The sequence below is a fragment of the Nerophis lumbriciformis genome, linkage group LG28 (assembly GCF_033978685.3).
Source record: "Nerophis lumbriciformis linkage group LG28, RoL_Nlum_v2.1, whole genome shotgun sequence".
Classification (NCBI taxonomy): Eukaryota; Metazoa; Chordata; class Actinopteri; order Syngnathiformes; family Syngnathidae; genus Nerophis; species Nerophis lumbriciformis.
Window position 1 is genome coordinate 31,151,235 of NC_084575.2, and position 121,832 is coordinate 31,273,066.

The 121,832-nt window shown below is 41.9% G+C and overlaps 3 protein-coding genes and 2 non-coding genes across 11 annotated transcripts in view; all 5 read left to right on the forward strand.

Annotated features, from left to right (window-relative positions):
- Window positions 1-7,130: 7,130 nt before the first annotated feature.
- Window positions 7,131-61,490, forward strand: LOC133571059 (tubulin monoglycylase TTLL3-like). Of its 6 annotated transcripts, none has more exons than XM_072916613.1 (12): window positions 7,131-7,760; window positions 30,433-30,500; window positions 36,100-36,157; window positions 36,224-36,352; window positions 42,288-42,402; window positions 42,459-42,780; window positions 46,097-46,245; window positions 46,312-46,555; window positions 49,938-50,197; window positions 53,075-53,250; window positions 53,322-53,617; window positions 61,367-61,490. In XM_072916613.1, exons 1-12 carry the CDS (start codon window positions 7,443-7,445, stop codon window positions 61,374-61,376), a joined length of 2,145 nt encoding a protein of 714 aa, XP_072772714.1. In that variant the 5' UTR covers window positions 7,131-7,442; the 3' UTR covers window positions 61,377-61,490. The 6 variants fall into 6 exon arrangements, with proteins under 6 accessions (XP_072772714.1, XP_061780050.2, XP_072772713.1 ...); XM_072916612.1 differs by lacking the exon at window positions 61,367-61,490 and having other exon boundaries at window positions 7,137-7,760; window positions 42,459-42,554; window positions 42,615-42,780; window positions 53,322-54,240; XM_061924064.1 differs by lacking the exon at window positions 61,367-61,490 and adding exons at window positions 35,723-35,814; window positions 35,888-36,038 and having other exon boundaries at window positions 7,629-7,760; window positions 36,117-36,352; window positions 53,322-54,242.
- Window positions 61,385-96,297, forward strand: uqcrc1 (ubiquinol-cytochrome c reductase core protein 1). Its single transcript, XM_061924068.1, has 13 exons — window positions 61,385-61,546; window positions 67,839-67,979; window positions 68,066-68,152; window positions 70,686-70,815; window positions 70,890-71,088; window positions 74,926-75,005; window positions 75,329-75,444; window positions 89,420-89,563; window positions 95,252-95,412; window positions 95,486-95,571; window positions 95,646-95,734; window positions 95,802-95,877; window positions 95,943-96,297. Exons 1-13 carry the CDS (start codon window positions 61,484-61,486, stop codon window positions 96,005-96,007), a joined length of 1,437 nt encoding a protein of 478 aa, XP_061780052.1. The 5' UTR covers window positions 61,385-61,483; the 3' UTR covers window positions 96,008-96,297.
- On the forward strand, window positions 84,083-84,204 carry LOC133571286 (small nucleolar RNA SNORA26). The gene has a single exon (XR_009810380.1). It is a non-coding gene; the product is annotated as a small nucleolar RNA SNORA26 (small nucleolar RNA).
- Window positions 89,627-89,749, forward strand: LOC133571285 (small nucleolar RNA SNORA26). The gene has a single exon (XR_009810379.1). It is a non-coding gene; the product is annotated as a small nucleolar RNA SNORA26 (small nucleolar RNA).
- A 13,568-nt stretch (window positions 96,298-109,865) lies between the features above and the next one.
- The window catches only part of LOC133570775 (urocortin-3-like), a 13,850-nt gene continuing 1,883 nt past the window's right edge, over window positions 109,866-121,832 (forward strand). The window contains exon 1 of one of the 2 annotated variants that reach the window (XM_061923484.1): window positions 109,866-110,209. The gene's annotated coding sequence lies outside the window, so the exon portion shown is untranslated. Of the gene's footprint in view, window positions 110,210-115,912; window positions 116,137-121,832 lie in introns of those variants that run through there. The other variant, XM_061923483.1, reaches the window with a different exon arrangement.

Genomic DNA, 121,832 nt, shown 5'->3' on the forward strand with positions numbered 1-121,832 from the left:
GGGAAGCAGTGTCGATTGTCATTGTTGTTACGCGATTTCGTGAATAAAACTTAAAAAAAATTTTTTTTTTTAATTAATGAAAAAACTTATTTTTTATCACTGCAACCGTAACCCGGAATAGGTTGATGAAAACCGTACTAATTACGGGAAAACCGGAGTAGTTGGCAGGTATGCCAAGACTACTCAGGACCTTCGTATTGTGAGGCAGATGCACTAACAAGTGGTAGAAAATGGATGAATGGATGTTCTCAACAAAGTAGATGCAGTGCTTTTTTTTTTATCTTCCTGATTGGCGACTTTCAGTAGCACGTCACAATTCAGGGAGCAATGACTCGGGAGGTGTTAGTGTTCCCCACAGACATTAAAGCCATGTCCATACCAACACTTTAAAAAAAACAACACACTTTTGAAAACTATGACCAGGGTGAAGAGTTTCAAAAGTCTGTTTTCAGCGTGTGCGTTTAGGCGGCTTTAAACAGATAATTATGACTTGTCCTTATCTGTTGTGCGCAGTCATTTCCAAAGTACAATCGTAAACAACACCTGCTTGCTGTTTTTAAACACAGTAAGAGGACATATTGTATTTTTAACCCTCAATTATTAGCCTTTATTTAACCAGGTAAAATCCCATTGAGATCAAAGATCTCTTTTCCAAGAGAGACCTGGCCAAGAGGGCAGCAGCAAGGTTACATTAAAAACCATCCATCCATCTTCTTCTGCTTATCCGAGGTCGGGTCGCGGGGGCAGCAGCCTAAGCAGGGAAGCCCAGATTTCCCTCTCCCCAGCCACTTCGTCCAGCTCCTCCCGGGGGATCCCGAGGCGTTCCCAAACCAGCCGGGAGACATAGTCTTCCCAACGTGTCCTGGGTCTTCCTCGGGGCCTCCTACCGGTCGGACATGCCCTAAACACCTCCTTAGGGAGGCGCTCGGGTGGCATCCTGACCAGATGCCCGAACCACCTCATCTGGCTCCTCTCCATGTGGAGGAGCAGCGGCTTTACTTTGAGCTCCCCCCGGATGGCAGAGCTTCTCACCCTATCTCCGCCACCCGGCGGAGGAAACTCATTTCGGCCGCTTGTACCCGTGATCTTGTCCTTTCGGTCATAACCCAAAGCTCATGACCATGAGGATGGGAACGTAGATCGACCGGTAAATTGAGAGCTTTGCCTTCCGGCTCAGCTCCTTCTTCACCACAACGGATCGATACAGCGTCCGCATTACTGAAGACGCCGCACCGATCCGCCTGTCGATCTCACGATCCACTCTTCCCTCACTCGTGAACAAGACTCCGAGGTACTTGAACTTCTCCACTTGGGGCAAGATCTCCTCCCCAACCCGGAGATGGCACTCCACCCTTTTCCGGGCGAGAACCATGGACTCGGACTTGGAGGTGCTGATTCTCATCCCAGTCGCTTCACACTCAGCTGCGAACCGATCCAGTGAGAGCTGAAGATCCTGGCCAGATGAAGCCATCAGGACCAAATCATCTGCAAAAAGCAGAGACCTAATCCTGCAGCCACCAAACCGGATCCCCTCAACGCCTTGACTGCGCCTAGAAATTCTGTCCATAAAGGTTATGAACAGAATCGGTGACAAAGGGCAGCCTTGGCGGAGTCCAACCCTCACCGGAAACGTGTCCGACTTACTGCCGGCAATGCGAACCAAGCTCTGACACTGATCATACAGGGAGCGGACCGCCACAATCAGACAGTCCGAAACCCCATACTCTCTGAGCACTCCCCACAGGACTTCCCGAGGGACACGGTCGAATGCCTTCTCCAAGTCCACAAAGCACATGTAGACTGGTTGGGCAAACTCCCATGCACCCTCAAGGACCCTGCCGAGAGTATAGAGCTGGTCCACAGTTCCACGACCAGGACGAAAACCACACTGTTCCTCCTGAATCCGAGGTTCGACTATCCGGCGTAGCCTCCTCTCCAGTACACCTGAATAGACCTTACCGAGAAGGCTGAGGAGTGTGATCCCACGATAGTTAGAACACACCCTCCGGTTCCCCTTTTTAAAGAGAGGAACCACCACCCCGGTCTGCCAATCCAGAGGTACTGCCCCCGATGTCCACGCGATGCTGCAGAGTCTTGTCAACCAAGACAGCCCTACAGCATCCAGAGCCTTAAGGAACTCCGGGCGGATCTCATCCACCCCCGGGGCCTTGCCACCGAGGAGCTTTTTAACTACCTCAGCAACCTCAGCCCCAGAAATAGGAGAGCCCACCACAGATTCCCCAGGCACTGCTTCCTCATAGGAAGACGTGTTGGTGGGATTGAGGAAGTCTTCGAAGTATTCCCTCCACCGATCCACAACTTCCGCAGTCGAGGTCAGCAGAACACCATCCGCACCATACACGGTGTTGGTAGTGCACTGCTTCCCCTTCCTGACGCGGCGGATGGTGGTCCAGAATCGCTTCGAAGCCGTCCGGAAGTCGTTTTCCATGGCTTCCCCGAACTCCTCCCATGTCCGAGTTTTTGCCTCCGCGACCGCTGAAGCCGCACACCGCTTGGCCTGTCGGTACCTGTCCGCTGCCTCAGGAGTCCCATGAGCCAAAAACAGTAAACAAATACATAAAACATCACATTTACAACATTAAAACTTGCTGACATGACACATGTGCATACAGACAAGGTAGACTGCAGTCCTTTCACAGAAGCTTTAAACTCATTCAACGTAACTAGGGTTTGAAGTTTAATGTTCGATTGTAGGTTATTCCAAGCCTTCAGTGCTGAAAACCTAAATGCTTTCTTGCCCAGTTCAGTTCTTACTTTGGGGACGACAAATTGCAGAACATTCATTGAACGAAGATTGTGACTTCCTTGTTTCTTTGTTAAAAGACAAGACAGATAAGATGGAGTGATACCCAGAATGGTTTTGTAGATGAAAACATACCAATGATTGAGGCGTCGAGCACATAAAGATGTCCAGTTAACCATTGAGTATAACACACAATGGTGAGTAAGGGGAGCGCAGTTGGTGATGTGGTACACACTATCCAGCTTGTGGAGACAAGCAGCAGTAGCATTCATGTACAACACATCTCCATAGTCAATAACAAGTAAAAAGGTTGTTTCCACCAATTTCTGTTTCACAGTAAAAGAAAAGCAAGACTTGTTTCTATAATAAAATCCCAGTAAAAGTTTCAGTTTTTTTACAACATACTGAATGTGCTCCTTAAAACTCAAGTGGTCATCAATTAAAAATCCTAAATATTTAAAAGCAGATACTAACATAATTTGTTGCCCATTTCTTGTTAAAATGTTCTCACACAGTGATGATCTTACAGTTTTTGATGTGGTAAAGAGCATACACTTTGTTTTCTCTGCATTTAAAACCAGTTGAAGATAGCAAAGTTGTTCTTGTACTCTGTCAAATGCATGTTGTAGATGTTTAAAAGCCTCAGCAAGAGTGGGTGCTGTGCAGTATATGACAGTATCATCAGCATAGAAATGGAAAGTTGAGTTCGGAATATTCTGTCCAAGATTATGTATGTAAATGGTGAATAATAAGGGGCCCAACACAGAACCTTGAGGGACACCCTTTTTCACTTGCAGTACGTCCGAGGAGGAACCTTCTATCTGAACAGCCTGAGTTCTACTTGTGAGGTAATTTGCAAACCATCCAACTGCTTGCTGAGAAAAACCAATAGCTGAAAGACGTTTGATTAAAATAACATGATCAACAGTATCAAATGCCTTTGAAAAGTCAATAAAGAGGGACAGACAGCACTGCTTCTTGTCAAGAGCTTCAGTTACATCATTTATAAACTTCATAGCAGCAGTAACAGTACTGTGATTTCTACGAAAACCTGACTGAAATGGTGACAGAATAAAATTGGTGTCCAAAAAGTCTTTTATCTGTTCACTGATAAGGGATTCAAGCACTTTTGCCAGAACAGAGAGTTTAGAGATCGGTCTGTAGTTATTTAGATTCCTTAAAGGTGATGAACGTTACAGGTCCGAGAACCCGAAAGGGCCTCGGCCATTAAAGTCTTAAAAGTTAGTCATATAATTATTTATTTTACTTTCAGTGCCTAAATTTCTGCTAAATCTCTAGATCAACTTCAGGTCTATCTGTTGATGTAACAATGTTTGTTTAGTTTTTTTTATGTTTTATGCCCTTTTTGTCAAAATGATCAAAGTTGTTTTATGGTAAAAACACACACTGCAATATTTCCCCCCCCAAAAATTCAAAAGTGGAATATTTGATGTGAAGTAGTTGGAGCCTTATATACTGTAGGTCAATAATTCACAACATTGCTTTCGATTCATAATGGTTTGAGCATTGACCGTTTTAAATAGAAAAGGACTTAAGACCCTTGACGGCCCCACTCAAAGTTTTAAAAATGCCCTTTTTGTCCAAAAAATAAATAAATAAATGTTTATAAAGCGATTCGTATTTAAACCGATTTTATTTTGCACCTCTAGTAGATGGAGATCGTTTTAGGCAAATATGCTTTTTTTTTTTAAAGTATCCGTGTTGGTGTGGAAATGGACTAGGAGTCCATCCATCTTCTTCCGCTTATCCGAGGTCGGGTCGCGGGGGCAGCAGCTTAAGCAGGGAAGCCCAGACTTCCCTCTCCCCAGCCACTTCGTCCAGCTCCTCCCGGGGGATCCCGAGGCGTTCCCAGGCCAGCTGGGAGACATAGTCTTCCCGGCATGTCCTGGGTCTTCCCCGTGGCCTCCTACCGGTCGGACGTGCCCGAAACACCTTCCTAGGGAGGCGTTCGGGTGGCATCCTGACCAGATGCCCGAACCACCTCATCTGGCTCCTCTCCATGTGGAGGAGCAGCGGCTTTACTTTGAGCTCCCCCCGAATGACAGAGCTTCTCACCCTATCTCTAAGGGAGAGCCCTGCCACCGGAGGAAACTCATTTCGGCCGCTTGTACCCGTGATGTTGTCCTTTCGGTCATGACCCAAAGTTCATGACCATAGGTGAGGATGGGAACGTAGATCGACCGGTAAATCGAGAGCTTTGCCTTCCGGCTCAGCTCCTTCTTCACCACAACGGATCGATACAGCGTCCGCATTACTGAAGACGCCGCACCGATCCGCCTGTCGATCTCACCATCCACTCTTCCCTCACTCGTGAACAAGACTCCCAGGTACTTGAACTCCTCCACTTGGGGCAAGATCTCCTCCCCAACCCGGAGATGGCACTCCACCCTTTTCCGGGAGAGAACCATGGACTCGGACTTGGAGGTGCTGATTCCCATCCCAGTCGCTTCACACTCGGCTGCGAACCGATCCAGTGAGAGCTGAAGATCTTGGCCGGAGGAAGCCATCAGGACCACATCATCTGCAAATAGCAGTGACCTAATCCTGCAGCCACCAAACCAGATCCCCTCAACGCCTTGACTGCGCCTAGAAATTCTGTCCATAAAGGTTATGAACAGAATCGGTGACAAAGGGCAGCCTTGGCGGAGTCCAACCCTCACTGGAAACGTGTCCGACTTACTGCCGGCAATGCGGACCAAGCTCTGACACTGATTATACAGCATACCTGCCAACTTTTGAAATCAGAAAAACCTAGTAGCCAGGGTCCAAGGGCCGCAGGCCCCGGTAGGTCCAGGACAAAGTCCTGGTGGGGGGTTCAGGGCTTCGCCCCCCGACGCAAAATGATTATTAGCATTCAGACAGGTTAAAATGTTGCTAAAACCATCACTTTTCTATCAGTCACAGTGACTTTTCAAAACAAAAATATTACAGCAAAAATCATATGGGTTGATTGACATGTTTATTCTGTAAGCTAACTTCAATAGTTTGAAATTATTTTGACAGTTAATGCCAGTTATCCTGTCAACCTTTCACAAGACTTCAATTTGTTAATTGAAAGTATAAACAGTATAAACACTTTTTACAGTAAACAAATGGTAAAACAGTACTAAACAATTCCATTAAAAAAAAAATTGGTGTCATTATTAACTTTCTGTCCAAGCTTGTATAATCTACTGCCTTGTTCAATTGTAAAAAATATTCTGTGCCTAAAATTCACATTTCTATCACAATTATCATACTGTAAACATGGTAAGCTAACTTCATTAAAATTAATAGTCCTGTCAATAGCATGGAATTACAATTCAAATGTAGTTTTTTTGTAAGCCTTTCAAAAGAATTCAAAATATGAAAAATTAATGAAAATTAATTTAAGCCATCAGACACTTGAAAAGTGGCACATCACATCTCTAATGTAATCATTTGAACTTTTCAACAGAAATAGCACTGCAAAAATATTAAGGACATACTTCTGTATTTTGGTAGTTATGCTGTCAACATTTAACAAGATTTCTTCAACTTGGACTTGAAAGCATAAATAGTATAAACACTTTTAACAGTATGTCGTGCTGTGAAATACAGCCGACAGGATTGCGCACCAAACACGAAGCAAGGCCAAAGCGCATGCAATGGAGCAGGAGAACAAAGGACTTCTTTCATTTAAGGTTTGTGATAAACCATCAAACTCATTCGTTAAAAGGACTCTATAGTAATATAAAGCAAATTTTTCTGGACATTATCATGCAAGAAAAGTTTATTTTTGGGACCGCGATCACCGCGTAATGATTTTTAAAGGTTGCATTACAAACATTTAACTGTCCCATGTGATCAGCCAGTGCGATTGGAAATCCATGCTCAATTATTGCCTCCGTAAATAAAACTTCGGCATTCATCACATCCAAAGAATCTGTTTGGGCGACGAAAAACGTTGAAAGTTTTCCACTTGTATCGCTAGCAACGGCATTAGACTTGTGTTTTTTTGTCCCAACGTGGTCTTTTACATCGCTAATTCCTCCGTGTCCGATCGAAAAATCTTGTCTGCACAAGGTGCAATTCGCGTAGTTTTCACCCTTTTTTTTTTTTAATTAATGAAAAACCGTATTTTTTAATCACTGCAACCGTAACCCGGAATAGGTTGATGAAAACCGTACGAATTACGGGAAAACCGGAGTAGTTGGCAGGTATGATACAGGGAGCGAACTGCCACAAGAAGACAGTCCGTTACCCCGTACTCTCTGAGCACTCCCCACAGGACTTCCCGGGGTACACGGTCGAATGCCTTCTCCAAGTCCACAAAGCACATGTAGACTGGTTGGGCAAACTCCCATGCACCCTGCCGAGAGTATAGAGACTAGGAGTTTTGTTTGTAAATATTTAATATGTTTAATATTTACGATTGTCGGTCTTGACCCGTTTTGGAGCCAATTATCAGGACAAATTCACTCCTATAATCTCATATAATCGGGCATTTGCTGTCTTTGGTCTGAAGGGCGAAGGTCGGGACAAAGACAGCCCGATTTGTCTTTATGTAAGCTTTAGTGGCCGTGCTTACCTATCATGGATGCTCTGCAGGTTTGGCGACGCGTTGACAGTGATGACGCTGTACGTGTAGAGCGGCTCCCCGCCAGCTGGAGGTGTCCAGCAGTCAAAAAGTCCCGCCATGGTAAGCAGCCTCCACCCTGTCCACTCTTCTGCCTGCCAACACATCATGACTTCAACATGGGCTCCTCATCCGACTTTACCAACAATTCAACATTCTTGCCTCTGCATTCGAACCGGACGCGTTGACAAGGTTGTCATCTTTCTCCTCCTCCTGACCGGACCTCTGAGTCTGAGGGAAGTAGATGAAGAAGGGCTGCTTGGTTTTCTCCTGCCGCTTCCATTCGTAGAAGCCGTCAGCGAGGATGACACAGCGCTGTCCTTTCAACAGGGGATCCTGAGAAAGCACAGCCCGTCACCAGATGCTGAGGCCTGCCAGGTACACAATAGTCACCTTGTAGGACTTCTTCTGCAGGATGTTCTCACTGCGGCAGTTGTTGGTGCTGTACTGCATCTTGCTCGGGTCGTCCTCTTTAAACCAGGAAGGTACCAGGCCCCAACGCATGGCGGCTAACACACACTCATCTGCAGGAGCATTCTGGAGCAGACACGTAATAGTCACTTCTCAATAATCGCTATTTAATGTCAGAAATGTCTTACTGACAGCCAGGGCCGTCGACGGGGGGAGGGGTAAGTGGGGATGTTGTTATTTAATAAAACAAGTCACAATATAAACAGTACGGGCCAAAAGTTTGGACACCTTCTCATTTCAATGTGTTTTCTTTATTTTCATGACTATTTACATCAGGGGTGCTCACACTTTTTCTGCAGGCGAGCTACTTTTCAATTGATCAAGTCGTGGGGATCTACCTCATTCATATATATCATTTATATTTACTTATTTATGAAATATATGTTTTTGTTAATAAGTTAAAGGTGTTTAATGCAAGCATGTTTAACACATATAGTTAATATTGTTAATAAATTAAAGGTGTTTAATGATAATACAAGTATGTTTAATACATATAGTCAGAGGTGGGTAGAGTAGCCAGAAATTGTACTCAAGTAAGAGTACTGTTACTTTAAAGATTTATTACTCAAGTAAAAGTAAGGAGTAGTCACCCAAATATTTACTTGAGTAAAAGTAAAAAGTGTGTTGTGAAAAAACTACTCAAGTACTGAGTAACTGATGAGTAACATACACACACATATCATATATATATATATATATATATATATATATATATATACACATATATATATATATACACATACACACATATATATATATATATATACACACACATATATATATATATATATATATATATATATATATACACACACATATATATATACAGTATATAATTTATATTTATTTATTTTGCCGTTTTTGTTTACATGTTAAAGGTGTTTTAATGAATATACATGCATGTTTAACACATATAGATTCCTTTCTTTCATGAAGACAAGAATATAAGATGGTGTATTACCTGATTCTGATGACTTGCATTGATTGTAATCAGACAGTAGTGCTGATAGCGTCCACGTTTTCAAATGGAGGAGAAAAAAAGTTCCTCCTTTCTGTCTAATACCACATGAAAGTGGTTGGTTTTTGGCATCTTATTTGTCCAGCTTCCATATTCGTTTTTATACACTTTACAAGAAATACATTGGCGGCAAACTCCGTAGCTTACTAGCTTGTTTGCGCTGGCTTTCGGAGACTCTTGTTTTGAAAGCGCAGGCGCGATGGGGCGGCACTTTTATTGTGAAGACAGGAACTGTGCAGTCAGTCTTTAGGCTTTTGACGGGATGTACGGTTGAAATAAAAAAGGGTCTTTTTTCCTTAACAGTTTTGATTGATTGATTGAAACTTTTATTAGTAGATTGCACAGTACAGTACATATTCCGTACAATTGACCACTAAACGGTAACACCCCAATACGTTTTTCAACTTGTTTAAGTCAGGTCATGTGACCGCCTGGCTCTGTTTGATTGGTCCAACGTCACCAGTGACTGCATCTGATTGGTGGAACGGAGTGAACGTCACCAGTGACTGCATTTGTTGAAACGCAGGCAGTATGACAGACCAAAACAAACAAAGCGTGCAGTAACAGATCGATAAAAATTAGTAGCGAGTAGCGAGCTGAATGTAGATAAAAGTAGCGGAGTAAAAGTAGCGTTTCTTCTCTATAAATATACTCAAGTAAAAGTATGTTGCATTAAAACTACTCTTAGAAGTACAATTTATCCCAAAAGTTACTCAAGTAGATGTAACGGAGTAAATGTAGCGCGTTACTACCCACCTCTGCATATAGTTAATATTGTTAACAAGTTAAAGGTGTTTAATGATAATACAAGCATGTTTAATACATATAGTTAATATTATTAATAAGTTAAAGGTGTTTAAAGATAATACAAGCATGTTTAACACATATAGATTCCTTTCTTTCATGAAGACAAGAATATAAGTTGGTGTATTACCTGATTCTGATGACTTGCATTGATTGTAATCAGACAGTGGTGCTAAAAACGTCCGCATTTTCGAATGGAGGAGAAAAAAGTCATCCTTTCTGTCCAATACCACATGAAAGTGGTTGGTTTTTGGCATCTTATTTGTCCAGCTTCCGTACTCCTTTGTATACACTTTACAAGAAATACATTGTCGGCAAACTCCGTAGCTTGCTAGCTTGTGCACGCCAGCTTTCTGAGACTCGTTTTGTTAGCACAACTGTGCAACTGTGCAGTCGGTCTTTGGAGTTTTGACGACAGGTACGGCGCCAGAGTCTGTTGAAATAAAGTGTTTCTCGCCTTCCAGTCGGTAATTTTAATGAGCTGGCAGCAGCCAGCGTCATCTCAGAAGACCCTCGGGTGCCGTGAATGTCAATCAAGTGACGAAAGTGACGTCATAGTGAAGATTTATGATCGCTCATTTTTAGGACTATTTTTTTTAATGCCTGGCTGGTGATCGACTGACACACCCTCCGAGATCGACCGGTAGCTCGCGATCGACGTAACGAGCACCCCTGATTTACATTGTAGATTGTCACTGAAGGCATGAAAACTATGACACCTGTGAAGTGAAAACCATTTCAGGAGACTACCTCTTGAAGCTCATCGAGAGAATGCCAAGTGTGCGCAAAACAGTAATCAGAGCAAAGATTGGCTATTTTGAAGAAACTAGAATATAAAACATGTTTTCAGTTATTTCACTTTTTTTTGGTAAGTACATAACTCCACATGTGTTCATTCATAGTTTTGATGCCTTCAGTGACAATCTACAATGTAAATAGTCATGAAAATAAAGAAAACACTTTGAAATGAGAAGGTGTGTCCAAACTTTTGGCCTGTAAGTTTAATACAATTAAATCATTTCTTTTTTTTTTGTATTTAAACATTTTTTAACTGGACTTTTGACATATACAGTCCAGAAATACAATAAACAGTTTAAATTGAATTTTTTTCTCTCCCCCAAACAAGTAACCCACAAAAATTATATATCAAATAAAAATGAAAACATGCATCAGTCAAATTAGAACAAGCAAATATTGACATGAAGCTGCAGACAACTGCACTCCGGAATGTCCCCAACATGGTGCAGCAATACACAAAAGCAGACAAAAGGCTCGTCAATTATCTACATTTCGATTACTTTAGGAAACCACCCCATAATTCCTGAAACTTCACACTTTAAAAACTCATACTTTAACGGCAGCCTAACTTTCTTCTAATCCTGTGGGTTGTGGCAGGGAGGCGGTCATCAAAGCTCACCCTTTAAGCTTTCACACAAACCACCAACATTTTGGAACAAGGATAAAGTAATAGAAAAAGGTAAACATAAATTCAAAATATAAAAAAAAAAAAGGAAACATCCATCCATCTTCTTCCGCTTATCCGAGGTCGGGTCGCGGGGGCAGCAGCCTAAGCAGGGAAGCCCAGACTTCCCTCTCCCCAGTTTCGTCCAGCTCTTCCGGGGGGATCCCGAGGCGTTCCCAGGCCAGCCGGGAGAGATAGTCTTCCCAGCGTGTCCTGGGTCTTCCCGTGGCCTCCTACCGGTCGTACGTGCCCGAAACACCTTCCTAGCGAGGCGTTCGGGTGGCATCCTGACCAGATGCCTGAACCACCTCATCTGGCTCCTCTCGATGTGGAGGAGCAGCGGCTTTACTTTGAGCTCCCCCCGAATGACAGAGCTTCTCACCCTATCTCTAAGGGAGAGCCCCGCCACTCGGCGGAGGAAACTCATTTCGGCCGCTTGTACCCGTGATCTTGTCCTTTCGGTCATAACCCAAAGCTCATGACCATAGGTGAGGATGGGAACGTAGATCGACCGGTAAATCGAGAGCTTTGCCTTCCGGCTCAGCTCCTTCTTCACCACAACGGATCGATACAGCGTCCGCATTACTGAAGACGCCGCACCGATCCGCCTGTCGATCTCACAATCCACTCTTCCCTCACTTGTGAACAAGACTCCGAGGTACTTGAACTCCTCCACTTGGGGCAGGGTCTCCTCCCCAACCCGGAGATGGCACTCCACCCTTTTCCGGGCGAGAACCATGGACTCGGACTTGGAGGTGCTGATTCCCATCCCAGACGCCTCAAACTCGGCTGCGAACCGAACCAAAAGTCCATCCATCCATCCATCTTCTTCCGCTTATCCGAGGTCGGGTCGCGGGGGCAGCAGCTTAAGCAGGGAAGCCCAGACTTCCCTCTCCCCAGCCACTTCGTCCAGCTCCTCCCGGGGGACCCCGAGGCGTGAGAGAGAGTCTTCCAAGCGTGTCCTGGGTCTTCCCCGTGGCCTCCTACCGGTCGGACGTGCCCGAAACACCTTCCTAGGGAGGCGTTCGGGTGGCATCCTGACCAGATGCCCGAACCACCTCATCTGGCTCCTCTCGATGTGGAGGAGCAGCGGCTTTACTTTGAGCTCCCCCCGAATGACAGAGCTTCTCACCCTATCTCTAAGGGAGAGCCCCGCCACTCGGCGGAGGAAACTCATTTGGGCCGCTTGTACCCGTGATCTTGTCCTTTCGGTCATGACCCAAAGCTCATGACCATAGGTGAGGATGGGAACGTAGATCGACCGGTAAATCGAGAGCTTTGCCTTCCGGCTCAGCTCCTTCTTCACCACAACGGATCGATACAGCGTCCGCATTACTGAAGACGCCGCACCGATCCGCCTGTCGATCTCACGATCCACTCTTCCCTCACTCGTGAACAAGACTCCGAGGTACTTGAACTCCTCCACTTGGGGCAAGATCTCCTCCCCAACCCGGAGATGGCACTCCACCCTTTTCCGGGAGAGAACCATGGACTCGGACTTGGAGGTGCTGATTCCCATCCCAGTCGCTTCACACTCGGCTGCGAACCGATCCAGTGAGAGCTGAAGATCTTGGCCGGAGGAAGCCATCAGGACCACATCATCTGCAAATAGCAGTGACCTAATCCTGCAGCCACCAAACCAGATCCCCTCAACGCCCTGACTGCGCCTAGAAATTCTGTCCATAAAGGTTATGAACAGAATCGGTGACAAAGGGCAGCCTTGGCGGAGTCCAACCCTCACTGGAAACGTGTCCGACTTACTACCGGCAATGCGGACCAAGCTCTGACACTGATTATACAGGGAGCGGACTGCCACAATAAGACAGTCCGTTACCCCGTACTCTCTGAGCACTCCCCACAGGACTTCCCGGGGTACACGGTCGAATGCCTTCTCCAAGTCCACAAAGCACATGTAGACTGGTTGGGCAAACTCCCATGCACCCTCAAGGACCCTGCCGAGAGTATAGAGCTGGTCCACAGTTCCACGACCAGGACGAAAACCACACTGTTCCTCCTGAATCCTCCTCTCCAGTACACCTGAATAGACCTTACCGGGAAGGCTGAGGAGTGTGATCCCACGATAGTTGGAACACACCCTCCGGTTCCCCTTCTTACCAAAAGTAAATATAATAAATATATTTGTGGACAAAGTTATGTACCGTATTTTCCGCACTATAAGGCGCACCGGATTATTAGCCGCACCTTCTATGAATTACATATTTCATAATTTTGTCCACCAATAAGCCGCCCCGGACTAAAAGCCGCGCCTACGCTGTGCTAAAGTGAATGTCAAAAAAACGCTGCGCTAAAGTGAATGTCAAAAAAACAGTCAGATAGTTCAGTCAAACTTTAATAATATATTGAAAACCAGCGTTCTAACAACTCTGTCCCAAAATGTACAAATGTGCAATCACAAACATAGTAAAATTCAAAATGGTGTAGAGCAATAGCAACATACCGGTAATGTTGCTCGAACGTTAATGTCACAACACACAAAATAAACATAGCGCTCACCTTCTGAAGTTATTCTTCATTCGTAAATCCTTCGAATTCTTCGTCTTCGGTGTCCGAATTGAAAAGTTGCGCTAGCGTGGGATCCAAAATGGCCGGTTCCGTCTCGTAGAAGTCATCGGGAGTCAGTGTCGCTGTTGTTCTGTGAATCCTGCCTTCCGGAAAGCTCGGACCACAGTTGTGACCGAAATATCTGCCCAAGCATTTACGATCCACTGGCAGATGTTGGCGTATGTCGTCCGAGGCTGTCTGCCCGTCTTAGTGAAGGTGTGTTCGCCTTCGGAGCTGTGTGAAAAAAGCCACCCGGCCTCTTCGCGTAAACTTCCCTTAACCACTCGCTCATCTTTTCTTCATCCATCCATCCCTTCGAGTTAGCTTTTATGATGACGCCGGCTGGAAAGGTCTCTTTTGGCAAGGTCTTCCTTTTGAATATCACCATGAGTGGAAGTTAGCATGGCAAGCTAGAACCACAGTGAAGGATGACTTCTCATTCCCTGTGGAGCGAATATTCACCGTACGTGCTCCCGTTCCACAGTGCGGTTCAGTTGCTGTGAAATACGGTAGTAATCCGTGTGCGGATGGAGAGATTGCGTCTTTTTATGACCCGGATCGTTTAGTAGGAGCCATTTTGTGGTCTTTACAGATGTAAACAGGAAATGAAACGTACGGTGATATCCGCGCGTTTTTTCTTCTTCTTCCGGGGGCGGGTGAAGCGCTTCCTGTTCTATGGGGGCGGGTGAAGCGCTTCCTGTTCTATGGGGGCGGGTGCTTTCCTTGGCGGTTGCTTGCGTAGAAGAAGAAGCGCTTCCTGTTCTACCGGGAAAAAAGATGGCGGCTGTTTACCGAAGTTGCGAGACCGAAACTTTATGAAAATGAATCGTAATAAAGCGCACCGGGTTATTAGGCGCACTGTCAGCTTTTGAGAAAAATTGTGGTTTTTAGGTGCGCCTTATAGTGCGGAAAATACGGTACATGTTTCACTTTTGCATCTCATTGCCCATAACTGTGGTGCATTCAAAGACCCTCCATTAAAGTTAGAAACAGAGGCATTGCTAGGTTCTAAAGACAGAGGTAGACTTTACCCCCAGGAAATGCACAAATAATAATAATACCATCATATTATCCACTGATTATAATCCTACGGGTATGAGCTCATTTCTACTTTACCCTCAGTAATAAAGGGACACTTGACAGATTTAGAATAATATTTAAGTGAATAATAACAGGTTATGTAATTATCTAAATTCATAATCTGGAAACGTTATTTTAAAACCACATTTTATAGGCTCCAGCGACCCCAAAAGGGACAAGCGGTAGAAGATGGATGTATTGTTTATGGGGGTTGATCTACATTTGTTCTAGAATCCAGATAAACTAATCCCAGTCAAGTCAAGGTTTTTACATGCGTTTTAAATATAATTTCAGTCAAATTCGTTTTTAAGTGTAAACATAGCAAATGTATATTTGGGCGGAAACTTTGGGTTTAGGGTGGCACGGGGGTCCAGAAATTGGTGTTCCGCCCCTGCTGGCAGAAGCTTACCTTGTCAAAATGTCTGTGTGACAGCAGCACGGGACTCATGGACTGGGGACTCTTGTTGTACGAGGGTCGGTATTTATCCGCATCTCCGTCCCTCCAACCGGGTTGTCTCCGCTGCCCGCCCCGGTTTCTGTACAAGCAGGCCCGGCTCACCTCGTCAGGAGCCAGTGTACACGCAGTCCTTCCACACATTTTTACCGTCAAACCCTGTCCACCTGGATTGGGTTCGAGACACACAAAAATGGCGTGTGTGTCAGTTCGCGCTCTTTCGGACTTACGCTTGTTTTGAGTGCGTGAATGCGTCCTTTTAGGTTAAACAGTGCGCCGCCATCGTACCCGGATGTTGCACTCAACTCCCCTTAAGTGGCTAGCGGAAGTGTAGGGGGTGAAACATAGACATCTTATAAGTAGACGCAGCATTTGCTGCTGTGACACGAGAAATTTGGCCGCCATCTTGAAGTGGTGACGAGGAGCCGGCGAGCAGCATAAACTGACAGTTGACAGGTAGAAAACAAAGATGTCAGGCTGGTGTTCAGCATTTTCCTGCTCAAATGAGCGAAATGTTGAAAATAGGTATCGGGGGATTACTTCTCACAAGTAAGATTTAACATTAACGTACTATTGGTTGTATTTTGTGAAAAGAATATTACCACAGAGTTGAGAAGGAGCAAAGATCTTCAATAGTACCGTATTTTCCGCACCATAAGGCGCCCTGGGTTAAAAGCCGCGCCTTCAATGAACGGCATATTTCAAAACTTTGTCCACCTATAAGCCGCCCCATGTTGTAAGCCGCATCTAACTGCGCTAAAGGAATGTCAAAAAAACAGTCAGATAGGTCAGTCAAACTTTAATAATATATTAAAAACCAGCGTTCTAACAACTCTGTTCACTCCCAAAATGTACGCAAATGTGCAATCACAAACATACGTATATCAACATGGACAGAGCTGCGTGAAAAAAGCCACCCGGCCTCTTCGCGTAAACTTAAACTTACCTTAACCACTCGCTCATCTTTTCTTCATCCATCCCTTCGAGTTAGCTTTTATGATGACGCCGGCTGGAAAGGTCTCTTTTGGCAAGGTCTTCCTTTTGAATATCACCATGGGATTTTCTGGCCATTAGCATGGCAAGCTAGAACCACAGTGAAGGATGACTTCTCATTCCCTGTGGTGCGAATATTCACCGTACGTGCTCCCGTTGTATCCAGTGCGGTTCACAGGAATATCAGTTGCTGTGAAATAGTAGTCCGTGTGCGGATGGAGAGATTGCGTCTTTTCATGAACCGGATCCCTGACGCTTAGTAGGAGCCATTTTGTGGTCTTTACAGATGTAAACACACAAAGGAAATGAAACGTACGGTGATATCCGCGCGCTTTTTCTTCTTCTACGCGGGCGGGTGGTTGCTTACAGTAGAAGAAGAAGCGCTTCCTGTTCTATGGGGGCGGGTGCTTACCTTGGCGGTTGCTTGCGTAGAAGAAGAAGCGCTTCCTGTTCTACCGGGAAAAAAGATGGCGGCTGTTTACCGTAGTTACGAGACCGAAACTTTATGAAAATGAATCTTAATATTTATCCATATATAAAGCGCACCGGGTTAAAAGCCGCACTGTCAGCTTTTGAGTAAATTTGTGGTTTTTAGGTGCGGCTAATAGTGCGGAAAATACGGTACTGAAATCGTAGCCGCTTGCAAACAAGAGTATGACCATGATAGAATTGCTTGTCAATGAAATTAATTAAATTAAAAAATGTCATACTTCAATACAGAATTTGGTTTTATTCTGAATCCAGTGAAACAGATTGGTGGTTTTAGCTGATATAAAGACTTTCAGGTGTTTATATGTTTATGTTTAAGTATTTGGCATACACTTTTGTCCAAAGTGACGTACATAAAAAATACATGTAAAACAATCACTCTAAACATGATCATTTAAGGGAAGAATGTTATACAAAATATCAATACAAAGTGTCAAGACAGAATAAACTCTCTGCTGCTGCAGCAACAGAGATGCAGTCTATAGGTCCCTAAGATATATAGATATCTAATTTATTCATACATTGTTTATGTAGGATATACGCATGTATATATAACATAATCATAATGTTTCTTGAATTTAAAAATAGCTGACCGTTTTTTCCCCTTCTCTGGGATTATATTCCCAGTTTTGATCTCGGACGTCTGATCACTTATAGCATATAAGAATATTCTATTACTGTCATACCTGCCAACTACTCCGGTTTTCCCGTAATTAGTACGGTTTTCATCAACCTATTCCGGGTTACGGTTGCAGTGATAAAAAATACGTTTTTTCATTAATTAAAAAAAAAATTCTTTTTTAAGTTTTATTCACGAAATCGTGTAACAACAATGACAATCGACACTGCTTCCCGTAACTTCCTATCGAGCCATTCCGAATGCCATGCGCGAGGCTATTTATAGCACCGCTGCCAAGCACGAGGCACCAGTTGCCATTGTTTCCAAACGAGCGAACGATCATGGAATCAGCCGGAGAAAAATCGCAAACGAGTCTTAAACCGAAAAGAAAACTGCAGTCATTCCGTGAAGAATATTCAAAAACCTATCCGGGAATAATTATCCGTTCCAAAAAGGGTGAAAACTACGCGAATTGCACCTTGTGCAGACAAGATTTTTCGATCGGACACGGAGGAATTAGCGATGTAAAAGACCACGTTGGGACAAAAAAACACAAGTCTAATGCCGTTGCTAGCGATACAAGTGGAAAACTTTCAACGTTTTTCGTCGCCCAAACAGATTCTTTGGATGTGATAAATGCCGAAGTTTTATTTACGGAGGCAATAATTGAGCATGGACTTCCAATCGCACTGGCTGATCACATGGGACAGTTATTTCGGAAAATGTTTCCCGACTCGAAAATCGCCAAAAAATATGGATGTGGTCGAACCAAAACATCAAACATTATTCAGTGTCTTGGAACAGAATCCTCAAAAAGTATCGCCGATGTCATGAAGACGGAACCATTTAGCATGTCGACTGACGGCAGCACCGATTATGACGATGTAAAACTGTACCCCATTTGTGTTCGATATTTCGATGACGACATTGGAAAAGTATTGTCACGACTTCCACAGGCGAAAACATTTACAAAATACTCACGGAAGAAATAGACTCAAACGAAATTCCTTGGCAGAATTTGGTTTGCTTTGCTGCCGATAATGCTGCAGTGATGATGGGATCATAATAATTTCAAACTATTGAAGTTAGCTTACAGAATAAACATGTCAATCAACCCATATGATTTTTGCTGTAATATTTTTGTTTTGAAAAGTCACTGTGACTGATAGAAAAGTGATGGTTTTAGCAACATTTTAACCTGTCTGAATGCTAATAATCATTTTGCATCGGGGGGCGAAGTGAACCCCCCACCAGGACTTTGTCCTGGACCTACCGGGGCCCGCGGCCCCTGGACCCTGGCTACTAGGTTTTTCTGATTTCAAAAGTTGGCAGGTGTGTACTGTTAAGCAAACTATGAATAATAAAACACGCCAAAACATGTGTCCTTTATCATAGCTAAACGTATGACAAAAAAAACGCGTGAAAATCAGTAGTATTCAGTGAGGTAAGATGAATTAAATGCGCTGACAGTTCATTGCTCATGCCAAATGAATTGCACTGAGTGGAGCGGATCACCACTCCAAGATGGCGGCCCGTGTCTCGCCAGCGCCAGTAGGCAATGGGGCAGGGCCGACATCCGGGCAACTGAGCTACATACGGGTTCTTCGAGCCATAGCAACCTGACTGGCGTTGAAAACAAACCGTCGCCATTACTCTTTAACCTGTCGACCTGCGCTGATTAAACCCGTCATTCTGCCTCCAAAATGCCAAAAAACTGTGTTGTTTTTGGTTGTGCAAACCACAACTGGAAACAGGGAAAACAAAGGTCGTATTTTGTTCTGCCAAAGCGTGCTAAAAGCCCACAGAGACGAGACAAATGGCTCGCAGCTTTACACCGGGAAAACGAGGACGGTTCTCACTGGAGTCCCCCAAAATCCCGGGTCGTGTGTTCGGATCACTTCGTTTCTGGTAAATATAAGGAACAAAAATCCACCTTCTTAACCACAACTTGAACAAATCCAGCTGTGAAGTAACGATGAGCTTCCAGTGATTTGTATGCCTTCATGGCCTGATGAGTGAAAACGCCTGTAATTTTAAATAAATAATTCAGTTAAAAAAAGGAACAGTAATTCAGCAAATAATAAATCATAATACTGAACTGAATTTGAATGAGCTCTCTACAGATATAATAAATATACAGATACTGGTAGCCACCGTGTCATCCTTATTATCATTTATCAACATACCTTGGGTGATTTAACAATTTTTATGTGATTTATTCGTTATATAACAACCGAAGCTAACAACCGACCTGGTGCGCTTGTGAGGTAGACATAAAGATTTCCAAATTCCATGTCCGGCCATTGTGTAGGATTATCAGTCCACGCATCTGCTGGAAGGCGGTAAGGGCAGTCGTTTAATCCAACTACAGAACATTTTAACTCGTATCTTAACCTAGCCTCACTGGAAAGACTATTTACATAATCATACGCCATTTAGAACAGTTTAAAATGCCGTGAAACCTCGTTAAATGCCTTTTCTGTCAATGCTGTGTTCGCTGTGAGCTGGTTTGTTTTCAACGAATTCAATATGGCGACCGCGTTGCTAGGGGATTGGCAGGCGGAAGTGACGTAGGTCCGCCCTCGCCCATAGCGGTCGATGCTGCGTCTACTTATAAGATGTCTATGGGGTGAACCCGAGTGGTTGCAATTATACTCAACATTATTAAAAAATAGTTTGTACAGTTCACAAAAATAAAAGAGAAAAAAAAAAGAGGATGCGGGCAGCGAACATTCTTTCACGTAAGTGCACGGCGGTAATGTCGTTGGGACAACACTGCACTGTCAAAGTTGTCGCCATCAGGATGTAAGTAGTACTTAGTAAGTACGCATAGTATGCAGTGTAGTCTACATAGTATACTCATTTTTAAATGCAAGTAGGGAAGTCGTGAATCGGAACGAAGCCAATAACTCGCCGTAAAAAGTCCAGTTACGGCGTGGCCAAACTATAAAGTCATGTTATGAGACAAAATGTAAGCTTACCTGTTTTATTCTAGTTGCGCGGTTCTATATAGTCAGTTGAGGCGTTGAAGTGAGAGTTATGGGGGTGTGTAAGTGAGGAGATTTGCCCAGACACACACTCCTCGTTCGTGTGACGTCACTGTGACGCGACGCAAACTGCCCGCAGCCAAGATGGCGGCGCTATTTATCTTCACAAAAACATAAAGCCAGCAAAAATGATTTCTTCATAAAGTAAGAATAAGAAACTGTCTACAAACACTTGGTTATTTCTTAATATATTTTATCTTGTGTGTTTGTTTTAATTATTTGTCTTACATTTGTTATACTTGTACATATACCCTTTTATATAGTGTTTGTTCCAATTGGTGTTAGTTACAGTGTCATTGTTTGTGGAGTTATGTCATTTAGAAGCCTGATTAGCTGGACTTTAGAGATGCGCGGTTTGCGGACACAACCGGAGTTCGGGCGGTTGAAATAAAAAAAAATTAGATTTTATCCGCGGGTCGGGTCGGGCGGTTGAAAAAAAAAAAAAAAAGATTTTAAATAGATTCAGGCGGGTGGCAGTTAAACCAATTCGGAAATATATGCAGGTAAAAGCCAGTAAATTAGAATATTTTGAAAAACTTGATTTATTTCAGTAATTGCATTCAAAAGGTGTAACTTGTACATTATATTTATTCATTGCACACAGACTGATGCATTCAAATGTTTATTTCATTTAATTTTGATGATTTGAAGTGGCAACAAATGAAAATCCAAAATTCCGTGTGTCACAAAATTAGAATATTACTTAAGGCTAATACAAAAAAGGGATTTTTAGAAATGTTGGCCAACTGAAAAGTATGAAAATGAAAAATATGAGCATGTACAATACTCAATACTTGGTTGGAGCTCCTTTTGCCTCAATTACTGCGTTAATGCGGCGTGGCATGGAGTCGATGAGTTTCTGGCACTGCTCAGGTGTTATGAGAGCCCAGGTTGCTCTGATAGTGGCCTTCAACTCTTCTGCGTTTTTGGGTCTGGCATTCTGCATCTTCCTTTTCACAATACCCCACAGATTTTCTATGGGGCTAAGGTCAGGGGAGTTGGCGGGCCAATTTAGAACAGAAATACCATGATCCGTAAACCAGGCACGGGTAGATTTTGCGCTGTGTGCAGGCGCCAAGTCCTGTTGGAACTTGAAATCTCCATCTCCATAGAGCAGGTCAGCAGCAGGAAGCATGAAGTGCTCTAAAACTTGCTGGTAGACGGCTGCGTTGACCCTGAATCTCAGGAAACAGAGTGGACCGACACCAGCAGATGACATGGCACCCCAAACCATCACCCAACCATGCAAATTTTGCATTTCCTTTGGAAATCGAGGTCCCAGAGTCTGGAGGAAGACAGGAGAGGCACAGGATCCACGTTGCCTGAAGTCTAGTGTAAAGTTTCCACCATCAGTGATGGTTTGGGGTGCCATGTCATCTGCTGGTGTCGGTCCACTCTGTTTCCTGAGATCCAGGGTCAACGCAGCCGTCTACCAGCAAGTTTTAGAGCACTTCATGCTTCCTGCTGCTGACCTGCTCTATGGAGATGGAGATTTCAAGTTCCAACAGGACTTGGCGCCTGCACACAGCGCAAAATCTACCCGTGCCTGGTTTACGGACCATGGTATTTCTGTTCTAAATTGGCCCGCCAACTCCCCTGACCTTAGCCCCATAGAAAATCTGTGGGGTATTGTGAAAAGGAAGATGCAGAATGCCAGACCCAAAAACGCAGAAGAGTTGAAGGCCACTATCAGAGCAACCTGGGCTCTCATAACACCTGAGCAGTGCCAGAAACTCATCGACTCCATGCCACGCCGCATTAACGCAGTAATTGAGGCAAAAGGAGCTCCAACCAAGTATTGAGTATTGTACATGCTCATATTTTTCATTTTCCTACTTTTCAGTTGGCCAACATTTCTAAAAATCCCTTTTTTGTATTAGCCTTAAGTAATATTCTAATTTTGTGACACACAGAATTTTGGATTTACATTTGTTGCCACTTCAAATCATCAAAACTAAATGAAATAAACATTTGAATGCATCAGTCTGTGTGCAATGAATAAATATAATGTACAAGTTACACCTTTTGAATGCAATTACTGAAATAAATCAAGTTTTTCAAAATATTCTAATTTACTGGCTTTTACCTGTATAATCAGTGTCAGAGCTTGGTCCGCATTGCCGGCAGTAAGTCGGACACGTTTCCAGTGAGGGTTGGACTCCGCCAAGGCTGCCCTTTGTCACCGATTCTGTTCATAACCTTTATGGACAGAATTTCTAGGCGCAGTCAGGGCGTTGAGGGGATCTGGTTTGGTGGCTGCAGGATTAGGTCTCTGCTATTTGCAGATGATGTGGTCCTGATGGCTTCCTCCGGCCAAGATCTTCAGCTCTCACTGGATCGGTTCGCAGCCGAGTGTGAAGCGACTGGGATGAGAATCAGCACCTCCAAGTCCGAGTCCATGGTTCTCTCCCGGAAAAGGGTGGAGTGCCATCTCCGGGTTGGGGAGGAGATCTTGCCCCAAGTGGAGGAGTTCAAGTACCTCGGAGTCTTGTTCACGAGTGGGGGAAGAGTGGATCGTGACAGGCGGATCGGTGCGGCATCTTCAGTAATGCGGACGCTGTATCAATCCGTTGTGGTGAAGAAGGAGCTGAGCCGGAAGGCAAAGCTCTCAATTTACCGGTCGATCTACGTTCCCATCCTCACCTATGGTCATGAGCTTTGGGTTATGACCGAAAGGACAAGATCATGGGTACAAGCGGCCGAAATGAGTTTCCTCCGCCGGGTGGCGGGGCTCTCCCTTAGAGATAGGGTGAGAAGCTCTGTCATCCGGGAGGAGCTCAAAGTAAAGCCGCTGCTCCTCCACATCGAGAGGAGCCAGATGAGGTGGTTCGGGCATCTGGTCAGGATGCCACCCGAACGCCTCCCTAGGAAGGTGTTTCGGGCACGTCCGACCGGTAGGAGGCCACGGGGAAGACCCAGGACACGCTGGGAAGACTATGTCTCCCGGCTGGCCTGGGAACGCCTCGAGATCCCCCGGGAGGAGCTGGACGAAGTGGCTGGGGAGAGGAAAGTCTGGGCTTCCCTGCTTAAGCTGCTGCCCCCGCGACCCGACCTCGGATAAGCGGAAGAAGATGGATGGATGGATGATCAGAATAAATCACTTTAAATTAGGCTAGACTGCACTGCATCTATTGTAAGATACATTATGTCGTGGTAAATAATATTAGGAATTATATTAAATTATTTCATACATGCATTCAAGGTTATATGAACTACATTGCATATTTACAGTTACATAACTCAATATGTCCGAAAAGGAGAATGAAGAAGCTGAGTTTATATCATCCTATCCATTTCCTGTGTCACAAAAACAACTAATAGTTTGTCCACTTGCTGTGTTCCACCTGTGCCAGTTTACCACTTATCAATAGCACAAGAAAATAATATAGACGTGCAATAGTGAAGTGTTAAAAAAAGATTATTATATTATCAAATACGAGTAAAGTTACTCAATAGTGTGATTACAGGTCAGGTTCATGTGTGTTACCATGGCAACGGTAAACCGAGTTGGGCCAGCGCGTGCGTTCCTCTGGTGAAACAACACAACAAAGACACACATTTTGAAGCCCAGCAGGTAGGAAGTACAATAACTTTGTTATTATTTATATCATTTTTGTGTAATTATACAGCAATACTGTAAGACAGGAATTTGGTTTCATTAGGATAGTTGTGTTTACATCTGTCGTAACAACAGTGATTTATACAAATTATGGCTAATTGATGTATGGTGAAATACTTACCTTGGCAATGGAATATCATTCCATTTGTGTGACATGTTTTTGAATCTTACCAAGTGGTCTCTGCAATTTGACCCCCTGGAATACAGCCTGGCTGCCAGCCAGAAGATCTAGTTGTCAACATAGTTGTAATCACTGTATCACATACAGTAACAAGATTGTACACAATTCATGAATGAATGTTTGTCCCATCACTATCTTTGATCATCATCTAGCTCTCAATATCAATAAGAGTATGGATTGACGGTTGAACCATCACTGATGACAAACTTCACATGGACTGATCGGTATTTAACGTCATACGAAATTGATTTTTAAGCCATTGAAAGACAACAGCAGGTATAACAAAATGATATTGGTAATTCATGAATGAGGATGACGCTGAGTTTTTCCAGAGTTGACACCTTGAGCCATGAAGATACACGCCTCTACACAGACAGCTGAATTAATCATGAGGTTGCACTCTGGACACAAACGTCTAAATCCTGAAGTTTATTTATTAAACTTTCATGAAGTTGCTAGTTTTTTGGCCCTTAGGTGAAGATGCCAAGCTTTTAGTTATACACTAATGCCTTTAGTTAGGTCTGTGTGTGTGTGTGTGTGTGTGTGTGTGTGTGTGTGTGTGTGTGTGTGTGTGTGTGTGTGTGTGTGTATATGTATATATATATATATATATATATATATATATATATATATATATATATATATATATATATATATGTATATGTGTGTGTGTGTGTGTGTGTGTGTATGGATATATTTGTGTATATATATGTATATACATATATGTGTGTTTATGTGTATATATATATGTGTGTGTATATATGTATATATATATATATATATATTAGAGATGCGCGGATAGGCAATTATTTCATCCGCAACCGCATCAGAAAGTCGTCAACCATCCGCAATCCACCCGATCTAACATTTGATCAGAACCGCATCCGCCCGCACCCGCCCGTTGTTATATATCTAATATAGACGATGCAAGGCATTAGTGAGGTTAAGAAAGGAGACTGATCCAATGCAGCACAGACATTCGCGTGCCACGCTGTCACGACCCAGACGCACACCAGTGCGCAATCATATGGGAGCCGCGCTGAGCGCACCTCCAAGCGCGTCTCGCTGCCGGCGACGGCTGGGTATGGGCCCGACGCTCCAGCGCCATCCATTTTCAGGGCTAGTTGATTCGGCAGGTGGGTTGTTACACACTCCTTAGCGGGTTCCAACTTCCATGGCCACCGTCCTGCTGTCTATATCAACCAGGGTGAGCCCCACCCCTTTCGTGAGCGCACTGCGCGCGGAGTGACCCCTGTTACGCGCCCCCGGCAACAGGGGTGGCGGGCAGGTAAGCTGCGCGGGCGGAGCGCGCGGAGTGACCCCTGTTACGAGCCCCCGGCCACGGGGGTGGCGGGCAGGTAAGCTGCTTACCTGCTGCGCGTGATGCCGGCAGCGGCGAAGGCGGACGAGGCGGGGTGTCGGTGCGGTGGGCGCGGTGGTGACCCTGGACGTGCGTCGGGCCCTTCTCGCGGATCGCCTCAGCTACGGCTCCGTAAAAGTGTCCATCTCTTTTTTTTTTTTTCTTCTGTTGTGGCATATGCTGCAGGTGCCTGCTCGTTTTTCGTATGTGGGTAACAACATTTAACTATGTATATATATTTCCGAATTGGTTTAACTGCCACCCGCCTGAATCTATTTAAAATCTAATTTTTTTTAATTTCAACCGCCCGACCCGACCCGCGGATAAAATCTTTTTTTTTTTTAATTTCATCCGCCCGATCCGCGGACTCTGCGGTTGTGCCCGCAAACCACGCATCTCTAATATATATATATATATATATATATATATATATATATTAGGGATGTCCCGATCCGATATTTGGATCGGATCGGCTGCCGATATTTGCCAAAAATTGCGTATCGGCAAGGCATGGGAAAATGCCGATCCAGATCCAGTTTAAAAAAAAAACTCCGGTCCGTGTTTTCCATCCATCCATCCATCCATCCATCCATCTTCTTCCGCTTATCCAAGGTCGGGTCGCGGGGGCAGCAGCTTAAGCAGGGAAGCCCAGACTTCCCTCTCCCCAGCCACTTCGTCCAGCTCCTCCCGGGGGATCCCGAGGCGTTCCCAGGCCAGCCGGGAGACATAGTCTTCCCAGCGTGTCCTGGGTCTTCCCCGTGGCCTCCTACCGGTCGGACGTGCCCGAAACACCTTCCTAGGGAGGCGTTCGGGTGAAATCCTGACCAGATGCCCGAACCACCTCATCTGGCTCCTCTCGATGTGGAGGAGCAGCGGCTTTACTTTGAGCTCCCCCCGAATGACAGAGCTTCTCACCCTATCTCTAAGGGAGAGCCCCGCCACTCGGCGGAGGAAACTCATTTCGGCCGCTTGTATCCGTGATCTTGTCCTTTCGGTCATGACCCAAAGCTCATGACCATAGGTGAGGATGGGAACGTAGATCGACCGGTAAATCGAGAGCTTTGCCTTCCGGCTCAGCTCCTTCTTCACCACAACGGATCGATACAGCGTCCGCATTACTGAAGACGCCGCACCGATCCGCCTGTCGATCTCACGATCCACTCTTCCCCCACTCGTGAACAAGACTCCGAGGTACTTGAACTCCTCCACTTGGGGCAAGATCTCCTCCCCAACCCGGAGATGGCACTCCACCCTTTTCCGGGAGAGAACCATGGACTCGGACTTGGAGGTGCTGATTCCCATCCCAGTCGCTTCACACTCGGCTGCGAACCGATCCAGTGAGAGCTGAAGATCTTGGCCGGAGGAAGCCATCAGGACCACATCATCTGCAAATAGCAGAGACCTAATCCTGCAGCCACCAAACCAGATCCCCTCAACGCCTTGACTGCGCCTAGAAATTCTGTCCATAAAAGTTATGAACAGAATCGGTGACAAAGGGCAGCCTTGGCGGAGTCCAACCCTCACTGGAAACGTGTCCGACTTACTGCCGGCAATGCGGACCAAGCTCTGACACTGATCATACAGGGAGCGAACTGCCACAATAAGACCGTCCGTTACCCCATACTCTCTGAGCACTCCCCACAGGACTTCCCGTGTTTTCCAACGCACCTATTTAAATAATACATTCCACTTTTCTGCTGCGCCGTAATTTCCGTTCCGCATTTTCCAGCACACCTTCAACACATACACAATTCTCAGGCAGTTGCTTTTAGCTGCTGGCATTACACGACAGGCTCTTGTCACTCTTTCCTGTGTCTCCCTCTCACAGACAGCGAGCGCACCTTCTTACACACGTCACATACTGTCACGTCATACGACACATACGTATACGTCCTCTCCCAGCAGAGAGCGAGGTAGCGGCATGGCTAACGTTAGCTGTGATGCTAGCGCAGCCGCTAAGGTGCGCGCCTGCTCAAACGTCCTCTGCGCACGGCAAATCTATGCCACGCACAAAATCTAATAAAAAAAATAAGCGCATAACAATTTTCGACACACGGACACGACAGAGACAACAGTTTTCGTCATCATTGTTCAAATATTGTGACGTCTGTCGAGACGCTTATCTCCATTCGGTGCCACACGTCCACACCATCAAAATGCTGAGGCAAAAATTTCCACGTCAACACCGTATGAAAAAAATAGTGATTTTTTTAGTTGTGATTTCCTTCTCTGCATGAAGGTTTAAAAGTAGCATATATTAATGCAGTATGAAGAAGAATGTTTTAATGTAGACATGCAAGCCTTGAAATAACATTTTGAAAATCAAGACTACATTTCCTGCAAATGGGTGCATTTCTACCCTATATTTTAACTTTAGATTTATTCTCATATCAAACTCTTTTGGCTGTCTTTTTGACACTTACATCAGGCGCCCCCCTCCACACCCTGGATTATAAATAATGTCAATAATTCAATGTGATTATCTTGTGTGATGACTGTATTATGATGATAGTATATATCTGATAGTATATATCTGTATCATGAATCAATTTAAGTGGACCCCGACTTAAACAAGTTGAAAAACTTATTGGGGTGTTACCATTTAGTGGTCAATTGTACGGAATATGTACTGTACTGTGCAACCTACTAATAAAAGTCTCAATCAATCAATCAAAACACATAGAATCATCATACTGCTGTGATTATATGCATCAAGTGTTCATTCAAGGCTGAGGCAAAATATCGAGATATATATTGTGTATCGCAATATGGCCTTAAAATATCGCAATATTAAAAAAAGGCCATATCGCCCAGCCCTAAGTTCAATGATGCCATTTCTGTTTGTCATGTATAATTTTGTCTATTTTGTGTTTATCCTTGAATAAACAGGTCAGTTTCTTGTTACCAACCATTGTGTATTATTCAAACTCCCCTAATTCAGCTGGCTAGTTGTTATCAAGAGTACTAAAACCCTTTTCAACATGATTCTGACAACTAAGTAGGCTAAATAACTTTAAACTTTAATACATGCTCGGATAGGCCACTATCGGTCAGTATCGGTATCGGATCGGAAGTGCAAAAACCTGGATCGGGACATCCCTAATATATATATATATATATATATATATATATATATATATATATATATATATATATATATACAGGTAAAAGCCAGTAAATTAGAATATTTTGAAAAACTTGATTTATTTCAGTAATTGCATTCAAAAGGTGTAACTTGTACATTATATTTATTCATTGCACACAGACTGATGCATTCAAAAGTTTATTTCATTTAATTTTGATGATTTGAAGTGGCAACAAATGAAAATCCAAAATTCCGTGTGTCACAAAATTAGAATATTACTTAAGGCTAATACAAAAAAGGGATTTTTAGAAATGTTGGCCAACTGAAAAGTATGAAAATGAAAAATATGAGCATGTACAATACTCAATACTTGGTTGGAGCTCCTTTTGCCTCAATTACTGCGTTAATGCGGCGTGGCATGGAGTCGATGAGTTTCTGGCACTGCTCAGGTGTTATGAGAGCCCAGGTTGCTCTGATAGTGGCCTTCAACTCTTCTGCGTTTTTGGGTCTGGCATTCTGCATCTTCCTTTTCACAATACCCCACAGATTTTCTATGGGGCTAAGGTCAGGGGAGTTGGCGGGCCAATTTAGAACAGAAATACCATGGTCCGTAAACCAGGCACGGGTAGATTTTGCGCTGTGTGCAGGCGCCAAGTCCTGTTGGAACTTGAAATCTCCATCTCCATAGAGCAGGTCAGCAGCAGGAAGCATGAAGTGCTCTAAAACTTGCTGGTAGACGGCTGCGTTGACCCTGGATCTCAGGAAACAGAGTGGACCGACACCAGCAGATGACATGGCACCCCAAACCATCACTGATGGTGGAAACTTTACACTAGACTTCAGGCAACGTGGATCCTGTGCCTCTCCTGTCTTCCTCCAGACTTTGGGACCTCGATTTCCAAAGGAAATGCAAAATTTGCATGGTTGGGTGATGGTTTGGGGTGCCATGTCATCTGCTGGTGTCGGTCCACTCTGTTTCCTGAGATCCAGGGTCAACGCAGCCGTCTACCAGCAAGTTTTAGAGCACTTCATGCTTCCTGCTGCTGACCTGCTCTATGGAGATGGAGATTTCAAGTTCCAACAGGACTTGGCGCCTGCACACAGCGCAAAATCTACCCGTGCCTGGTTTACAGACCATGGTATTTCTGTTCTAAATTGGCCCGCCAACTCCCCTGACCTTAGCCCCATAGAAAATCTGTGGGGTATTGTGAAAAGGAAGATGCAGAATGCCAGACCCAAAAACGCAGAAGAGTTGAAGGCCACTATCAGAGCAACCTGGGCTCTCATAACACCTGAGCAGTGCCAGAAACTCATCGACTCCATGCCACGCCGCATTAACGCAGTAATTGAGGCAAAAGGAGCTCCAACCAAGTATTGAGTATTGTACATGCTCATATTTTTCATTTTCATACTTTTCAGTTGGCCAACATTTCTAAAAATCCCTTTTTTGTATTAGCCTTAAGTAATATTCTAATTTTGTGACACACGGAATTTTGGATTTTCATTTGTTGCCACTTCAAATCATCAAAATTAAATGAAATAAACATTTGAATGCATCAGTCTGTGTGCAATGAATAAATATAATGTACAAGTTACACCTTTTGAATGCAATTACTGAAATAAATCAAGTTTTTCTAAATATTCTAATTTACTGGCTTTTACCTGTGTGTGTGTGTGTGTGTATATATATATATGTATATGTATGTGTGTGTGTGTGTGTGTGTGTGTGTGTATGTATGTATATGCTTTTGTTTTAGGTTAGAGCATGTCACTGGTTCACTTGCTGTGTCATCTTTTGTTTCACAGGAGGGAAGATCGCAGGGTCAAACAATAGGGCCTCGAGGTCACAGCTATGGTCCAACAATGCAGTCAAGGTGAAATAAAAACCGTGCAAACATGTACAGTATTTTCCCGGACTATAAGGCGCACTTAAAATTCTTTAAAAAAAAAAAAAAAAAAAAAAAAAATCAAAACTCGACAGTGTGCCTTATAACCCGGTGCGCCTAATGTAAGGAATAATTCTGGTTTTGCTTACTGACCTCAAAGCTATTTTAGCAGTCAAACATAAGAGATATGTGTAGACTGCAATATGACTCAAGTAAACAACACCAACATTTTGTGTGTTCCATAACACACGGCGCTCATAAATGTATCAAAATGTTTTAGTAGGACTTTGGTGAGCTATGAAGCCGCACCACTTGATGGATTGTACTGTGCTTCAACATAGGAGTATTATTATGGTGTGTGTATAAGGTAAGACATATTATCTGGCATTTTGTTTCGCAATATTATGCAAAAGCAACTTTTCTTACCTTCTGGTACCTGCTGATCTGTATTTGGGATCTGCATGAGTCCTGAAAAATTGCGCCCGCATCCGCCTTTGTAGTCCGTGCTGACACCGTAGTCGATAAGCGTCTTCTTTTTCTCTATCTTCTTGTTATGGGACATTCATCCTCCGCTGTTGCCATTTCTAATATAAAGTAGTGTAAAGTTCTTACTTATATCTGTCAGTAAACTTGCCATGAAAGCGCTAAAACATACCGGTGTAGTGAGTTTACATTATTCACCCAAGGAACTTTAGTTATTAGAGAGTTCCGGTCGGACGTTTTTTTCACGGGACACATTTCCGACGGATGAGAAGATGCTGCTCCGTTATCGATTGAAGTAAAGTGTGAATATCATTAAAACAGTTAACTCCATCTTTTGACACATCTTCCACTCCCGTCCTTGCACGCTACACCGCTACAACAAAGATGACGGGGAGAAGACGCCGTCGAAAGGCGAGCCACGTAAATAAGACCGCCCACAAAACGGCGCATCCTGAAGAGACTGTCAGGAAGCGGCTTGAAGATGATCTGTAAAACATCATCTATGCCAGCGTTTTTCAACCTTTTTTGAGCCAAGGCACATTTGCGTTGCAAAAATCCGGAGGCACACCATCAGCAGAAATCATAAACTCAGTTGACAGTAAAAAGTCGTTGTCGCAATTGTTGGATTTGACTTTAAAGCATAACCAAGCATGCATCACTATAGCTCTTGTCTCAAAGTAGGTGTACTGTCACCACCTGTCACATCGCCCTCTGAATTATTTAGAGTCTTTTGCTGTTTTCCTGTGTGTAGTGTTTTAGTTCTTGTCTTGCGCTCCGATTTTGGTGGCTTTTTCTCTTTTTTTGGTATTTTCCTTTAGCAGTTTCTTTCTTTCATAGTTCTTTTTATTGAGTTCACATTCACATTAACAACATATTCAAACCCTCTTCATCCCCTACCCCTGCTGTCACTCAAAACAAAAACAAAAAACAAAAGTAAGAGTACAAAAGTACCCGGAATAAAAAACATAAATAGATAAAGTTCAGTACAAGGCACTTAAAACACAGTAATTGAAAACTGAAACATAATGTAGACGCAGCATGACAAGGCCATATTTAGGTACATATCTAAGGCTCTTCCTGCACTTGTGTAGAAGATTGGTCAACAAAAGTCAAAAAAGGTCTCCACACTTTAAAAAACTTGTTTTCAGAGCCCCGTAATGTGTATCTTATTTTCTCCATCTTCAGATTTGCTAGTACGTCCCTTATCCAGTGGGAGACTAAGGGTGGGACAGCCTCCTTCCACTTCAACAATATCAGGCGGCGTGCGAGGAGGGTGGTGAAGGCAACTATTTTGTGACCCCCGACAGGTAGTTCCAGGCCCGGCCCTAATCAATCTGGCGCCCTAGGCAAGATTTTAGGTGGCGCCCCCCCACATCGGCAGTGAAGTGTATATACTCACAAGAACCCGAATAGCTTTGTCTTTCACCTTTTTTTTTTTACTTACAACTATACCTAATATATAAAGGGGTGGAAAAGTGACTATTACCTGCAGGGCAAACATTAGCTAACCAGAAGGCAATAATGTAAACAAAAAACACCTGCTTAAAAGATCTAATACAAATGTCCCTGAGGAATGTAAGGTGGGATCAGTACTGTATTACCTAACGTTACATTATTATTTTCCATAACAATTTAGCCCCCTCCACAATATTAACCCGACGTTAAAACAGAACTAGCTATTTATTGATTAGCAATTGCCGAATCATGTAACATTAGCTTAATGCTAAAAAGCCAGGTTACTATCACATTCTGTAACAGACAAATAATTTCATGTAGGCTAACGTTACCTACCTGCTACCTCTGTCTTTTTCTCGTTTCTCCTCCTCTTCTTTTCTCTTTTTTCTTCCCTGGGCACCTGACAGTTTTGGCCGTTTTGACATCTTGTGTTGATTTTTTGATGTGGTGACGTCCAAAAAGAGTCATGGTACGGGAAGGGAGGGGGCGCACCGTGCGGGGGGAGGAGGGGGGGCGTAATGTTGTAACAAATAATATTTCTATTAAATAGGCTTTACTTTGCATTTTAATTAACGTGAGATTATTTTTTTGTATTTAGAAATAATAGTAACAACTTTTTTTTTTTCTTTTCTCTCCAACATTTGTGGCACTGGCATGGCGCCCCCTGATGGACGGCGCCCTTAGCATTTGCCTATACGGCCTATGCCACGGGCCGGCCCTGGGTAGTTCCATCCCTTCAGGAATGATTCCAAATACAGAAATGAAAGGGTTTGGATTGATTTGAATTGTTAAAACCGTGGAGAGTGCTTCGAAGATGGACTTCCAGTACTTTAGCAGTTTCATGTCTTCCTTTGAGCGATATTTCCCGCATCTACTTTGTTTGAGCAATCAAGAATATTTCAGTCGTTTGTATCCTTCTTTGTGGGGACATTGTTGATTGTCATGTCATGTTCGGATGTACATTGTGGAAGCCGTCTTTTCTCCACAGTAAGTTTTTGCTGTCGTCCAGCATTCTGTTTTTGTTGACTTTGTAGCCAGTTCAGTTTTAGTTTCGTTCTGCATAGCCTTCCCTAAGCTTCAATTACTTTTCTTAAGGGCATTCACCTTTTGTTTATTTTTGGTTTAAGCATAAAACTCCTTTTTACCTGCATTTACAAAGCAATTAGCTATCGGCTGCCACCTACTGATATGGAAGAGTATTACATGGTTACTCTGCCGAGTTCTAGACAGCACCGACACTCAACAAGATTAGATTAGATTAGATTTATTGGTCCCCTTGGGGAAATTCATTGTCACTGCCGTACATTTAAACACTAGACATTACACATAACACAAAAAATTAACACAAAGACATCATACATGACTAATACACATTTACAGGCTTGTCAGACAGGTCGGCCGGGCCTGCTGTTAAGGGCGGCTATAGCTGCAGGGATCAGGCTTTTCCTGAGGCGGGCCCTCCGGAATTTGATTGTTCTGTACCTGCGCCCTGATGGTAGTGGGATGATATATTGGTGTAGTGGGTGAGTGATATCCTGGACTATTGTTTTTGCCAGTCGGGTGTTGGACCTGTGGTTTATGTCTGAAATGTTGGGTGTGGGTAGGCCGATGATTTTAGCTGCTATGTTTGTAATGCGTGTGAGTTTGGTCCGGTTGGTTACAGAAAGCATGGTGAAAAAACATGTGGAACAGTACAGAAGGATGGGTTGAACAATGCTTTGGTAAAGTAATAACAGGAGATGAGGTGCAACGTATAGTCCTTTAAGTTTCCGGATGGCTGACAGTCTTTGTTGACTTCTTTTTTGAATGTCCGTGGTGTGTTGATCAAAGGTGAGTTTATTGTCCAAGGTTATGCCCAGGTATTTAAAAGTGTCAACTGTTTTAACTGTTTGTGTGTTTATGATGATGGGGTTCTGAGGTGAGGGGGTGTTGAACCATATTTCTTTTGTTTTATTGACATTGATTTCCAGATAACTGGCTGTGCATGACTCTGTGAAATGTTTGACTGTGTTATGATAGTCCAGGATGGATTGACTGTTGGAGAGGAGTGCGAGAATGGCTGTGTCATCTGAGTATTTTAAGTATGTTGTGGTGGGTGAGATGCTACGGCAGTCATTGGTGTAGAGTGTGTACAGGAAAGGGCTCAACACACATCCCTGTGGGACCCCGGTGTTGATGGTAAGCATCGGGGATGTGTTTGAGCCCACCCTTACTGCTTGCAATCGGTCGGTGAGATAGTTGTGGGTGAGGTGGATCAGCTGAGGGGGGATGTTGAGCTGGTGTAGTTTCCGGATCAGTAGATGCTTCTGTAGGGAGTTGAAGGCGGAGCTGAAGTCCACGAAGAGGATCCTGGCAAAGTTGCCTGGGGAGTCCAGATGCTGGAGGAGGAGATGCAGCAGGCAGGCCACAGCATCCTCTGTGCCCCTCCTGGCCCTGTAGGCAAATTGGAGGGGGTCCAGGTGTGGGGTGACAACTGGAAGGATGGTGTGAAGCAGCAGTTTCTCCAGGCACTTCATAATTATGGATGTGAGGGCTATGGGGCGGTAATGGTTGAGTTCTGTGGGTCTGGATTTTTTCGGTACTGGGATGATGGTTGCAGTTTTCCACAATGCAGGTATTGTTGCAGTCCAGTAGCTTTCACAGAAGAGTGAGTGTAGGATAGGGGAGAGCTCTATGGCACAGTCCCTGATCACCCTGGCTGGAATGCCATCAGGCCCTGGTGCCTTGCCTGGCTTGCAGCGGCTCAGCTGGCGCCGTACTTCCTCCTCTGTGAAGGGGGCCGGTTCCTCTGGGTCTGGTGGTGGTAGGGCTCTCAGCAGGTCCTGACACTCTGATGAAAAGTCCAATTTATCAAAGCGGGTAAAAAATAACAACAACACATCATTTGCAGACTGGTTTGCAAAAAATGTTTTTAACCCAAATATGTGAAATTAGATAATCTCCCACGGCACACCAGTGGTTGAAAAACACTAATCTATGCAACATTTTGACCAAAGAACCACCATTACATGTTATGTAGACCACAAGGAAGTCTTTCATATTTAAGAAAAAAATAATAATATTACCTCTTTAATGCGCCTTATATATGAAAAAAGATTGAAAATAAACCATTCATCGGCAGTATGCCTTATAATCCGGTGCACCCTATGGTCCGGAAAATATGGAAAGTCCATTTGTTTGCCCTGCTGCTGTTCCCTGCTTTCATTACCAGCAAAAAAAATGTGTGTGTTTGTGTGTGGGTGTGTGTGTGTGTGTGTGTGCGTGTGCGACAGCTTCACCTCCATGTCGGCACAGTGTCCACCTGCCTTCTCTCAACCCAGATAGACTAAAGACAGCCAAGGCCATTGTGGGCAAGACCGTCAAGGTCGTTCCAAATAATTGCGTAAACATTAGCGTGTATACATGCACAATTTAATTCTATTTCCTCTCAATGGTAGTTACATAAGGTGTTCTCAGTGCATGGCCCTTACCCGGTCATCAGGGCTGCGCTGAGGGCTAGAGGCTGGGTGGAGAAGCGGCATCACCACATCTCCACGCGTCCCGTTAAAGACACCAGCTGTAATGATGACTTTGAGGGTGAAGATGAAGGTCAGCTGAAGCTGTGATGAGAACCTAAATGTCCTCTCTTTCATTTCTCCACCAATTGCAGTCCATCCTTCTCCTCAGGTGACCAAGGGCGGGATCCTGACGGACTGTACGGTCTGATGGTAAAGACGCAAAGAAAACGTACGAGGTGTGGCGCTCTGCTAAAGACTTCTCATCTCCTCTCACAGTCCAGGCTGGTGCGGAATGAACCGGTTGACTTCTACTGGACAAACAGGAGAGACGCCATCAACACCAGCGTTTTGCAAAAAGATCAGATTATCAACCATTTTGCCAAAGCAGGCAGTTTCACCACCAAGGTACATCCATGTGATATTGTTGCTTATACTGCAGTGTACAGTGTTCGAAGCATACTTGCCAACACTCCCGGATTTTCCGGGAGACTCCCGAAATTCAGCGCCTCTCCCGAAAACCTCCCGGGACAAATTTTCTCCCGAAATTCAGGCGGACTCAGGTCCTCCACAATATAAAAAAGCGTACCTGCCCAATCACGTTATAACTATAGAATGATTGGAGGCCGAGTTCTTGGTTTCTTATGTGGGTTTATTGTTAGGCAGTTTCATTAACGTCCTCCCAGCGTTGCAACAACACACAACAACAGCAGTCACTTTTTTGTATACCGTAAAGCAGTTCGTCTGCCGTAAACAGCAATGTTGTGACACTCTTAAACAGGACAATACTGCCATCTAGTGCATTTGATGAAAGCACTTTTGTGCGTGCCACACATCAATGCATCATCAGAGAGGGTGTTCAGCATGGTTCGAAAAATAGTGACAGAGAATAGAACAAGGATGGACAATTCAACCCTTAACTCAACAATGAGTAGATGAGTGTTATGTGTGTGTATATGTGTAAATAAATGAACACTGAAATTCAAGTATTTTTTTTTTTTATATACAGGTAAAAGCCAGTAAATAAGAATATTGTGAAAAACTTGATTTATTTCAGTAATTGCATTCAAAAGGTGTAACTTGTACATTATATTTATTCATTGCACACAGACTGATGCATTCAAATGTTTATTTCATTTAATTTTGATGATTTGAAGTGGTAACAAATGAAAATCCAAAATTCCGTGTGTCACAAAATTAGAATATTACTTAAGGCTAATACAAAAAAGGGATTTTTAGAAATGTTGGCCAACTGAAATGTATGAAAATGAAAAAATATGAGCATGTACAATACTCAATACTTGGTTGGAGCTCCTTTTGCCTCAATTACTGCGTTAATGCGGCGTGGCATGGAGTCGATGAGTTTCTGGCACTGCTCAGGTGTTATGAGAGCCCAGGTTGCTCTGATAGTGGCCTTCAACTCTTCTGCGTTTTTGGGTCTGGCATTCTGCATCTTCCTTTTCACAATACCCCACAGATTTTCTATGGGGCTAAGGTCAGGGGAGTTGGCGGGCCAATTTAGAACAGAAATACCATGGTCCGTAAACCAGACACGGGTAGATTTTGCGCTGTGTGCAGGCGCCAAGTCCTGTTGGAACTTGAAATCTCCATCTCCATAGAGCAGGTCAGCAGCAGGAAGCATGAAGTGCTCTAAAACTTGCTGGTAGACGGCTGCGTTGACCCTGGATCTCAGGAAACAGAGTGGACCGACACCAGCAGATGACATGGCACCCCAAACCATCACCCAACCATGCAAATTTTGCATTTCCTTTGGAAATCGAGGTCCCAGAGTCTGGAGGAAGACAGGAGAGGCACAGGATCCACGTTGCCTGAAGTCTAGTGTAAAGTTTCCACCATCACCTCCCGAAATCGGAGGTCTCAAGGTTGGCAAGTATGGTTCGAAGTAACACAATTATAGGAACTAAGGGTGTCCCTATACAACCTATGTGTCAAAGTCAAGGCCCCATTATCTATGGCCCCCGGGATGATATTTGATTAGTATTAGAACCGGCCCACAGGTCACAGCCGCCTGCTGCTGTTTGGCACGCACCAATACTCCATCAGTGTTGGCGCTAGGAATTTTCGAATACATTAACAATATATTTTTGTACATAAGCTGCAAAAAAAAATATTAAAATTTTACTTTAAACATTGGCAGCTCATTCACCAGAATTTTACAGTAAAAGCAGTGTTTTTTTTACAGTATATAAATAAATGGAATGGAATGGAGAAACAATACCACTGTTTTGAGCGGTAAAATTCATGTAACAGAGCTGCCAGTTTGTGTCAGGTTCAAACACTGATGACATCTGTTAAACAAGACAAGAAGCAAGGAATTAAACAGAGACAGAATTAAATTTGGCTCAATTGAAGAGTCCGATCGTAGTTGAGATAGGCTCCAGCGCCACCCGTGACCCCGAAGGGAATAAGCGGTAGAAAATGGATGGATGGATGAGGAGAGACGTCTGGACTGTACTCTTTGGACAGTCTCACCACGCTCTGGCGAAAGATTGTACGCCACCTCTTTTATTTGGACTTTCCCTGATTATGGCAACAGCTGTTTCTAAGGGACGGGGGTCGAAAACAGCCATCGCCTTTGGTTACAGAACAGTTCACAGAAAAGGTCACTGTAGGGGAGTCAGGTCCTGCTTCCTCTTCGCTTTGTAGATCTCGGGTCAAGACAATATCTTTTTGTTGATTACAATACATCAAAGAAACAGAACACCTTCATGTTGCTTCCCATCCTAAACAGTGGAGTTTTACAAGCCTTTTGCTTGGTCGGATCAAAGACAGCTTTTGTCTGCTAGCCGGGCGAGCTGAACTCAATGTAACACAAAGTTTTGTGATAACTTAGATACAATTATTCTAACAGTTTGTTTGTTTTTTACCGTAAAATCTTGTTGTTTTAATGTTTTTTTTGTTTGTTTTTTAATGTTTTAGTGTCTTACTGTATATGGGAAAAAACAGTACCAAAGTTGATTTTACGGTAAAAAAAAAAACTCAGTCGGCGGAATTTAACCGTAAAATTTATTGTGAATTTTACAGTCTACAATTTGATTGATCATTTGTTTTTAAATCATAAGTCAGGCAGATATTTAAGTACAGTATTTATCTTTTATTTTAACAAAAAAATATTTTTGGAATACATGATAATAGAATATTTTGATTTTGATAATATTGGATTTTAAAAGATATGCATTTGCATGCAGTACATGATTTTTAATGTCAAAAGGGAAAGAATAAATATATTTAGTAAGAAAAGATTTTAACGCATATTATTTCCAGGCTTTCGCGGGCCACATAAGATAATGTGCCAGGCCAGATTTGGCCCCTGGGCCTTGAGTTTGACACCTTTATCTTAAGCTATCATAAAAGAAAGTTAATATTGGATTTTTGTTAAAGTAGGCCCATTAATATTGTCATAATTTGTTGTTTTGGTATTGAGTCTTGAAGTTAAAAGTTACAGCGTGTCATACCAAGTATTCTGCAGTGTTGCACATTACAATTCAGACAGTCATTTTGTATTGAAGTGAATTAATTAACGTATATTATGTTCTACATATGGTGAATGTTTATATTCAACTTGGAGAAAGCAAACCACCAGGTTTAACTAAATAATGGTTGAGCCCTTAATAAATTAAGGAGCCTCAGTTGGACATTCGTATGTGGACTGGGTTAACTCTCCCACGAGAAGAGGCATTAAATTCAGACTTCGGAATGCAAAAGTGATAGCTCTATCCTGGAGGAGAGACTCCTTGTCTATCTTCACATCAACATTGAAGTTACAACTTATAGCATACTTGCCAACCCTCCCGGATTTTCCGGGAGACTCCCGAAATTCAGCGCCTCTCCCGAAAACCTCCCGGGGCAAATTTTCTCCCGAAAATCTCCCGAAATTCAGGCGCAGCTGGAGGCCACGCCCCCTCCAGCTCCATGCGGACCTGAGTGACGTGTTGACAGCCTGTTCTCACGTCCGCTTTCCCACCATATAAACAGCTAATGATGGAGGGCGAGTTCTTGGTTTCTTATGTGGGTTTATTGTTAGGCAGTTTCATTAACGTCCTCCCAGCGCGGTAACAACACACAACAACAGCAGTCAAGTTTTCGTCTACCGTAAAGCAGTTCGTCTGCCGTAAACAGCAATGTTTTGACACTTTTAAACAGGACAATACTGCCATCTACTGTACATGCATATGTGACCCACCCATAATGTGTCACATTTTTGTGTTGATTTATTTATTTTATTTTGTGGTTTGAATTCGTTTTTGGAGCTGTCATTACACATTTATCAGTATTCACATTGGTCAGTAGGGGGCAGTAGGGCGTTTCTTCCCAATTGAATGCTATCACCTGCAGACCGGAAGTGTCTTGTCATTCTGATGAGCGCGACCAGTCTGTGAACAACTGAAACGTCCTGTGTGCTTTTTCCTCCTGTATAACAGGTTAGTTTTGGTGAATCAACTCACTGAATAATATCCATGTGATCTTTATAAGTTTAAGTACACATTCTGATGGTGGAGCCTAACTCTAAAGTGTTTGTGAGTTGTAGTTTGTATTTGTGAATGAATCCAGTGCACAGCTGCAGTAATCAATACAAAAAGGCGACGTGAGTGCGCAATGTTTATATAGGAACTTCTGATCCTAATTCAGACTCCCAAATTAGAGCTCCCGTTTTCTTATTGATTTTATAATGTATATTTGTATAATGTGTGTGTTCTGAAATAGTGACAGAGAATAGAACAAGGATGGACAATTCAACCCTTAACTCAACAATGAGTAGATGAGTGTTATGTGTGTGTATATGTGTAAATAAATGAACACTGAAATTCAAGTATTTCTTTTATTTATATATATATATATATATATATATATATATATATATATATATATATATATATATATATATATATATATATTAGAGATGCGCGGATAGGCAATTATTTCATCCGCAACCGCATCAGAAAGTCGTCAACCATCCGCCATCCACCCGATGTAACATTTGATCAGAACCGCACCCGCCCGCCATCCACCCGCACCCGCCCGTTGTTATATATCTAATATAGACGATGCAAGGCATTAGTGAGGTTATAAAGCTTTTGCCTGTTAAAGAAAGGAGACTGATCCAATGCAGCTCAGACATTCGCGTGCCACGCTGTCATGACCCAGACGCACACCAGTGCGCAATCATATGGGAGCCGCGCTGAGCGCACCTCCAAGCGCGTCTCGCTGCCGGCGACGGCCGGGTATGGGCCCGACGCTCCAGCGCCATCCATTTTCAGGGCTAGTTGATTCGGCAGGTGGGTTGTTACACACTCCTTAGCGGGTTCCGACGTCCATGGCCACCGTCCTGCTGTCTATATCAACCAGGGTGAGCCCCACCCCTTTCGTGAGCGCACTGCGCGCGGAGTGACCCCTGTTACGCGCCCCCGGCAACAGGGGTGGCGGGCAGGTAAGCTGCGCGGGCGGAGTGCGCGGAGTGACCCCTGTTACGAGCCCCCGGCCGCGGCGAAGGCGGGCAGGTAAGCTGCTTACCTGCTGCGCGTGACGCCGGCCGCGGCGAAGGCGGACGAGGCGGGGTGTCGGTGCGGTGGGCGCGGTGGTGACCCTGGACGTGCGTCGGGCCCTTCTCGCGGATCGCCTCAGCTACGGCTCCCGGTGGGGCCCTCTCGGGGGAAGGGGCCTCGGTCCCGGACCCCGGCGAGGCGTCCCTTCTCCGCTCCGTAAAAGTGTCCATCTCTTTTTTTTTTTTCTTCTGTTGTGGCATATGCTGCAGGTGCCTGCTCGTTTTTCGTATGTGGGTAACAACATTTAACTATGTATATATATTTCCCAATTGGTTTAACTGCCACCCGCCTGAATCTATTTAAAATCTAATTTTTTTTTATTTCAACCGCCCGACCCGACCCGACCCGACCCGCGGATAAAATCTAATTTTTCTAAATTTCATCCGCCCGATCCGCGGATAATCCGCGGACTCCGCGGTTGTGCCCGCAAACCGCGCATCTCTAATATATATATATATATATATATATATATATATATATATATATATATATATATGTAATAAAAAAAAACATATATATATATATATATATATATATATATATACATATATATATATATATATATAGCTAGAATTCACTGAAAGTCAAGTATTTCTTATATATATATATATACCTTAACCACGCCCCCCGCCCCACCCCCGACCACGCCCCCACCTCCCGGAATCGGAGGTCTCAAGGTTGGAAAGTATGACTTATAGAGGTTGTTTCCCAGTCACTTACACATGAACATCTCCTTTTAAAAAGTTAAAGTACATCAGTGACATGACTAATTGTTGCAGGTGGGATTGTGTGTCAACCTGAGGAGCCTCCACTGGTTTGACTCCGCCGACCCAGACACCTTTTTTCCTCGCTGTTACCGACTCGGGGCACGGGATGAGAAGCACGCTTTCATTGGTGAGATATTTCTCCATCGTCTATAATCCAGCTAACCATGTGTGTCCTCCTTATAGAGGACTACAGGAGGACAGCCTGCAGCAGTCTTCTGAAGTACGTTGTTGAGACGGCGCAGGACGTACACAAAAAGAGGGAAAAGGAGCCCATTGGAGGTATGACCCCCCTTTATTATGTGTGTCAGAGGACATCTTGCTGTCATTTCTCCATTTCAGAACCACCTGAGATGATTCCGAAAATGATCGACACCGCTCTCAAAGTGTGCCAGGGTTTTCTGGAGAGTTTACAGCACGCTGACATCGACACCAGCTCGGACCCGGGTCAATCCCTTACAAAGCAGGAGTGGGAGGAGTTTATCCGTGCCTACTATTTGGTTGTTCAGTGAGTAAGGGGAACACTTTCCTAGTGTGAATTGCTCATCATCAACACTAGGTATGTCCGATAATATCGGACTGCCGATACTATGGGCCGATAAATCCTTTAAAATGTAATATCGGAAATTATCGGTATCGGTTTCAAAATTATCGGTATTGGTTTCAAAAAGTACACGGATGTAGGGAGAAGTACAGAGCGCCAATAGACCTTAAAGGCACTGCCTTTGCGTGCCGACCCAATCACATAATATCTACGGTTTTTCACTCACACAAGTGAATGCAAGGCATACTTGGTCAACAGCCATACAGGTCACACTGAGGGTGGCCGTATAAACAACTTTAACACTGTTACAAATATGCGCCACACTGTGAACCCACACCAAACAAGAATGACAAACACATTTCGGGAGAACATCCGCACCGTAACACAACATAAACACAACAGAACAAATACCCAGAACCCCTTGCAGCACTAACTCTTCCGGGACGTTGCAAATATTTTCTATTTATAAGTCGCAGATATATAGTTTAGAAATTAGTTATTTACACAGAAAGATTTTGTAAATATTTATTTACATACTTTAATAGTTTCTAAACAGTGTCTGTAGCATGGCAGTAAAACGGCTGATCAAACAAAACAGGTCATCGTCATGGGCCCATTAGCTACAGAAGCTCGCTCTCCAATCAGCTAAACCAGGGGTGTCAAACTCATTAGAGCTCAGGGGCCGCATGGAGGAAAATCTGTTCTCACGCGGGCCGGACTATTAAAATCGTGGCATTAAAACAAAAAAAATAAAGACAACTTCAGATTGTTTTCTTTCTCTTACTTTGGCCAAAAATTGAACAAACACATTCTGAAATTATTGCAATAAAAATGTACCGGCAGCGGTAAAGTTTAGATCCATGGTAATGAATGTTTATAACTGAACACATTTACATACCTCAACCTCCTCATGCTCTCTCAGGGAGAGCATGTCCCAAATTCCAAGCTGCTGTTTTGATGCATGTTAAAAAAAAATAATGCACTTTGTGACTTCAATAATAAATATGGCAGTGCCATGTTGGCATTTTTTTTTCTATAACTTGAGTTGATTTATTTTGGAAAACCTTGTTACATTGTTTAATGCATCCAGCGGGGCATCACAACATAATTAGGCATAATAATGTGTTAAATGTCCACGACTGTATAGATCGGTATCGGTTGATATCGGAATCGGTAATTAAGAGTTGGACAATATCGGAATATCGGCAAAAAAGCCATTATCGGACATCTCTAGTCATGATGTATCATGACAAACGAACCCAGAAGAGAATATGAGGACCAACACAAACTACATCCTCCCTTCACATGTAGCAAGGAACACAATTGTTTTGTTAGAAGTAGATTGAAGACATTTTTTTTTAAAAACCTCTAAAAGTCCTTAATCCAGAGAGAACTAGTGGTTAGAGTGTCCGTTAGAGATGCGCGGTTTGCGGGCACAACCGCGGATTATCCGCGCATCGGGCGGATGAAATTAAAAAAAGTTAGATTTTATCCGCGGGTCGGGTCGGGTCGGGTCGGGTCGGGTCGGGTCGGGTCGGGCGGTTGAAATAAAAAAAAATTAGATTTTAAATAGATTCAGGCGGGTGGCAGTTAAACCAATTCGGAAATATATATACATAGTTAAATGTTGTTAAAGTTAAAAGTTATAGTACCAATGATTGTCACACACACACTAGGTGTGGCGAAATTATTCTCTGCATTTAACCCATCACCCTTGATCACCCCCTGGGAGGTGAGGGGAGCAGTGGGCAGCAGCGGTGGCCGCGCCCGGGAATCATTTTTGGTGATTTAACCCCCAATTCCAACCCTTGATACTGAGTGCCAAGCAGGGAGGTAATGGGTCCCATTTTTATAGTCTTTGGTATGACTCGGCCGGGGTTTGAACCCACAACCTACCGATCTCAGGGCGGACACTCTAACCACTAGGCCACTGAGTAGGTTGTTACCCACATATGAAAAACGAGCAGGCACCTGCAGCATATGCCACAACAGAAGAAAAAAAAAAAAAGAGATGGACACTTTTACGGAGCGGAGAAGGGACGCCTCGCCGGGGTCCGGGACCGAGGCCCCTACCCCCGAGAGGGCCCCACCGGGAGCCGTAGCTGAGGCGATCCGCGAGAAGGGCCCGACGCACGTCCAGGGTCACCACCGCGCCCACCGCACCGACACCCCGCCTCGTCCGCCTTCGCCGCGGCCGGCGTCACGCGCAGCAGGTAAGCAGCTTACCTGCCCGCCACCCCCGTGGCCGGGGGCTCGTAACAGGGGTCACTCCGCGCGCTCCGCCCGCGCAGCTTACCTGCCCGCGCAGCTTACCTGCCCGCCACCCCCGTTGCCGGGGGCGCGTAACAGGGGTCACTCCGCGCGCAGTGCGCTCACGAAAGGGGTGGGGCTCACCCTGGTTGATATAGACAGCAGGACGGTGGCCATGGAAGTCGGAACCCGCTAAGGAGTGTGTAACAACCCACCTGCCGAATCAACTAGCCCTGAAAATGGATGGCGCTGGAGCGTCGGGCCCATACCCGGCCGTCGCCGGCAGCGAGACGCGCTTGGAGGTGCGCTCAGCGCGGCTCCCATATGATTGCGCACTGGTGTGCGTCTGGGTCGTGACAGCGTGGCATGCGAATGTCTGTGCTGCATTGGATCAGTCTCCTTTCTTTAACAGGCAAAAGCTTTATAACCTCACTAATGCCTTGCATCGTCTATATTAGATATATAACAACGGGCGGGTGCGGGCGGGTGCGGTTCTGATCAAATGTTAGGTCGGGTAGATGGCGGATGGTTGACGACTTTCTGATGCGGTTGCGGATGAAATAATTGCCTATCCGCGCATCTCTAGTGTCCGTACCTGAGATCCGTAGGTTGTGAGTTCAAACCCCGGCCGAGTCATACCAAAGACTATAAAAATGGGACCCATTACCTCCCTGCTTGGCACTCAGCATCAAGGGTTGGAATTGGGGGTTAAATCACCAAAAATGATTCCCGGGCGCGGCCACCGCTGCTGCTCACTGCTCCCCTCACCTCCCAGGGGGTGATCAAGGGTGATGGGTCAAATGCAGAGAATAATTTCGCCACACCTAGTGTGTGTGTGACAATCATTGGTACTTTAACTTAACTTTGTAGGAGAGCTCTAACCCTAATTCTGTAAACTTCCACACCACAAGACAGCGCCCTCCAGTGGCGTGATATAAAGAATGTGACAACTAAACCCCTGTTCTGTATTCATGCAAAATGTCAAGTGATCTCCAGACTTGCAAGTTGTCAGCGGCGCTTTCTCCCGCAGTGGCGGAGCTCAGGTTGATGTCAGCGAGCGGTTAGTGGGCTGCTGCCGGGCCATGCTGCACAGGCTGTCTGGGGTCAGTCCACAGCTGGACACAGACGGCATACACAACATCTGGATCGTCAAGCCGGGAGCCATGTCCAGAGGCAGAGGTGAGGGATCACAACTCGTGCGACAAAATTGAAAAGCGTAACCCAAATGTCCTTTTTGTTTCGCAGGTATCAAATGTGCCAAACGTTTGGATGAGATCCTCAGCCTGGTGGACAGAGATCCGGCTCTCATCAAGGAAAGCAAATGGGTGGTGCAGAAATACTTGGAGCGTCCCTTCCTGGTGGAAGGCACCAAGTTCGACGTGCGCCAGTGGTTTCTGGTGACGGACTGGAACCCTCTCACTGTGTGGTTTTATAGAAAGTGCTACCTGCGCTTTTCTACGCAGCCTTACTCAGTGGACACCATGGACAAGTAAGTCATCAATGCGGAGCGGGGGGCCTTTGATCTTTTGTAAAGTTTGAAGATTTCTATCACCCATCCATCCATCCATCCATTTTCTTCCGCTTATCCGAGGTCGGGTCGCGGGGGCAGCAGCTTAAGCAGGGAATCCCAGACTTCCCTCTCCCCAGCCACTTCGTCCAGCTCCTCCCGGGGGATCCCGAAGCGTTCCCAGGCCAGCCGGGCGAGATAGTCTTCCCAGCGTGTCCTGGGTCTTCCCCGTGGCCTCCTACCGGTTGGACGTGCCCGAAACACCTTCCTAGGGAGGCGTTCGGGTGGCATCCTGACCAGATGCCCGAACCACCTCATCTGGCTCCTCTCGATGTGGAGGAGCAGCGGCTTTACTTTGACCTCCTCCCGGATGGCAGAGCTTCTCACCCTATCTCTAAGGGAGAGCCCTGCCACTCGGCGGAGGAAACTCATTTCGGCCGCTTGTACCCGTGATCTTGTCCTTTCGGTCATGACCCAAAGCTCATGACCATAGGTGAGGATGGGAACGTAGATCGACCGGTAAATCGAGAGCTTTGCCTTCCGGCTCAGCTCCTTCTTCACCACAACGGATCGATACAGCGTCCGCATTACTGAAGACGCCGCACCGATCCGCCTGTCGATCTCACGATCCACTCTTCCCCCACTCGTGAACAAGACTCCGAGGTACTTGAACTCCTCCACTTGGGGCAAGATCTCCTCCCCAACCCGGAGATGGCACTCCACCCTTTTCCGGGAGAGAACCATGGACTCGGACTTGGAGGTGCTGATTCCCATCCCAGTCGCTTCACACTCCGCTGCGAACCGATCCAGTGAGAGCTGAAGATCTTGGCCGGAGGAAGCCATCAGGACCACATCATCTGCAAATAGCAGAGACCTAATCCTGCAGCCACCAAACCAGATCCCCTCAACGCCTTGACTGCGCCTAGAAATTCTGTCCATAAAGGTTATGAACAGAATCGGTGACAAAGGGCAGCCTTGGCGGAGTCCAACCCTCACTGGAAACGTGTCCGACTTACTGCTGGCAATGCGGACCAAGCTCTGACACTGATCATACAGGGAGCGGACTGCCACAATAAGACAGTCCGTTACCCCATACTCTCTGAGCACTCCCCACAGGACTTCCCGGGGTACACGGTCGAATGCCTTCTCCAAGTCCACAACGCACATGTAGACTGGTTGGGCAAACTCCCATGCACCCTCAAGGACCCTGCCGAGAGTATAGAGCTGGTCCACAGTTCCACGACCAGGACGAAAACCACACTGTTCCTCCTGAATCCGAGGTTCGACTATCCGGCGTAGCCTTCTCTCCAGTACACCTGAATAGACCTTACCGGGAAGGCTGAGGAGTGTGATCCCACGATAGTTGGAACACACCCTCCGGTTCCCCTTCTTAAAGAGAGGAACCACCACCCCGGTCTGCCAATCCAGAGGTACCGCCCACATCTATTAACCCTTGTGTAATGTTCATTTTGTTGTTACTCAGCCAGCGTTTGTGGGTCAGAACAGATGTTTACCTTATCCCAATAAACATCTGTTCAGTATTTTAACCTAAAAGTGTTTGATTGTGGGGCCTTAAAAGCCACAAAATGCAACGGGTCCATCAGACCCACAAACGCCGGCTGAGTAACAACAATATGAACGTTGCACGGAAAATTTCTCTGCCAGTTTCTGCATCCCACAGGGATTCTTCTTTTGTGTTTCCGCACCTGCGGTTCCCACACAAGGTTGCAACATTGTTTGTCAACACTGTCTGCTCTCATTTTCTCGCACATTTGACCCTCTGATGTTCTGTGTACCGACACTCTGTCTTCCTCCTGTCTAGGCCTGCTGTGTGTGTGAGTGGGGTACACAGAACATCTATTTCCACACTTCTATTAGCCCCGGGACCCGGACATCTTATATGTAATAGAAATGTGTAGGGGGTGTGTATAGTGTGTGGTCATTAAATATGTATTCTGATATATGTTCTCCACAGAAAATGAGCCAAAGTCAGTGAGTCTCAGTTTAAAAAATTTATTAATTGTATAATTTTTCTTTTAATAAAAAATGAAAACGGGTCCCACAGACCCGAACACCACACAAGGGTTAAAAAAAAGATGTCATACATTTTAAGATAACATTACTATAGCCGTGAAAGTCCAAGAATAAGGTTGCTTGAATCAAATAAGAATACCTACACCCCCATTAAAAAAAAATGCAAATGACCTCTCGTCATCAAAGGTCACCTTGAAGCATTCACACACAGATGCAACATTTTGGAACATGCATGAGGTGATAGAAGAAATATGTAAATGTCATTAAAAAAAAAAGTTATATGCAAGTTTCACTTTTGGATCTCATTGCCTATAACTGTAATGCATTCAAGGGCCCCTGATTAAAGTTTGAAACAGAGGCGTCACTCGATTCTAAAGACAAGGGGAGACTTAGGACAGTGTTTTTCAACCACTGTGCCGCGAGATACAGTCTGGTGTGCCGTGAGAGACTATCTAATTTCACCTATTTGGGTTAAAAATATTTTCTGCAAACCAGTAATTATAGTCTGCAAATGATGTGTTGTTGTTGAGTGTCGGTGCTGTCTAGAGCTCGGCAGAGTAACCGTGTAATACTCTTCCATATCAGTAGGTGGCAGCCGGTAGCTAATTGCTTTGTAGATGTCGGAAACAGCGGGAGGCAGTGTGCAGGTAAAAAGGTGTCTAATGCTTAAACCAAAAATATTTACAAAAGGTGAGTGCTCCTAAGAAAAGGCATTGAAGCTTAGGGAAGGCTATGCAGAACGAAACTAAAACTGAACTGGCTACAAAGTACACAAAAACAGAATGCTGGATGACAGCAAAGACTTACGCAAAGACGGCATCCACAATGTACATCCGAACATGACATGACAATCAACAATGTCCCCACAAAGAAGGATAAAAACAACTGAAGTATTATTGATTGCTAAAACAAAGTAGATACGGGAAATATCGCTCAAAGGAAGACATGAAACTGCTACAGGAAAATATGCTTTAAAGTCATATACAACTATTGCGACAACGTCTTTTTACTGTCAACTGAGTTTCGTTTTTTTAATGATTTCTGCTGGTGGTTAATCCAGTCTTTTCCAGTCAAAAACCTGAATTTCGAGTTTTAAAAAGGTGTTTTCAACCAAATTCCTGCAATAGTTTGTTGTTTACTGCATGTAAACATACCAAGTGTATGAGAAGGCGACATTGGGTTTAAGGTGGGATAAGAGGCCCTTTGCGAGTCTTGTGTATGGGGGCCCAGAATTTGGTGCTAAGCCTCCGAGTATGCTTCCAGAATTCAAAGATTATTAATGACAAATGTAGTTAATTTCCTGGTGACTAAACGTGTGTACACTTTTCAGCTCTGTGCACTTGTGCAACAATTCCATCCAGAAGCATCTGAGGCCTTCTCATCGACGCCATCCTATCATCCCGGAAGACAACATGTGGTCAGACGACCAGTTCACGACCTTTCTGTCTAGTCGGGGCCGCCAGACCCAGTGGGAGAGGGAGGTGGTGCCCGGGATGAAGAAGGCTGTGGTTCATGCATTGCAAACGGCACAAGACCTTGTCGACTCCCGCAAGAACACGTTTGAGCTCTACGGTGCTGACTTCATGTTAGGTATAATATATATATATATATATATATATCGTATGTCCTTAGAGTGCATCAAAGTGTCCTCCGCATGGTCTTACAGCCTGTCGAAAGCTCATTTAGATGTTTATTAAAAAATACTGTATTTTCCGGACTATAGAGCGCTCTGTATATAAGCCGCACTCATTTCATTTAAAAAGGAAAAAAATATTTTCTATTTATAAGTCGCAGATATATAGTTTAGAAATTAGATATTTACACAGAAAGATTTTGTAAATATTTATTTACATACTTTAATAGTTTCTAAACAGTGTCTGTAGCATGGCAGTAAAACGGCTGATCAAACAAAACAGGTCATCGTCATGGGCCCATTAGCTACAGAAGCTCGCTCTCCAATCAGCTAAACCAGGGGTGTCAAACTCATTAGAGCTCAGGGGCCGCATGGAGGAAAATCTGTTCTCACGCGGGCCGGACTATTAAAATCGTGGCATTAAAACAAAAAAAATAAAGACAACTTCAGATTGTTTTCTTTCTCTTACTTTGGCCAAAAATTGAACAGACACATTCTGAAATTATTACAATAAAAATATACCGGCAGCGGTAAAGTTTAGATCCATGGTAATGAATGTTTATAACTGAACACATTTACAGACCCCAACCCCGCCCACCTCCACCTCCTCATGCTCTCTCAGGGAGAGCATGTCCCAAATTCCAAGCTGCTGTTTTGAGGCATGTTAAAAAAAAATAATGCACTTTGTGACTTCAATAATAATTAAAGCTGCAAGCAGCATTGGTCGGGCCCGCGTACTTGGCAGGTGCTAGTCCTAAGTGTCCAAATACTTTTGTCAAGTTTTAGTCCCAAGTGTCCCAATACTTTTGTCTAGTGTACCTACCTTGTCTGTATTGTGTGGGCACGTTGGTGCTTCCTGCTTTTAAGCAGCCATCTTAAAAAAACAGCAGCGCAGCAGCATCAGCGCAGCGGTTCTTTGAAGGCTCATAAAATCAAAACCGGAGCAGTTATTAAAACGCGCTTCTGTAGTTTTAATCACAAGGGTTCAATTTCTCTCCTGTGTTAGTTTGAAGCCGAAACGACAAACGTGCTCAGAGGAGATAGTTTTTGAAGGAAGGTGACCGGTTTTTACAAAAATGTTGTGTTGAAGGGGGAATAGCAAACTTCCTGTTGATTTTTGCTGGGGGTTGTCAATTTATGAAATGTAGGTCTAAGTGAGACCTACATAGAGGTTTTTGTTTCATGTCTCTCCGACCTTCCCAGTGGGAGATACAGGCAGTTTTGTAATTTTTTTATTCCGAGGAGCAGTTTTTTCTGCGTTTTATTCCAAAATTGCGCTAGAGCGCAATTTTGAGATTTGGTGTTAGGTTTTTTTATTAGATCGCAATTTCTGCCAGTCTTGATGTGTGCGTTCAGTTCGGTGAGTTTTGAAGCATGTTAAGGGGGTCAAATTACAGCTCAAAGAGGCAAAAGTGACTGATTTTACTAAAATTTAGTGTTGAAGGGGGAATAGCAAACTTCCTGTAGATTTTTGGCCGAGGAAATAAATTAATAAAATTTAAGTCTAAGTGAGACCTACATAGAGGTGTTTCATGTCTCTACGACATTCGTACTGGGAGTTAGAAAAAGTTTACTTTGTAGGGGGCGCTAGAGCGCAATTTTGAGTTTTGGGGTTTGGTATTTTCACCAAAGAGTTTTGTTTGAGTTTATTTATGTGTGCTCCCTTCGGGATTCCTTTTACAATGGGCCATGCGGGCCCTAAATATGGCAGTGCCATGTTGGCATTTTTTTTCCATAACTTGAGTTGATTTATTTTGGAAAATGCATCCAGCGGGGCATCACAACAAAATTAGGCATAATAATGTGTTAATTCCACCACTGTATATATCGGTATCGGTTGATATCGGAATTGGGAATTAAGAGTTGGACAATATCGGATATCGGCAAAAAAGCCATTATCGGACATCTCTAGTCGTAATAAAACATTTTGACAGATTTTTAAGCGCTGTGTGTAATTTTGTATATTCCCAATGAAACATCAAAGTTTTGGTGTTGCTTGCTTACGGGTAACGTAATTTATTGACCAGGCGCCAGTCAACCTGCAGTCCACACGTATCTCTTATGTGTGGCTGCCATTTACCGCTCACACTTATCATTATACCATGTACCAAATAAAATTGCTTCGAGGTCGGGTTATAAGGTGCACTGTAGATTTTTTTAGAAAATGAAATTGTCACGTTCAAACACTGAGGACATCTATTAAACAAGACAAAAGGCAAGGAATCAAACAGAGACAGAATTCAATTTGGACTCAATATTGAGGAGAGACATGGCCACTGCACTCTCTGTACAGTCCTGCACCACGCTCTGACGAAGAAGGTTTTCGTCTCCTCCTTTATTCAGATGTTCAACGTTCACGCACCAACACATGTCACAGCAGGAATGGGAAGTATGTAAAACAGTCATTGTTTTCGGTCGCTTTGAAGTCCAAGAGGAGGATTTCTCGGGCTTGGGCTCTTCCTGGATCCAGCTGGGGCAGGTGTTGGAGGACAATGGATAACCCCTCCCGTCTCCTGACCACAGTGACTTCAAGAGGGCAGCGGGTCGTAAATAGCGTTGACCTCGGTTACCAAATAGTTGGAAGAGAGTTTGTGAAATACTTCAGAGAGAGTTCGTTTAACACTTCAAAGAGAGTTCCTCTGGAAGTTGAGCAGATCCTGCCATCTGTCCGTGTTGAAATCACAGTGGAGTTTTACGAGCCTTCTTCCTCTTGTTAGGCCTCGAAAGACAGCATTCATAATACAACGTTTCTTTTGTGATAACTTACAAACAATTATTCCAACAGAAATAGTGTGAAAACCACAGAAGCAGCATTCATCTCTCTTATCTTCCAGGCCGTGACCTCCAACCATGGCTGATTGAAATCAATGCCAGTCCCACCATGGCTCCTTCCACTCACATCACAGCCCGCCTGTGTTCAGCTGTGCAGGAGGACACGCTGCGTGTGGTTCTGGACAGGAGAGCAGACAGATCAGCCAACACGGGAGACTTCCAGCTCATATATCACCAGGTAGACCAGTCGGCTTTGTACCCAAATAGTCCCAAGAGCTCACTTTCAAATGTTTATTTGTGTTTGTTCAGGCAGCAGTAGATGTTCCACAGTATGTGGGAGTCAACCTCCTCGTCGAGGGCTTCAGACTCAAAGGCTCATGTTTGCTTCCGCCGCTCAGGCCTCTCAACCGCTTCGACCCGAAGCATCGTGGCAAAGTCACGGTCAAGAAGGCGATGTCTACAGAAAAATCGAAGACTTTCCCCAAGGTGGTGGAAAACACGACAGGCAGAGTTCCTCGTCTTCCTCCTGCTCTTCGTCCTTCCCCGCTCCCAGTGCCTGTTCCTGTTGGAACCTTGACTCTGCATCTACCAAAGACCGGTCACAGGTCCGTGCATGTACCTCTGAATGCTTGCTCACACTCTGTCTTTCTTTGGAGACGGGGCGTGGAAGTTAAACCTCTTCAATGACCTGGACGTGGGAAATCTCGTTTTCCGTCGGCCAGTTTTAGGCTAAAAACAGGGTTCGTACTTTGACCAAATGAGCGGCGATTAAAATGAAAGATACAAGATAGATTGGAGACTATAAAGAGCGAAACTTTGATTCGATGGCTCGCCACAACATTTTTGACACCACAAAACTTGAATAATTGGGCTACACAAATTCAGATCATAATTATAATTGGTGCAAATGATGATGATGACTTATGGAACTCAAACCCGGGTTGGTATTTTTTGATTTATATATATATATATATAAATATATCATGTTTTGGACACTCGGGTGAAGAGAGGGGCGGAGCTTTCTACCGATCACCACCTGGTGGTGAGTTGGCTGCGATGGTGGGGGAGGATGCCGGACAGACCTGGCAGGCCCAAACGCATTGTGAGGGTTTGCTGGGAACGTCTGGCAGAGTCTCCTGTCAGAGAGAGTTTCAATTCCCACCTCCGGAAGAACTTTGAACATGGCACGAGGGAGGTACTGGACATTGAGTCCGAATGGACCATGTTCCGCGCCTCTATTGTCGAGGCGGCTGATTGGAGCTGTGGCCGCGAGGTAGTTGGTGCCTGTCGTGGCGGTAATCCTAGAACCCGTTGGTGGACACCGGCGGTGAGGGATGCCGTCAAGCTGAAGAAGGAGTCCTATCGGTTTCTTTTGGCTCATAGGACTCCTGAGGCAGCGGACAGGTACCGACAGGCCAAGCGGTGTGCGGCTTCAGCGGTCGCAGAGGCAAAAACTCGGACATGGGAGGAGTTCGGGGAAGCCATGGAAAGCGACTTCCGGACGGCTTCGAAGCAATTCTGGACCACCATCATCCGCCTCAGGAAGGGGAAGCAGTGCACTATCAACACCGTGTATGGCGAGGACGGTGTTCTGCTGACCTCGACTGCGGATGTTGTGGATCGGTGGAGGGAATACTTCGAAGACCTCCTCAATCCCACCAACACGTCTTCTTATGAGGAAGCAGTGCCTGGGGAGTCTGTGGTGGGCTCTCCTATTTCTGGGGCTGAGGTTGCTGAGGTAGTTAAAAAGCCCCTCGGTGGCAAGGCCCCAGGGGTAGATGAGATCCGCCCGGAGTTCCTTAAGGCTCTGAATGCTGTGGGGCTGTCTTGGTTGACAAGACTCTGCAGCATCGCGTGGACATCGGGGGCGGTACCTCTGGATTGGCAGACCGGGGTGGTGGTTCCTCTCTTTAAGAAGGGGAACCGGAGGGTGTGCTCTAACTATCGTGGGATCACACTCCTCAGCCTTCCCGGTAAGGTCTATTCAGGTGTACTGGAGAGGAGGCTACACCGGATAGTCGAACCTCGGATTCAGGAGGAACAGTGTGGTTTTCGTCCTGGTCGTGGAACTGTGGACCAGCTCTATACTCTCGGCAGGGTCCTTGAGGGTGAATGGGAGTTTGCCCAACCAGTCTACATGTGTTTTGTGGACTTGGAGAAGGCATTCGACCGTGTCCCTCGGGAAGTCCTGTGGGGAGTGCTCAGAGAGTATGGGGTATCGGACTGTCTGATTGTGGCAGTCCGCTCCCTGTATGATCAGTGTCAGAGCTTGGTCCGCATTGCCGGCAGTAAGTCGGACACGTTTCCAGTGAGGGTTGGACTCCGCCAAGGCTGCCCTTTGTCACCGATTCTGTTCATAACTTTTATGGACAGAATTCCTAGGCGCAGTCAAGGCATTGAGGGGATCTGGTTCGGTGGCTGCAGGATTAGGTCTCTGCTTTTTGCAGATGATGTGGTCCTGATGGCTTCATCTGGCCAGGATCTTCAGCTCTCACTGAATCGGTTCGCAGCCGAGTGTGAAGTGACTGGGATGAGAATCAGCACCTCCAAGTCCGAGTCCATGGTTCTCGCCCGGAAAAGGGTGGAGTGCCATCTCCGGGTTGGGGAGGAGATCTTGCCCCAAGTGGAGGAGTTCAAGTACCTCGGAGTCTTGTTCACGAGTGAGGGAAGAGTGGATCGTGAGATCGACAGGCGGATCGGTGCGGCGTCTTCAGTAATGCGGACGCTGTATCGATCCGTTGTGGTGAAAAAGGAGCTGAGCCGGAAGGCAAAGCTCTCAATTTACCGGTCGATCTACGTTCTCATCCTCACCTATGGTCATGAGCTTTGGGTTATAACCGAAAGGACAAGATCACGGGTACAAGCGGCCGAAATGAGTTTCCTCCGCCGGGTGGCGGGGCTCTCCCTTAGAGATAGGGTGAGAAGCTCTGTCATCCGGGAGGAGCTCAAAGTAAAGCCGCTGCTCCTCCACATGGAGAGGAGCCAGATGAGGTGGTTCGGGCATCTGGTCAGGATGCCACCCGAACGCCTCCCTAGGGAGGTGTTTAGGGCACGTCCGACCGGTAGGAGGCCACAGGGAAGACCCAGGACACGTTGGGAAGACTATGTCTCCCGGCTGGCCTGGGAACGCCTCGGGGTCCCACAGGAAGAGCTGGACGAAGTGGCTGGGGAGAGGGAAGTCTGGGCTTCCCTGCTTAGGCTGCTGCCCCCGCGACCCGACCTCGGATAAGCGGAAGAAGATGGATGGATGGATTGATGGTTTGTTGGGGCAGCAGCACCAGCAAAAGGGACTTAAACCGAATTGACAAACTGATCCGGAAAGCCGGCCAAATTATTGGCACGCAGTTGGAGGCGTTTGTGTCAGTGAGGGACAGGAGGACACTGGACAAACTGCTGGCCGTCATGGACAATCCTGCCCACCCACTCCACCAGACAATTTGGGGACAGCGGAGTTCATACTCCAACAGGCTCCTTCAGCTTCGTTCCCACAGTGTTCGATTCAAGAACTCCTTCATTCCGCACTCCATCCATGATGTCTATTACCTGACACCTTCTATGTTAGCTACTTCTCTTTGTTTATAATGTCTATTTTCTGCTGGATTTACTCTCTATTTTATGCTGCAGCTGTTACATATACTGTAATATTGTACATGGTAATTATTATATATTGTATATATGATATAAACATATAATATAATATATCAGTATAAATCCTATACTGCAGTGGTCTCCAACCACCGGGCCGTGGCCCGGTCTCGGTCCATGGATCGATTGGTACCGGGCCGCACAAGAAATTAAAAAAAATAAATAAATAAAATAAAATAAAATATTTTTTATTTTTTTTATTAAATCACCATAAAAAACACAAGATACACTTACAATTAGTGCACCAACCCAAAAAAACCTCCCTCCTCCATTTACACTCATTCGCACAAAAGGGTTGTTTCTTTCTGTTATTAATATTTCTGGTTCCTATATTATATATCAATATATATCAATACAGTCTGCAGGGATACAGTTCGTAAGCACACATGATTGTATTTTTTTTATGACAAAATTAAAAAAAATACCATACCATATATATTCATATATATATATATATATATATATATATATATATATTCATATATATATATATATATATATATATATATTTACCGTATTTTCCGCACCATAAGGCGCCCTGGGTTATAAGCCGCGCCTTCAATGAACGGCATATTTCAAAACTTTGTCCACCTATAAGCCGCCCCGTGTTGTAAGCCGCATCTAACTGCGCTAAAGGAATGTCAAAAAAACAGTCAGATAGGTCAGTCAAACTTTAATAATATATTAAAAACCAGCGTGATGTGGGCGCGCATGGAGTCGTATATCAACATGGACGGAGCTGCGTGAAAAAAGCCACCCGGCCTCTTCGCGTAAACTTCCCTTAACCACTCGCTCATCTTTTCTTCATCCATCCATCCCTTCGAGTTAGCTTTTATGATGACGCCGGCTGGAAAGGTCTCTTTTGGCAAGGTCTTCCTTTTGAATATCACCATGGGTGGAAGTTTCTGGCCATTAGCATGGCAAGCTAGAACCACAGTGAAGGATGACTTCTCATTCCCTGTGGTGCGAATATTCACCGTACGTGCTCCCGTTGTATCCACAGTGCGGTTCACAGGAATATCAAAAGTCAGTGGAACCTCGTCCATGTTGATAATGTTCTCTGGCCGGATTTTTTTTTCAGCTATCTTGTTTTTACAATATGCACGGAAAGTAGCCAGCTTGTCTTGAAAGTCTTTAGGCAGTTGCTGTGAAATAGTAGTCCGTGTGCGGATGGAGAGATTGCGTCTTGGAAACCTGTCGCTTAGTAGGAGCCATTTTGTGGTCTTTACAGATGTAAACACACAAAGGAAATGAAACGTAATATCCGCGCGCTTCTTCTTCTTCTACGCGGGCGGGTGGTTGCTTACAGTAGAAGAAGAAGCGCTTCCTGTTCTATGGGGGCGGGTGCTTACCTTGGCGGTTGCTTGCGTAGAAGAAGAAGCACTTCCTCTTCTACGGGGAAAAAAGATGGCGGCTGTTTACCGTAGTTGCGAGACCGAAACTTTATGAAAATGAATCGTAATATTAATCCATATATAAAGCGCACCGGGTTATAAGCCGCACTGTCAGCTTTTGAGTAAATTTGTGGTTTTTAGGTGCGGCTAATAGTGCGGAAAATACGGTATATATATTAGGGCTGTGAATCTTTGGGTGTCCCACGATTCGATTCAATATCGATTTTTGTGGTCACGATTCGATTCAAAATCGATTATTTTTTTTTCAATTCAACACGATTCTCGATTCAAAACTGATTTTTTTCCCGATTCAAAAGGATTCTCTATTCATTCAATACATAGGATTTCAGCAGGATCTACCCCAGTCTGCTGACATGCAAGCAGAGTAGATTTTTGCAAAAAGCTTTTATAAATGTAAAGGACAATGTTTTATCAAATGATTGCAATAATGTAAATTTGTTTGAACTATTAAATGAACCAAAAATATGACTTATTTTATCTTTGTGAAAATATTGGACACAGTGTGTTGTCAAGCTTATGAGATGCGATGCAACTGTAGACCACTGTGACACTATTGTTCTTTTTTTTAATTTTTTTTATAAATGTCTAATGATAATGTCAATGAGGGATTTTTAATCACTGCTATGTTGAAATTGTAACTAATATTGATACTGTTGTTGATAATATTCATTTTTGTTTCACTACTTTTGGTTTGTTCTCTGTCATGTTTGTGTCTCCTCTCAATTGCTCTGTTTATTGCTGTTCTGAGTGTTGCTGGGTCGGGTTTGGTTTTGGAATTGGATTGCATTGTTATGGTATTGCTGTGTATTGTTTTGTTGGATTGATTAATTAAAAAATAATAATAAATAAGTTACAAAATAAAAAAAAAAAATAAAAAAAAAATCCATCCATCCATCTTCTTCCGCTTATCCGAGGTCGGGTCGCGGGGGCAGCAGCCTAAGCAGGGAAGCCCAGACTTCCCTCTCCCCAGCCACTTCGTCCAGCTCTTCCCGGGGGATCCCGAGGCGTTCCCAGGCCAGCCGGGAGACATAGTCTTCCCAACGTGTCCTGGGTCTTCCCCATGGCCTCCTACCGGTCGGACATGCCCTAAACACCTCCCTAGGGAGGCAATCGGGTGGCATCCTGACCAGATGCCCCAACCACCTCATCTGGCTCCTCTCCATGTGGATGAGCAGCGGCTTTACTTTGAGCTCCTCCCGGATGACAGAGCTTCTCACCCTATCTCTAAGAGAGAGCCCCGCCACTCGGCGGAGGAAACTCATTCCGGCCGCTTGTACCCGTGATCTTGTCCTTTCGGTCATGACCCAAAGCTCATGACCATAGGTGAGGATGGGAACGTAGATCGACCGGTAAATTGAGAGCTAAAATAAAAAATCGATTTAAAAAAAAAACGAGAATGGATTCTGAATCGCACAACGTGAGAATCGCGATTCAAATTTGAATCGATTTTTTCCCACACCCCTAATATATATATATATATATATATATATATATATATATATATATACATATATATATACATATATATATATATACATACATATATATATATATATATATATATACATACATATATATATATATATATATATATATGTGTATATATATATATATATATATATATATATGTATGTATGTATGTATGTATATATATATATATATGTATGTATGTATATATATATATATATATATATATATATATATATATATATATATATATATATATGTGGGCTTCACGGTGGCAGAGGGGTTAGTGCATCTGCCTCACAATACGAAGGTCCTGAGTAGTCTTGGGTTCAATCCCGGGCTTGGGATCTTTCTGTGTGGAGTTTGCATGTCCTCCCCGTGACTGCGTGGGTTCCCTCCGGGTACTCCGGCTTCCTCCCACCTCCAAAGACATGCACCTGGGGATAAGTTGATTGGCAACACTAAATTGGCCCTAGTGTGTGAATGTGAGTGTGAATGTTGTCTGTCTATCTGCGTTGGCCCTGCGATGAGGTGGCGACTTGTCCAGGGTGTACCCCGCCTTCCGCCCGATTGTAGCTGAGATAGGCTCCAGCGCCCCCCGCGACCCCAAAAGGGAATAAGCGGTAGAAAATGAGGAGATGAAAATCTCCTGATGATTGAGGGAACCCCCCCTCATGAAACAGGCCTGTAGAGATGAAATAGTCTTGTGATTTTTTTTCCCACACATACATATATTGCGCTCTACTACGGTATCGAGCACTATTTTTTGGATAACCTTATTAAGACATATATATATATATATATGTATGTATATATATATATATATATATATATATATATATATATATATATATATATATATATATATATATATATATATATATATATATATATGGATCGGTTCGCAGCCGAGTGTGAAGCGACTGGGATAAGAATCAGCACCTCCAAGTCCGAGTCCATGGTTCTCTCCCGGAAAAGGGTGGAGTGCCATCTCCGGGTTGGGGAGGAGATCTTGCCCCAAGTGGAGGAGTTCAAGTACCTCGGAGTCTTGTTCACGAGTGAGGGAAGAGTGGATCGTGAGATCGACAGGCGGATCGGTGCGGCGTCTTCAGTAATGCGGACGCTGTATCGATCCGTTGTGGTGAAGAAGGAGCTGAGCCGGAAGGCAAAGCTCTCGATTTACCGGTCGATCTACGTTCCCATCCTCACCTATGGTCATGAGCTTTGGGTCATGACCGAAAGGACAAGATCACGGGTACAAGCGGCTGAAATGAGTTTCCTCCGCCGGGTGGCGGGGCTCTCCCTTAGAGATAGGGTGAGAAGCTCTGTCATTCGGGGGGAGCTCAAAGTAAAGCCGCTGCTCCTCCACATGGAGAGGAGCCAGATGAGGTGGTTCAGGCATCTGGTCAGGATGCCACCCCAACGCCTCCCTAGGAAGGTGTTTCGGGCACGTCCGACCGGTAGGAGGCCGCGGGGAAGACCCAGGACACGTTGGGAAGACTATGTCTCCCGGCTGGCCTGGGAACGCCTCGGGATCCCCCGGGAGGAGCTGGACGAAGTGGCTGGGGAGAGGGAAGTCTGGGCTTCCCTGCTTAGGCTGCTATATATATGTATATATATATTTTTTGATTTTTTTAATTATTTATTTTATTTTTAATTATTTTTTTATTTTATTTTTTTTTATTTTGTTTTTTTAATATATGTATATATAGTCATATATTACTCATTGTTAAACGTGGCCCTCTGATGGCAACCATGATAACTGCGAAGTGGGCCACAATGACAACGAGTTTGACACCCCTGGTCTGTCCTGTCGACCTTCATTAGGTCATTTTGAACACACGATGGCGCTACATATTCCCGGAGGCGAACAACACACCAACAAAGAAGAAGGAGTGGAGACGGCGGAAGGTGGTGTCCTCTAGTCTACAACCTGCTTGAGAAATGGCGGCGTCTGTGTGTCGAGTCGGGAGCAGCGTTGGTCGTGTCCTGGCCAAAGCCTGCAGTGTAAGTGAGGCTGAGAGTATCATTTGGACTGTGCACCATATTAGTCTTCATGTCGAAGTGGGCCTGCAAGGAACGGAGGACGTAACACTGGACTAACCTGAGTTAGCATGTTAGCATTGACTGAGTCGGAGTGAGCAAGGTCAAGTGAGGAGGTTTAGTCCCAGCTAAGTTCATTCTGCTCCTAACATCTCATTTAGGATATAATTGTTATACGCTCCTAATTTACTTCTTTACATTGTCAACATTTACAAGCATTCAACTCGCGTCCCCGTTGTCCTCACAATGTTGCCAGCTACGCTTCCCTGCTAATAACTTTGTTTTAACCAGAGGTGGGTAGAGTAGCCAGAAATTGTACTCAAGTAAGAGTACTGTTACTTTACAGATTTATTACTCAAGTAAAAGTAAGGAGTAGTCACCCAAATATTTACTTGAGTAAAGGTAAAAAGTATGTTGTGAAAAAACTACTCAAGTACTGAGTAACTGATGAGTAACATACGCACACATATCATATATATATATATATATAAACAGGTAAAAGCCAGTAAATTAGAATATTTTGAAAAACTTGATTTATTTCAGTAATTGCATTCAAAAGGTGTAACTTGTACATTATATTTATTCATTGCACACAGACTGATGCATTCAAATGTTTATTTCATTTAATTTTGATGATTTGAAGTGGCAACAAATGACAATCCAAAATTCCGTGTGTCACAAAATTAGAATATTACTTAAGGCTAATACAAAAAAGGGATTTTTTAGAAATGTTGGCCAACTGAAAAGTATGAAAATGAAAAATATGAGCATGTACAATACTCAATACTTGGTTGGAGCTCCTTTTGCCTCAATTACTGCGTTAATGCGGCGTGGCATGGAGTCGATGAGTTTCTGGCACTGCTCAGGTGTTATGAGAGCCCAGGTTGCTCTGATAGTGGCCTTCAACTCTTCTGCGTTTTTGGGTCTGGCATTCTGCATCTTCCTTTTCACAATACCCCACAGATTTTCTATGGGGCTAAGGTCAGGGGAGTTGGCGGGCCAATTTAGAACAGAAATACCATGGTCCGTAAACCAGGCACGGGTAGATTTTGCGCTGTGTGCAGGCGCCAAGTCCTGTTGGAACTTGAAATCTCCATCTCCATAGAGCAGGTCAGCAGCAGGAAGCATGAAGTGCTCTAAAACTTGCTGGTAGACGGCTGCGTTGACCCTGGATCTCAGGAAACAGAGTGGACCGACACCAGCAGATGACATGGCACCCCAAACCATCATCCAACCATGCAAATTTTGCATTTCCTTTGGAAATCGAGGTCCCAGAGTCTGGAGGAAGACAGGAGAGGCACAGGATCCACGTTGCCTGAAGTCTAGTGTAAAGTTTCCACCATCAGTGATGGTTTGGGGTGCCATGTCATCTGCTGGTGTCGGTCCACTCTGTTTCCTGAGATCCAGGGTCAACGCAGCCGTCTACCAGCAAGTTTTAGAGCACTTCATGCTTCCTGCTGCTGACCTGCTCTATGGAGATGGAGATTTCAAGTTCCAACAGGACTTGGCGCCTGCACACAGCGCAAAATCTACCCGTGCCTGGTTTACGGACCATGGTATTTCTGTTCTAAATTGGCCCGCCAACTCCCCTGACCTTAGCCCCATAGAAAATCTGTGGGGTGTTGTGAAAAGGAAGATGCAGAATGCCAGACCCAAAAACGCAGAAGAGTTGAAGGCCACTATCAGAGCAACCTGGGCTCTCATAACACCTGAGCAGTGCCAGAAACTCATCGACTCCATGCCACGCCGCATTAACGCAGTAATTGAGGCAAAAGGAGCTCCAACCAAGTATTGAGTATTGTACATGCTCATATTTTTCATTTTCATACTTTTCAGTTGGCCAACATTTCTAAAAATCCCTTTTTTGTATTAGCCTTAAGTAATATTCTAATTTTGTGACACACGGAATTTTGGATTTTCATTTGTTGCCACTTCAAATCATCAAAATTAAATGAAATAAACATTTGAATGCATCAGTCTGTGTGCAATGAATAAATATAATGTACAAGTTACACCTTTTGAATGCAATTACTGAAATAAATCAAGTTTTTCAAAATATTCTAATTTACTGGCTTTTACCTGTGTGTGTGTGTGTATATATATATATATATATATATATATATACACATACATTGATATATACAGTATATAATTTATATTTATTTATTTTGCCGTTTTTGTTTACATGTTAAAGGTGTTTTAATGAATATACATGCATGTTTAACACATATAGATTCCTTTCTTTCATGAAGACAAGAATATAAGTTGGTGTATTACCTGATTCTGATGACTTGCATTGATTGTAATCAGACAGTAGTGCTGATAACATCCACATTTTCAAATGGAGGAGAAAAAAAGTTACCCCCTTCTGTCTAATACCACATGAAAGTGGTTGGTTTTTTGGCATCTTATTTATTCAGCTTCCATATTCGTTTTTATACACTTTACAAGAAATACATTGGCGGCGAACTCCGTAGCTTGCTAGCTTGTTTGCGCTGGCTTTCGGAGACTCTTATTTTGAAAGCGCAGGCGCAATGGAGCGGCACTTTTATTGTGAAGACAGGAACTGTGCAGTCAGTCTTTAGGCTTTTGACGGGATGTACGGTTGAAATAAAAAAGGGTCTTTTTTCCTTCACACTTTTGATTGATTGATTGGAACTTTTATTAGTAGATTGCACAGTACAGTACATATTCCGTACAATTGACCACTAAATGGTAACACCCGAATAAGTTTTTCAACTTGTTTAAGTCAGGTCATGTGACCGCCTGGCTCTGTTTGATTGGTCCAACGTCACCAGTGACTGCATCTGATTGGTGGAACGGAGTGAACGTCACCAGTAACCAGAGGTGGGTAGTAACGCGCTACATTTACTCCGTTACATCTACTTGAGTAACTTTTGGGATAAATTGTACTTCTAAGAGTACCGTAGTTTTAATGCAACATACTTTTACTTTTACTTGAGTATATTTATAGAGAAGAAACGCTACTTTTACTCCGCTACTTTTATCTACATTCAGCTCGCTACTCGCTACTAATTTTTATCGATCTGTTAATGCACGCTTTGTTTGTTTTGGTCTGTCAGACAGACCTTCATAGTGCCTGCGTTTCAACAAATACAGTCACTGGTGACGTTCACTCCGTTCCACCAATCAGATGCAGTCACTGGTGACGTTGGACCAATCAAACAGAGCCAGGGGTCACATGACCTGACTTAAACAAGTTGAAAAACGTATTGGGGTGTTAGCATTTAGTGGTCAATTGTACGGAATATGTACTGTACTGTGCAATCTACTAATAAAAGTTCCAATCAATCAATCAAAAGTGTGAAGGAAAAAATACCCTTTTTTTATTTCAACCGTACATCCCGTCAAAAGCCTAAAGACTGACTGCACAGTTCCTGTCTTCACAATAAAAGTGCCGCTCCATGGCGCCTGCGCTTTCAAAATAAGAGTCTCCGAAAGCCAGCGCAAACAAGCTAGCAAGCTACGGAGTTTGCCGCCAATGTATTTCTTGTAAAGTGTATAAAAACGAATATGGAAGCTGGACAAATAAGATGCCAAAAAGCAACCACTTTCATGTGGTATTAGACAGAAAGGAGTAACTTTTTTTCTCCTCCATTTGAAAACGAGGACGTAATCATCACTACTGTCTGATTACAATCAATGCAAGTCATCAGAATCAGGTAATACACCAACTTATATTCTTGTCTTCATGAAAGAAAGGAATCTATATGTGTTAAACATGCATGTATATTCATTAAAACACATTTAACATGTAAACAAAAACGGCAAAATAAATAAATATAAACTATATACTGTATATATCAATGTATGTATATATATACAGTATATATGTGTATATATATATATATATATATATATATATATATATATATGATATGTGTGTGTATGTTACTCATCAGTTACTCAGTACTTGAGTAGTTTTTTCACAACATACTTTTTACTTTTACTCAAGTAAATATTTGGGTGACTACTCCTTACTTTTACTTGAGTAATAAATCTCTAAAGTAACAGTACTCTTACTTGAGTACAATTTCTGGCTACTCTACCCACCTCTGCCAGTGACTGCATTTGGTAAAACGCAGGCACTATGAAGGTCTGTCTGACAGACCAAAACAAACAAAGCGTGCATTAACAGATCAATAAAAATTAGTAGCGAGTAGCGAGCTGAATGTAGATAAAAGTAGCAGAGTAAAAGTAGCGTTTCTTCTCTATAAATATACTCAAGTAAAAGTAAAAGTATGTTGCATTAAAACTACTCTTAGAAGTACAATTTATCCCAAAAGTTACTCAAGTAGATGTAACGGAGTAAATGTAGCGGCGTTACTACCCACCTCTGGTTTTAACTCATTTACACTCACCGGCTTTTATGGTTTATTGTTATTTTTTTTAATTTTATAAACCTTTATTTGTAAATTGCAACGTTTACAAACAATTGAAAAATGATAATAATCAAATTAAGTAGAAAAACGGTACAAAACAGCGCCAGGGGGTTGTAAACTCAATAGAGTAACTAAAAATAGAATGCAATATCCATCCATCCATCCATTTTTCTACCGCTTGTCCCTTTTGGAGCCTATCTCAGCTGCATTCGGGCGGAAGGCGGTGTACACCCTGGACAAGTTGCCACCTCATCACCGGGCCAACACAGATAGACAGACAACATTCATAAATATGTATATTAAAGGGGAACATTATCACAATTTCAGAATGGTTAGAACCATTAAAAATCAGTTCCCAGTGGCTTATTTTATTTTTCAAAGTTTTTTTCAAAATTTTACCCATCACGCAATATCCCTAAAAAAAGCATCAAAGTGCCTGATTTTAACCATCGTTATATACACCCGTCCATTTTCCTGTGACGTCACATAGTGATGCCAACACAAACAAACATGGCGCATAGAACAGCAAGCTATAGCGACATTAGCTCGGATTCAGACTCGGATTTCAGCGGCTTAAGCGATTCAACAGATTACGCATGTATTGAAACGGATGGTTGTAGTGTGGAGGCAGGTAGCGAAAACGAAATTGAAGAAGAAACTGAAGCTATTGAGCCATATCGGTTTGAACCGTATGCAAGCGAAAGCGACGAAAACGACACGACAGCCAGCGACACGGGAGAAAACGAGGACGAATTCGGCGATCGCCTTCTAACCAACGATTGGTATGTGTTTGTTTGGCATTAAAGGAAACTAACAACTATGAACTAGGTTTACAGCATACGAAATACATTTGGCAACAACATGCACTTTGAGAGTGCAGACAGCCCAGTTTTCATCAATTAATATATTCTGTAGACATACCCTCATGTCAGCAGGCCAGGGAAGCTAGGGTCGATATTCTTCTCTTGATCATCTTCGGTGGCATAAGGGACGGTGTGAGCCAAGACATCCAGGGGGGTTTAGCTCGCTCGTCTGCATGAACAAACTGCCGCCATTGCTTGCCGTGCTACCGAGGTCCTTTGTCCCTGAATTGCTCACACACTCCGGCAGATTCAATGGGGGTCTGACGGCAGATTTCTTTGACTTTATCGTTGGAAATGCATCTGCTTTGAGTGTGGCAGGATATCCACACATTCTTGCCATCTCTGTCGTAGCATAGCTTTCGTCGGTAAAGTGTGCGGAACAAACGTCCAATTTCTTGCCACTTTGGCATCTTTGGGCCACTGGTGCAACTTGAATCCGTCCCTGTTGGTGTTGTTACACCCTCCGACAACACACCGACGAGGCATGATGTCTCCAAGGTACGGAAAACAGTCGAAAAAACGGAAAATAACAGAGCTGATTTGACTCGTGTTTGAGAAAATGGCGGATTGCTTCCCGATGTCACGTCACGTTGTGACGTCATTGCTCCGAGAGCGAATAATAGAAAGGCGTTTAATTCGCCAAAATTCACCCATTTAGAGTTCGGAAATCGGTCAAAAAATATATGGTCTTTTTTCTGCAACATCAAGGTATATATTGACGCTTACATAGGTCTGGTGATAATGTTCCCCTTTAAATAAATTATCTTCTTCTCACTCCCTTTCAGGCTAAACTGGGTCGATATGCTCACATACTGTACATTACCTTTTGCATTATATTCAATAATATTATTATGTGTTGTCTACCTTGTACTTTTTTGTCATTGCCTGAAATAAATGAATGAAATGGGCCTTTTTGTTCATTTGGTCTGAATGTCATGTTTGTTGGTTGCAATCAAGAGTTAAAGTATATCTTAATGTTTCCCCCTCCAGCCCATCTTGCTGTCTCTAAGGCGTGGACAGGCCTCAATCAGCTATGCCCAAAGCCTGGTGGGAGCCCCTGAGACTCGTCTCACTGCCCTGGATAATGGCCTGAGGGTCGCATCTGAAGAGACGGGACACGCTACATGCACCGTAAGGACTTCACATTGTAATTATAACTGTGTGCCATTGTGCTCATTATCAACAACTACTCTCTACATATCTCCTCTTCATTGTAGGTGGGACTGTGGATCAGCGTCGGCAGTCGCTATGAGAGCGAAAAACACAATGGGGCTGGCTTTTTCCTGGAGCACATGGCTTTCAAGGTCTCCTTAGATTCATGCACAAAACTATGAAAGGCCAACACAGTGTTTCCCACACATTCATTTATTTGTGGCGGCCCGCCACGAAAGAATTACGTCCGCCACAAATGGATTTTTCGGCTTTTGACTCGCTCGACCGCTCATAAAAGCAACGGGACTCTGTCTGTGAATGTACCTTGTAGTTACAACTCCGGTGCAGTAGGTGGCGGTAGCCTACTATGCATTGTAACTCCGCCAATAGCACTTAATTCACCTGGTGGGCCAGAAGAAGAAGACGAAGACTTAGACGGACGGACGGGATCAAAATACGAAGGTAATATAGGTTATGGTAGATAGGTTATAGCTGCATCGCTCGCGGCTCGTCATATATTTAACGTTAATCCGCGATTTCACCGAGCGTTTCACTGACGGGGTCCTGGGCAGACGGACGTAATAACAATCATCTGTTTTCATACCGACGAGCTAACGTGTCCAGGTTATAACCCTGTTGTCAATAAACACACGTGGAGACGGTGCTTCAGATACTACATTAATACTCAAGCTAAAATGTCCACTGTCCACTGCAGCATGCGAATGCAATGAAAAGAATAAAATCTGAGCCAACCAGCTGTTAAAATGTTGTCCAGGTTAATGTTTTGGCCATTAAAGGCCCTTCATTTCAAGATTTCAACTGTGATCGGGCTTTAAACAGGTGGCTGACCTGTTCAGATGAGTGTAACTGCTACTGGTCAAATAATGTGAAATAGCATTTAATTTTACATGTATGCAATGCCATTTAAATGTAATTATAGATAATAATAATAATAAATACTGTGTAGTGTTGTAAATAGTCAACGGGAAGGATTTTAGTAAGATATAAGCCATGAGCACTACACAGCCAGAAAAAAACCTAGGCAGGACAAGTAAAAATATTGGGGCAAGTAGATTTGAGAAGTCGGGCAAGTAGAAAAATTAGGGCGGAGGGAACAGGTGAGACTCAGCAAACACTGAAAAATAAAGCAGGGTCAGATCAGAAATGCACTTTTTTCATGAAAAGGGTCCTAATTTATATTCTTATGTGCCTTATAGAGAGGACCACGACAAAACATACACCTCTGCCTCTGTTTCACTTTATGTTGCTGGTAAATAATATGGTTGTAGTAGTAGGCTAAAGTTAAATTATTTAGTATGCACTAATTAAAGGGGCAGAGCTTTAAGAGACATTTTAGCTTTTATATTTTATAAGATATATTTTTTGTAAGAACCACAATTACCGTATTTTCCGCACCATAAGGCGCCCTGGGTTATAAGCCGCGCCTTCAATGAACGGCATATTTCAAAACTTTGTCCACCTATAAGCCGCCCCGTGTTGTAAGCCGCATCTAACTGCACTAAAGGAATGTCAAAAAAACAGTCAGATAGGTCAGTCAAACTTTAATAATATATTAAAAACCAGCGTGATGTGGGCGCGCACGGAGTCGTATATCAACATGGACGGATCTGCGTGAAAAAAGCCACCCGGCCTCTTCGCGTAAACTTACCTTAACCACTCGCTCATCTTTTCTTCATCCATCCCTTCGAGTTAGCTTTTATGATGACGCCGGCTGGAAAGGTCTCTTTTGGCAAGGTCTTCCTTTTGAATATCACCATGGGTGGAAGTTTCTGGCCATTAGCATGGCAAGCTAGAACCACAGTGAAGGATGACTTCTCATTCCCTGTGGTGCGAATATTCACCGTATGTGCTCCCGTTGTATCCACAGTGCGGTTCACAGGAATATCAAAAGTCAGTGGAACCTCGTCCATGTTGATAATGTTCTCTGGCCGGATCTTTTTTTCAGCTATCTTGTTTTTACAATATGCACGGAAAGTAGCCAGCTTTTCTTGAAAGTCTTTAGGCAGTTGCTGTGAAATAGTAGTCCGTGTGCGGATGGAGAGATTGCGTCTTTTCATGAACCGGATCCCTGTCGCTTAGTAGGAGCCATTTTGTGGTCTTTACAGATGTAAACACACAAAGGAAATGAAACGTACGGTAATATCCGCGCCCTTCTTCTTCTACGCGGGCGGGTGGTTGCTTACAGTAGAAGAATAAGCGCTTCCTGTTCTATGGGGGCGGGTGCTTACCTTGGCGGTTGCTTGCGTAGAAGAAGAAGCACTTCCTCTTCTACGGGGAAAAAAGATGGCGGCTGTTTACCGTTGTTGCGAGACCGAAACTTTATGAAAATGAATCTTAATATTAATCCATATATAAAGCGCACCGGATTATAAGGCGCACTGTCAGCTTTTGAGAAAATTTGTGGTTTTTAGGTGCGCCTTATAGTGCGGAAAATACGGTAATAAATATATTTCAGTGAATAAATAATTGTTCAAATCTGTATATAAATATGTACATAAAGTGTTGTAATTATATTCCAACTCCGCGTTCTTCTTGGTCATCGCCGCTGCCGCCGCCCACCTCCTTCCCCCCGACCACACCACCACAAATAGATGCCTGCCCTGTGGGAAACACTGCAACATGCTTTGGCAGTTCCTTCATGCCATCTTTGTCTTTGCTCCTCAGGGAACCAAGAAGCACCCTCAGGCCGCTTTGCAGCAGGAAGTGGAGTCTATGGGGGCTCACTTGAGCGCCTATACCTCCCGGGAGCACACCGCATACTACATGAAGACCTTGGCTAAAGACCTGCCTAAAGGTAGCGTGAGGTGAATGACGCGTTCATGGGTGGTCACGAGGCATCAGTGTGAATATACATATGTGTTTCCTCAGCCGTGGAGCTACTATCAGAGGTGGTGCAGAGCTGCTCCCTCATCGAGACGGAGCTTGAGCAGCAGCGGGGCATCGTGCTCCGTGAACTGGAGGAAGTCGAAGGCAACCTGCAGGAAGTTTGCCTGGACCTGCTGCATGCCACAGCCTTCCAGGGTACACCTCTGGGCCAAAGTGTGCTGGGACCATCCAACAATGCCAGGTAGAAGAAAGTACATCCAGTCATTGAACTAAAACACAGTCATACTATGAATTAGACCAGACCTGGGCAAATTAAGGCCCGGGGGCTGCATGCGGCCCATTAATCTTTTCAATTTGGCCCACCGGACATTCCCCAAATAATTTTTTTTAGATCTTTAAGATGGAAACTGTAGCTGCCATTATGATGTGCAGTGATGTTGCTGAACACTTGCCAACCTTGAGACCTCCGAATTCGGGAGATGGGGGGGCGGGGTTTGGTGGTAGCGGGGGTGTATATTGTAGCGTCCCGGAAGAGTTAGTGCTGCAAGGGGTTCTGGGTATTTGTTCTGTTGTCTTTATGTTGTGTTACGGTGCGGACGTTCTCCCAAAATGTGTTTCTCATTCTTGTTTGGTGTGGGTTCACAGTGTGGCGCATATTTGTAACTGTGTTAAAGTTGTTTATACGGCCACCCTCAGTGTGACCTGTATGGCTGTTGATGAAGTATGCCTTGCATTCACTTATGTGTGTTTAAAAGCCGCATATTATGTGACCGGGCCGGCACGCTGTTTGTATGGAGGAAACGCAGTCGTGACTACAGGTTGTAGAGGACGTTAAAGGCAGTGCCTTTAAGGCACGCCCCCAATTTTGTTGTCCGGGTGGAAATCAGGAGAATGGTTGCCCCGGGAGATTTTTGGGAGGGGCACTGAAATTTGGGAGTCTCCCGGGAAAATCGGGAGCGTGGGCAAGTATGCCTTAAGTATTTCAATGGTCGGAATCTGCGCTTTTGCGTGATATACTAGTTACTATGGTAATCTAATAAATTACTATGGTAATCTAATTAGTTACTATGGTAATCTAATTAGGTACTATGGTAATCCAAGTCACAGCAGCTCAGACGAGGCACCGAGCAGTGTGGGTGGGGAGCGTTTCCACAGAGTGTTTCCAGAGCAGCCAGCCTGAAATGTATGTATGTATGGCTATACTCGACCTTTTGGAAAAGGTCAATGACTGTATTGAAGAAGGAAAATGCGGTATTGGCATTTTTTTTGGATCTATCCAAGGCCTTTGACACAATAGACTTTGAGATCTTATTGTATAAGCTATATCACTATGGTGTCTCGATTGGTTCCGCTCTTACCTATACGGAAGGCAGCAATGTGTATGCGTCAATGATCACAATTCACCCTGTATGACCATAAATTATGGGGTTCCCCAGGGATCCATCTTGGGGCCTCTCCTTTTTATCCTATACATAAATGATTTTGTAAACTCCTCCGAAACTTTTCATAAAATAATTTTTGCTGTCGATACAAATTTGTTTACCTCACACAGGAGCCTACACGATCTACAAGTAACTGTCAATTCAGAGCTTGTGAAAGTAGATTCCTGGTTCAAATGCAATAAGCTCTCACTTAATGTAAATAAAACAAATTTTATTCTATTTCGTTCTAATAAAAACCGGACAAATACTGAGCACTGCCATATCAACATCAATGGGCAGGAAATACAGAGAGTGTACTCCACAAAATTCCTGGGGGTCATCATTGACGAATACCTCAATTTCAAATGTCACATTAGCCATCTGTTAAACAAATTATCCAAATATGTTGGCCTGTTCTTTCACCTTCGTCATTATCTTCCTCTTTATGCTCTACTCACACTATATAAAACTCTCTTTGAACCACATCTAAACTACTGTAATGTCATCTGGTGTAACACCTTCCCTACCTACCTCCACAAATTAGAATCCATGCAAAAGAAAATCATACGGGCCCTGTCATGGTCCAAGTTTAATGCCCCCACTCGACATCTATTCCATAATTATCATCTCTTAAGACTGACAGAGTTCAATATTTATCAAAATGCTTGTTTAACCTATCAAGTCATTTACAGGCTGAATTTAAGGCTCTGTAGCTTGGTTCCTATCTACCATCCCCAGCATGCCCACAACACTCGTAACTTAGATTTGATATCAGGGAAACATCGTTTACTGGATTGTACCGCTCGAATTGTTGTATGCAGGGGACCAAAGATTTGGAACCGGCTTAATGAGAGCCTCAAGATGCTGTATCCATTCTCCAACTTCAAAAATAAACTAAAAACGTATCTATTAACCACCTATACTTAATGCCTCATGTGGGGTAGACTACTGTTGGGTTTTGCATGGTTGAATGAATGTATGTATGTATGTATGTATGTGTATGCTTGCTTTAGTACCGTATTTTCCGCACCATAAGGCGCCCTGGGTTAAAAGCCGCGCCTTCAATGAACGGCATATTTCAAAACTTTGTCCACCTATAAGCCGCCCGGTGTTGTAAGCCGCATCTAACTGCGCTAAAGGAATGTAAAAAAAACAGTCAGATAGATCAGTCAAACTTTAATAATATATTAAAAACCAGCGTTCTAACAACTCTGTTCACTCCCAAAATGTACGCAAATGTGCAATCACAAACATACGTATATCAACATGGACAGAGCTGCGTGAAAAAAGCCACCCGGCCTCTTCGCGTAAACTTAAACTTACCTTAACCACTCGCTCATCTTTTCTTCATCCATCCCTTCGAGTTAGCTTTTATGATGACGCCGGCTGGAAAGGTCTCTTTTGGCAAGGTCTTCCTTTTGAATATCACCATGGGTGGAAGTTTCATTAGCATGGCAAGCTAGAACCACAGTGAAGGATGACTTCTCATTCCCTGTGGTGCGAATATTCACCGTACGTGCTCCCGTTGTATCCACGGTGCGTTTCACAGGAATATCAGTTGCTGTGAAATAATAATCCGTGTGTGGATATAGAGATTGCGTCTTTTCATGAACCGGATCCCTGACGCTTAGTAGGAGCCATTTTGTGGTCTTTACAGAAATGAAACATACGGTGATATCCGCGCGCTTTTTCTTCTACTACGCGGGCGGGTGGTTGCTTACAGTAGAAGAAGAAGCGCTTCCTGTTCTATGGGGGCGGGTGCTTACCTTGGCGGTTGCTTGCGTAGAAAAAGAAGCGCTTCCTGTTCTACCGGGAAAAAAGATGGCGGCTGTTTACCGAAGTTGCGAGATCGAAACTTTATGAAAATGAATCTTAATATTTATCCATATATAAAGCGCACCGGGTTAAAAGCCGCACTGTCAGCTTTTGAGAAAATTTGTGGTTTTTAGGTGCGGCTAATAGTGTGGAAAATACGGTAGTTACTATGGTAATCTAATAAGTTACTATGGTAATCTAATTAGTTACTATGGCAATCTAATTAGGTACTATGGTAATCCAAGTCACAGCAGCTCAGACGAGGCACCGAGCAGTGTGGGTGGGGAGCGTTTCCACAGAGTGTTTCCAGAGCGGCCAGCCTGAAATGCGGCTGTCAGGGACAGACGCGGAAGGAGATTTTTTCTACAAAGTTCTAAAGCTTAGTGATATATCAGATTGTCGGTGTTTTGTTATTTTTACCCCTCGCGTTCATATTTCGCTGTGTTTGTTGCATTTTTGTTGCCTTTTGCTTGATTGTAAAATATGTCGATCAAGAGGGGGTGTGACGTTCATATGTTGTCAATTATTCAGTGTTTTATCGTTCATAGTTAATATTGTAAATCCCATATTCTTTATTTTCATGTACATTCTGGGTGTCTCATTCAGTAAAAAAAATAGAATTTCCTTTTTTTTTTAAGGCGATCTGTCATAACGTTTTTAGCATTCAATCAGACATTATTGTGAGGTTTTGTATTAGTGTTCCTAAAAATCAGATATACCCGCCCCCAAACACATTTTTTTTTCTCTAAATTTGGCCCCCCCCCCGAGTCAAAAAATATGCCCAGGCCTGAATTAGACAGATTCCACAAGTTTCCATTAAAAACTTTTTCAATTTCTGTCAGAACTCTTACCCGCCAGGACTTAGTGGAATACATCAACAGCCACTACAAGGCCCCACGTATGGTTCTGTCAGCTGCTGGAGGTTGGTTGTCTTTGTGCCATACACTATGCCAGTGGTTCTCAAACTTTTTTCCACCAAGTACCACCTCAAAAACCACTTGGCTCTCCAATTACCAACAACATTAAAATACAGCAGCGTAGTAGGCCTAACTATTCATTAAAAACAAGGCAGAGGTTTTGTTTAATAATTATATTTAATATTTTTGGCCACTGTAACATCCTTTGTTTGAATAGTCAAGTATTTGTTTGGTGTACCAAGAGGTGGAAGCTTGCGTCACACACAGTTTGAGAATCACTGCACTGTGCAGTCATAGACCAGCCATTTACGTGGCATCTCCTGTGCAGGTGTTAACCACGAGGAGCTGGTGAGCTTGGCCCAAACTCACTTCAGTGGACTGTCCTTTGAGTATGAGGGCGACGCCGTTCCTGTGTTGTCACCCTGCAGATTTACAGGAAGTGAGGTGAGATGACATCACACCTTACAGATGAATCTGCTCCAAGTCACTGTTCATTTTGTTGACTAGAAATGTCGGTCTTAGTTATCGTCAACAACCTCTTTTCCCCAGACTAAAATAGGAAGATAACTGATCACAACAAATGCACGTGGGCTAAGACAGTGATGAAATTGACAATTTAGTCTACGAAGAAAAACGAGACGAAAATGTTGACCGAGATTAAATCCAATGGGACAAGTTAAGAATCTCATACCTGCCAACTACTCCGGTTTTCCCGTAATTAGTACGGTTTTCATCAACCTATTCCGGGTTACGGTTGCAGTGATAAAAAATACGTTTTTTCATTAATTAAAAAAAAATTTTTTTTTTAAAGTTTTATTCATGAAATCGCGTAACAATGACAATTGACACTGCTTCCCGTAACTTCCTATCGAGCCATTCCGAATGCCATGCGCGAGGCTATTTATAGCACCGCTGCCAAGCACGAGGCACCAGTTGCCATTGTTTCCAAACGAAAAATCGCAAACGAGTCTTAAACCGAAAAGAAAACTGCAGTCATTCCGTGAAGAATATTCAAAAGCCTATCCGGGAATAATTATCCGTTCCAAAAAGGGTGAAAACTACGCGAATTGCACCTTGTGCAGACAAGATTTTTCGATCGGACACGGAGGAATTGGCGATGTAAAAGACCACGTTGGGACAAAAAAACACAAGTCTAATGCCGTTGCTAGCGAGAAAGGTATCCTCACTTGCTTAGCAAGGATGAAAAGAAAGAACTTGAGGAAGAATTCATCACCTTCCAGTGTGATCCTCTTACCCCTGCAGATCAATCTGATAGAATAAATTTGGATTTTAGCCACAAAAAGGTAATGACACCAATGTTATCTATTGGAATTGTTTAGTACTGTTATACTGCTAAAAGTGTTTATACTATTTATGCTTTCAAGTCCAAGTTGAAGAAATCTTGTTAAATGTTGACAGCATAACTACCAAAATACAGAAGTATGTCCTTAATATTTTTGCAGTGCTATTTCTGTTGAAAAGTTCAAATGATTACATTAGAGATGTGATGTGCCACTTTTCAAGTGTCTGATGGCTTAAATTAATTTTCATTAATTTTTTAATATTTTGAATTCTTTTGAAAGGCTTACAAAAAAACTACATTTTAATTGTAATTCCATGCTATTGACAGGACTATTAATTTTAATGAAGTTAGCTTACCATGTTTACAGTATGATAATTGTGATAGAAATGTGAATTTTAGGCACAGAATATTTTTTACAATTGAACAAGGCAGTAGATTATACAAGATTGGACAGAAAGTTAATAATGACACCAATTTTTTTTTTTAATGGAATTGTTTAGTACTGTTTTACCATTTGTTTACTGTAAAAAGTGTTTATACTGTATATACTTTCAATTAACAAATTGAAGTCTTGTGAAAGGTTGACAGGATAACTGGCATTAACTGTCAAAATAATTTCAAACTATTAAAGTTAGCTTACAGAATAAACATGTCAATCAACCCATATGATTTTTGCTGTAATATTTTTGTTTTGAAAAGTCACTGTGACTGATAGAAAAGTGATGGTTTTAGCAACATTTTAACCTGTCTGAATGCTAATACCGTATTTTCCGCACCATAAGGCGCCCTGGGTTATAAGCCGCGCCTTCAATGAACGGCATATTTCAAAACTTTGTCCACCTATAAGACGCCCCGTGTTATAAGCCGCATCTAACTGCGCTAAAGGAATGTCAAAAAAACAGTCAGATAGGTCAGTCAAACTTTAATAATATATTAAAAACCAGCGTGATGTGGGCGCGCACGGAGTCGTATATCAACATGGACGGAGCTGCGTGAAAAAAGCCACCCGGCCTCTTCGCGTAAACTTACCTTAACCACTCGCTCATCTTTTCTTCATCCATCCCTTCGAGTTAGCTTTTATGATGACGCCGGCTGGAAAGGTCTCTTTTGGCAAGGTCTTCCTTTTGAATATCACCATGGGTGGAAGTTTCTGGCCATTAGCATGGCAAGCTAGAACCACAGTGAAGGATGACTTCTCATTCCCTGTGGTGCGAATATTCACCGTACGTGCTCCCGTTGTATCCACAGTGCGGTTCACAGGAATATCAAAAGTCAGTGGAACCTCGTCCATGTTGATAATGTTCTCTGGCCGGATCTTTTTTTCAGCTATCTTGTTTTTACAATATGCACGGAAAGTAGCCAGCTTTTCTTGAAAGTCTTTAGGCAGTTGCTGTGAAATAGTAATCCGTGTGCGGATGGAGAGATTGCGTCTTTTCATGAACCGGATCCCTGTCGCTTAGTAGGAGCCATTTTGTGGTCTTTACAGATGTAAACACACAAAGGAAATGAAACGTAGTATTCGCGCGCTTCTTCTTCTTCTACGCGGGCGGGTGGTTGCTTACAGTAGAAGAAGAAGCGCTTCCTGTTCTATGGGGGCGGGTGCTTACCTTGGCGGTTGCTTGCGTAGAAGAAGAAGCACTTCCTCTTCTACGGGGAAAAAAGATGGCGGCTGTTTACCGTAGTTGCGAGACCGAAACTTTATGAAAATGAATCTTAATATTTATCCATATATAAAGCGCACCGGGTTATAAGGCGCACGGTCAGCTTTTGAGAAAATTTGTGGTTTTTAGGTGCGCCTTATAGTGCGGAAAATACGGTAATCATTTTGCGTCGGGGGGGCGAAGCCTGAACCCCCCACCAGGACTTTGTCCTGGACCTACCGGGGCCTGCGGCCCCTGGACCCTGGCTACTAGGTTTTTCTGATTTCAAAAGTTGGCAGGTATGTTATATGTTAATACTAATTAATAAAAACAGATTTGTTTTAAATGTATGTATACATTTTTTGAGCCTTTTTAAAGAGAATCCTAGCAAATTATGCGAATTACTCTGACGTAATGCTGACCATAACCATAACCATGCCCCCACCGCCACAGGTATCTTGGCAGTTTAGGTGAAACCCTTATACATATATATATATATAGATATCTAGATTTATAACACTGGTTGTTGTATTTAAACGGGACAAAGACGGCAATTCAGTGTAGTTATACACTATTTATATATTTATTTATTTACTATTGTTGTCTTTTTTAATATACAACTAGTTTGTTTCTTTATATGACCATTTTAGTCATATTATTCAACATTGATTAATTTCAGCTAAAATGACAACATACAGTAAGGCTAATGTCAAATGTACTTATTGATATCTTCATGGAGTGCAGGTCTTGTTGTGAATTTAGTTTTTGATATGCTTTCCAATAACATCAAAAGTGGTTTCAAGACAACTTCAAAGATTGCGTTATACTTTATACTGTACTTTATATTTCAGTCAACAAAATATACTGTAATTTTAGTCGACTAAAAATGTAGAGGAATCAAGTATCAATTTACATCACTAAAATATCATTAAAAGTAAAATACATTTTCCTCGAAAGACTATGACTGGAACTAAATTAAACACTGCTGTCAAAATTAAAACACTGTGCGGAGGCCTAATTAGACTGTGTTTACATTGGCTATCTAAGGTTGCATCACAAAGAGCTTTCTCACTTTTCAAGTAAACATGGGTCACTCTTGCCAAAGTCCACACTAGTTTCTTGGTAAATTGTCGTCACACAAGATTACAATAACATTGACCCTCGTGTTTCTTTAACTAATTTTTGCAATATTTGTCTCTGCTGAAGAACAAGAAGACAGTCCTTCCTCCATTTTGTCCAGAAGTCATTCACCATCTTTGATTTGTGTATTCGTTTTCTGTAATTCTTATTATAGTGTTTGATTAGCAGATAATATACTCGACTTGTCTTTGGAATAATAGCATTTGTGGATGGGTGAAGACTAGATCTTGTTAGATGTCTGTCAGATCTGAGCACACTATATTTATCTACAAAAGAACAAAGTATTGTGTTGTTGGCTTGTTTTGTCTTTCAGTTCTAATTCTTTGTTTAGTTGAATGATTGTGAGTTTTCTGCAAAATGCGTCAGCTTGAGTCGGTTTTATTTTCCATAGTTCAGGGTTATTTTCACTAACTCTCACCTTGACATCATTAATGGGTAGTACAGCCCCTGGAATATTCCTCGCATAACCTCTGAAACATTGTGCAGTACATGTGTTGTCAGGTAATTTAGGTTCATCTTGCTTGTAAGGCGACAGCATTTCATATTTATCATCTCGTTTGTTTGATGCCTTCTTCCAGCTTAGACAAGAATTTAATATCTTCTTGTAAAATGTTAGCCTCTTCTCCAAACCTTTTGTTAAAATGAGACTTCAGCACTTTAATTAAATCCTCTGGAGGAATTATCTTTGATCAAAGTCTTATACACACAGAGAACTATTAAGTTGAACTAAAATGGTACCATTTGCCTTACTATAATGCAATGACTTACACCAAGAGTCAGTGTAACTCACCTATGTCGGAATCAAATGGTTGACTATTTTCTTCAATTACCATTTATTTAGGCATTAGAGCTTGTGGGCAGTTATACCCAATCAAAAGACCAATTTCACAATGCATCTGATGGGCCATATGTTCGGCGAGATGTCCAAGGTGAGGCCAGGCCGTTGGATGTGTGTTCTATTTGCAGGAATAACTGTACATAGTGTACATAATTGGCATTATGAGCCTCCTAAAGGAGATTAGTCCTCTTAATTGTAGGTCTGTAAGTCCTCCATAAGCTTCAATTGTTCCCTTAGATGTCCATCCATCCATCCATCTTCTTCCGCTTATCCGAGGTCGGGTCGCGGGGGCAGCAGCTTAAGCAGGGAAGCCCAGACTTCCCTCTCCCCAGCCACTTCGTCCAGCTCCTCCCGAGGCGTTCCCAGGCCAGCCGGTAGAGATAGTCTTCCCAGCGTGTCCTGGGTCTTCCCCGTGGCCTCCTACCGGTCGGACGTGCCCGAAACACCTTCCTAGGGAGGCGTTCGGGTGGCATCCTGACCAGATGCCCGAACCACCTCATCTGGCTCCTCTCGATGTGTAGGAGCAGCGGCTTTACTTTGAGCTCCCCCCGAATGACAGAGCTTCTCACCCTATCTCTAAGGGAGAGCCCCGCCACTCGGCGGAGGAAACTCATTTCGGCCGCTTGTACCCGTGATCTTGTCCTTTCGGTCATGACCCAAAGCTCATGACCATAGGTGAGGATGGGAACGTAGATCGACCGGTAAATCGAGAGCTTTGCCTTCCGGCTCAGCTCCTTCTTCACCACAACGGATCGATACAGCGTCCGCATTACTGAAGACGCCGCACCGATCCGCCTGTCGATCTCACGATCCACTCTTCCCCCACTCGTGAACAAGACTCCGAGGTACTTGAACTCCTCCACTTGGGGCAAGATCTCCTCCCCAACCCGGAGATGGCACTCCACCCTTTTCCGGGAGAGAACCATGGACTCGGACTTGGAGGTACTGATTCCCATCCCAGTCGCTTCACACTCGGCTGCGAACCGATCCAGTGAGAGCTGAAGATCTTGGCCGGAGGAAGCCATCAGGACCACATCATCTGCAAATAGCAGAGACCTAATCCTGCAGCCACCAAACCAGATCCCCTCAACGCCCTGACTGCGCCTAGAAATTCTGTCCATAAAGGTTATGAACAGAATCGGTGACAAAGGGCAGCCTTGGCGGAGTCCAACCCTCACTGGAAACGTGTCCGACTTACTGCCGGCAATGCGGACCAAGTTCTGACACTGATTATTCAGGGAGCGAACTGCCACAATAAGACAGTCCGTTACCCCATACTCTCTGAGCACTCCCCACAGGACTTCCCGGGGTACACGGTCGAATGCCTTCTCCAAGTCCACAAAGCACATGTAGACTTGTTGGGCAAACTCCCATGCACCCTCAAGGACCCTGCCGAGAGTATAGAGCTGGTCCACAGTTCCACGACCCTTAGATGACATTGTTGAGAATTTTAGTTTCACTTTGTATCTAAAACATCTGCTGCTACTTGAAGGAATGAAGAATCACTCTGAGTCGAGCAGCAAAAACAAGATATTTTAAATATATATTATTGTTAAGGTCTAAATATTATTAGCAGCTTGTTCAACGGTTTTGTCTGTAACTTCCTGTTACTTTCTTATACTTGTTTCGTCTTCATATCTGTTTCTTTAGTGTTACTTGTTTTCTGTTGTATCAATGTGGTTCCAACGATCCTCATGTTAATGTGAGGGATGATGTTTTGAGCAGGTGTTACAGATAATTAGTTTATTACAGTTCTGAGTGATGACCAGGACTTAGGCAACCACACTTTCCTATCTTTTGTCCTGTTTTTTGGAAAACAAAAACATGTGATATGGGTTCTGTTAGTTGTGAAGATTCTGCCACCAACATAATTATTATTGGGATTCACTGCACTTTGGTTCTTTAACTTTGTTCTCTCTGTCTCATTTTGATTATGAGCAGGATATGTTATATGATTGTATGCTATATTGTCTTCCATAGATATTAATGTCACAAAGTAACTGAAACTTGGAAATCTGTTGTGCTCTATTTGATATTGTGTGGCACTTCTGTCACACTGGTACTTAGCCAGTAGGGTAATTTGGCAGCAAATTTCAGATTTTCTATGCCATCATTAAGAACATGCAGACTTATTGTTAGCCATTGCGCAGAAAATCGACATAACTTTTAACTCTGTGCTGTCTCTTGGGGTGATTTTCTACCGATTGCAAAACTTGTCTCAAAGTTTTTTCCGTAACAAAAGGCTCGCCCTTTTCTTGAGCAATTTCCACAGTGCCTTGTCCAAGTCTTCTGATGCAGTCATAAAATGTCCTTTAAGGCCTTTGAAGACCTTCCAACATATTTGTGGAGAAAGAAAAGATTATCTACAGTTGTAATATTTTTCTTCTTAATCAATATTTGAGAAGATGACTTCCAGTGTGTAAACTTGAGTGGATCTCCACAATATATTGTTGGTTCTGGAATGGGTAATCTACAGGTAAAAGCCAGTAAATTAGAATATTTTGAAAAACTTGATTTATTTCAGTACGGTAATTGCATTCAAAAGGTGTAACTTGTACATTATATTTATTCATTGCACACAGACTGATGCATTCAAATGTTTATTTCATTTAATTTTGATGATTTGAAGTGGCAACAAATGAAAATCCAAAATTCCGTGTGTCACAAAATTAGAATATTACTTAAGGCTAATACAAAAAAGGGATTTTTAGAAATGTTGGCCAACTGAAAAGTATGAAAATGAAAAATATGAGCATGTACAATACTCAATACTTGGTTGGAGCTCCTTTTGCCTCAATTACTGCGTTAATGCGGCGTGGCATGGAGTCGATGAGTTTCTGGCACTGCTCAGGTGTCATGAGAGCCCAGGTTGCTCTGATAGTGGCCTTCAACTCTTCTGCGTTTTTGGGTCTGGCATTCTGCATCTTCCTTTTCACAATACCCCACAGATTTTCTATGGGGCTAAGGTCAGGGGAGTTGGCGGGCCAATTTAGAACAGAAATACCATGGTCCGTAAACCAGGCACGGGTAGATTTTGCGCTGTGTGCAGGCGCCAAGTCCTGTTGGAACTTGAAATCTCCATCTCCATAGAGCAGGTCAGCAGCAGGAAGCATGAAGTGCTCTAAAACTTGCTGGTAGACTGCTGCGTTGACCCTGGATCTCAGGAAACAGAGTGGACCGACACCAGCAGATGACATGGCACCCCAAACCATCACTGATGGTGGAAACTTTACACTAGACTTCAGGCAACGTGGATCCTGTGCCTCTCCTGTCTTCCTCCAGACTCTGGGACCTCGATTTCCAAAGGAAATGCAAAATTTGCATGGTTGGGTGATGGTTTGGGGTGCCATGTCATCTGCTGGTGTCGGACACCTTTTGAATGCAATTACTGAAATAAATCAAGTTTTTCAAAATATTCTAATTTACTGGCTTTTACCTGTATTTGCAGATTTAGCTTCAGCAAAAACCTTCACAAGCTCTCTTGCGCTACCCTGTTGCCCACTTCTTAGCATACTGCAATTTAGCGGTTGTATATGGGGATGCGCGGTGTTGGTATTAGTTTTTTTGCGCAAATGCAGGCAGTTCAGTCCAGCCCATCATGTTCATTGTACACTAGGCATTTCTTCTTATTTCTGTAAGAGTTGAGCCTTTTGGGTGTTTCCCTTTGTCCTCCATTCAGCTTCTTCCCTTTCTGCTTGCAGAAGAGGAGTTAATGCAGCCGTCTCTTATTATGCTGTCATCATGTCTTCAGCCTCAAGGCTTGCCGTTTCTGTATGTGGTTCTCTTGCTCTGCCATAATCTGCCAGATAGTTTGTGGCAGCATACTCTGCAGAAACATCTTGCCGTTTTAACTGAAGTTGCAGTGGATCCAGCAGAACTTGATGTGCATTTTGAGCCTGAAAATGAAACACTTAAAGGGGAACATTATCACCAGACCTATGTAAGCGTCAATATATACCTTGATGTTGCAGAAAAAAGACCATATATTTTTTTAACCGATTTCCGAACTCTAAATGGGTGAATTTTGGCGAATTAAACGCCTTTCTAATATTCGCTCTCGGAGCGATGACATCACAACGTGACGTCACATCAGGAAGCAATCCGCCATTTTCTTGTGATCTTATTCTTCAAAACACAAAATTGAATTTCCCCCTTTAAGCTTTGCCCACTCGAGACTGTCTGTGTTTTGAGTGGCCATTATGGAAGGGTAAAGCAATGTTCTCTCTAAAGACCTGGGTCAGGGGTTTAACCCCCTGCCTCTGGACTTGTTGGGAGAAACATCTGCAATACAAGCAGAAGTTAAAAATGTTCTTCTAAAAAAACACAAAATTAATGACAATAAAACCCAAGTTGTGCTTTAAAGGGGAACATTATCACCAGACCTATGTAAGCGTCAATATATACCTTGATGTTGCAGAAAAAAGACCATATTTTTTTTCAACCGATTTCCGAACTCTAAATGGGTGAATTTTGGCGAATTAAACGCCTTTCTAATATTCGCTCTCGGATCAGGAAGCAATCCGCCATTTTCTCAAACACCGAGTCAAATCAGCTCTGTTATTTTCCGTTTTTTTCGACTGTTTTCCATACCTTGGAGACATCATGCCTCCTCGGTGTGTTGTCGGAGGGTGTAACAACGCGAACAGGGACGGATTCAAGTTGCACCAGTGGCCCAAAGATGCGAAAGTGGCAAGAAATTGGACGTTTGTTCCGCACACTTTACCGACGAAAGCTATGCTACGACAGAGATGGCAAGAATGTGTGGATATCCTGCGACACTCAAAGCAGATGCATTTCCAACGATAAAGTCAAAGAAATCTGCCGCCAGACCCCCATTGAATCTGCCGGAGTGTGTGAGCAATTCAGGGACAAAGGACCTCGGTAGCACGGCAAGCAATGGCGGCAGTTTGTTCCCGCAGACGAGCGAGCTAAACCCCCCTGGATGTCTGGGCCCGAAGATGATCAAGAGAAGAATATCGACCCTAGCTTCCCTGGCCTGCTGACATGAGGGTATGTCTACAGAATATATTAATTGATGAAAATTGGGCTGTCTGCACTCTCAAAGTGCATGTTGTTGCCAAATGTATTTCATATGCTGTAAACCTAGTTCATAGTTGTTAGTTTCCTTTAATGCCAAACAAACACATACCAATCGTTGGTTAGAAGGCGATCGCCGAATTCCTCCTCGCTTCCTCCCGTGTCGCTGGCTGTCGTGTCATTTTCGTCGGTTTCGCTTGCATACGGTTCAAACCGATATGGCTCAATAGCTTCAGTTTCTTCTTCAATTTCGTTTTCGCTACCTGCCTCCACACTACAACCATCCGTTTCAATACATTCGTAATCTGTTGAATCGCTTAAGCCGCTGAAATCCGAGTCTGAATCCGAGCTAATGTCGCTATAGCTTGCTGTTCTTTCCGCCAAGTTTGTTTGTGTTGGCTTCACTATGTGACGTCACAGGAAAATAGACGGGTGTTTATAACGATGGTTAATTGAAGCTTTTTTTAGGGATATTGCGTGATGGGTAAAATTTTGACAAAAACTTCGAAAAATATAATAAGCCACTGGGAACTGATTTTTAATGGTTTTAACCCTTCTGAAATTGTGATAATGTTCCCCTTTAAGGCAGCGGAAGCACAGAAAGACATAGCATTGGGTCAAACCCTTTCTTCACTTGTGCCTTGAATTTCTAACCGTACAACAATCTTGTTGGGTCCGTGTACGTCGCGGCCATCCCTTTTTTGTTTAAAATACAATGATACATTTAACAAACAATTTTCCCCGTTTTTACTTTGATAATAAAAAGAAAACAGATCGTTGTTTGTTATCCGTAATCCGATTTGGATGTGTTTTGAAAATTGAAATTAAAACGAGTGGAAAAACGTTCAATATATGGGTAGATTGCACATGCTAAGTGTCTCTTCTCAGTGTCCTTGTCTGTGAGTGACGGAACAACAACAGAAGAGCGACGTACACCGACCCATAGACTTGCACAGACCTGTTTGCCTGCTTGGTAGAGAATGAATCAAATGTGTCACTTTCCATGTCTCTGGACATTAAGAAATAGAAGGGAAGTCTTGACCACGACAAACTTGTTTTGACACCGTTCCTCTTCTTTATATACAGTGGGGCAAAAAAGTATTTAGTCAGCCACCGATTGTGCAAGTTCTCCCACTTAAAAGGATGACAGAGGTCTGTAATTTTCATCATAGGTACACTTCAACTGTGAGAGACAGAATGTGAAAAAAAATCCAGGAATTCACATTGTAGGAATTTTAAAGAATTTATTTGTAAATTATGGTGGAAAATAAGTATTTGGTCACTTCAAACAAGGAAGATCTCTGGCTCTCACAGACCTGTAACTTCTTCTTTAAGAAGCTCTTCTGTCCTCCACTTGTTACCTGTATTAATGGCACCTGTTTGAACTCGCTATCTGTATAAAAGACACCTGTCCACAGCCTCAAACAGTCAGACTCCAAACTCCACTATGGCAAGACCAAAATGCTGTCTAAGGACACCAGGAAAAGAATTGTAGACCTGCACCAGACTGTGAAGAGTGAATCTACAATAGGCAAGCAGCTTGGTGTGAACAAATCAACTGTGGGAGCAACTATCAGAAAATGGAAGACATACAAGACCACTGATAATCTCATCCCGTGGGGTCAAAATGATCATGAGAATGGTGAGCAAAAATCCCAGAACCACACGGGGGGACCTGGTGAATGACCTGCAGAGAGCTGGGACCAAAGTAACAAAGGTTACCATCAGTAACACACTACGCCGACAGGGAATCAAATCCTGCAGTGCCAGACGTGTCCCCCTGCTTAAGCCAGTGCATGTCCAGGCCCGTCTGAAGTTTGCCAGAGAGCACATGGATGATACAGCAGAGGATTGGGAGAATGTCATGTGGTCAGATGAAACCAAAAGAGAACTTTTTGGTATAAACTCAACTCCTCGTGTTTTGAGGAAGAAGAATACTGAGTTGCATCCCAAGAACACCATACCTACTGTGAAGCATGGGGGTGGAAACATCATGCTTTGGGGCTGTTTTTCTGCTAAGGGGACAAGCCGACTGATCCGTGTTAAGGAAAGAATGAATGGGGCCATGTATCGTGAGATTTTGAGCCAAAACCTCCTTCCATCAGTGAGAGCTTTGAAGATGAAACGTGGCTGGGTCTTCCAGCATGACAATGATCCCAAACACACCGCCCGGGCAACGAAGGAGTGGCTCCGTAAGAAGCATTTGAAAGTCCTGGAGTGGCCTAGCCAGTCTCCAGACCTCAACCCCATAGAAAATCTGGGGAGGGAGTTGAAAGTCTGTGTTGCTCGGCGACAGCCCCAAAACATCACTGCTCTCGAGAAGATCTGCATGGAGGAATGGGCCAAAATACCAGCTACTGTGTGTGCAAACCTGGTAAAGACCTATAGTAATCATTTGACTTCTGTAATATAACCTCTGTTGGCAATAACAAAGTATTGAGTTGAATTTTTGTTATTGACCAAATACTTATTTTCCACCATAATTTACAAATAAATTATTTAAAAATCCTACAATGTGAATTCCTGGATTTTTTTTTCACATTCTGTCTCTCACAGTTGAAGTGTACCTTAGATGAAAATTACAGACCTCTGTCATCATTTTAAGTGGGAGAACTTGCACAATTGGTGGCTGGCTAAATACTTTTTTGCCCCACTGTAACCCCTTAAAATCAAACAAAAATTGTATTTGCAAAATGTTCTTTTCGACTATGCTACAGTAAACCTGAAAGGTTTAAATTTGCCACAAAGAAAACTTTACCTTTAAGTGTGTGTTTATTTGAATGTAGTAAATTGGATTATCTTCTGAACTTGTTTTTGGTCAAAATAAAATAGTTTCAGTTTTACCTTTTGATTTGCCTTATAATTTCAAAGAATGAAATGTTAGCCTTGATTTATTGAAATGGTCTTAATGGAGAAAGACCACTCTGCTATTAGATACAGTTCCTTTACTGCCTTTCAGAAATTTCCTTTTGAGAACACAACTTAAATGTGTGACCTATGGATTCTTCTTGGAAAACTGATGAACTCATGTTCTTATAACACTTAAACACATCTTATCTTGTTTCTTTTCCTTGGCGAGCTGCCAGGCTCCCCCGCATCAGACACGTGAAGGCGAGGCAGGTCCAGACATGTCATGCAGTCAGAGTTCAGCTCTCACATTGATCAGACATGTCACTGATGGCTTTACTTGTTTTTACTCCACCGCCACCGCAATCACCAAGCCAACTATTTAGAGTAGAACATTCCAAATAAAGGATAAATGAATTAAATATGAAAAATATATGCAATTGGATGTAACGGTATCAATATCTCACTGTACGGGATCACGGTATTAAGGCCACGGTACGATATTATTGCAGTATACCGTATTTTTCTGACCATAGGGCGCACCGAATTATAAGGCGCATTAAAGGGGTCATATTAGGATTTTTTTTGTAAATGTAAAACACTATTTTGTGGTCCACATAACATGTAATGGTGGTTATTTGGTCAAAATGTTGCATAGATGATGTTTTACAGATCATCTTCAAGTCGCTTTCTGAGCATCTCTTCAGGATGCGCCGTTTTGTGGGCGGTCTTATTTACGTGGCTGGCCTTCGACAGCGTCTTCTCCCCGTCAATCAATCAATCAATGTTTATTTATATAGCCCTAAATCACAAGTGTCATCCTCGGTACAAAGCCCACATAAGGGCAAGGAAAAACTCACCCCAGTGGGACGTTGATGTGAACGACTATGAGAAACCTTGGAGAGGACCGCATATGTGGTCAAACATTATCTCCTCTGAGCGTGTTTGTTGTTTCGGCTTCAAACTAACACAGGAGAGAGATTGAACCCTTCTGATTAAAAGTTATCGAAAGAGTTTTAATACCGGCTCCGGTTTTGATTTTATGACCCTTCAAAGAGCCGCTGCGCTGATGCTGCTGTTTTTTTCAAGAAGGCTGCTTAAAAGCAGGAAGCACCAGCGTGCCCACACAATGCAGACAAGGTAGGTACACTAAACAAAAGTATTGGGAGAATTCGGACTAAAAGTAGACAAAAGTATTGGGACACTTATGACGAAAACTGAACAAAAGTATTGGGACACTTAGGACTAGCACCTGCCAAATACGCGGGCCCGACCAATGCTGCTTGCAGCTTTAATTATATTTATTACTACAAACATGTATTTTTAAGTGCAAAGAATTATGCAGGAACATCCACTTTTTCAAGCAACTATTAAAAAGAACATTTTGAAACCGCAATACCGTAGTATCTAGTCGGGGTGTAAAAAAGAAAAAGATTTTCAGATTAATCGCGATTTTTAATTGTAACAATTCTCAATGGACTCAGATTTCCTCGCCCTATTCTTGTGCTTGACTTGTTGTCAGTCACACACTTTAAAATCTGTGGTAAAACTGGACTGAAATATTTTTGAGTCTGAATATGTCATATAACGTTATGTTTATGTGCTTCTCTTCAGATCCGCATGCGTGATGATGCTCTTCCTCTGGCACACATCGCCATCGCTGTGGAGGGGGCCAGTGCTGCCAGCGCTGACATTGTGCCTCTCATGGTGGCTAATGCCATCATTGGGAGCTACGATCTCACCTACGGCGGTGGAAAGGTTTGGCAGCTTTCTTGTGATCTTATTCTTCAAAACACAAAATTGAATTTCCCCCTTTAAGCTTTGCCCACTCGAGACTGTCTTGTGTTTTGAGTGGCCATTATGGAAGGGTAAAGCAATGTTCTCTCTAAAGACCTGGGCCAGGGGTTTAACCCCCTGCCTCTGGACTTGTTGGGAGAAACATCTGCAATACAAGCAGAAGTTAAAAATGTTCTTCTAAAGAAACACAAAATTAATGACAATAAAACCCAAGTTGTGCTTTAAAGGGGAACATTATCACCAGACCTATGTAAGCGTCAATATACCGTATTTTCCGCACCATAAGCCGCCCTGGGTTAAAAGCCGCGCCTTCAATGAACGGCATATTTCAAAACTTTGTCCACCTATAAGCCGCCCCGTGTTATAAGCCGCATCTAACTGCGCTAAAGGAATGTCAAAAAAACAGTCGGATAGGTCAGTCAAACTTTAATAATATATTAAAAACCAGCGTGATGTGGGCGCGCATGGAGTCGTATATCAACATGGACGGAGCTGCGTGAAAAAAGCCACCCGGCCTCTTCGCGTAAACTTACCTTAACCACTCGCTAATCTTTTCCTCATCCATCCATCCCTTCGAGTTAGCTTTTATGATGACGCCGGCTGGAAAGGTCTCTTTTGGCAAGGTCTTCCTTTTGAATATCACCATGGGTGGAAGTTTCTGGCCATTAGCATGGCAAGCTAGAACCACAGTGAAGGATGACTTCTCATTCCCTGTGGTGCGAATATTCACCGTACGTGCTCCCGTTGTATCCACAGTGCGGTTCACAGGAATATCAAAAGTCAGTGGAACCTCGTCCATGTTGATAATGTTCTCTGGCCGGATCTTTTTTTCAGCTATCTTGTTTTTACAATATGCACGGAAAGTAGCCAGCTTTTCTTGAAAGTCTTTAGGCAGTTGCTGTGAAATAGTAGTCCGTGTGCGGATGGAGAGATTGCGTCTTTTCATGAACCGGAAACCTGTCGCTTAGTAGGAGCCATTTTGTGGTCTTTACAGACGTAAACACACAAAGGAAATGAAACGTAATATCCGCGCGCGCTTCTTCTTCTATGGGGGCGGGTGGTTGCTTACAGTAGAAGAAGAAGCGCTTCCTGTTCTATGGGGGCGGGTGCTTACCTTGGCGGTTGCTTGCGTAGAAGAAGAAGCACTTCCTCTTCTACGGGGAAAAAAGATGGCGGCTGTTTACCGTAGTTGCGAGACCGAAACTTTATGAAAATGAATCTTAATATTAATCCATATATAAAGCGCACCGGGTTATAAGCCGCACTGTCAGCTTTTGAGTAAATTTGTGGTTTTTAGGTGCGGCTAATAGTGCGGAAAATACGGTATACTTTGATGTTGCAGAAAAAATACCTTTTTTTTTAACCGATTTCCGAACTCTAAATGGGTGAATTTTGGCGAATTAAACGCCTTTCTAATATTCGCTCTCGGATCAGGAAGCAATCCGCCATTTTCTCAAACACCGAGTCAAATCAGCTCTGTTATTTTCCGTTTTTTTCGACTGTTTTCCGTACCTTGGAGACATCATGCCTCGTCAGTGTGTTGTCGGAGGGTGTAACAACACCAACAGGGACGGAGTCAAGTTGCACCAGTGGCCCAAAGATGCGAAAGTGGCAAGAAATTGGACGTTTGTTCCGCACACTTTACCGACGAAAGCTATGCTATAGAGATGCGCGGATAGGCAATTATTTCATCCGCAACCGCATCAGAAAGTCGTCAACCATCCGCCATCCACCCGACCTAACATTTGATCAGAACCGCACCCGCCCGCCATCCGCCCGTTGTTATATATCTAATATAGACGATGCAAGGCATTAGTGAGGTTATAAAGCTTTTGCCTGTTAAAGAAAGGAGACTGATCCAATGCAGCACAGACATTCGCGTGCCACGCTGTCACGACCCAGACGCACACCAGTGCGCAATCATATGGGAGCCGCGCTGAGCGCACCTCCAAGCGCGTCTCGCTGCCGGCGACGGCCGGTATGGGCCCGACGCTCCAGCGCCATCCATTTTCAGGGCTAGTTGATTCGGCAGGTGGGTTGTTACACACTCCTTAGCGGGTTCCGACTTCCATGGCCACCGTCCTGCTGTCTATATCAACCAGGGTGAGCCCCACCCCTTTCGTGAGCGCACTGCGCGCGGAGTGACCCCTGTTACGCGCCCCCGGCAACAGGGGTGGCGGGCAGGTAAGCTGCGCGGGCGGAGCGCGCAGAGTGACCCCTGTTACGAGCCCCCGGCCACGGGGGTGGCGGGCAGGTAAGCTGCTTACCTGCTGCGCGTGACGCCGGCCGCGGCGAAGGCGGACGAGGCGGGGTGTCGGTGCGGTGGGCGCGGTGGTGACCCTGGACGTACGTCGGGCCCTTCTCGCGGATCGCCTCAGCTACGGCTCCTGGTGGGGCCCTCTCGGGGGAAGGGGCTTCGGTCCCGGACCTTCTCCGCTCCGTAAAAGTGTCCATCTCTTTTTTTTTTCTTCCTTCTGTTGTGGCATATGCTGCAGGTGCCTGCTCGTTTTTCGTATGTGGGTAACAACATTTAACTATGTATATATATTTCCGAATTGGTTTAACTGCCACCCGCCTGAATCTATTTAAAATCTAATTTTTTTTTATTTTAACCGCCCGACCCGACACGCGGATAAAATCTATTTTTTTTAAATTTCATCCGCCCGATCCGCGGATAATCCGCGGACTCCGCGGTTGTGCCCGCAAACCGCGCATCTCTACTATGCTACGACAGAGATGGCAAGAATGTGTGGATATCCTGCGACACTCAAAGCAGATGCATTTCCAACGATAAAGTCAAAGAAATCTGCCGCCAGACCCCCATTGAATCTGCCGGAGTGTGTGAGCAATTCAGGGACAAAGGACCTCGGTAGCACGGCAAGCAATGGCGGCAGTTTGTTCCCGCAGACGAGCGAGCTAAACCCCCCTGGATGTCTTGGCTCACACCGTCCCGAAGATGATCAAGAGAAGAATATCGACCCTAGCTTCCCTGGCCTGCTGACATGAGGGTATGTCTACAGAATATATTAATTGATGAAAATTGGGCTGTCTGCACTCTCAAAGTGCATGTTGTTGCCAAATGTATTTCATATGCTGTAAAGCTACTTCATAGTTGTTAGTTTCCTTTAATGCCAAACAAACACATACCAATCGTTGGTTAGAAGGCGATCGCCGAATTCGTCCTCGCTTTCTCCCGTGTCGCTGGCTGTCGTGTCGTTTTCGTCGGTTTCGCTTGCATACGGTTCAAACCGATATGGCTCAATAGCTTCAGTTTCTTCTTCAATTTTGTTTTCGCTACCTGCCTCCACACTACAACCATCCGTTTCAATACATTCGTAATCTGTTGGATCGCTTAAGCCGCTGAAATCCGAGTCTGAATCCGAGCTAATGTCGCTATAGCTTGCTGTTCTTTCCGCCATGTTTGTTTGTGTTGGCTTCACTATGTGACGTCACAGGAAAATGGACGGGTGGTTAAAATCAGGCACTTTGAAGCTTTTTTTAGGGATATTGCGTGATGGGTAAAATTTTGAAAAAAACTTCGAAAAATATAATAAGCCACTGGGAACTGATTTTTAATGGTTTTAACCCTTCTGAAATTGGGATAATGTTCCCCTTTAATGGTAATACAGTTTTGGAGGGAATTGCACTATGTAGTGATGTAGCCATTATGGAAGATTTCATTGTAATTGTGCAACCTACAGCAGTTGCGATAAGTTTCATATAAAATATGAAAGCAGTGTATGCGTCTGTTTGTGTGCCTTTTAAAAGACGGTGTGTTCAGTGTATAAACTTCGGCCTTTTTAAAGCTTTTTATTGATGTGCCTTAGTCGGTTCTTCTCTACTGTACACCTGATGAAGGAATTGCATAGTCTTCTTTAAACTCTTAATTAGGGATGTCCCGATCCAGGTTTTTGCACTTCCGATCCGATACCGATATTGTTTTTGCATTTCCGATCCGATACCGATACTGGCCTATCCGAGCATGTATTAAAATTTAAAGTTATTTAGCCTACTTAGTTGTCAGAATCATGTTGAAAAGGGTTTTAGTACTCTTGATAACAACTAGCCAGCTGAATTAGGGGAGTTTGAATAATACACAATGGTTGGTAAAAATAAACTGACCTGTTTATTCAAGGATAAACACAAAATAGACAAAATTATACATGACAAACAGAAATGGCATCATTGAACTAGGGCTGGGCGATATGGGCTTTTTTTAATATTGCGATATTTTAAGGCCATATTGCGATACACAATATATATCTCGATATTTTGCCTTAGCCTTGAATGAACACTTGATGCATATAATCACAGCAGTATGATGATTCTGTGTGTTTGGATTGATTGATTGAGACTTTTATTAGTAGGTTGCACAGTGAAGTACATATTCCGTACAATTGACCACTAAATGGTAACACCCCAATAAGTTTTTCAACTTGTTTAAGTCGGGGTCCACTTAAATTGATTCATGATACAGATATATACTATCAGATATATACTATCATCATAATACAGTCATCACACAAGATAATCACATTGAATTATTTACATTATTTATAATCAAGGGTGTGGAGGGGGGCGCCGGATGTAAGTGTCAAAAAGACAGCCAAAAGAGTTTGATATGAGAATAAATCTAAAGTTAAAATAAAGGGTAGAAATGCATCCATTTGCAGGAAATGTAGTCTTGATTTTCAATATTCTCTTTCAAGGCTTGCATGTCTACATTAAAACATTCTTCTTCATACTGCATTAATATATGCTACTTTTAAACTTTCATGCAGAGAAGGAAATCACAACTAAAAAAATCACTAATTTTTTCATACGGTGTTGATCTGGAAATGTTTGCCTCGGCATTTTGATGGTGTGGACGTGTGGCACCGAATAATGCGCTAGCATCACAGCTAACGTTAGCCACGCTGCTACCTCCCTGCTCGGGGAGGACGTATACGTATGTGACGTATGACGTGACGGTATGTGACGTATGACGTGACAGTATGTGACGTGTGTAAAAAGGTGCGCTTGCTGTCTGTGAGAGGGAGACACAGAAAAGAGTGAGAAGAGCCTGTCGTGTAATGCCAGCAGCTAAAAGCAACTGCGTGAGAATCCATAGACCTGTGTATGTGTTGAAGGTGTGCTGGAAAATGCGGAACGGAAATTAGGGAGCAGCAGAAAAGTGGAATGTATTATTTAAATCGGTGCGTTGGAAAACACGGACCGGAGTTTTTTTTTTTTTACTGGATCTGGATCGGCATTTTCCCATGCCTTGCCGATACGCATTTTTTTGCAAATATCGGCGGCCGATCCGGATCAGGACATCCCTAGTTCAGTGTATAAATTCGGCCTTTTTAAAGCTTTTTATTGATGTGCCTTAGTCGGTTCTTCTCTACTGTACACCTGATGAAGGAATTGTATAGTCTTCTTTAAACTCTTAATGATCTTATATCAAAATCATACAGTTTGGGTTTTATCTCTTGGAACAGTCTTAGGCAATCATTCCTAAAAAAAAGTGTTTTTTTCCTACATGTGGGGGAAGGATTTTAAATGACACACAAGAGCATTTTTTATTGAATTTGTGGTTGTCAATGCTCCTGATTTTGTGCGGACTCATTTCTGTATTTCTGAGTATGTCCGCTCCTTGTTGGCGTGCAGCATCTGAGCAGCCGTTTGGCGCGCCTGGCAGCGGAGGAGAACCTGTGTCACAGCTTCCAGGCCTTCCACTCGTCCTACAGCGACACCGGCCTGATGGGAATTTACTTTGTGACCGACAAGCACCACATTGAAGACATGATGCACTGGTCCCAGAACGCCTGGTCAGACCTACTAATAACAATACGTGTATTTTGTTCCTCTGAACTGCCGTAAAAGCTGTTGTGACTCACGCAGGATGAACCTGTGCACCACGGTCACGGAGAGTGACGTAGCCAGAGGCAAGAACGCCCTGAAGGCCAGCTTGGTAGGACAACTCGATGGTACGGAACACTTCTTTCACACCCTCTCTCTAAAGCAGGCTCCCATAGGTCAATCACCAGACTGTGTCTCTTAGGAACAACGCCAATTTGTGACGACATCGGCAGGCACGTTCTGAACTACGGACGGCGTATTCCTCTCGCTGAGTGGGACGCTCGGATTGACGTGAGTCCCCTCGTGAACTCGGCCAACAATTTTATTCGTGCCTGACGACGTTGTGCTGTCTTTTCAGGCTGTGACCCCCAGGGTGGTTCGTGACGTTTGCTCCAAGTATATCTACGACAAGTGTCCCGCTGTGGCTGGTGTCGGTGAGTTGGAGTCTTCTTTTCTTTTTTTTCCCCCTTCTAATCGCATCCATGCCTCTCTTCGTTAGGCCCCATTGAACAGCTCCCCGACTACAACAGAATGCGCAGTGCCATGTACTGGCTCAGGTTTTAAATGTCATTGTGGCGTTGATTTGTTTTTTCTCGCCTCAACCTCAAGCCAACTTTTCCTTCCTCCTCTTATCATGCACTCGGCCAGTGAGGGAACTAGTTTGACTATAATTGGTAACCTCACTTACCTGGTACAGATGTGTGCATGGTGCATTTACTGTACACAGGACTCAGTACATCATAAATAACAAGTCTGGAGCATCAGTGTATTTATCAATTCTGTAAGGTTTGTTTCTGTCCTATTGTACATAATAGACGATCTCATTCTGATGGAAATAAAACCAAAAAACGTAATACACCGGCTCTTGTTCTTTTGTTTGTGCTATGTATTTGGTTATAGCTGTTCAAAGCTAATGATACATTTTAAAAACTCATAACATGGAGTACATATTGTCTATTAAAGTTTGTTATAAATTAGGACTGTTAACGCATGTGTAACCTATACGTACTACAAAATTAATGCAATACTGTATATACGGGGTTTTATGGGCTCAGAACAGAAGACTAGGATTTCGACTTGGAGAGAGAAGGCAGAGCTTAAACTGTAGTTTGGTTGACACCGTGTATTAGACAATTTGTGAGGGACAGCAAATATATACACACAATAAGTTGAATGGCCATTCAACATGAAATAAATCGGGAAAACAGTGACTATATACATACCTGCCAACTACTCCGGTTTTCCCGTAATTAGTACGATTTTCATCAACCTATTCCGGGTTACGGTTGCAGTGATAAAAAATACGGTTTTTCATTAATTAAAAAAAACAATTTTTTTTAAGTTTTATTCACGAAACTGCGTAACAACAATGACAATCGACACTGCTTCCCGTAACTTCCTATCGAGCCATTCCGAATGCCATGCGCGAGGCTATTTATAGCACCGCTGCCAAGCACGAGGCACCAGTTGTCATTGTTTCCAAACGAGCGAACGATCATGGAATCAGCCGGAGAAAAATCGCAAACGAGTCTTAAACCGAAAAGAAAACTGCAGTCATTCCGTGAAGAATATTCAAAAGCCTATCCGGGAATAATTATCCGTTCCAAAAAGGGTGAAAACTACGCGAATTGCACCTCGTGCAGACATTATTTTTCGATCGGACACGGAGGAATTAGCGATGTAAAAGACCACGTTGGGACAAAAAAACACAAGTCTAAAGTCGTTGCTAGCGATACAAGTGGAAAACTTTCAACGTTTTTCGTCGCCCAAACAGATTCTTTGGATGTGATAAATGCCGAAGTTTTATTTACGGAGGCAATAATTGAGCAAACAAAAAGGTAATGACACCAATGTTATCTATTGGAATTGTTTAGTACTGTTAAAAGTGTTTATACTATTTATGCTTTCAAGTCCAAGTTGAAGAAATCTTGTTAAATGTTGACAGCATAACTACCAAAATACAGAAGTATGTCCTTAATATTTTTGCAGTGCTATTTCTGTTGAAAAGTTAAAATGATTACATTAGAGATGTGATGTGCCACTTTTCAAGTGTCTGATGGCTTAAATTAATTTTCATTAATTTTTCATATTTTGAATTCTTTTGAAAGGCTTACAAAAAAAACTACATTTGAATTGTAATTCCATGCTATTGACAGGACTATTAATTTTAATGAAGTTAGCTTACCATGTTTACAGTATGATAATTGTGATAGAAATGTGAATTTTAGGCACAAAATATTTTTTACAATTGAACAAGGCAGTAGATTATACAAGCTTGGACAGAAAGTTAATAATGACACCAATTTTTTTTTTTATGGAATTGTTTAGTACTGTTTTACCATTTGTTTACTGTAAAAAGTGTTTATACTGTTTATACTTTCAATTAACAAATTGAAGTCTTGTGAAAGGTTGACAGGATAACTGGCATTAACTGTCAAAATAATTTCAAACTATTGAAGTTAGCTTACAGAATAAACATGTCAATCAACCCATATAATTTTTGCTGTAATATTTTTGTTTTGAAAAGTCACTGTGACTGATAGAAAAGTGATGGTTTTAGCAACATTTTAACCTGTCTGAATGCTAATAATCATTTTGCGTCGGGGGGCGAAGCTGAACCCCCCACCAGGACTTTGTCCTGGACCTACCGGGGCCTGCGGCCCTTGGACCCTGGCTACTAGGTTTTTCTGATTTCAAAAGTTGGCAGGTATGTATTTGGTTATAGCTGTTCAAAGCTATTGATACATTTTAAAAACTCATAACATGGAGTACATATTGTCTATTAAAGTTTGTTATAAATTAGGACTGTTAACGCATGTTATTAATAAAAGTAAATAAATCATAATTGAACGAGGATTAATCTATTTGTTATGACTAGAGATGTCCGATAATATCGGGCTGCCGATATCATCGTCCGATAAATGCTTTAAAATGTAATATCGGAAATTATCGATATCGGTTCGGAAATTATCGGTATCGGTTTCAAAAAGTAAAATTTATGACTTTTTAAAACGTACAGAGCGCCAATAAACCTTAAAGGCACTGCCTTTGCATGCCGGTCCAGTCACATAACATCTACGGCTTTACACACACAAGTGAATGCAAATCATACTTGGTCAACAGCCACACAGGTCACCCTGAGGGTGGCCGTATAAACAACTTTAACACTGTTACAAATATGCGCCACACTGTGAACCCGCACCAAACAAGAATGACAAACACATTCCGGGAGAACATCCGCACCGTAACACAACATAAACACAACAGAACAAATACCCAGAACCCCTTGCAGCACTAACTCTTCCGGGACGCTACAATATACACACCCCGCCCACCTCAACGTCCTCATGCTCTCTCAGGGAGAGCATGTCCCAAATTCCAAGCTGCTGTTTAGAGGCATGTTAAAACAAATAATGCACTTTGTGACTTCAATAATAAATATGGCAGTGCCATGTTGGCATTTTTTTTCCATAACTTGAGTTGATTCATTTTGGAAAACCTTGTTACATTGTTTAATGCATCCAGCGGGGCATCGCAACTAAATTAGGCATAATAATGTGTTAATTCCACGGCTGTATATATCGGTATCGGTTGATATCGGAATCGGTAATTAAGAGTTGGACAATATCGGATATTGGCAAAAAAGCCATTATCGGACATCTCTAGTTATGACCGCACGGAAACCCAGAAGTCGGCACCTATTGTTACATGGTGCAAAGATGAGTGATGAGAAGCGGCCAAATTCATTTCAAAGCGCACTCCGGTGGAACTTTAGAGAAAACCGAGGTCATATGTTGGCATCGCAGTGACAAACTTCACTCACGGGCTACAAATCCAACCATCCATTACTGCTTGCGGGGGGTAAATATTAAAGGTTGGTTTACATATAAAGAGTCACAATTTACTAAGGTTAGGGCGGTATAGCTCGGTTGGTAGAGCGGCCGTGCCAGCAACTTGAGGGTTGCAGGTTCGACCCCCTCTAGTCACTGCCGTTGTGTCCTTGGGCAAGACACTTTACCCACCTGCTCCCAGTGCCACCCACACTGGTTTAAATGTAACTTAGATATTGGGTTTCACTATGTAAAGCGCTTTGAGTCACTAGAGAAAAGCGCTATATAAATATAATTCACTTCACTTCACAATCAGAGGCAAGACGCTTTAAAACCGGGAAGAAAAATCAAAACATTGGCAAAAACTACATGAGGCGAGGATCTTGTTTAAATAACTCTTGCAGGGGGCATCAGCAGAGGTGGGTAGTAACGCGCTACATTTACTCCGTTACATCTACTTGAGTAACTTTTGGGATAAATTGTACTTCTAAGAGTAGTTTTAATGCAACATACTTCAACTTTTACTTGAGTATATTTATAGAGAAGAAACGCTACTTTTATTCCGCTACTTTTATCTACATTCAGCTCGCTACTCGCTACTAATTTTTATCGATCTGTTAATGCACGCTTTGTTTGTTTTGGTCTGTCAGACAGACCTTCATAGTGCCTGCGTTTTACCAAATGCAGTCACTGGTGACGTTCACTCCGTTCCACCAATCAGATGCAGTCACTGGTGACGTTGGACCAATCAAACAGAGCCAGGGGTCACATGACCTGACTTAAACAAGTTGAAAAACTTATTCGGGTGTTACCATTTAGTGGTCAATCGTACGGAATATGTACTGTACTGTGCAATCTACTAATAAAAGTTCCAATCAATCAATCAAAACTGTGAAGGAAAAAAGACAATTTTTTATTTCAACCGTACATCCCGTCAAAAGCCTAAAGACTGACTGCACAGTTCCTGTCTTCACAATAAAAGTGCCGCTCCATTGCGCCTGCGCTTTCAAAATAAGAGTCTCCGAAAGCCAGCGCAAACAAGCTAGCAAGCTACGGAGTTTGCCGCCAATGTAGTTCTTGTAAAGTGTATAAAAACGAATATGGAAGCTGAATAAATAAGATGCCAAAAACCAACCACTTTCATGTGGTATTAGACAGAAAGGAGTAACTTTTTTTTCTCCTCCATTTGAAAACGTGGACGTTATCATCACTACTGTCTGATTACAATCAATGCAAGTCATCAGAATCAGGTAATACACCAACTTATATTCTTGTCTTCATGAAAGAAAGGAATCTATATGTGTTAAACATGCATGTATATTCATTAAAACACCTTTAACATGTAAACAAAAGCGGCAAAATAAATAAATATAAATTATATACTGTATATATCAATGTATGTATATATATATATATATATATATATATATATATATATATATATATATGTATATGTGTGTGTATGTGTGTGTATGTGTATATATATATATATATATATATATATATATATATGATATGTGTGTGTATGTTACTCATCAGTTACTCAGTACTTGAGTAGTTTTTTCACAACATACTTTTTACTTTTACTCAAGTAAATATTTGGGTGACTACTCCTTACTTTTACTTGAGTAATAAATCTCTAAAGTAACAGTACTCTTACTTGAGTACAATTTCTGGAAACTCTACCCACCTCTGGGCATCAGTAGGCCTTTTTACTAAAAAAAATAATTCTTAATCGATTTTAAAAAATAAAATAAAAAATCATTTTTTTTTGTTTTTTTAATCTGTCCTTTTGAGTCACTTTTATTAAATGTTTGGGTAGGATCTTATTAAACAAAACCAGTTTTCTTTTAAGTAATATAGACGTTTATCAGAGCTGTTTATCTATTTTATGAAATAATTTGGTTAATCATAAAACTGGCACCCAGTGTTATTAAAAAAAAGTATTGATTTTGAGATTCTGAATAAAACGGTTATCCCTAAGAATCTAATCAAATTAAATTGTGTAGCGCCCAAACGATTCACAGCCCTACCACTTACCGCTACGTTTAATTAATTGACATTAATTATTAAGTTATATTTTCTGTATATCTAATCATTTTTGAAAACATTTTCTTTTGTAAAAATCACCAATTTGACACTTTTACGGATCACATTCAGATCAAAAAGCTATCTGCTTTGTGTGCAAGCGAATGAATGTGATTACATTGATGCTGTGGATGCACAAATATGGACAAAATAACAATCAGTTATTTTTTATCAATATTAAAATAACCATTAATCTTTATGTTAGGTTTAACATACTGTTTACTACAGGTTGGCAGTTTATGGTTTAAGTTTATTTCGAACAATCATACAATTACAACATGTGTCACTCCATTCCAGTTTCTCTACATGTTCAAAAAGAAGTAAGAAGGAGCAGAGGTTATTTAATTTGTACACAATTTACTAGATAAATAATACAATTCGGGAAAAAAAAATACGACAAAAATAGTGAAGTAAGTACCGTATTTTCCGCACCATAAGCCACCCTGGGTTATAAGCCGCGCCTTCAATGAACGGCATATTTCAAAACTTTGTCCACCTATAAGCCGCCCCGTGTTATAAGCCGCATCTAACTGCGCTAAAGGAATGTCAAAAAAACAGTCAGATAGGTCAGTCAAACTTTAATAATATATTAAAAACCAGCGTGATGTGGGCGCGCATGGAGTCGTATATCAACATGGACGGAGCTGCGTGAAAAAAGCCACCCGGCCTCTTCGCGTAAACTTACCTTAACCACTCGCTCATCTTTTCTTCATCCATCCATCCCTTCGAGTTAGCTTTTATGATGACGCCGGCTGGAAAGGTCTCTTTTGGCAAGGTCTTCCTTTTGAATATCACCATGGGTGGAAGTTTCTGGCCATTAGCATGGCAAGCTAGAACCACAGTGAAGGATGACTTCTCATTCCCTGTGGTGCGAATATTCACCGTACGTGCTCCCGTTGTATCCACAGTGCGGTTCACAGGAATATCAAAAGTCAGTGGAACCTCGTCCATGTTGATAATGTTCTCTGGCCGGATCTTTTTTTCAGCTATCTTGTTTTTACAATATGCACGGAAAGTAGCCAGCTTTTCTTGAAAGTCTTTAGGCAGTTGCTGTGAAATAGTAGTCCGTGTGCGGATGGAGAGATTGCGTCTTTTCATGAACCGGATCCCTGTCGCTTAGTAGGAGCCATTTTGTGGTCTTTACAGATGTAAACACACAAAGGAAATGAAACGTAATATCCGCGCGCTTCTTCTTCTTCTTCTACGCGGGCGGGTGGTTGCTTACAGTAGAAGAAGAAGCGCTTCCTGTTCTATGGGGGCGGGTGCTTACCTTGGCGGTTGCTTGCGTAGAAGAAGAAGCACTTCCTCTTCTACGGGGAAAAAAGATGGCGGCTGTTTACCGTAGTTGCGAGACCGAAACTTTATGAAAATGAATCTTAATATTAATCCATATATAAAGCGCACCGGGTTATAAGCCGCACTGTCAGCTTTTGAGTAAATTTGTGGTTTTTAGGTGCGGCTAATAGTGCGGAAAATACGGTAGTATTTCATGTAGTGAGATGAATGATGATCATACTCAATAAATTCAGAACGTTTATCATTCTTTTGTTTGAAGAGTTTCTTGAAGTGGATCATATTAGTACATTGTTTGACTTCTTTACTCAATCCATTCCATCATTTAATTCCACATACTGATGTATTAAAGGTTTTAAGTGTTGTACTTGCATACAAATGCAGGCCTCCAATTTTAACTTTTTAAGGTCAAGGCAAGTGTTGCCTAAAAGGAGGGCTCATATTTTAGGGCACCAAGGTAAATTGGAAAGGCACCAAGGCAAGCATTATTTTCTTTCGAGGCAGGGAATTGTCGGAGGCAGATATTTAGATATATCCGAATTTAAGTGTTACTTCTTTTATTTCATAGTCTTATTTGAAAACAGCTCGTGTTTTTCCATTTGTTCTCTTTCTGTTTGTCTGCAAGTAAACTGTGTGTGTGTGTTAACCTTGAAGCTTTGGAATGTAAGAAAGGGAGATAATGTGCATGTGTTTTGACTAGAGAGACTTAAGAGGGGAGAGGGTTTTGTCGGGAGGACAGACCATCTTAGCGGGGCGATTGAATGTTCTATGCTGGACTGGTGTCAATGTATATATGCAAAGCTTTGCAAATATATTACAAAATACCTATTCTGTCTCTGGTGGTTTTTCAACTCAGCTTTAAGAGCTTGGGAGCGACTTGTGACTTGAATTCCCTGGGAGGAACAACTGGTCCAAAACGCAACAGGCTCCGAAGCGCATATACATTTCTCATCACGGTTATTATCGCGGTCATTTTAAATGTGGTCAAAATTTTCAAATACAACTTATACTGAAATCCTTTAACCAAACATGTGGCGCTTCAGTATTCAGGAAATAAGCAGTTGTCTAAAATGCATTACTACCGTCCGACCGAAAGTCTCTATTAACTAAAGTTCCTTGGGTGAATAATGTAAACTCACTACACCGGTATGTTTTTAGTGCTTTCATGGCGAGTTATTGACAGATATAAGTAAGAACTTTACACTACTTTATATTGGAAATGGCAACAGTGGAGGATGAATGTCCCATAAAGAAGATAGAGGAAAAGAAGATTATCGACTGCGGCGTCGACGCCGATGCGCCCAATTTTTCAGGATTTATGCAGATCCCAAATACAGATCAGCTGGTACCAGAAGGTAAGAAAAGTTGCTTTTGCATAATATTGCGAAACAAAACACCAGATAATGTCTTACCTTAGATCAGGGGTCGGCAACCCGCGGCTCTAGAGCCGCATGCGGCTCTTTAGCACCGCCCTAGTGGCTCCCTGTAGCTTTTCCAAAGATGCATAAAAAATGGAAAAAGATGAGGGGAAATAATTTATTTTTGTTTTAATATGGTTTCTGTAGGAGACCAAACATGACACAAATCTCCCTAATTGTTATAAATCCCACTGTTTATATTAAACATGCTTCACTGATTCGAGTATTTGGCGAGCGCCGTTTTGTCCTACTAATTTTGGCGGTCCTTGAACTCACCATAGTTTGTTTCCATGTATAACTTTGTCCGACTTTCTAGGACGTGTTTTATGCCACTTCTTTTTCCGTTTCATTTTGTCCACCAAACTTTTAACGTTGTGCATGAATGCACAAAGGTGAGTTTTGTTGATGTTATTGACTTGTGTGGAGTGCTAATCGGGCATATTTGGTCACTGCATAACTGCAAGCTAATCGATGCTAACATGCTATTTAGGCTAGCTATATGTACATATTGCATCATTATGCCTCATTTGTAGCTATATTTGAGGTCATTTAGTTTCCTTTAAGTCCTCTTAATTCAATTTATATCTCATGACACACTATCTGTATGTAATATGGCTTTTAATTTTTTTGCGGCTCCAGACATATTTGTTTTTGTATTTTTGGTCCAATATGGCTCTTTCAACATTTTGGGTTGCCGACCCCTGCCTTAGACACACACCATAATAATACTCCTATGTTGAAGCAGAGTACAAGTGTGTCACGTTCAAACACTGAGGACATCTATTAAACAAGACAAAAGGCAAGGAATCAAACAGAGACAGAATTCAATTTGGACTCAATATTGAGGAGAGACATGGCCACTGCACTCTCTGTACAGTCCTGCACCACGCTCTGACGAAGAAGGTTTTCGTCTCCTCATTTATTCAGATGTTCAATGTTCACGCACCAACACATGTCACAGCAGGAATGGGAAGTATGTAAAACAGTCATTGTTTTCGGTCGCTTTGAAGACCAAGAAGAGGATTTCTCGGGCTTGGGCTCTTCCTGGATCCAGCTGGGGCAGGTGTTGGAGGACAATGGATAACCCCTCCCGTCTCCTGACCACAGCAACTTCAAGAGGGCAGCGGGTCGTAAATAGCGTTGACCTCGGTTACCAAATAGTTGGAAGAGAGTTTGTTTAACACTTCAAAGAGAGTTCCTCTGGAAGTTGAGCAGATCCTGCCATCTGTCCGTGTTGAAATCACAGTGGCGTTTCACGAGCATTCTTCCTCTTGTTAGGCCTCGAAAGACAGCATTCATAATACAACGTTTCTTTTGTGATAACTTACAAACAATTATTCCAACAATTTGAATTATTATATTTATTTTATATATTTATATAGCGCTTTTCTCTAGTGACTCAAAGCGCTTTTACATAGTGAAACCCAATATCTAAGTTACATTTAAAGCAGTGTGGGTGGCACTGGGAGCAGGTGGGTAAAGTGTCTTGCCCAAGGAAACAACGGCAGTGACTAGGATGGCGGAAGCGGGGATCGAACCCGGAACCCTCAAGTTGCTGGCACGGCCACTCTACCAACCGAGCCATACCGCCCCACAATCCATCAAGCGGTGCGGCTTCATAGCTTACCAAAGTCGTACTAAAACATTTTGATAGATTTTTGAGTGCCATGTGTAATGTTCTATATTTTCAATGGAAAATGAAAAATGTTGGTGGTGTTTACTGCCATCATATTGCAGTCTACACGTATCTCTTATGTTTTACTGCCATCTACTGGTCACACTTATCATTACACCATGTACCAAATAAAATGGCTTTGAGGTGGGTATGTTCAACCAAAATTATTACTTACATTAGGCACACCGGGTTATAAGGCGCACTGTTGATTTTTGAGAGTTTTTATAGTCCAAAAAAATACAGAATGCTTCTACTGGTTTGTAGTACTAAGTACACACGTGTTCCTGAGTACTTACTACCTCTACTGGGTAGTTGTATGTACACGTGTTCATGTGTACTTACTACTCCTACTGAGTAGTAGAGGAAGTATGCTTCTACTGGTTCGTAGTACTAAGTACACACGTGTTCCTGTGTACTTACTATCTCTACTGGGTAGTAGTAAGTACACATGTTCCTGTGCTTACTGCTCCTACTGGGTAGCAGAGGAAATAGTAATAGGAAGTACACGTGTCCCAGTGTACTTACTACCTCTACTGGGTAGTAGTAAGTGCACACATGTTCCTCTGTACTTACTACCTCTACTGGGTAGTTGTATGTACACATGTGTTTATGTGCACTTACTACTCCTACTGGGTATGCTTTAACTGGTTTGTAGTACTAAGTACACACGTGTTCCTGTGTCCTTACTACCTCTACCGGGTAGTAGTAAGTACACATGTGTTCCTGCGCTTGCTGCTCCTACTGGGTAGCAGAGGAAATAGTAATAGGAAGTACACGTGTCCCGGTGTACTTACTACCTCGACTGGTTTGTAGTAGTAACTACAGGCTCTACCAAACAGACCGGTTTCGAAAATGTCTTTGTCAGTGTGCAATTTTCAACAGGAAGTGATGCACTTAAATAGTCCACAGCTATGGTCAATCAATTGACATACTAAATCAAGAACTTAAAAAATAAAAGTGCACAAATAATAGGCAAAATTGTACAAAATAAATCAAAGACTCATAGGAAAATAAAAAAAGCAATAAAGAAAAAAAAAAAAAGTAAGTACCTACGGTCTTTTTTCTAACCTCCTGTGTACTCAAAAACATATACAGCCCATAATCACAAGTGTCTCAAAGGGCTTCACAAACTCACCACGACGACATCTGATCGAAACCCACATCCGGGCAAGGAAAAACTCCAAAGACCTCGGAGGGGGAAGAAGAAACCTTGAGATGCGTGAGTATAATTATTGAAATGTTCAATGAATAGATCCTGACAACAGAATCTTCTTCTGGGCTCAGCCAGGTCAACTGTGCATGGAAGTGATCCACCTCGGGTCAGCTAGCACCTCACCCAGACTGGTACCCTCTCCAGGAATTACCTGTCATTGTGTGAATGCTCCAAAGCCTTCCACACATATGCTTTTCTACACCAAAATTCTTCTATTTATTCAACTTCTTCTTTTTCTTCTCCAGATTTTGGCGCTCTACCGCTCCAACTTCAAACTGTTCAGCCTTATCGGGAATCGCGGGCTTTCCCCTGACAAATTCCAAAAATTCCCAGAATTCCAGGTTTTCCGGGACATTTTTCCCCATTCAAAATGAATTCGCCATTTTTCTAACTTCCACATTTTAACCGATTCAAACCATTCCACCCTCAACACATTCCACTCATCCTGGGCATTCAAACTATTATTTTTTCAAGTTCCAAAAAATTCCAGGAATTCCCAGAATTCAAATTTTTTCAAACCCTTTTTTTAACCCTTTTTTCTGTCGACTATTTTCAATTGTTTCACCGTCAAAACATTCCTCTTAATGAGGACAAAAAAACAAAGCTGTTTTTTTTTAACTGCAAAAATTCCCGGTTTTCCCGAAATTCCAAGAATTCCTTAATACAATTTCTCAATAAAAAATGTTACTACTTCAACATTTCTCGACCGATTTGAAAAATTCCACCTCCGACCATTTCAACTCATTCAGCCCATTCAAGCTTTTTTTTTTACCATTTTCAAAAGGAAAAAAAAAAAATGTAAACAATGTAGTGTATACTGGTGTTTAATGGCATTCAAACTATTATTTTTTCAAGTTTCAAAAAATTCCAGGAATTCCCAGAATTCCCGTTTTTTTCAAACCCTTTTTTTAACCCTTTTTTCTGTCGACTACGCCTTCCACATTTTTCAACCCACTTCAACCGTTCCACCGTCCAAACATTCCTCTTAATGAGGACAAAAAAACAAAGTTGTTTTTTTTAAACTGCAAAAATTCCCGGTTTTCCCGAAATTCCAAGAATTCCTTAATACAATTCCTCAATTAAAAATGTTACTACTTCAACATTTCTCGACCGATTTGAAAAATTCCATCACCGACCATTTCAACTCATTCAGCCCATTCAAGCTTTTTTTTACCATTTTCAAAAGGAAAAAAAAAGAAAGTTGTAAACAATGTAGTGTATACTGGTGTTTAATGTTTAATGGCATTCAAACTATTATTTTTTCAAGTTCCAAAAAATTCCAGGAATTCCCAGAATTCCCGTTTTTTTTCAAACCCTTTTTTTAACCCTTTTTTCTGTCGACTACGCCTTCCACATTTTTCAACCCACTTCAACCGTTCCACCGTCCAAACATTCCTCTTAATGAGGACAAAAAAACAAAGTTGTTTTTTTTAAACTGCAAAAATTCCCGGTTTTCCCGAAATTCCAAGAATTCCTTAATACAATTTCTCAATTAAAAATGTTACTACTGCAACATTTCTCGACCGATTTGAAAAATTCCATCACCGACCATTTCAACTCATTCAGCCCATTCAAGCTTTTTTTTTACCATTTTCAAAAGGAAAAAAAAAGAAAGTTGTAAACAATGTAGTGTATACTGATGTTTAATGGCATTCAAACTATTATTTTTTCAAGTTCCAAAAAATTCCAGGAATTCCCGTTTTTTTTCAAACCCTTTTTTTTAACCCTTTTTTCTGTCGACTACGCCTTCCACATTTTTCAACCGTTCCACCGTCAAAACATTCCTCTTAATGAGGGGGAGAAAAAAAAGTTGTTTTCTGAACTTCAAAAATTCCCGAAATTCCAAGAATTCCTTAATACCATTTCTCAATTAAAAATGTTACTACTGCAACATTTCTCGACCGATTTGAAAAATTCCAACACCGACCATTTCAACTCATTCAGACTATTCAAGTTTTTTACCATTTTCCAAAAAAATTCCCCAATTTTTTGGAAATTCCCATTTGAAATCAATGGGACATTCTTCAACTCCCACATTTTTCATCGGATTCAAACGGTTCCAACATCAAAATATTCAGCCTGTTTGGGAATTGTGTGCTCTACTTCCAACAATTCTAAAAAAATAATTCCAGGATTTCAGTTCAACGTCAGCATTGGAGCATTCACACGCAATTCCTTCATCTTGGTACCTGATATATTTATATTTTTTTACTTGATTTTCTATTAACACCTATTAATAAAAGCACTGTTGTGACATCACAGGAAGTTTTTTTTACCATTTTCAAAAGGAAAACAAAACTAAGTTGTAAACAATGTAGTGTATACTGGTGTTTAATGTTTAATGGCATTCAAACTATTATTTTTTCAAGTTCCAAAAAATTCCAGGAATTCCCGTTTTTTTCAAACCCTTTTTTAACCCTTTTTTCTGTCGACTACGCCTTCCACATTTTTCAACCCACTTCAACCGTTCCACCGTCAAAACATTTTCCCTTTTAATGAGGGAAAAAAAAAGTTGTTTTCTGAACTGCAAAAATTCCCGAAATTCCAAGAATTCTTTAATACCATTTCTCAATTAAAAATGTTACTACTGCAACATTTCTCGACCGATTTGAAAAATTCCAACACCGACCATTTCAACTCATTCAGACTATTCAAGTTTTTTACCATTTTCCAAAAAAATTCCCCAATTTTTTGGAAATTCCCATTTGAAATCAATGGGACATTCTTCAACTCCCACATTTTTCATCTGATTCAAACGGTTCCAACTTCAAAATATTCAGCCTGTTTGGGAATTGTGTGCTCTACTTCCAACAATCCTAAAAAAATAATTCCAGGATTTCAGTTCAACGTCAGCATTGGAGCATTCACACGCAATTCCTTCATCTTGGTACCTGATATATTTACTTGATTTTCTATTAACACCTATTAATAAAAGCATTGTTGTGACATCACAGGAAGTGTGCTGCGTGGATGACAGCCCCAAATCTGCTCAGAAAAAAACGCTCAATATCTGCGCGCGCCTCGACTCACGTGTGACATCATCATGTTCCTGTGGAGTCACGCCGCATCAGACGGCCGTGCGACTGGTACGCACGGACGTGAAGAAGATGGCTCACGTCCGTGCGGCCCCGTGTTTGCTTTATCCGCAGTGACTCCTCTCGCTTCGGGAGCCCCGGGGGCCCCGGCCAGCGTGGAGCGTCTCTCTCATTAGTCAGATGAGGATCGGTCCGGTGACGGGCTGCACTGGAGGTGAGTAAGAGACCACCGAGGTACGATCTTCCTTCTTTTGTCCGACGCAATTTCTGTCCGTCTTTTTGTTCTCGTTAGGCACGACTCAAAATGACGTCTTTGAATATTTAAGATAACATTCAATTAGGTATACACACAAAAACAACAAAAAAACACGCGCCTTTTTAAAGTGGCGACACGCTTGGGCGGCCGCTGCTTATCGGGCTAATGAAGCCTGTGAAACATCTGCACAGTATTTGGGATTGTTCCTTCAAGTAGAACTGCCTCTTTTAGACTTTGTGACGCTGGCTTCTGGAGAGACCTGACAGGTTCCTAGGACACGTCCTGTTGATTAAACATGTGCTTCAGTGAAAGGGCCCGCCAAAAAAAAAACCAAACTCTCGCTTCCGACACGCTTGAAGTGACCGCCTTTAACGAGGTCATGTTTGCAGAGTCACGACAGTGTGACCTGTTGCGCTTTAAAGCGGTTTCTTTCTTAGGATCCCTGATAGCTATTGCGATATAAGCTGCTTTTCTTCCTGGGGTCTAACATTTCCAAAACACTTCCACACGCATACATTGGAAAAAACTCCACTTTTAAAATAAAACAACATTAATTACATACAATTGTTCTGCAAGTGTAGGATCAAACAAAAGCCATACAAAATACCATTTTTGTTTGCAAAATAAAAGGTACCGTATTTTCCGCACCATAAGGCGCCCTGGGTTATAAGCCGCGCCTTCAATGAACGGCATATTTCAAAACTTTGTCCACCTATAAGCCGCCCCGTGTTGTAAGCCGCATCTAACTGCGCTAAAGGAATGTCAAAAAAACAGTCAGATAGGTCAGTCAAACTTTAATAATATATTAAAAACCAGCGTGATGTGGGCGCGCATGGAGTCGTATATCAACATGGACGGAGCTGCGTAAACTTACCTTAACCACTCGCTCATCTTTTCTTCATCCATCCATCCCTTCGAGTTAGCTTTTATGATGACGCCGGCTGGAAAGGTCTCTTTTGGCAAGGTCTTCCTTTTGAATATCACCATGGGTGGAAGTTTCTGGCCATTAGCATGGCAAGCTAGAACCACAGTGAAGGATGACTTCTCATTCCCTGTGGTGCGAATATTCACCGTACGTGCTCCCGTTGTATCCACAGTGCGGTTCACAGGAATATCAAAAGTCAGTGGAACCTCGTCCATGTTGATAATGTTCTCTGGCCGGATCTTTTTTTAAGCTATCTTGTTTTTACAATATGCACGGAAAGTAGCCAGCTTTTCTTGAAAGTCTTTAGGCAGTTGCTGTGAAATAGTAGTCCGTGTGCGGATGGAGAGATTGCGTCTTTTCATGAACCGGAAACCTGTCGCTTAGTAGGAGCCATTTTGTGGTCTTTACAGATGTAAACACACAAAGGAAATGAAACGTAATATCCGCGCGCTTCTTCTTCTTCTTCTACGCGGGCGGGTGGTTGCTTACAGTAGAAGAAGAAGCGCTTCCTGTTCTATGGGGGCGGGTGCTTACCTTGGCGGTTGCTTGCGTAGAAGAAGAAGCACTTCCTCTTCTACGGGGAAAAAAGATGGCGGCTGTTTACCGTAGTTGCGAGACCGAAACTTTATGAAAATGAATCTTAATATTAATCCATATATAAAGCGCACCGGGTTATAAGGCGCACTGTCAGCTTTTGAGAAAATTTGTGGTTTTTAGGTGTGCCTTATAGTGCGGAAAATACGGTACAAACATAAACCAATAAGACAAGAAAATAATTATTAATCTTGTGTAAATATATAAAGTCTTACTCTCTAATAACAAGTTACTGACTTCATTCCCATCATCAAAAGTTCTAAGCCAGCATTGCACAATTCTGGTGTACACACTTGTGTTTAATGTAAACAATGTGGTGTATACTGGTGATTAATGTAAACAATGTAGTGTATACTGGTGTTTAATGTAAACAGTGTGGTGTATACTGGTGTTTAATGTAAACAATGTAGTGTATACTGGTGTTTAATGTAAACAATGTGGTGTATACTGGTGTTTAATGTAAACAATGTGGTTATACTGGTGTTTAATGTAAACAATGTAGTGTATACTGGTGTTTAATGTAAACAATGTAGTGTATACTGGTGTTTAATGTAAACAATGTGGTGTTTAATGTAAACAGTGTGGTGTATACTGGTGTTTATTGTAAACAATGTGGTGTATACTGGTGTTTAATGTAAACAATGTAGTGTATACTGGTGTTTATTGTAAACAATGTAGTGTATACTGGTGTTTAATGTAAACAATGTAGTGTATACTGGTGTTTAATGTAAACAATGTAGTGTATACTGGTGTTTAATGTAAACAAAGTAGTTTGTACTGGTGTTTAATGTAAACAATGTAGTGTATACTGGTGTTTAATGTAAACAAAGTAGTTTGTACTGGTGTTTAATGTAAACAATGTGGTGTATACTGGTGTTTACTGTAAACTGTGTGGTGAGAGCTCGGGGCACTTCTCTGTGCATTTTTAGGCTATAAAACGAGTGCCAGCTCTTTGATAAACAAGGTGAGAAACGCAAATACATAAGTGGCATTCGGGGGCTCCGAGCCGTTCATCACCATCAAGACTCTTCAATAATAACAAAAGTTAATGTTAAATGTTAATATTTGCTTTTAATTTGTAACACAGATGCATTGTTTTCTGCATCCATCCATTTTATACCGCTTGTCCCTCTAAACAATAGTTATTTCCTCCCCAAAAAGTGTTTGTTAAAATGTTTGTCTAGAATGTAATAATTAAAGTTATATTGGTCTTTAGCTGACATTACGATATTCTTCAGAGAATTATGTACTTTAGGCTCCCTGTGTCACACTTTGACAAATCAATTACAATTACTCTGGTGTCAGAGGTGGGATCTTTAGCTGACATTACAATATGCTCCAGAAAATCTAGCCACACTTTGATAAATAAATGAAAATTACTCTGGTGTCAGAAGTGGGATCTGGAGCTGACTTTACATTATATTCCAGAAAAACTGTATAATAGGCTTACTGTGTCGTGCTTTGATGCATTTATGTTAAAACCCCCCGGAATAACTCTGGTGTCAGAAGTGGGATCTTTAGCTGACATTACGATATTCCTCAGAGAATTGTGTACTTTAGGCTCCCTGTGTCACTTTTCTGGAGCATAATGTAAAGTCTGCTACAGATCCCACTTCTGACACCAGAGTAATTTTCATTTATCCATAAAAGTGTGGCACATTGAGCCTATAGTACATATTTCCTGGAGCACATGGTAATGTCAGCTAAAGATCCCACTTCTGACCATATGGTAATGTCAGCTAAAGATCCCACTTTTGACACCAGGGTCATTTTAATCTATTAGTCAAAGTGTGACTCAGCCTAAAGTACAGATTTTCTGGAGCATATGGTACTGTCAGCTGAAGATCCCACTTCTGACACCAGAGTCATTTTAATTTGTTTAGCATGAATGAGTCAAGGCACAACACGATGAGCCTACCGTACAGATTATCTGGAGCATATTGTAAAGTCAGCTCTAGATCCCACTTCTGACACCAAAGTAATTTTCATTTATTTATAAAAGTGTGGCACATCGAGCTCATAGTACAGATTTTCTGGAGCATATCGTAATGGCAGCTAAATATCCCACTTCTGACACCACACTCATTTTAAATGTTTTGCATTAATGATTTAAAACACGACACAGTGAGCCTCCCGTACAGATTTTCTGGAGCATAATGTGAAGTCAGCTCCATACCCCACTTCTGACACCAGAGTAATTTTCATTTATCTAACAATAATAAATTAAATTCAATCCCGGGCTCGGGATCTTTCTGTGTGGAGTTTGCATGTTCTCCCCGTGACTGCGTGGGTTCCCTCCGGGTACTCCGGCTTCCTCCCACCTCCAAAGACATGCACCTGGGGATAAGTTGATTGGCAACACTAAATTGGCCCTAGTGTGTGGATGTGAGTGTGAATGTTGTCTGTCTATCTGTGTTGGCCCTGCGATGAGGTGGCGACTTGTCCAGGGTGTACACCGCCTTCCGCCCGATTGTAGCTGAGATAGGCTCCAGCGCCCCCCGCGACCCCAAAGGGAATAAGCGGTAGAAAATGGATGGATGGATGATTTGATTTTCTGGAAGGGAATACTGATCAAAGCCGAGTATCTATAGCAGGGGTGCTCACACTTTTTCTGCAGGCGAGCTACTTTTCAATTGATCAAGTCGTGGGGATCTACCTCATTCATATATATAATTTATATTTACTTATTTATGAAATATATGTTTTGTTAATAAGTTAAAGGTGTTTAATGATAATGCAAGCATGTTTAACACATATAGTTAATATTTTAATAAATTAAAGGTGTTTAATGATAATGCAATCTTGTTTAACACATAGCTAATATTGTTAATAAATTAAAGGTGTTTAATGATAATACAAGAATGTTTAATACATATAGTTAATATTGTTAATAAATTAAAGGTGTTTAATGATAATGCAATCTTGTTTAACACATAGCTAATATTGTTAATAAATTAAAGGTGTTTAATGATAATACAAGAATGTTTAATACATATAGTTAATATTGTTAATAAATTAAAGGTGTTTAATGATAATACAAGCATGTTTAATACATATAGTTAATATTATTAATAAGTTAAAGGTGTTTAAAGATAATGCAAGCATGTTTAACACATATAGTTAATATTGTTAACAAGTTAAGGTGTTTAAAGATAATACAAGCATGTTTAACACATATAGTTAATATTGTTAACAAATTAAAGGTGTTTAAAGATAATACAGGCATGTTTAACACATATAGTTAATATTGTTAATAAGTTAAAAGTGTTTAAAGATAATACAAGCATGTTTAACACATATAGATTCCTTTCTTTCATGAAGACAAGAATATAAGTTGATGTATTACCTGATTGTGATGACTTGCATTGATAGGAATCAGACAGTGGTGCTAAAAACGTCCGCATTTTCGAATGGAGGAGAAAAAAAGTCCTCCTTTCTGTCCAATACCACATGAAAGTGGTTGGTTTTTGGCATCTTATTTGTCCAGCTTCCGTACTCCTTTGTATACACTTTACAAGAAATACATTGTCGGCAAACTCCGTAGCTTGCTAGCTTGTGCACGCCAGCTTTCTGAGACTCTTATTTTGGTAGCGCAGGCAGGATGAAGCAGAGCTTTTATTGTGCAACTGTGCAGTCGGTCTTTGGAGTTTTGACGACAGGTACGGCGCCAGAGTCTGTTGAAATAAAGTGTTTCTCGCCTGCCAGTCGGTAATTTTAATGAGCTGGCAGCAGCCAGCGTCATCTCAGAAGACCCTCGGGTGCCGTGAATGTCAATCAAGTGACGAAAGTGAGTCATAGTGAAGATTTATGATCGCTCATTTTTAGGACTATTTTTTTAATGCCTGGCTGGTGATCGACTGACACACCCTCCGAGATCGACCGGTAGCTCGCGATCGACGTAATGAGCACCCCTGATCTATAGTGTGTAAAAATACAGCAAGTTGACGGACGTGCTCCACCAGGTTTTAGTCCTGAGCAGCGGCAGGTCAAGAGGTTGCCTTTCTTTTCACCATTCTTCATGTTTTTACCGGCCCTCACTTAGTTGCAGGTCATGCGCACCAATCAATGATGCGGCTCTTATCAATGTGGGATGAAAAGGTGTGAGCAGAGATCACTTTTGCCGTCAGAGGATATTGCTCCGTTTGAATAGCTGCACTGTGATGGCTATTTTTAGAGCCGGATGGCGCTGAGTGGGGAGGGGATGAGATTAAAAGAAGGGAGGAGGAGAGGAAGAGGACACACACGGAGGGGACGGTCAAGCAGTGAAGAGCAGGTCCATCACTCAAGACTTTTGCTTCCCCCAAATTGACCAAAGAAAGCAAAGATAGTTTCCAGCACTTTTGTGACGTGACCAACAATCCACTGAGTGAGTATTTGTTGTCACAATGTTGTCTTCATTACTTTTCATCTTTACACTCGCACTTCATCTCAACTTGATCTTATTATATTAGACTTGACTTTATCTTACAATGTTTTCACTTGGCTATGTTAAAAAGTTTTAAACTTGACTATGTTAAAATATTAACAATTTGACTATACTTGGACATCTTACAATATTTTCAAACGTGACTATATAACAATGTTTTTAACTTGACTACTTTACAATATTTTTAACTTGACTGTTACAATATTGTCAACTTGAAGTTCTTACAATGTTTTAAACTTCAATTTCTTACAGTATTTGCAAATGTGACTTTCTAGCAATATTTTAAACTTGACTTTATCTTACAATATTTTAACTTTGACTATCTTACAATATTTTAAACTTGACTAACTTACAATATTTTAACTTTGACTATCTTACAATATTTTAAACTTGACTAACTTACAATATTTTAACTTTGACTATCTTACAATATTTTAAACTTGACTTTATCTTACAATATTTTAACTTTGACTATCTTACAATATTTTAAACTTGACTTTCTTTATCTTACAATATTTTAACTTTGACTATCTTACAATATTTTAAACTTGACTTTCTTTATCTTACAATATTTTAACTTTGACTATCTTACAATATTTTAAACTTGACTTTATCTTACAATATTTTAACTTTGACTATCTTACAATATTTTAAACTTGACTTTATCTTACAATATTTTAACTTTGACTATCTTACAATATTTTAAACTTGACTTTATCTTACAATATTTTAACTTTGACTATCTTACAATATTTTAAACTTGACTAACTTACAATATTTTAACCATGACTATCTTACAATGTTTTAAACTTGTCTATTTTAAAACTTGACTTTATCTTAAAAAATAAAATAAAATAACTGACTATCTTACAATGTTTTAGATATTTTAAGTTATCTTACAAAATTTTAAACTTGACTATTTTACAATGTTTTAAATTTGACTGTTACAATATTTAAACTTCAATTTCTTACGGTATATTCAAAAGTGACTTTCTAGCAATATTTTAAACTTGACTTTATCTTACAATATTTTAACTTTGACTATCTTACAATATTTTAAACTTGACTAACTTACAATATTTTAACCATGACCATCTTACAATGTTTTAAACTTGTCTGTCTATTTTAAAACTTATCTTACAAAATTTTAAACTTGACTATTTTACAATGTTTTAAATTTGACATTTTTAGAATTTTTTTAACTTGACTGTTATATTTTACACTTGACTTAATCTTACAATGTTTTAAACATGACTATCTTAAAATATTTTTAACGTGACTGTTTTACAGTGTTTTAAACTTGACTACTTTACAATATTTTAGACTTGACTGTTACAATATTGTCAACTTGAAGTTCTTACAATGTTTTAAACTTCAATTTCTTACAGTATTTGCAAAAGTGACTTTCTAGCAATATTTTAAACTTGACTTTATCTTACAATATTTTAACTTTGACTATCTTACAATATTTTAAACTTGACTTTCTTTATCTTACAATATTTTAACTTTGACTATCTTACAATATTTTAAACTTGACTAACTTACAATATTTTAACCATGACCATCTTACAATGTTTTAAACTTGTCTATCTATTTTAAAACTTATCTTACAAAATGTTAAACTTGACTATTTTACAATGTTTTAAATTTGAAATTTTTAGAATTTGTTAAACTTGACTATGTTATATTTTACACTTGACTTAATCTTACAATGTTTTAAACTTGACTATCTTAAAATGTTTTTAAATTGACTGCCTTACAATATGTTAAACTTGACTGACTTACAATGTTTTAAACTTGACTACTTTACAATATATATATATATATATATATATATATATATATATATATATATGTATATATATATATATATATATATATATATATATATATATATATATATGTATATATATATATATATATATATATATATTTTAGACTTGACTGTTACAATATTGTCAACTTGAAGTTTTTACAATGTTTTAAACTTGACTGTTACAATGTTTAAACTTCAATTTCTTACAGTATTTTCAAAAGTGACTTTCTAGCAATATTTTAAACTTGACTTTATCTTACAATATTTTAACTTCGACTATCTTACAATATTTTAAACTTGACTTTCTTTATCTTACAATATTTTAACTTCGACTATCTTACAATATTTTAAACTTGACTTTCTTTATCTTACAATATTTTAACTTTGACTATCTTACAATATTTTAAACTTGACTAACTTACAATATTTTAACCATGACTATCTTACAATGTTTTAAACTTGTCTATTTTAAAACTTGACTTTATCTTAAAAAATAAAATAAAATAACTGACTATCTTACAATGTTTTAAACTTGTCTATCTATTTTAAAAGTTATCTTACAAAATTTTAAACTTGACTATTTTACAATGTTTTAAATTTGACTGTTGCAATATTTTAAACTTCAATTTCTTACGGTATTTTCAAAAGTGACTTTCTAGCAATATTTTAAACTTGACTTTATCTGACAATATTTTATCTTTGACTATCTTACAATGTTTTAAATTTGACTAACTAACAATATTTTAACCATGACTATCTTACAATGTTTTTAACTTGTCTATTTTAAAACTCGACTTTATCGTAAAAAAAAATAAACCTGGCCGTCATACCATGTTTTAAACTTGTTTGTCTATTTTAAAACTTATCTTACAAAATGTTAAACTTGACTATTTTTAACCTGACTGTCTTACAATGTTTTAAACTTGACTACTTTACAATATTTTAGACTTGACTGTTACAATGTTTTAAACTTGACTGTTACAATATTTTAAACTTCAATTACTTACAGTATTTTCAAACGTGACTTTCTAGCAATATTTTAAACTTGACTAACTTACAATATTTTAACCACGACTATCTTACAATGTTTTAAACTTGCCTATTTTAAAACTTGACTTTATCTTCAAAAAAAATAAAATAACTGACTATCTTACAATGTTTTAAACTTGTCTATTTTAAAACTTATCTTACAAAATGTTAAACTTGACTATTTTACAATGTTTTAAATTTGACACTTTTAGAATTTGTTAAACTTGACTGTTATATTTTACACTTGACTTAATCTTACAATGTTTTAACCATGACTATCTTAAAATATTTTTAACTTGACTATGTTACAATATGTTAAACTTGACTGACTTACAATGTTTTAAACTTGACTGTTACAATATTTAAACTTCAATTTCTTACGGTATATTCAAAAGTGACTTTCTAGCAATATTTTGAACTTGACTTTGTCTTACAATCTTTTATCTTTAACTATCTTACAATATTTTAAACTTGACTAACTTACAATATTTTAACTTTGACTATCTTACAATATTTTAAACTTGACTTTATCTTACAATATTTTAACTTTGACTATCTTACAATATTTTAAACTTGACTAACTTACAATATTTTAACTTTGACTATCTTACAATGTTTTTAACTTGTCTATTTTAAAACTCGACTTTATCGTAAAAAAAACAAAAAACTGACTGTCTTACAATGTTTTAAACTTATTTATCTATTTTAAAACTTATCTTACAAAATTGTAAACTTGACTATTTTTAACCTGACTTTCTTACAATGTTTTAAACTTGACTTTATCGTAAAAAAAACCAAAAACTGACTGTCTTACCATGTTTTAAACTTGTCTATCTATTTTAAAACTTATCTTACAAAATTTTAAACTTGACTATTTTTAACCTGACTTTCTTACAATGTTTTAAACTTGACTACTTTACAATATTTTAGACTTGGCTGTTACAATATTGTCAACTTGAAGTTCTTGCAATGTTTTACACTTGACTGTTACAATATTTTAAACTTCAATTTCTTACAGTATTTTCAAACGTGACTTTCTAGCAATATTTTAAACTTGACTTTATTTTACAATATTTTAAACTTGACTAACTTACAATATTTTAACCATGACTATCTTACAATGTTTTAAACTTGCCTATTTTAAAACTCGACTTTATCTTAAAAAAATTAAACCTGACTATCTTACAATGTTTTAAACTTGTCTATTTTAAAACTTATCTTACAAAATGTTAAACTTGACTATTTTACAATGTTTTAAATTTGACATTTTTAGAATTTGTTAAACCTGACTATGTTATATTTTACACTTGACTTAATCTTACAATGTTTTAAACTACACTATCTTAAAATATATTTAAATTGACTGCCTTACAATGTGTTAAACTTGACTTGTTTACAGTGTTCTAAACTTGACTGTCTTACAATGTTTTAAACTTGACTACTTTACAATATTTTAGACTTGACTGTTACAATATTGTCAACTTGAAGTTTTTACAATGTTTTAAACTTGACTGTTACAATATTTAAATTTCAATTTCTTACGGTATATTCAAAAGTGACTTTCTAGCAATATTTTGAACTTGACTTTGTCTTACAATCTTTTATCTTTAACTATCTTACAATATTTTAAACTTGACTAACTTACAATATGTTAACCATGACTATCTTACAATGTTTTAAACTTGTCTATTTTAAAACTTGACTTTATCGTAAAAAAAACCAAAAAAAAACTGACTGTCTTACAATGTTTTAAACTTGTCTATCTATTTTAAAACTTATCTTACAAAATTTTAAACTTGACTATTTTACAATGTTTTAAATTTGACACTTTTAGAATTTGTTAAACTTGACTGTTATATTTTACACTTGACTTAATCTTACAATGTTTTAAACATGACTATCTTAAAATATTTTTAACTTGACTATGTTACAATATTTTAAACTTGACTTTTTTTATCTTACAATATTTTAACTTTGACTAACTTACAATATTTTAACTTTGACTATCTTACAATATTTTAAACTTGACTTTATCTTACAATATTTTAACTTTGACTATCTTACAATATTTTAAACTTGACTAACTTACAATATTTTAACCATGACTATCTTACAATGTTTTAAACTTGCCTATTTTAAAACTCGACTTTATCTTAAAAAAATTAAACCTGACTATCTTACGTTACAATATGTTAAACTTGACTGTTACAATATGTTAATCTTAACTATGTTACAATATATTAAACTTGACTATGTTACAATCATTTAACCTTAGCGAAAACGAAATTGAAGAAGAAACTGAAGCTATTGAGCCATATCGGTTTGAACCGTATGCAAGCGAAACCGACGAAAACGACACGACAGCCAGCGACACGGGAGAAAGCGAGGACGAATTCTGCGATCGCCTTCTAACCAACGATTGGTATGTGTTTGTTTGGCATTAAAGGAAACTAACAACTATGAACTAGGTTTACAGCATATGAAATACATTTGGCAACAACATGCACTTTGAGAGTGCAGACAGCCCAATTTTCATCAATTAATATATTCTGTAGACATACCCTCATGTCAGCAGGCCAGGGAAGCTAGGGTCGATATTCTTCTCTTGATCATCTTCGGTGGCATAAGGGACGGTGTGAGCCAAGACATCCAGGCGGGTTTAGCTCGCTCGTCTGCGGGAACAAAACTGCCGCCATTGCTTGCCGTGCTACCGAGGTCCTTTGTCCCTGAATTGCTCACACACTCCGGCAGATTCAATGGGGGTCTGGCGGCAGATTTCTTTGACTTTATC

What these genes read in the sequence shown, in the direction of transcription:
- LOC133571059 (XM_061924066.2), top strand. Translation starts at nt 7,443, where the DNA reads ATGGTAAGCAGCCTCCACCCTGTCCACTCTTCTGCCTGCCAACACATC. An exon ending in GCCTACTATTTGGTTGTTCA is followed by an intron (nt 42,781 to 46,096) that starts GTGAGTAAGGGG and finishes TTTCTCCCGCAG; the next exon opens with TGGCGGAGCTCAGGTTGATG. An exon ending in TCAGTGGACACCATGGACAA is followed by an intron (nt 46,556 to 49,937) that starts GTAAGTCATCAA and finishes TACACTTTTCAG; the next exon opens with CTCTGTGCACTTGTGCAACA.
- uqcrc1 (XM_061924068.1), top strand. Translation starts at nt 61,484, where the DNA reads ATGGCGGCGTCTGTGTGTCGAGTCGGGAGCAGCGTTGGTCGTGTCCTG. An exon ending in TCACCTACGGCGGTGGAAAG is followed by an intron (nt 89,564 to 95,251) that starts GTTTGGCAGCTT and finishes GTTGGCGTGCAG; the next exon opens with CATCTGAGCAGCCGTTTGGC. An exon ending in AGTGGGACGCTCGGATTGAC is followed by an intron (nt 95,735 to 95,801) that starts GTGAGTCCCCTC and finishes CTGTCTTTTCAG; the next exon opens with GCTGTGACCCCCAGGGTGGT.